Source organism: Myotis daubentonii, chromosome 9 (genome assembly GCF_963259705.1).
Source record: "Myotis daubentonii chromosome 9, mMyoDau2.1, whole genome shotgun sequence".
In the NCBI taxonomy this organism is placed as follows: domain Eukaryota; kingdom Metazoa; phylum Chordata; class Mammalia; order Chiroptera; family Vespertilionidae; genus Myotis; species Myotis daubentonii.
The window spans coordinates 28286905-28430685 of NC_081848.1; the positions used below are offsets into that span (position 1 = coordinate 28286905).

General features: G+C 43.9%; 8 protein-coding genes and 4 pseudogenes across 8 annotated transcripts; 4 read left to right on the forward strand and 8 right to left on the reverse strand.

Annotated features, from left to right (window-relative positions):
* The first annotated feature begins 251 nt into the window (after positions 1 to 251).
* Positions 252 to 3829, forward strand: LOC132241768 (alanine--tRNA ligase, mitochondrial-like; annotated as a pseudogene).
* A 196-nt stretch (positions 3830 to 4025) lies between these two features.
* Positions 4026 to 33257, reverse strand: LOC132241769 (lysine-specific demethylase 4D-like). Its single transcript, XM_059710656.1, has 2 exons — positions 32340 to 33257; positions 4026 to 4325 (listed from the first exon to the last, which is right to left on the reverse strand). Exons 1-2 carry the CDS (start codon positions 33255 to 33257, stop codon positions 4026 to 4028), a joined length of 1218 nt encoding a protein of 405 aa, XP_059566639.1.
* On the reverse strand, positions 22761 to 23918 carry LOC132240685 (cyclin-dependent kinase 9-like). Its single transcript, XM_059708181.1, has one exon. It carries the CDS (start codon positions 23892 to 23894, stop codon positions 22776 to 22778), a length of 1119 nt encoding a protein of 372 aa, XP_059564164.1. The 5' UTR covers positions 23895 to 23918; the 3' UTR covers positions 22761 to 22775.
* Positions 33258 to 37851: 4594 nt separating the features above from the next.
* On the reverse strand, positions 37852 to 38512 carry LOC132241770 (proline-rich protein 23B-like; annotated as a pseudogene).
* Positions 38513 to 38849: 337 nt separating this feature from the next.
* LOC132241771 (lysine-specific demethylase 4D-like) lies at positions 38850 to 41200 on the forward strand (annotated as a pseudogene).
* A 7004-nt stretch (positions 41201 to 48204) lies between these two features.
* LOC132242058 (speckle-type POZ protein-like) lies at positions 48205 to 49346 on the reverse strand. Its single transcript, XM_059710984.1, has one exon. The coding sequence runs from the start codon at positions 49344 to 49346 to the stop codon at positions 48222 to 48224; it is 1125 nt and encodes a 374-aa protein (XP_059566967.1). The 3' UTR covers positions 48205 to 48221.
* A 13887-nt stretch (positions 49347 to 63233) lies between these two features.
* LOC132241772 (lysine-specific demethylase 4D-like) lies at positions 63234 to 63881 on the reverse strand. Its single transcript, XM_059710657.1, has one exon. It carries the CDS (start codon positions 63879 to 63881, stop codon positions 63234 to 63236), a length of 648 nt encoding a protein of 215 aa, XP_059566640.1.
* LOC132241773 (lysine-specific demethylase 4D-like) lies at positions 63880 to 70151 on the forward strand (annotated as a pseudogene).
* Positions 70152 to 75796: 5645 nt separating this feature from the next.
* On the forward strand, positions 75797 to 77316 carry LOC132240686 (ATP-dependent RNA helicase DDX39A-like). Its single transcript, XM_059708183.1, has one exon. It carries the CDS (start codon positions 76018 to 76020, stop codon positions 77302 to 77304), a length of 1287 nt encoding a protein of 428 aa, XP_059564166.1. The 5' UTR covers positions 75797 to 76017; the 3' UTR covers positions 77305 to 77316.
* An 11223-nt stretch (positions 77317 to 88539) lies between these two features.
* LOC132242059 (speckle-type POZ protein-like) lies at positions 88540 to 89710 on the reverse strand. The gene has a single exon (XM_059710985.1). It carries the CDS (start codon positions 89662 to 89664, stop codon positions 88540 to 88542), a length of 1125 nt encoding a protein of 374 aa, XP_059566968.1. The 5' UTR covers positions 89665 to 89710.
* An 11193-nt stretch (positions 89711 to 100903) lies between these two features.
* LOC132241649 (upstream-binding factor 1-like protein 1) lies at positions 100904 to 102468 on the reverse strand. Its single transcript, XM_059710601.1, has 2 exons — positions 102459 to 102468; positions 100904 to 102138 (listed from the first exon to the last, which is right to left on the reverse strand). The coding sequence occupies exons 1-2, from the start codon at positions 102466 to 102468 to the stop codon at positions 100904 to 100906; spliced, it is 1245 nt and encodes a 414-aa protein (XP_059566584.1).
* A 26948-nt stretch (positions 102469 to 129416) lies between these two features.
* LOC132241650 (tripartite motif-containing protein 64-like) lies at positions 129417 to 136136 on the reverse strand. Its single transcript, XM_059710602.1, has 6 exons — positions 135726 to 136136; positions 135050 to 135145; positions 133104 to 133334; positions 132335 to 132357; positions 131320 to 131417; positions 129417 to 129910 (listed from the first exon to the last, which is right to left on the reverse strand). Exons 1-6 carry the CDS (start codon positions 136134 to 136136, stop codon positions 129417 to 129419), a joined length of 1353 nt encoding a protein of 450 aa, XP_059566585.1.
* Between the last annotated feature and the right edge of the window lie 7645 nt (positions 136137 to 143781).

Genomic DNA, 143781 nt, shown 5'->3' on the forward strand with positions numbered 1-143781 from the left:
TCAGTCCACAGGCCAACGCTCCATCCTCTGAGCCAAACCAATCAGGACCCTTCTTTTATTTTTTAAGGTACTCTAATGAAAGTTTTTAAGCATCAAGAACAAAAAGCTACCATAATGAAAGTAAAACTTAAGCATCAAGAACAGAACTCTGGCTTTTAAAACAATAACAAGACAATACCAATGCAAAACCCAAAACATTTTAAAACAAACATAACATTTTTAAAGCTAGTAAGAATAATAAAACAATGGCAATGCAAAAAGCAGTAAGTGAGATTCTGCTAAATGCAAGTTTCTTTTGCTGATTTACTCAGAGTCCTCAGACTTGGCTGAGAGAGGAGCTTCCACTTCTTGCTTTTCTACCATCTGCTGGGCCTCAGTTGTTAACTTCTTTACCTGATACCATGTTGGCACCTCAGTCCCTTGCATAGCCTTCCTTTTCTTCTTTTTTCCGCTTTTCTGTCATCGGGACAAATCTAAGTCTTCGGAACGATGGGACAAGGAGCTTCTCTGGGTCCGTTGTGGTGACTCACGTAATACTCTGGTACCCAAATTGTCCGCACTGCTCCTTCTAAGGGTCCCTGTTTGGAAATAAAACAATGGCAATCCAAAACAGTAATAAGTGAGTTTCTGCTACATCTCGGAAGAAACAGACATGCCACCGGATGGATGTCGCTGCTTCTGGCTGTCCACCCTCAGGTCACTGACCTGCAGGCCTTCTCTATAAGGCAGGACTGACAAGGCCGCACACAGGGACTGCTTGGTGCAGCTCAGCACGATCCTGCTTCTTTAGGCCCTTGTGTCTGGGGGATCTGGCTATGTGCTCGGTTCTTTGAACCAAGGGACATCCCACAGTGTCTTCCAGGAACTGGAGGGAGCAGCGCTGGGAGCCAACTAGCCTTCTCAGGCACAGTGCATTCAGGCCTAGGCCAGCAGGGAGGGCGCGGGTGCTGGGCTGAGCAGGCCCTGACCATGCTGTCAGGAGGGCCTAGTGGCAGCAGCTGTGGAGGCGGCGGGAGATTCTCGCTGACCCGGCCCAGGCTCAGGCTGCCTGTCCAGGGAGATGTTGTTCAGGAAGAAGAGCGCGGCCTGGTGGCGCCGCAAGTCCCCGTGCCTCCGCAGTGCCATATGCTGGGGTCCAACGCCAGCAGGTCCAGTGGTTCCCATAGGTGTGAATGGAGTCGGCAAAGAAGGAATGACAAGGAGACAGTTTTCAATTGATCAGCAGCCCAGCCAGGTTCTCTAGTCAGGTTCTCCAGCCAGGTTCTGTCAATTTATGAATTTCTGAATTTCTTCTTGCCCTGTCCCCATTTGTCCATGACTTGCCATTTCCCTCATCTCTTTGCTCAACTACGTGAAATACAGCATCTTTTGCAACATTTGCGATTGCATTTTGTTGTAATGCTGCGTTTTCCTCCAGGGCATTGGGAAGGAAGGTGCTAACAGCCATGGGCAAACTACGGCCCATGGGCCAGATCCGGCCCTTTTGAAATGAATAAAACTATTGAAAAAAAAGACTGTCCCCTTTATGAAATGATGTTTACTTTGAATTTATATTAGTTCACACAAACACTGCATCCATGCTTTTGTTCTGGCCCTCCAGTCCAGTTTAGGAACCCATTGTGGCCCTCGAGTCAAAAAGTTTGCCCACCCCTGTAGAGCCTAGAGTTCAGAAGGGAGGGAGATTTGAGAGGAGACTGATTTTAGACCTGGTCAGTTTCTTATAAAATGACTTGTACAACCTCAAAACGGTAGGAACACAGGTAATTAATTAATGTTTGGAACACAGGGAACCCTGTGTCTCCACTTTCCCTACACTTCAATTTCACAAAGAACTGAGGAAATAAAACAGCTGATGAGAATTGACAGTCAATGAAAACAAAGGCAAAAGGCTCAGGAGAGATGTAAACAAGGGGCACAAGCTAGATTCAGAGATTGTCTTCAGTCCATGGAGAATTAGCCATGAGACTCTCAGAAGCAAATAACAATAACCAAATCCCTGTCTCTGCAAGGCAATGGCTCCATAGAAGGCAGGAATTCACACAGGCAAATGGAAATTCAACACAGGCCCACACCCAGGTATAATGCTATAATGCGGTGCCCCAAACAGGCTTGTGTTCGCTGTGTTTTCTGTTTGTTTGGTTTTTTTCAGATTATCCCAAAAGGTAAAAGCTCGCTAAGTGCTAATTCCCAAGTTGAGAAAGATTGCTTTAAGAGGTAGCAGAGGATGCCCTAGCTGGTTTGGTTCAGTGGATAGAGCGTGGGCCTGCGGACTGAAGGGTCCCAAGTTCGATTCCTGTCGGGCACCCCGCTGGTTCTTCGTCTGACCCTCCGTGGAGCCCTGCGCTTCTCTACCGAGGTCTTGCGGGCACCACCCGGCTTCCTAGGCAGCCTGGTACCGGTAGTGGTGGAGACACTGCCCTGTCCCCTCCTCCAGGGAGACACTTACCCAGAGCTGCAGAACTCAGCCCAGATAGCCAACCTGGTGTCGGAGGACGAAGCAACCTTCCTGGCCTCCCTGCAGCGGGGTCGGTCGGCGGATCATCGATCGGACCATTAGGCACCTGGGACCTTCTGATGTGCTCCCTGCCGACGTGGCCTGGTCCTTGTCAATGTCTGGTGGCCTGGGGCTCCCACTGGACCTGGTAGAGCTAATGCTGGAGGAGAAAGGGGTGCAGCTGGACTCTGCTGGGCTGGCGCAGCCGGCCCAGGAGGAGGCCCAGCACCGGGCCCAGCAGGCTGAGCCAGCTGAGGAGCAGGGACTGCGGCTCAACATCCATGCGCTGGGGGAGCTGCAGCGCCGTGGGCTGCCCCCAACCGATGACAGCCCCAAATACCACTACTGCCTTCGACCCCGTGGGGGTTATGAGTTTGGCACCTGCGAGGCCCAGGAGCTCCAACTACAGACAGAGGACTGAACAGCCGAGGCCTCTGTGGGGGAAGGCCAGCGCTGCGGCATCCTCTTAGACAGAACCAACCTCTACGCTGAACAGGGGGGTCAGGCTTCAGGCCGAGCTGACCTGGTACGGGTGGGGCAGCAGGATGTGCTGTTCCCGGTTGCCCGGGCCCAGGTGTGTGAAGGCTTCATCCTGTGTGAGGCTGTGGCCTCTGAGGGCCTGAAGGTGGGGGATGCGGTGCAGCTGCATGTGGATAGGTCCTGGCATCTAGGCTGCATGCAGAAGCACACGGCCATCCACCGGCTAAACTGGGCCCTGCAGCAGGTCTTGGGCCCTGGGCCCTGGCACAGAGCAGCGAGGCTCCCATCTCAACCCCGAGCGGCTGCTCTTTGACATGGCCACCCAGGCCCTGCTGACCCCAGAGCAGCTCCAGGCAGTGGAGAGCACGGTGCAGGAGGCTGTGCAGCCGGACGAGGCCATGTCCATGGAGGAGGTAGCCCTGGCACACACTGCCCATGTCCCTGGCCTGTGCTGCCTGGATGCGGTGAACCCAGACCCAGTGCGGGTGGTGTCAGTGTGGGTGCCCGTGGCCCAGGCACTGGACCCAGCTCTTCAGGCTGCACTGCAGACCTCTGTGGAGCTGTGCTGTGGACGCACTTGCTGCCCACAGGGGCTGTAGGAGACCTGGTCATCGTTGGGAAGCGCCAGCTCAAAAAGGGCACCACTGCCTGCTGGCCATCACTGGGGAGCAGGCCCGAGAAGTGGGCCAGAGCCTGGCCCAGGAGGTGGAAGCAGCCACAGAGCCACTGAGTCCGGGCAGCCGGGACGTGGTGGAGGCCCAGCAGCTGTCCAAGGCCATGGGACGCCTCATCAATGCTGTGGACACCACTCTGATGCCCCAGTGTGATCCCGAGTTTGCGCACTGCGCCCACTAGGCGGCGCCTCTTAGCCGGGGCCTGACAATCCACTCGAGTCCCCTGTTCCTGTGGACGATGACCACTTCCCCCACCACGTGTGCCAGTTGGCTGGGCTGGGCAGATGGGCCCGAGGTTGGCTGTGAGGATGGGTCTGGCTTCAAGGAGCAGAGGGCCGCGGCAGCCTCGGGCTGGGCAGCAGGGGCAGAACCCAGGGCTAGTGGGGGGCGCAGGCATGGCTGGCGCACAAGACCCTGAAGCATTGGTGGCCGCAGGACCTATGGCCAGTGCCCACTGACCCAGCGGTGTGCGTGGCCCGACGGGGCTGCAGGTGCCTCAGGACCAGCGCAGATCTCCAGGCTGCCCTGCTCTCCCTCCAGATGCTCAGCATCTGGCTGCGCGATGCCGTGGGCTCCACGTGGTCCACAACAGTCCGGTCCTGCCCGCGTTTCCACAGCTCATAGCGCTCGGGCTGCAGGAGGCGCACGAACACGTCCATGGGAAAGCTGACCCGGGCCTCCCCACAGCTGCACTGAGAGGCCACTTTGCCATAGTCGATCCATCGCTGGGTGGCAAAGTTGATGGCCTCCGCACAGTGGAAGCCATGGTTGAAGCCAGCGTGGTAGCCATAGGGAAAGGTCACCATGAACTCTCCACCTCCTGAGTGATGCGACCGAATGGGACCCCGTTCTCCTTGAGGACAGTGGGCGAGATTAGGGCCACCTTGTGCCGCAGGAACGCCTGGCAGCCCTGAGAGCTGCCCTGGGAAAAGGTCCCTGGCCAGGCGCTCCAGGCGCTGGCCGTGCTCTGGGGGCACCGCCTACCACGTTTTGGGCTCCCCGAAGTGCAGGTAGTTGATGCTGAAAAGGTTCATGTCCTCCTAGTGCCCAGCGACCCTCCACACTCCTGCTCCAGTAGTTACTGAATGGTTCCCAGCGTTTTTATCACATATAGAGTCACTGATTTTTTTTTAATGACATAACTTGGTTATATAAAGGTTTCTTCAAATATTTTCACTCCAAATCCTCAAAATCCTAGGTGCCTGGGTCAGATACTTTCAGCTTTTCCCCAAAATGTGGGGATTTTTCCTGGAACACCAACACCCGCCACCTGCTGGACAGGAGTGGACATTACAATGCTATGGACTCCTGATTTTGAGATTCTTAGCTAGGTCTGCTCTGTCTGTGGATTCCATGTAAACAATATATATATATATTTTCTTTTCAATTTAAGGCAGGGGTCCTCAAACTATGACCCGTGGGCCACATGCAAATACAAATATTGTATTTGTTCCCATTTTGTTTTTTTACTTCAAAATAAGATATGTGCAGTGTGCATAGGAATTTGTTCATAGTTGTTTTTTAAACTATAGTCCGGCCCTCCAATGGTCTGAGGGACAGTGAACTGGCCCCCTTTTTAAAAAGTTTGAGGACCCCTGCTTTAAGGTCTATTTTGTGAGATATAAGTATTGCTACCCCAGCTTTTTTTTTTGCTTTTATTTATTTTTTATTGCTTAAAGTATTTCAAAGGGTATTACATATGTGTCCATTTCCCGCCCCCCCGCCCGCCCTAGACAGTCCCCTAGCCTCCCCCATCCCCCAGTGTGCCATGTCCATTGGTCACGCTTATATGCATGCACACAAGTCCTTCGGTTGATCTCCTACCCGCTACCTCCTGCCCCCCAACCCTCCCCGCCCCCCCCCCCCCCCCTGCAGTCCGACAATCTGTCCGAGGCAGCCCCGCCTCTGTATCTATTATTGTTCAAAAGTTTATAATGGTCTCTATTATCCACGAATGAGTGAGATCATGTGGTATTTTTCCTTCATTGACTGGCTTATTTCACTTAGCATAATGCTTTCCAGTTCCATCCATGCTGTTGCAAATGGTAAGAGTTCCTTCCTTTTTAGAGCAGCATAGTATTCCATCGTGTAGATGTACCACAGTTTTCTAATCCATTCATCTACTGATGGGCACTTAGGCTGTTTCCAGATCTTAGCTATGGTGAATTGTGCTGCTATGAACATAGGGGTGCATATATCCTTTCTGATTGGTGTTTCTGGTTTCTTGGGATATATTCCTAGAAGTGGGATCACAGGGTCAAATGGGAATTCCATTTTCAGTTTTTTGAGGAAATTCCATACTGTCTTCCATAGTGGCTGCACCAGTCTGCATTCCCACCAGCAGTGCACATGTGTTCCTTTTTCTCCACATCCTCTCCAGCACTTGTCGTTTGTTGATTTGTTAATGATAGCCAGTCTGACAGGTGTAAGATAGTACCTCATTGTTGTTTTGATTTGCATCTCTCAGATGATTAGTGACTTTGAGCATGTTTTCATATGTCTCTTGGCTTTCTGAATGTCCTCTTTTGAAAGGTGTCTATTTAGGTCCTTTGCCCATTTTTTGATTGGATTGTTTATCTTCCTTTTGTTAAGTTGTATGAGTTCCCTATAAATTTTGGAGATTAGGCCCTTATCAGATATGACATTGGCAAATATGTTTTCCCACACAGTGGGTTTTTTCGTTGTTTTGTTGATGGTTTCTTTTGCTGTGCAGAAGCTTTTTATTTTGATGTAGTCTCATTTGTTCATTTTCTCTTTAGTTTCAAGTGCCCTAGGAGCCGTATCAATGAAGAAATTGCTTCGGCATATGTCTGAGATTTTGTGGCCTTTGGATTCTTCTAGAATTTTTATGGTTTCCTGTCGTACATTTAAGTCCTTTATCCATTTTGAGTTTATTTTTGTGTATGGTGTAAGTTGGTGGTCTAGTTTCATTTTCTTGCATATATATCTGTCCAATTTTCCCAACACCATTTATTGAAGAGACTAGCTTGGCTCCATTGTATGTTCTTGCCTCCTTTGTCAAATATTAATTGAGCATATTGGTTCGGGCCGATTTCTGGGCTCTCTATTCTATTCCATTGATCTATATGCCTACACTTGTGCCAGTACCAGGCAGTTTTGAGAACAGTGGCTTTGTAATACAACTTGATATCTGGTATTGAGATCCCACCTACTTTGTTCTTTTTCAGGATTGCTGCAGCTATTCGGGGTCTTTTTTTATTCCAGATGAATTATTGGAGAGTTCGTTCTAGATCTCTGAAGTATGCCGTTGGTATATTAATGGGAATTTATGGATTGCTTTGGGTAGTATGGACATTTTGATGATGTTGATTCTACCAATCCATGAACACGGTATGTTCTTCCATCTGTTTATGTCTTCCTCTATATCTTTTTTCAACGTCCTGTACTTTTCTGAGTAGAGGTCTTTTACCTCTTTAGTTAAGTTTATTCCTAGGTAGCTTAATTTTTTTGGTGCGATGGTAAACGGGGTTGTTTTTATAATCTCTCTTTCTGAAAGTTCACTATTGGTGTATAGAAATGCCTCAGATTTCTTGGGGTTAATTTTGTATCCTGCTACATTGCCAAATTCATGTATTAAGTCTAGTAGCTTTTTGATGGAGTCTCTAGGGTTTTGTATGTATAAAATCATGTCATCTGCAAATAAGGACAGTTTTACTTCCTCTTTTCCAATTTGGATGCCTTTTATTTCTTCTTCTTGCCTAATTGCAATGGCTAACATTTCCAGTACTATGTTGAACAGGAGTGGTGAGAGGGGGCATCCCTGTCTTGTTCCTGTTCTTAGGGGAAATGGTGTTAGTTTTTGTCCATTGAGTATGATGCTGGCTGTGGGCCTGTCATATATGGTTTTTATTATGTTGAGGTATGATCCCTCTACTCCCACCTTACTGAGAGTTTTTATCAAAAATGGGTGTTGAATTTTGTCAAATGCTTTCTCTGCATCAATTGATATGACCATGTGGTTTTTTTCTTTCAATTTGTTTATGTGATGTATCACGTTTATTGATTTGTGGATATTGTACCATCCTTGCATCCCTGGGATAAATCCTACTTGGTCATGGTGTATGATCTTTCTGATGTACTGCTGGATCCGATTTGCTAAGATTTTGTTGAGGATTTTGGCATCTATGTTCATGAGGAACATTGGCCTGTAATTCTCTTTCATTGTGTTGTCTTTTCCTGGTTTTGGTATCAGGGTCATGCTGGCTTCATAGAATGAGCTTAGAAGTGTTTCTTCCTCTTGAAATTTTTGTAGTAGTCTGAGGAGAATAGGTTTTAGTTCTTCCTTGAATGTTTGGTAAAACTCCCCTGTGAAGCCGTCTGGTCCTGGGCTTTTGTTTGATGGAAGCTTTTTGATGACTGCTTCAATTTCTTCCATAGTTATTGGCCTGTTGAGATTTTTAGATTCTTCCTGATTGAGTTTTGGAATGTTGTATTTTTCTAGGAATTTGTCCATTTCCTCCAGGTTGTCTAGTTGGTTGGAGTAGAGCTGTCCATAGTATTTTTTAACAATCATTTGTATTTCTGTGGGGTCTGTTGTTATTTCGCCTCTATCATTTCTGATTTTGTTTATTTGGGTCCTCGCTCTTTGCTTATTGGTGAGTCTGGCTAGAGGTTTGTCAACCTTGTTTATCCTTTCAAAGAACCAGCTCTTGGTTTCATTGATTTTCTGTATTGTTTTTTTGGTCTCTATGTCATTTATTTCTTCTCTGATCTTTATTATCTCCTTCCTTCTGCTCACTCTGGGGTTTTCTTGTTGCTGTCTTTCTAATTCTTTGAGTTGTAGAGTTAGATGATTTACTACCATTTTTTCTTGTTTTTTGAGATAGGCCTGTAGAGCTATAAACTTCCCACTCAGGACTGCTTTCATTGTGTCCCATAGGTTTTGGATTGTTGTGTTTTCGTTGTCATTAGTTTCCAGGATGTTTTTAATTTCTTCTTTGATCTCATTGGTAACCCAATCAATGTTTAATAGCATGCTATTCAGCTTCCAGGTGTTTGAGTATTTTGGGTTGTTTTTATTGTAGTTTATTTCTAATATTATGCCATCGTGGTCTGCGAAGATGCTTTTTATGATTTCAATCTTCTTGAATTTGGGGATACTTTGCTTGTGTCCCAATATATGGTCTATTTTTGAATATGTCTTATGAGCATTTGAGTAGAATGTATATTCCCTGGCCTTGGGGTGAAGTGTTCTGAAGATGTCTATTAAGTCCATCTGATCTAGTGAGTCATTTAGGATTGCTGTATCTTTGCTGATTGTTTGTCTAGCGGACTTATCCAGTGATGTCAGTGGTGTATTTAAGTCCCCTACTATGATTGTATTGCTGTCGATCTCTCCTTTGATATCTTCCAGGAGTTTTTTTTTTTATGAATTTGGGTGCTCCTGCATTGGGTGCATATATGTTTACCAGGGTTATATCTTCTTGTTGTATTTATCCCTTTAGTATTATGAAGTGGCCTTCCTTATCTCTTGTTATGGCCTTCACTTTGAGGTCTATTTTGTCCGATATAAGTATTGCTACCCCAGCTTTCTTTTCCTTTCCATTTGCCTGAAAGATATTTTTGCATCCCTTCACTTTCAGTCTGTGTGAGTCCCTTCTAATGAGGTGGGTCTCTTGTAGACAGCAGATGTATGGGTCATGTTTTTTTATCCATTCAGCCATTCGATGTCTTTTGGTTGGATCATTTAGTCCATTTACGTTTAAAGTTATTATTGAAAGGTACTTGTTTGTAGCCATTTCGTTTTTTGTGTGGCTGTTTTCTTTCTGAGCTTTTTATTTCTTCTTTTTACACCAGTCCCTTTAGCATTTCTTGCATTGCTGGTTTGGTGGTGATAAACTCCCTTAGCCTCTTTTTGTCTGTGAAGCTTCTTATTTCCCCTTCAAGTTTGAATGATAGCCTTGCTGGATAGAGTATTCTTGGATTCAGTCCTTTGCTTTGCATCACTTTGTAAATTTCGGTCCATTCTTTTCTTGCCTGATGTGTTTCTGTTGAGAAATCATTTGACAATCTAATGGGAGATCCCTTGTATGTAACTTTCCGTCTCTCTCTTGCAGCTTGTAAGATTCTCTCTTTGTCCTGAACATTTGCCATGGTAATTATGATGTGTCTTGGTGTGGGTCTTTTCGGGTTCACCTTGTTTGGGACTCTCTGGGCTTGTGTGACTTTTTTCTTCCCCACCTCAAGGAAGTTTTCTGATATTATTTCTTCGAATAGGTTTTCTAATCCTTGTTCCTCTTTCTGTTGTTCTGGCACCCCTATTATTTGTATGTTTTTTTGTTTCATGTTGTCCCAAAGCACCCTTAGGCTCTCCTCCTGTCTTTTAATTTTTTTCTCCAATTGCAGTACAGTTTGGGTGTGTTTTGCTTACTTGTCTTCTAATTCACTAATTCGGTCCTCCGCTTCTCCTAGTCTACTGTTGATACTTTCAATGGTGTTTTTTATTGCAGCTACATCACTCTTCATTTCTTCTTGGGTCTTACTTAAGTTGTTGATTTTTTCATCTGTTTCTTCTAGCTTCTTGCATATGTTATTGATTTTGTCCTCCGTCCAGTTTATGAACTCTAGGACCCTTATTCTGAATTCTTTTTCAGTCATGTTGCATGCCTCTGTATCACTTAGCTGCTTTTCTGGCGAGTCCTCTTTTTCTTTCCTTTGGGGGTTTCTTTGTCTACCCATGTTTGATCTCACTGACATATCTAGACGTTGAGTCGTTCAGTGGCTGCTCCCTTGGTGGCAGTGACTCCTTGGGCTGTGGTTGCTCTTCGGGCGGTTGCTGTAGCAGCTGCTTCTCAGTTGGCAGCAGCTCCTCTGGTGGGTGCTGTTCACAGCTGTGGTAGCTCTTCTGGCTAGTAGGGGGAGGTTTCATGTACAGCTGCTGTTCCTCAGACAGAGGGTATGGTGCTCAGGAGGCTGCTGTTGTTTGGATCTGCTGCGTTGATTTAAAGGCACAAAATACAACACAACAAGGCACCGCGTACCAGGCACCACTCTGTGTTGTTGCTGGGATTAACAATATATTTTTAAAATATATTTTTTCACACTGAATGAAATGTCATTATTTTAAATCTTAGAGTCTAGATGCCATGTTCCTCAGATGCTAAGGTTTTAAATAAATAAGCAGCAAACTCCCCAAATCCCAGAGTCTGTTCTGAATACAGCTAAGGTTGCTAGAGAAATGCATGAAGCGACTATTATCGAACACATAAATATTAACCACCACAACAACAGAACATCTCACCTATGTCACACAGCACCAACTATTCGAACTAGAACTCTGTAGCAACTACAACTATAAAAATATCTCCCAGCTTGCCAATTCATTCAGAAACTACATACAAGATTCAGCAGTTTCTTGCACAAAACAAATGGGATATTTTCATTGACAGTTCATTAAAAAATCTTAGTATGATAGATGTGAATGAAAAAACAATTTTATTCAATCAGGTCCAATGTAATTGATCAACCACATGCTCCAAAATGTTCTGTATCACTGCTAGTAAACCTTGTTTTATCATCTCACTAAAGAAAACTATTTTCTGTGAATGTATTTCTTTGAGAGCTGAATATGAAAATACACAAAACCCCATAAATGCCTCAATAAACTGAAAATTTGACCAAATAAAATAAAAAAAAATAATCACCAAAACAAAAGGTAAAGATTTAAACATTTTAGACTCCACTTTAAATGAAAATAGTCTTGTCCTAACCAGTTTGTCTCAGTTAATTGGAGGTTCTCAACCTGTGGGTCGTGGCCATCAGAAAACAAATATAGCATATCAGATATTTACATTATGATTCATAACAGTAGCAAAATTACAGTTATGAAGTAGCAACGAAAATAATTTTATGGTTGGGGGGCACCACAACATGAGGAACTGTATTAAAGGGTCACGGCATTAGGAATGTTGAGAACCACTGGTAGAGCATCAGCCTGTGGACTGAAGGGTCCCAGGCTGGATTCCTGACAAGGGCACATGCCCCAGTTGCGGGCTCAATCCCCAGTAGGGGATGTGCAGGAGGCAGCCAATCAATGATTCTTTCTCATCATTGATGATTTTATTTCTCTCTCCCCCTTCCTTCCTCTCTGAAATCAATAAAGAACTATATTTTAAATGTAAATAGTCTTGCTTTAATCTCTTTTGAACATTTTTTTGCCAATCCTTAATTCTTTTTTTAAAACATAATTCTTTATTGTTGAAAATATTACATATGTCCCCTTTTGTCCCCCATTACCCCATTAACCCCCTCCAGCCCGCCCCCTGCCACAGGCCATTACCACCCAATACATGCATGGCCTCATCTGTGTCCATGGGCCATGCATATATGCATACAAGGTCCTGGTTGATTACTCCCACACACCCTCCCCCTCCTTCCCTCTGAGATTCCACACACTGTTCCATGCTTTCATGTCTCTGGATCCACTCCATTCATCAGTTTATTTTGTTACTTAGATTCCACGTATGAGTGAGATCCTGTCATACTTGTCTTTCTCTGACTGACCTATTTCACTTCACATGATACTCTCCAGGTCCCTCCATGCTGTCTCAAAGGGTAAGAGATTCTTCTTTTTTTACTGCTGCATAACATTCCATGGTATAAATTTAAATATATATACAGTGGGACCTTGACTTACGAGTTTAATTCGTTCCGTGACGGAGCTCATAACTCAAATTACTCGTTATGTCAACTCAAAAAGTGAACGAGTGAGACACGTGATGCTGGGCTGATGTTGTGGCATTCACTGTGAGGTTCACTGCGCCAACTAGTGGGGGGTATCTGAAGCTGGCTCGTAACCCGAATTTTAGCTCGCAACTCAAAGCAAAATATTGGCCCAGAGACGGCTTGTATCTCAAAAAACTCATTACTCGGAACACTCATAAGTCAAGGCCCCACTGTGTGTGTGTGTATATATATATATATATATGTATATATATATATATATATATTCCTAACCAATGGACACAGACAAGAGGGGGGTGAGGGCATGAGTGGCGGGAGAGGGGGGTAATATGGAGATAAGGACACAGATGTAATCAATAAAAATTAATCAATAAAAATTTTAAAAAAGGATGGAGGAATAAAAAGGCAATTGTCCAATAATATGGAATCTCAATTTTACATGAACATTTTCCAAGATCCAAAAATATGCTTTCCCTGTGGACTCAACCTCAAAATGAAGCAGCATGGACTGCAGGTCTGGCTCTATGTGTTTCATCAAAAATTGAATTCTCTCAGCACCATCCCTATACAATCTGTCAACATCCTCCAAAACCATTTATGTCCAAAACTGGTCTACTCCTTCAGTTTCCCATAAGATAAAAAGATTTTTTTTCATCATAAAAATCTTCCTTTAACAGCCTTGGCCAAGTAGCTTAGATGGTTAGAGCATCATCCTGATATGACCAGAGTTTCAGGTTCAATCTCTGGTCAGGGCACATACAAGAGGCAACCTATGAATGCATCAACAAGTGGAACAACAAATCTCTCTCCCTCTCTCTCTCTCTCACTCTCTCTCTCTCTCTCTCTCCCTCTGTTTCTCTAAATATCAACAAACAACAATTTAAAAACATTTGCTTTAAAACTTTCAACATGACAACATAGCAAAACTAGCTGAAGATATAGGTGCATATGTATATGTGTGTATATGTATATGTGTGTGTATATATATATATATATATTTATTTTTAATGAAATAAATACATATATTCAATTTTAATTTAGGAGAAATGGAAACTCCATCTATCACAACTTCTAAGGTAAAAGTGAAAAATGTTCCCACAATTAAAAACTAAATGCTTTAAACTTTTAACAGAGAAAGTTCTCTTTCTATCAATTTCACATTTAACAAGAAAAAGAAGGAATGGAATAATACATAGCCTACCTGCCACTAATCTGAAAGTGCTTTCCTACTTGGAGCCATCCTAAAAGGGAATAGGCTGATAGCAATAACATTTTAATCCAATTAGGCATATCCTAATCCAATCCCATGGCTCCTCACTGTAATTCAAAATAGGATTAAACTTAAAATTAAAAGCTACAAAAGATGAGGATCCAGGGATATTTCCAGTCAGGAAAGAGAAAGATGAGAAACTCCAGCTAGATAATTTCACTTAATCATTTATTCAAATAAATATGAAATATGGCTCAGTGATTGAGCATTGATCTATGAATCAGGAGGTCACAGTTTGATTCCTGGTCAGGGTACATGACCAGATTGCGGGTTCAATCCCCCATGTGGGGCATGCCAGAGGCAGCCAATCAATGATTCTCTCTCATCATTGGTGTTTCTATCGCTTTCTTCCTCTCCTTTCCTCTCTGAAATAAATAAAAATATATTTTTAAAAAATATGAATTGAGTGATTAGAATGCTTAAGATACTGAGATAGCTTCAAGAGAGAATTTTAAGAAATCAAGACTTAGGCTGTTTTGGAAAAATGTTCATTTCCATAGGGAAGATAAGACAGGTACAGAAATAGCACTAATTCATAAGTTGGATTTGAATACTGACTCCAATATTTACTAAGTGGTGACATTTGTTCCTCCTTATCCACCGGGCTTCTAAGACCCCCCCAGTGAATACCCAAAATCATGAATAGGTATACTTTGTATTTTTCTAGACATATCTATAATAAAGTTTATTTAAAAACTAGAGGCCTGGTGCACGACATTTGTACACTCAGGGAGGAGGAGGACGGGAAGGGGTCCCCTCAGCCTGGCCTGCACCCTTTAGCAGTCGGGGAAGGCCTCAGGAGATGTCCGACTGGCTTAACACCACCGCACTCGCCAGCCATCAGCCAGCTTCTGGGAGTGCTCTGACAACCAGGGGGTATCTCCTGCGTTGAGCATCTGCCCCCTGGTGGTCAGTGCATGTCATAGCGACCAGTTATTCTGCTGTCCTCTTGATTTGCATATTACCTTTGTATTATATATTTATAAATTAGGCACAGGAAGAGATTAACAGTAATAGCTAACAATAAATAATGATAACTATTTTAATTACTTGCAGAAATGTCTCAGATATTTCACCCTTTTTAAAAAAATATTTTTTAATTGATTTCAGAGAGGAAGGGAGAGGAAGAGACAGAAACATCCATGATCAGAGAGAATCATTGATCAGCTGACTCCTGCATGCCCCCTACTGAAGATCGAGCCCACAACATGGGCATCTACCCTTGACCAGAATCGAACCTGGGGCTGTTCAGTCCATAGGCTGATGCTCTATGCACTGAGCCAAATCAGCTAGAGCTCAAATATTTCACTCCTAAGAAAAATGCTGGCTTCCACTGGCTTGTTTGGCTCAGTAAACAGAGCACTGGCCTGCGGATTGAAGGGTCCCATGTTTGATTCCAGTCAAGGACACATGCCCAGGTTGTGGACTCAATCCCCAGTGTGGGGTGTGCAAGAGGCAGCCAATCCATGATTCTCTCTTATCATTGATGTTTCTATCTCTCTCTCCCTCACCCTGCCTCTCTGAAATTAATTTTAAAAAATGAAAAATTAAAAAAAAGAAAAATGCTGGCTTTGGGGCTAAAATAGCTAACTATATAAATAGAGAAAATGTTTTCATGTTAAGAAACTCTCCATTGGTTCCTATGTGGGGATGTGTTTAAAACAAGACAGTTGAATATTGTCAAATACCTATCAGCACCTGAAAATGGCCATATAACTTTCTCCTTGGATCTACTAATAGGATAAGTTATGTTACTGATTTCCTTATTTTAAAGCATCATTGCCTTCCTAGGATAAGCCCCTTTAGTCATTATATTATTCTTTTAATGTAGTTAGATTGTATTAGCTAATTATTCATAACTTTACTAATTTTTATCATGCAATTCCTCAATTTTTTTCTATCAATATTGTGTTTACTTTAAAACTTTGAATTTTTTTTCCTATGCCAAATAGATTTGGAAATGTTTCCTCTTCAAAGGTTTCCCACATTTCCTTGTGAAATCATCTAGTACTGGTGGTTTTGGAAAAGGCAGATCTTTTGATGTCTTTTGATATTTCTTACATAGAAGTTTTTGTTTGGTTTTTTTTTGGTTTTCTTATTGTTGTTTTTTTTTGTTTTTACAGAGAGGAAGGGAGAGGGATAGAGAGTTAGAAACATCTATCAGCTGCCTCCTGCACACCCCTTATTGGGGATGTGCCCGCAACCAAGGTACATGTCCTTGACCAGAATCCAATCTGGGACCCTTCAGTCCGCAGGCCGACGCTCTATCCACTGAGCCAAACCGGTTAGGGCAGAAGATTTTTAACTTCTGAAATCAGGTTTAGTTCAGTTTTTCTAGAAAAGTATCTATATTATTTTAGCTTTTTGTTAATTTTCCAGTTATATTATTTTATAATTTATCTAACTCAGTAATTTCTGCATGTTTTTATTAATTTCTTCCTGCTATTTTAGGTAAGTTTGTTTTTTCCTGATTTTTTGAGACAGAAGCTTAATCCAGTTAATTTCATTGATAAGACTGAAAATTTTCCTCAATCCTATTTTAACTGATCACATCTATTGTTATGTGTATTTCATTCGTTTTGAAATCTAAAAGCATTTCCATATGCTTATTATGTTTTAGACATCCATTTTATCGCTTTACAAACATTAGCTCATAGAACTGTCATACTAATCATATGAGGTTGATGCGATTACTATACCCATTTTACAGTTGAGGAAACTGAGACACCTAGAATTTAAGTGATTTGCTAAGGTCACACAAACTGGTATAAGTTAAACTGGAATTCAAAACCAGGTGGTATGGCTCCAGAGTTCATAGAGTTAACAAATATTCTGGTTCCCTGTTTCCTGCAACTTACATCTGTTCCTGTAGCCTACAAGTCAGTCCATTGAAAATGTTTAACTTTCCAAAAACAAAGACTCCCGTAGTTCAGATTTTTAACAATAATGTCTACTTTTATTGCATGGAAATTAAGAAGCCTGATTTTTTTCTCTGCTTTGGAATTTATGAATGTTTTCTCTTCAGCCTAATACTAGTTATACTATTAATTTTGTGATTGATCAGATCATTGGAACATTACAAAAGGGAGCATTCTATTACCAGTTACATAAATTTTACCTGATTGTTCTTGTGGTTTAAGCTTTCTGTATCCTTAAGCTTGTCTATTTTATATGTTGTTTTTTGTCTTGCACAACACAAAGTAAAAGAGGCCTCTGAACATCCAGTTCTGATGTGTGGCCAAGGTTTGTCCTCACATCAACACCAAGAATGCTCAGGGCACCAGCAGGTTGTCCCACAGTTCAGCTCAGTTCTGATGCTACATTCCTGGAGAAGCATCCGATCTCACATCTGCAGGGCTCAGTCCTACAAAACTGCCCTTGCCCCCACCCGGCCACGGCCTTCAGATGCCAGTCACAAGCCCAGGAACTTCTGACCCATTGGCTATAAATCAGGGGTTCCTGGCCACCTGCTTGGGTTTTATTAATTTGTTAGAACACCTCACAGAATTCAGAGAACATTTCACTTACCATGTTACCGGTTTATTATAAAAAGTGATTGTGAGGGTCGCCAAAGGAGGAATGCAAGAAGCCAAAAGGGGTAAAGAATTATGAATTTATGAGGTCATCTGGAAAACCAGATAGGCTGAGCCCCAAATTGGGGCCCACACCCAGGGACAGGGAGTCAGAGGTTTTAAAGGACTCTAGGGGGGCTTTTTCTGGGTGGAGCATTCCCTGGGTGGGTCCTGAGGGAGAGATAATGGTCTTAGCAAGTGGAACGTGGTCTAAGCAAAAGGCAAAATGGTTTGTGAAGTGGGCTAAAGGTCAGGTCCCCGGGAGGGGGTGTTGATTTCCACATTGGATCAGACCTAACAGTTACAGCTCAGGAACAGCCAGATGGAAAGGTGCACAGAGCAAGGCTTGGGCCAGGTGAGAAGCATCCATGCACTCTCTAGTAACAACACACAAACTCCCAACACCTCCATTTCTTCACCAATCAGAAAGCTCCCCAAATGCTGTCCTTTTTGGGTTTTAGGGAGGTTTGGTTCCATAGTCATGAATAATTAAGTCACTGGCCAGTGGAATTGATTGGCTCTCCAGCCCCTCTTCCCTCCCAGGAGATGGGGCTGGGGTATGGGTTGGGGCTTCCAACCCTCTCATCACAAGGTTGGTTTCTGGGTGACTACTTCCCATCTTTTGGTTGCCAAGGGGCATTCTGAAAGTCACCTCATTAATATAACAAAAAAGACCTGTGTAGCTCTCAGCTCTTAGGAATTCTCAAGGGTTTTAGGAGCTCTGTGCCAGAAATAGGGATGAAGACCCAATATAAAATCTATACCTATTATAAATCACAATATCACATAAACATATCCTATTTTTAATCTGTTTCTTTTAACCTGTTTTATTTTCTGAAAGCTATCCTTATCAAAGTTGCATGGGTATTCAATGACGGCCATATTTTCATGGTGATACTTGCCTTTGGGCCTCAATTCTAATTTGTCTGATTTTAGCCCCATAACTCCTGCTTTCTGTTTGTATTTGCACCACAGAGTTTTGCTTGTCCTTTTACTGGTAACTTTTCTGAATCACTTTGTTTGAGATTGTTAAAAGATAAACTCAGGTCATTTTAAAATTCCATGGATTCAGATCAGGCAGCATGCAGGGTAGCAGCTGGGAAGGAGCTCGGAGGAGCTGGGAAAAGGAAAGGCCTTTCCAGGCAGAAAGGAGCAGAAGCAGGAAGTCACAGAGGCAACACCGGGGTGGGTTATTGCAAGGTTACCTTCCCTTAGGGGACAGTGGTTCTCAACCTTCTGGCCCTTTAAATACAGCTCCGCATGTTGTGACCCAACCATAAAATTACTTTCGCTGCTACTTCAGATTTGTCATGTGGCTACTCTTATGAATCGTAATGTAAATATCTGATATGCAGGATGGTCTTAGGCGACCCCTGTGAAAGGGTCGTTTGACCGCCAAAGGGGTCGCGACCCACAGGTTGAGAACCGCTGCCTTAGGGGCCGGAGGGGCCCATCAGGCAGATTATCTAACTGAGGCTCATCAGGCGAGTCCTGATTCACTGGCTTGGCTTCCATTTCTGGGAAACTGAATCTAAGTTAAGTCTTGGTTTGGTGAGTTGATGCCTAGCGTGAGCGACTCCTATATGGCCCTGTTTTCTTGCTTTTAACAGCTATGTGTCTTTTATATCACTCTGAATTTTGAGAAAGCATTGTAAGGATTTTACCTTTCTTTATTCTGAAAATACACACGGGGGATAACAACTTTAATCAAACATAAGTAAGAGATTGTCCCCCCAACGCCGAGGATGCGGGTCATGAAGTCCCCCACCCCACTCCTGGTGCACTCGGGGGTGCTGGTACTGACCCCCAGCTGGGCCGGCCCCACTCCCTGGGGTATTTCTGCACCGTCGTGTCCGGGCCCGGTCTCAGGGAGCCTGGGTATCTCGCCTTCAGCTTCATGGACACACGCAAAGCATGCGGTTCGAGTCCGATGATGGAGCCGTGGGCCCTGGATGCCGCTGCCGTGCGTGGAGCAGGAGGACCCGCAGTTCTGGGACAGAACCGGGGAAGTTCAAGGGATCCGCACAGAGTTAGCGAGTGAGCCTGGACATCCCGCAACCAGAGCGAGGACGGGTCTCACACCTTCCAGGTCATGTATGGCTGCGACGTGGGACCGACGGACGCCTCCAACGCGGTACGGACGGACAATCCGCCTATGATGGCGCCAGCTGCAGCACCCTGAACGAGGACCTGACCTCCCGGACCGCGGCCCACATGGCAGCTCACATCACCTGTGACGCTGAGCATCCCAAGAGCTACCTGAAGGGCTCCTGCATGGAGTGGCTCCGCGTTTTCCTGGAGAAAGGGAAGGAGACCCTGCAGCGCGCAGACCCTCCAAAGGCACACGGGACCCGCAGCCCCATCTCTGACCTTGAGGTCACCCCGAGGTGCTGGGCGCTGGGCTTCTACCCTGCGGACATCGCCCTGACCTGGCAGCGTGACCGAAAGGACCAGACCCAGGACATGGAGCTGGTGGAGACCAAGCCTGCAGGGGACGGGACCTTCCAGAAGTGGGCAGCCCGGCCGTGGGGGTACCCCCTGTTGCGGAGCAGAGATACACGTGCCATGTGCAGCACGAGGGGCTGCCTGAGCCCCTGACCCTGAGAGGGGAGCCGCCTTCTCAGACCTTCTCATCATCATGGGCATCGCTTGGGGCCTGAAGCTGGGATGTGGGGGAGGAGATGCTCAGGTGGGAAAGGAGGAAGCTATGCTCAGGCTGCCAGCAGTGACGGTTCCCAGGGCTGTTAAAGAGGTCCCCGGGTCCATTAAAGTCAGGGCACATTCCCAGTGGGATCAGGTAGCCAATCTATGGTTCTCTCTAATGTTTCTCTCTGTCCTTCTCTCTTTCTCTCTAAAATCAATGAAAACATAGTTTTATTTATTTATTGTTTTAATATGTTTTTATTGATTCAGAGAGGAAGGGAGAGGGAAAGAGAGATTGAAACATCAATAAGAGAGAATCATTGACCGGCTGCCTCCTGCATGCCCCTTCCTGGGGATCAAGCCCTGAACGCTGGCATGTGCCCTGACTGGGGATCAAAACACCACTTGCAAGTTGTGGATGAAAGGAGCCACATGCTAACCTGACAAGCTCAGGAGAGGCCTGTGTGGCTGGCAGTCTTGCAAACTCAGAGACCTAAAATAACCACAAAAGAAGGTCTGAAAATTAAATATTTAACTACAAACAGGTTATAATGGGTAGTCATGTCCTAAGCCGATATTTTCCCTGACAAAGATCAACTTTGGTCCTTACTGAGTCCATTCCCCTTTTGGCCTCTAAGATAACATATCTGTGAGATGTCTGGGTAACTTGTAACTTTCTTTTTACCCCCGGACCCCGCAGGGCACAACAAATGGCACCAGGACATTCCCTCATTGTCACTGTTATCAAGTTAATTGTCAACTGTTAATTATGTTAAGCTATCCTGTACCCATCTGTGTAAGAGAGCACATGTCCATTATTTCACTTTTTATCCTATCCCAGAGGTTTCCCCGCTTTGCTTAATCCCACCTCCTTAATCTATCACCAATGATTTCATGTAACCCACCTACATCCCTTTCCTTTGATTGCAATGTATAAATACAGATGTAACCCTCCATTCTCCAGAACATTATCTCAATTCATTAAGGTTCTGCCTCCTGGCATATTTCGACAGTTTGTCTCAAATAAACTCACAAAAATTCTTTACAGGTTTCAATGTGTTTTTATTTTTACATTAACAAAGTTCATGGGTAGGTGCTCAAACACTGAACTGTGAGGGTGGGGCAAAAAAGCATATTTTTTAATAAAAATTATGAACATCCCTAAGGCAGAACTGGCTGACAGATTCATTGAGTAACGGTCTAGTTTCAGGTATGAGCAGAGGCCTGAGCAGTGGCCTGGGAGTAGGTGAGTCAGAGCTGCAGAGAGAGAAAGCTCCTGGGCTCAGATGTAGCTGTAGCATGTTCAGTGATTCAGAGGCTCAGATATGGCTCAGCTAGGTCCTTAGAATCACCTGATGTTGGCCCCAAATAATTGTGGAGGCTAGAGGCTGATAAAAAAATTTCACTTCCACGGCTGAAAGTCTTTTTTGTAAGTAAGGTTTTATTAATCAAAATGCTCACCAAAAACAAGACCCATCTTGAGGCATGGAGTCTAAACCTCCAGCAGTACGGTAGAAAAGACAACATGCCCATTGTCCCAGAGTATTGCAAGCTTTTTATACATCAAATGGTAGGAGGGTTGACGGCGGGGAGGGAAGAAAAAGAGTTAACCTAAAATAAATTTACATGACCTATAGGCAAAAGGGTGAGAGAAGGAGGAGGCCAGCTCTGGGATAGGAGCAGAATTTGAATGAAGAAAGGCGTGCTCCAGGAGACTGGCTGTGGGCAGTGGTCCAGAAAGCCCACGTGAAAATAAGCAGAGGCTCCTGGAATTAGATGTGTCTATCTCTTATCCCTATCCCGTTCTCTCTGTATAAAATCGATACCAACATAATATATAACAAATTACAAATATCCCCAAGGCAGTACTGGCTGACAGACTCATTGGGTAAAGTTCTAGTTCCAGCCTGAGCAGAGGCCTGAGCCGTGTGTAGGTGTGTCAGAGCTGCCGAGTAAGAGAAGCTGCTGGGCTCAGTTGTGGCTGCAGCATGTCCAGTGGGAACCAGGGTCTTAGGAATCTGCAGAACGAGTCATCTGGAAATTAATACACACTTCCAAAGACAGCCAGAGGAATGTGAGCTCTCCTTTGGTAGTTGGCTCCAAGCCATGAAGAGACTAACAGATCTATCTATCTATCTAACTATCTATCTATCTATCTCCTGCTGTAATTTAGTTTAGAACACCTGAGATTGTTCTTCTTATCAAGGCACACTTTGGCAGGGGAGGGATCCTGAAGGTAATATCGAAATCAGCCGTGTCCATGGCATCTAGGAGTGGGCTGAGAATGCCTGAGAGGTACCACAGCATTCCAGGGCAGCTGTACCAACAGGGAGGTCCATTTGGCTAGCAACTGGGAGCCCTGCTTGTCATAGTAGTAGAATCATCTGGCAGCTTAACAAAAGGGTCATTCCTAGGAGATAAAGCATCTTGACTGTGGACAGGGCCAGCCCAGATTGCTGATTGGCTGGGAGGTGCTGTGATAAAATTCTCCTACTGAAGAAACCAGGTTTTTGCCAGCCCCAGTGCCTCTGAGGCTCAGGCCAAGAGCAGCCCATATTCTAGGCTGGTGTCCCCCATGCAAGTGACTTAGGCCAAGAGAAAAACCGGGAATGGGTGAGGACCTGTCCCTCCTCCCATCATGCTGGGAACCTAGAAAGATACTGGCTTGGATGCACCTCTCCCCCACCTCATCCCTGTCCTAAGGTAAGCGGAGACACTCTGGACATTCTCCAGAGCCAGGGAACAAGGGAGGCCCCCTCAGTGCCTTCCTGGACATTGAGCCAAAGCTTTACTCCACTCCACTCGGATGGCATTCCCAGTGCCCAGGTGGGGATAAGACAACATATGCACTGGAGAAAAAACACAAATGCCCCATTGTCTCCACAGCGTGAGTCACAGAGCAGAAGATAGAGCCGTAAGGAAAGCAGCAGCGCCGCCACTCAGAAGACACGCTCGAACTCCGTCTGGTTGATATGGGTGGGATTGCGGCTCTGGTTAGTGGAAGGCTGGGTGACCTGGCAGACCTTGCGGCGTGGTGGCGCCAGGTACTGGAACATGGATGTCTGGTGGGTGGAGAGCATGCCCTTGAGGTCTGAGGGCATGGGGTCAGACCAGAAGAAGTCATGGTTGAGGGCATCATCGCTGTCGATGCGCTGCGCAGGGTCCAGCACCAGCAACTTGTCCATGAGGTCCAGTGCATAGGGGTGGCGCACATAGGCCTTCAGCCTATCCTTCACCTTCCGCTTCTGGCCCTTCACTAGCTCCAGTTTCTCAAACAGCTCGTACTTGTGCACATTTGGCCACACCTCAGGCGTGATGGAGCCACAGAGCTGGCAGATGAGGGCAAGCTGGCGCTGCTCCGTGTTGCCCTGCATGATAGGGCTGCGGGTCCACATCTCCGCCATGATGCATCCAGCACCCCACAGGTCAATGGGGGGGCCATATTCCCGCGCCCCGAGCAATAGCTCCGGGGGCCGGTACCAGAGTGTCACCACACGGTTGGTATAGCGGTTGGGCTGGCTGTTCCTGGCCAGACTGAAGGCCCTGGCCAGCCCAAAGTCTGCCAGTTTGAGGACCCCGTCTCGGGTGATGAGCACGTTCGCTGGCTTCAGGTCCCTGTGCAGGATCTTGTTCCTGTGGATGTAGTAGAGGCCATTGAGCAGCATCTGCATGACCTTCTTGATCTCAGACAGTGTGAACTTGACTGACACGTTGCTCAGCAGCCCAGCAAGGTCATGCTCGCAGAAGTCGAACACCAGGTATATGCTGCCTTTGCGGCGGTTATAGGGGGAAGCTTTGGCTCGACAGATCTCAATCAAGTTGACCACATTCTCATGTTTTAGAAGCTGGAGGATCTTGATTTCCCGCAAGGCCGTGATGGGGAACCCCTCCTTCTCGTTCTCCATCAGGACTTTCTTCAGAGCCACCTTTTGGCCGGTCAGGCGATGCTTTGCCTTAAACACCTCCCCGAAAGTGCCTTGGCCGATCTTAGTGAGCATCTCATATTTGGTCACCTCATCACAGAAGGGGTACGCCACTGAGTCGTATTGCTTTGCCATGGCCGCCTCCAACGCGCCACCGCTGCCGCCCCAGGTCCAGGCTCTGTTCTCCAGGCCAAAAGTGTTTACTTTTAAACTGTGTTTTTCAGCCTGACAGGTGTGGCTCAGGAGCAGAAGCTTTGGGGGAGAGGGGGAGAGCGGGTCTCAGCCTGAAGCACTGTGAGTCTCCTCAGTTGGAGTGTTAGGGTCTCTGAGGCTTCTCCTGGATCACAGGTTGGAGTGCCTGGATGGCTCCTCACCCCGCTGTAGTGGAAAGTTTCCTCAAGGAAGTTTAAAAGCTAAACCAGAAGACAAGAACATAGAATATTCATAAAGAATTACACACACACACACACACACACCTAACACCTAATAGAAATTATTCTAAAACCTGATTCTTAGAAAAGACCATTAGAAATGAAAAGACATAAGTGTTGAAAAGTACAAATAAATAAGCACAGTATAATAAAATAGGGGACACATCCAAAAAGTGCACCAGGGTGAGTCTTAAAAAAAAATTAGAGTTTAATCTTATGAACACCTTGTTGATAATAATTTTGAAAAGTAAAATAAATCATTTTCTCAAAAGTACATATATGCCCCAGCTAGTGTGCCTCCACGGTTAAGAATCAACCTATGAACCAGTAGATCATGGTCAACTCCTGGTCAGGGCACATGCCTGGGTTGTGGGCTTGATCCCCAATGGGGGATATGCAGGAGGCAGCCGATCAATGATTCTTTCTCAACATTGATGTCTCTCTCCCTCTCCCTCTCCCAAGAAAAATAAAGTTTTTACTTTTAAACTGTGTTTTTCAGCCTGGCAGGTGTGGCTCAGGGTTGAGCATCAATCTATGATCCAAGGGGTCTCCAGATGAACTCCCCATCAGGATACATGCCCAGATTATGAATTTGATTCTGCGTTAGGGGCACGCAGGGGGCTACTGATCGATTTCACTCTCATCGATGTTTCCATCTCTCTCTATTCCTCCTGCTCTCTCTCTAAATAAATCAATTGATTTTTAAAAGGATAAAAACTTGCTTTAGCTCAAGGGATGATATTCAGATGCATATTTCTCCATGGTAAATAATGTAAAACTATAGTCAGTTTTTTAAACTTGTAATAGGAAAATAGCGCTTTTGCTCACAAGCCCAAATAGCAGAAATCAAGTGACCTACCTTCCACCGGCAAACTCCCAATTCCCGGTGTTGGTACTGCAGGATCCAGAGAGACAGTATCTGCTTCAGAGCTGGCCTTCAAATGCAGCCTACATCCTCCTGGGCCTGGCTTTATACCGAGGCCATAGTAATCTTCTCATTGCCCATCCAATGGGATCTTGGGAGGAGGCCTCGTTAATCCTTTCACTTTGAGTAGGCAACCTTTTATACCAAAGTAAAAACTAAACTCCAATCACTAAGCAGATTAGGATGTTAAAAATAAAGTAGTGTGCTAAAAATAAAGGAGTGAGTAAGTCAAACCACACAAATATTAGAAAAGATAACCCACCCTAGACTAGCAGTAATTAATATCATTTTTTCAGAACCTGATAGATAATCAGAGAACTACAAGCATATTAATTTCAGTAAACAATACGAAATTAAAACTGTACCTGTTTTTTAAAATGGCCGAAAGTCCTAACTGTATTAGGACTACAGTTATATAAATTTGAACATTAGGGGTAACTTTTCCTCTTTTTCTTTTTAAAAGAATATTTGTAAACTCAAAGCCGAGCGGAATTGACTGTACTTAAAGTTTGATATTGAGTTGACTGTGTTTCTTCCTTTGCCACTTGTCTCTTAAAGGTTTTATAAACCTTTAGGAGACAAGAACACAGAATATTCGTAATGCACCAGGGAGAGTGTTTTATAGGACCTTTAAGAATAAACCTTTAAGAGAGAATGTTTTCATGTTCCCTCTTGTGTGTATTTCCCTTCGATGGCGTCATGCACATAGCTGGACTTTGTTTTGTTTGTGGGCTTCATTCAATTGTACAGACGTGTCTTCTGCCGCTGAGCCTTTGCGTTGTTTCCTCTTCTGACCTCTTACTCCGCTGCGGTGAACATCTGCCCACACATCTATAGGAGGACCGCACACCAGTGCCTACAAATTAAGCTCTTGGTCATAGATTTGAATGTGAATTCATATTTTACCTTGCTACTGTTTCTCAAGAGTTCTCACCAAACACCAGGGGCCCTCAAACTTTTTAAACAGGGGGCCAGTTCACTGTCCCTCAGACCGTTGGAGGGCCGGACTATAGTTCAAAAAAAAAACTATGAACAAATTCCTATGCACACTGCACATATCTTATTTTGAAGTAAAAAAACAAAACGGGAACAAATACAATATTTGTATTTGCATGTGGCCCACGGGCCATAGTTTGAGGACCTCTGAATTACACACTCACTAGCTTCACAGGAGGGTGCTCACTGCTGTTCACTTGTTTATTCTGTGCTTCATATGCCCGAGGGTTACTGACGTTCTGTAAGGGAGGCCTGGGGCCAGGGGAAAGGTGGTTTGCTTCTTTGAAATGTTTCCTTCTGTATCCAAACTATCATTTTCAATTTCCAACATTTATTGTAAGTTTGTCCACTCTGTGTATCTTCAATAGTAAAAACTAAGTCAAAATAACCATCAACTCTCCCTTTTTTTTTAAAAAAAAATATATTTTAGTGGTTTTTTACAGAGAGGAAGGGAGAGAGATAGTTAGAAACATCAATGAGAGAGAAACATCGATCAGCTGCCTCCTGCACATCTCCCACTGGGGATGTACCCGAAACCCAGGTACATGCCCCTGACCGGTATCGAACTTGGGGCCTTTCAGTCCGGAGGCCGAAGCTCTATCCACTGAGCAAAACCAGTTTCAGCAACTCTCCCTTGTATCACTTAGATATTCTAAGTACTTCTCCCCCATTGTCCACGGAGCTATGCTGATTGAATATGGATGTCACATCATCTGAAGTGCTGTTTTAAATTGCCAATGCCTTATTTCAAGTTGAAAAATATTCAAATACAGCCCTAGCTGGTTTGGCTCAGTGGACAGAGCATCGGCATGTGGACCAAAGTGCCCTGGGTTTGATTCTGATCAAGGGTACATACCCGGGCTGAGGGATCAATCCCCAGCAGGGGGCATGTAGGAGGCAGCAGATCATTGATTCTCTCTTATCATTGATGTTTCTCTCTCTCTCCCCCCCCCTTTCTTCTCTGAAATCAATAGAAATACTTAATAAATTGTGATTAAAAAAAGAAAAAATTCAAATACCTAAAAAGAGTCACATGGTTCTATGGTTCTCCTTCTATTCTATGATTCATGCAAATAAGCTTCCTTTCCATTCCACAGTAGAGCTATTACATTTGCTGTTTTCTCTAAGTGGAAACCAACTCCTTTTGTCAGTTGTGTCTCAGAGAGGTTTCCTGCTCTAAGATTTCCATGATCACCAGAACCCAGCCCAGCCCCTGCCAATTCTTCCCTACTGTCCCATCCCCACTGTCCCACATAAGCTTCTATTTCTTATATATTTAAGGCCTGTCACCTATGTCGAGGTGCGGGGGGTTCCCATACAGGTGCTGCTCCTAAGTGGGACATGCACAGGTGGTCTGGACTATCGGCTTGAGGCTTGCGCCAATACCTTCTGGTCAGACACTTTCACAGAGACAGCACCGAGATCTGAGGCGTGCCGGAAAAATTACACACAGACAAACAGGTTAGATGGAAGCACACGGGGGGTTTATTTACCAGTTCCTGATGGGTCTCAGATGCTGGGAAGGATCCACCTGGCGATGCTTGCTGACACACACACAGGGGTAGACAGTGCCCTTGGCTGCTGGCTCCTTTGTTGATCGACAGTTAATTGGGCAGAGTTTCGTGCTGGGAACTGAGACGTGAGCACACACAGGTCCTCACGCTCTGGCGACAGGAGAGCTATGAGCTGCTGGGTCCATCAAACTGTCTGATCTTATACCCCTCTGTAGATGTGGTCTTCGTTGGTGTGTGTGTTATTAGTGGCTGCCATATGTGGATCCACCCGGGGTCTATTAATCTATGGGTGTGTACAGGCTTTGAGTGTTCCCATCAGATAGGTTGTTTATCAGTACCAAGCAGAGCTACAAGGGTGCATTCCTGGGTCCCACACAGCATTCTTAATCTAACATTACTATAACAGTCCACACAGGGTTACATGCTTTAAGTCTTACATTCTAAGGGCCTAACATTAAGTATCATAATGATTACTATAATACCCACATATTACCAATTGAAATAATCATGTTAATTTATTTAATGGATCTGCTTATTGAAATGAATCAGGGAATTAACCACATTAAATATACATATAGCCTGACTGGAATGGCTCTGTGGTTGAGCATCTACCTATGAACCAGGAGGTCACGGTTGGATTTCCGGTCAGGGTTATGCCTGGGTTGTGGGCTAGATACCCTCAGGAGTGTGCAGGAGACAGCTGATCAATGATTCTCTCTCATCATTGATGGTTCTATCTCTCTCTCCCTCTCCTTTTCTCCCTGAAATCAATAAAATATATTAAAATATAAAAATATATACATACACATAGCTTTAAAACAGCAAGAAGACTTGAAGAGAAAAAAATTGATGGTACTTTTGTCCTCTGCTCGCTCATGTCTCCCAGTAAGTCGGGTACTACTGCTTAGCCCAGTGCCAAATGATTTCCACCCAGTCACCCTGAAGATAAATGTCTATACATATCCAATTCGCCAGTCAGGCAGTCAAGCAGAACTCAACAACCATCCCCAATTTCATTCACCAACTCCACACAATTTTACTAGGCCATAAAAACATGTTTTGCTTAAAATGTTTTGATATAATTACTAAGACAAGTGCAGAAAACAGTAACCTCAAACCCTCAATTGGTTGAATGAACAATATTAGAAAAAAAGTCAGATATCGGTTACCTTTAATATATTTGTGAAGAAATACTGGTGATAGCATTTTAAACATATCAATGACTCAGAAAGATCATAACTATTTTTTGAGTATCTGCTGACCTAACTGGTCAAAGGGGCCTGGTTTATCAGGAGAGGGCATTGGGTGGGGGAAGGGTAGAAAGAAAAGAAAAGGGAGGGAGACTGGAGGGGAACCAAAGCCCAGAATTCTTCAGAAGATGGACAACCTCCACAGCTGTTCCAGAGGATGGGAGTCTGGGGTAGATCCAGCTTTGGAAAACTCAGCAGAACCTTCAGGATGCATGTAGACACGGTGTGTCCAGGGGGTGAAGCTCAGTTGGCCACACAGGAGTTAGCAGAGTCCAAGAACATTCCAGGGTTTGGGAGGAAGAATACTCTATGGCAAACTTATTAAATCCCAGGGACTCAGCCTGTCCAGAGACAACAACAGGGGAACTCTCCTGCAAGACCAGTGACTTACAAACTTTCTCACAGCTTTGAGATGTAAATGTGGCCAGGTTCAATGAATTGCCACGCAAAAGAACATGGAGGGAGAAACCAAGATGGCGGCATAGGTAAACACCAGAAATTGCTGCCTCCCACAATAAATTCAAAAATACAACTAAAAGACAAAATGGACATCATCCAGAACCTCAGGAAGGCTGGCTGAGTGGAAATTCTACAACTAGAAGGAAAGAGAAAAGCACACTGAGACTCAGAGGAGGTGCGGAAGTGCAGAGGTACGGAGAAGCATGCGGCAAGGGCTATCAACAGAGGACGCGGCTGTCTTTTTGAATCAGGAGGGTGTCACAAGCCCCCGACTGCTCTGATCTCCAGTTCCGGGTGACTCCCTGGGGATCCAGACTCATACAGGGAGAAAGTGGACTATCTGGCAGTGGGAAGAACTCAGAACTCGAGGGTGGCTTTCTCTCAAAGGTGCTTGCAGAGAATACCAGGACAGTGAGATGTGGGGCCCCTTAGGGCAGGGATGAGGATCACCCATAGCTGCTTGCTCTGCCCTGTTGATTCCCTGAGACCCTGCCCTACCAAAGCTGTGGCAGAGGATTTTGCATATGAATGTCCTGGCCCTTTGCAATGTGAAAATTACCTAACAAACTGCAGCTGGGCCAGACAGACCCAGAAATTCCAAGAGAAGGCCCAAGGCCCCACAGCCGCTTGCATTGCTTCACAGCTGGGCCTCATTTGGGCACCTCCAAACCCCAAACAAGGAAGGGGAATCTGCAGATCTCCTCGTAGCTCCTGCTGTGTAGCCTCAGGCAGAGGCTAAATTAGCACCTCCTTAGAGATCCAAGAGCCAGTGTACCCAATGCTCTGAGCGGGACCATCTAATTACAACTCCTCAAATCCATAAGGGACACACTCAGGGGACAGACTCAGTGAGCACCAAAGCCCCACTGAAGCAAGTCTTGCCTCATAAGGGCGTCTTCAGCACAGAAGCTCTCCCACCGTAGACACAGCTGATTCTCACAGCCAATTGGCCTGGAGGTCAATTCCTCCCAGTGATACCTACAACAATCAAGCCTTAACTACAACAAGACTGTGCACAAAGCCCACAAAGGGGTGCACCAAGAGTGTCCAACTCAGGTAATTGGGGAGGCTGAGCCACTGGGCCTTATAGGACAACTGGCAAACAAAGCCACTCTACCAACACAGGCAAGCATAAAAAATGCGGAGACAACGAAACAGTTCAGAAATGACAGAAATGGAGGAAAGCAAACTACTGGATATAGAGTTCAAAACCACACTTTTAAGGTTTTTCAAGAACTTTCTAGAAACCACTGATAAATTTAGTAAGACCCTCAGAAAGTCTGGTGAGAATGCCGATAAATGTAATGAGACCCTCAAGAAATCTGGTGAGACCCTCGAGGTTATGAAAAAGGACCAACTAGAAATTAAGGATACACTTACTGAAATAAAGGATATTATGCAGAGTTCCAACAGCAGACTAGAGGATCGCAAGAATCAAGTCAAAGATTTGAAATGCAAAGAAGCAAAGAATACCCAACAAAAAGAGCAAAATGAAAAAAGAATCCAAAAATACAAAGGAGCCCCTGGGACAGCTTCAACTGTACCAACATCCGAATTATAGGGGTGCCAGAAGAAGAGAGAGAGCCAGATATTGAAAACCTGTTTGAAGAAATAATGACAGAAAACTTCCCTTATCTGATGAAAGAAATAGACTTCCAAGTCCAGGAAGTGCAGAGAACCCCAAACAAAAGGAATCCAAAGAGGACCATACCAAGACACATCATAATTAAAATGCCAAGAGCAAAAACAAAGAGAGAATCTTAAAAGCAGCAAGAGAAAGACAGTCAGTTACCTACAAGGGAATACCCATACGACTGTCAGCTGATTTCTCCACAGAAACTATGCAGGACAGAAGGGAGTGGCAAGAAATATTCAAAGTGATGAATACCAAGAACCTATAACCAAGATTATTTTATCCAGCAAACCTATTATTCAGATTTGAAGGTCAGATAAAGAGCTTCACAGATAAGAAAAAGCTAAAGGAGTTGATCATCACTAAACCAGTATTATATGAAATGCTGAAAGATATCCTTTAAGAAAAGGAAGAAGAAGAAAAAGGTAAAGATACAAATTATGAGCAACAAATACACATCTATCAACAAGTGAATCTAAAAATCAAGTGAATAAATAATCTGATGAACAGAATAAACTGGTGATTATCATAGAATCAGGGGCATAGAAAGGGAGTGGACTGACTATTCCCTGGGGGGGAAAGGGGTGTAGGGGATGCGGGAAGAGACTGGACAGAATTTGTGCACCTATGGATGACGACAGTGGGGGGAAGGGGTGAAGGCGTAGAGGGCGTGGGAAACAGGTAGGGGAGCTATGTGGGGCGGGGGGGAGAGGCACAACTGTAATAATCTGAACAATAAAGATTTAATTTTTTTTTTAAAAAAGACCACGGAGAACAAAAGTATACATCCCCTGGGCTTAAGAGACTGGAGCACAGCGCACCCAAAAGCCACCTTAGGATGCTGGGACCAGCAGTGCTGGGCTGTCCATGCAGGGTTTGTCCTCAGGCACAGGCTGGGCTTTGGGATCCGGAGCTGTGCGCACTGCACCCACTAGGCGGCGCCTCTTAGCTGGGACCTGTACAATGGACTCTTGAGTCCTTGGTTCTGGAGGACGACGACCACTCTCATGACCACATGTGCCAGTTGACTGGTGACCTGGGCAGATGGGCCCGGGGTTAGCTGTGAGGATGGTTCCGGATTTGAGGAGCAGAAGGCAAAGGCAGCTGTGGGATGGGCAGCAGAGACAGAACCCTGGCTTGGTGGGGGGCGCAAGCATGGCTAGCGCACAAGGGCTCGGCTGCCATGGTGGCCTCGGGACCCACGGCCCCTGCCCACTGATCCAAGGGTGTGCATGGCCCGAAGGGGCTGGAGGTGCCTGAGGCCCAGCTCCACGTGGTCCACAACAGTGTGGTCCTGCCCTCATTTCCACAGCTCATAGCGCTTGGGCTGCAGGAGGCGCACGAACACGTCCATGGGAAAGCTCACCCGGGCCTCCCCGCAGCTGCACTGAGAGGCCACTTTGCCATAGTCGACCCATCGCGGAGTGGCAAAGTTGATGGCCTCCGCACAGTTGAAGCCATGGTTGAAGCCAGCGTGGTAGCCATAGGGAAAGGTCACCATGAACTCTCCAGCCTCCTGAGTGATGCAACTGAACGGGACCCCGTTCTCCTTGAGGACAGTGGGCGAGATGAGGGCCACCTTGTGCCGCAGGAAGGCCTCACAGCCCTGAGAGCTGCCCAGGAAAAGGTCCCTGGCCAGGCGCTCCAGGCGCTGGCCGTGCTCTGGGGGCACCGCGTACCACGTTTTGGGCTCCCCGAAGTGCAGGTAGTTGATGCTGTAAAGGTCCATGTCCTCCGTGTGCCAAACGAAGGCGGTCTTCCACATGCCAAAGTACAGGTAGGGGGTGTTGACGCCTTCGATGACAACCCCACACTCCTGCTCCAGCAGGTCCTGGATGGTTCCCAGGTGGCCAAGGTTCCATTGCTTAGTGTTGGCATCAAACAAGGAGCCACTGATGTCAGCGCCATATATGGGCGAGTCGTACAGGCGCGTTTTCCAGTATTTCCGCTCCAGATCCTCAAAGTCCAAGTGTGGTGGAGTCTGATACTGTGCACTGTTTGCCAACAGGCGATACTCACCCACTGTCATGGCCCTCTTCTTTCTGTGGTATTGAATGAACACACCTGCTCGCCCAGACGCCACCTGCTGGAGGGGAGTGGCTATCACCATGTCATTGACATCATCATAGGTCTGTCTGGCTTTCCATTCCTTGGGTGGAATGACCTTCGCCAGGCCAGCTCGGTGGGCACCTTGGGATTCCATGTAACCAATATATTTGCTGAAATCTTTAAATTCTTCCATGGTTGGGTGGAAGGTCATGATTGTCCCACTTGGCTCATTAGACACCATGTCTGCAATGTAAGCAGAGGATTTCCAGGTTCTCAGGGATGTTTTAGATACCTGAGAATGAGGGAGTAATGTCTTCTCTCTTGTTTGACCAGCTTTCAGTTGGTCATCATAGCCCCGTTCTCTAGCCAGAATCTCCAGCCAAGGTCTGTGTGTATTGTCCTATTACATCTGTATTCATACCATTTGATTTTAATCCTATCCATTCTATTCCAAAGGTTAGGGTGTTTCTTATCTCCATTCCAAGGTTACTCTATTGTTCTTTTAAACTACAAGGGATTAACTGAAGGAGATTATCCTAAGTAAATATTATGTAGCTTAAGTGTGATTGTTCCTAGTTAAAGTGATTAGTTACCCTCCTGGCACTTAGTTAAGGGGTTTTATTCCCTCCCTAACTCCAGGGAAAAATCCCCACCTGGGGAAACAACCTTTCTCGGGGTGGTGGTCATGTTCAAAACACATAGTGTTAAGAGGGGGAGCAAACATGTGCCATATATGCCAGGTCCCTGGAAACATAAGCTGTGCAGATGTTTCTTCCCTGCAGCGACTGTGTCAAGCAGCAAGGGTTGATTGGCTTCCGGCAGGAACATACAATGGACATTGTGTAAAAACTGAGGAAATCTGATTAACAGATTTATTAAATAACGTATAAGCGTTGATTCATTAGCTGTAACAAATGTACCACAGTATTGTAAGGTATTAATAATAGTGGAAACCGTGAATGAGGTAGCATGGGGGTAGTTATATGGGGGGAACTCTCCCAATTCTCTGATCAAATTTTCAATCTAAAACTGTTCTAAAAAATAAAGTATCACTAAGTGTATTAAAATAATAGATAAGAGTAGGTGTCAATGAAGAATAGAAGAATGAAAAAAATTAGAAACATAACCTACTTTTAAAAACAGTCTACAAAACGGCGCAATATAAAACAAACAATTCTATAAACCAGTACATGATAATTTTTTTAAAGCAGGAAGGTTTAACATTTGTTTAATTATTAACTATGTTAATACAGAAATTCACAAAGCATATTTGTACAGCTTAACTTACACATATTAAGAACTATTCACATCTGTGAATAACCAGAGAGTGAACAAAGTAGAAGCACGTCCCAGGTCAAGAAACATTCTATTGCCAGTCACCCGGTACCTGACCCAGGCTCCTCCTTCGGGAGCACTGCCTCATCTGCCTCTCCTACTAACCCTGTCCGAACTACAAGCATATTAATTTCAGTACACAATATGAAATTAAAACTGTACCTGTTTTTTTAAAACTTTATAGGACCTTTAAATATAACCCTTTAAGAAGAGAATGTTTTCATGTTCCCTTTTGGTGTGTATTTTTCCTTCGTTTGTGTCACGCACATAGCTGGATTTTGTTTTGTTCCTGGGCTGCATTCAATTGTAGACCTTGCTGCTGCCACTGAGCCTTTGCGTTGTTTCCTCTTCTGACCTCTTACTCCGCTGCTGTGAACATCCGCCCACACATCTATTGGAGGACCCCGCACCAGTGCCTACAAATTAATCTCTTGGTCATAGGTTATGTGAATTCAAATTTTATCTTGCTACTGTTTCTCAACAGTTTTCACCAATTATACACTCACTGGCTTCACAGGAGGGTACTCACTGCTCTTCACTTGTTTATTCGGTGCTTCATGTGCCTGAGGGTCACTGAAGTTCTGTAAGGGAGGTCTGGGGCCAGGGGAAAGGTGGTTTGCTTCTTTGAAATGTTTCCTTCTGTACCCAAACTATCATTTTCAATTTCCAACATTTATTCTGAGTTTGTCCACTCCACGCATCTTCAATAGTAAAGACTAAGTCAAAATAACCATCAACTCTCCCTGTATCACTTGGATACTCTAAGTACTTCTCCCTCCTTGTTCAAAGAGCTATGCTGATTGAATATGGATGTCACATCATCTGAAGTGCTGTTGTAAATTGCCAATGCCTTATTTCAAGTTGAAAAATATTCAAATACAGCCTTAACTGGTTTGGCTCAGTGGACAGAGCATCGGCCTGTGGACCAAAGTTTCCTGGGTTGGATTCTGATCAAGGGTACATACCCGGGTTGTGGGCTCAATCCCCATTAGTGGGTATGCAGCAGGCAGCATATCAATGTTTCTTTCTTATCATTGATGGTTCTATCTCTTTCTCGCTCCCCCTTCCTCTCTGAAATCAATAAAAATACGTAACTAATTAGTGATTAAAAAAAGAAAAAGAAAAATAATCAAATACCTAATATGAGTCAAAAGTTTCTATGGTTCTCCTTCTTCTATTCTATGACTCAAAGAACAAGCTTCCTTTCCATTCCACAGTAGAGCTATTACATTTGCTGTTTTCTCTAAGTGGAAACCAACTCCTTTTGTCAGTTGGGTCTCAGAAAGTTCTCCTGCTCTAAACTTTCCCTGATCACCAGAACCCAGGCCAGCCCCTACAAATTCTGCCCTACTGTCCCATCCCCACATGTTACCAATTGGAATAATATTGTTAATTTATTTAATGGATTTGTTTATTGAAATGAATCAGGGAATTAACCACATTAAATATACATATAGCCCGACTGGAAGGGCTCTGTGGTTGAGCATCTACGTATGAACCAGGAGGTCACGGTTGGATTCCCCGTCAGGGCATATGCCTGGGTTGTGGGCTCAATCCCCTGTTGGGAATGTGCAGGAGACAGCTGATCAATGATTCTCTCTCATCATTAATGTTTCTATCTCTCTCTCCCTCTCCTTTTCTCTCTGAAATCAATAAAATATATCAAAATATAAAAATATATACATACATATACCTTGGAAACAGCAAGAAGACTTGAAGAGAAAAAATTTGGATGATGGTACTTTTGTCCTCTGCTTGCATATGTGTCCCAGCAACTCTGGTACTACCTACCGCTCAGCCCAGTGCCAAATGATTTCCACCGAGTTATCCTTAAGATAATGTCTGTACGGATCCAATTCCCCAGCCAGGCAGTCAAGCAGAACCCCACAACCATCCCCAACTTCATTCACCAACTCCACACACTTTTACTAGGCCATAAAAACATGTTTTGCTTAAAATGTTTTGATATAATTACTAAGACAAGTGCAGAAAACAGTAACCTCAAACCCTCAATTGGTAGAATCAACAATATTAGAAAAACAGTAAGATATCGGTTACCTTTAATATATTTGTGAAGAAATACTGGTGATAGCATTTTAAACATATCAATGACTCAGAAAGATCATAACTGTTTTTGAGTATCTGCTGACCTAATTGGTGAAAGGAGCCTGGTTTACCAGGAGAGGGTGTTGGGTGGGGGAAGGGAAGGAAGAAAAGAAAAGGGAGGGAGACTGGAGGGGAACCAAAGTCCAGGATTTGTTGCTCCCAAATAATTGTGGAGGCTAGAGGCTGATAAAAAAAATTTCACTTCCAGGGCTGAAAGTCTTTTTTGTAAGTACAGTTTTATTAACCAAAATGCTCACCGAAAGCAAGTCCTGACTTGAGGCATGGAGTCTAAACCTCCAGCAGCATAGTAGAAAAGACAACATGCCCATTGTCCCAGAGTATTGCAAGCTCTTTATAAATCAAATCGGGGGGGGAGGGGTTGGCAGGAGGGGTGGAGGGTACAAAAAGTTAATCTGAGATAAATTTACATGGCCTATAGGCAAAGGGGTGAGAGAAGGAGGAGGCCAGCTCTGGGATAGGAGCAGAATTTGAATGCAGAAAACCCTGCTCCTGGAGACTGGCTGTGAGCAGTGGTCCAGAAAGCCCACGTGTAAATAAGCAGAGGTGCCTGGAGGTAGATGTATCTTTCTGCTTTCTGATATAACAGGTTATTGTTTTCTACTGGTTTATGCTTTAAAGGAAAATCAACAATAAAAAAAGTGCTTGCCTTCTATGATTGCAAAATCTTGATTCCTAATTATTATATAAAACAATTAAAAAGTGCTTGCCTTGTACTATTATAAAATCTTGATTCCAAACTATTATATACTGGAGGCCCAATGCTCGAAATTTGTGCAAGAGTAGGCCTTCCTTTCCCTGGCTGCTGGCACCGGCTTCCCTTTGACCCCCGGAACCTGGGCTTCCAGGAAGGTCACCCAGAAGGACGACAGAAGGATGTCGGAAGGACAGCCAGTCCAATTATCGCATTATGCTTTATTATTATAGATTAGGACCCACAAAATGGGAAGTATTTTTAGAGAAAAGTACTGGCGCGAGGTTTGAAGCAAAACTAGGGGGAATGGAACTGCTTAAAGGTGACCTACATAAAGAAAACAACCTAAGTAGCAAGCTGGATGTACACTGTATTTTTAAAATATTTCTTAAATAACATGTTTATTAGGGTCACTGGTTAATAAATTGCATACGTTTCAAGTGCCCAATTTTACATAATACATCATCTGTATATAGCATTGTGTGCTCACCACCCCAAGTCAAGTTTCCTGTGTTTGAAGCAGCATTTCTCTGCTGCTTTGCGATCTTTCTTCCAAATGTTTTAGTCTCCCATTGGTCGAAAATTCTGCAAAGCGTCCTGCATCAAGAGTATCTGCCTTTATCCATTCTTGTAGGATGTGCAATATACACACAAGGGCTATCAGAATCCCTTCTCCTGGTCCTCAGCCCCGGGGGTGGGATTGCAGCAGTTCATCCCTGGAACAGGCATTTCGGGGCCTTGGGAGAGCAGGCCCAGGAGGTAGAGCTTGGAGCAGTGAGCTGGGGAAGCGCTCCCACAGGTTGAAGTTCAGCTTGATGCAGGGCCCAGGCAGGCGTCCCTCTGGACTAGGCGTGGGGGTCTGAGGCCATCGCTGTCTGATGGGGTCCTGTGGGTGGGTGCCTAACCCCTTTCCAGCTACCCAGCTGGCTGCAGGAACCATCCAGGGATTCAGGAACGCGGAGGTCTCATCCTACTCCTGGTGGTGGGGCTCTTCTGGGACTGTGATCTGTGGGGCAAATGCGCAGAAGAATCCCTGCTGGATGGCGACACCATCCCCCCCCCCCCACCTCCACCCGCCTTGCGCCCAGGAGAGAGCTGGGTTCAAGGCTGACAAAGGGCCTGTGCGCCCCAGCTCCTGAGCCCAAGAGCGCCTCGGGGACCAGCACCAGGGTGTGCCCTCCCAGAGACAGTTGCTGCAGGACCCATGTGGACTCGGGCTCTAGCACCAGGTGGACTCCGCCATCCAGAGGCAGCTGCAGAGCACAGCCTGCAGCCAGGACCAGCATGGAGGTGAGCGCAACAGTGGTGTGGGGTCCCGCTGGGCCTTGCAGGTTGGGCGCCATCCAGTCTTCATTTCATTTTTTATTTCTCCTTTAGGGCCTTGTATATCTTTTTTTAAAAAATTGGTTTCAAAGAGGAAGGGAGAGAAAGAGAGAGAGAGAGAGAGAGAAACTTTAATGATAAGCCAGAATCATTCATTGGCTGCCTCCTGCACACCCCACACGGGATCAAGCCCCCAATTCGGCATGTGCCATGACTGGAATTGAACCCAGGACCCTTCCACTGAGCCAAACTTGCTAGGGCAAGTTTTTGTTTTGAAAATGGGACCTGGACAAAGTCAGATGACTAACCAGGCCCCTCCTCCCTAGATCCCATTGGATGAGCAATGAGAAGATTACTATGGCCCTGGTATAAAGCCAGGCCCAAGAGGATGTGGGCTGCATTTGAAAGCCAGCTCTCAAGCAGATACTGGCTCTCTGGATCCTGCAGGACCTTCACTTGGAATTGGGATTTTGATTTCTGCTATTTGTGCTTGTGAGCAAAAGAGCTATTTTCCTATTACAAGTTTAACGAACTGACTATAGTTTTATATTATTTATGATTGAGATGTATTATTGGGTTAGGGTTACTGAATCTGAGTTACTGCCTCACAGATACACCAAAGCTTAAAAAAACAAAAGAAAGAAACAAACAAACAAACAAAAAAAAAAAACAAGAGAGAAGACATTACTCCCTCATGTTCAGGAATCTAAAACATCCCTGAGAACTCGGGAATCCTCTGCTTACATTGCAGACATGGTGTCTAATTAGCCAAGTGGGACAATCATGACCTTCCACCCAACCATGGAAGAATTTAAAGATTTCAGCAAATATATTGGTTACATGGAATCCCAAGGTGCCCACCGAGCTGGCCTGGCGAAGGTCATTCCACCCAAGGAATGGAAAGCCAGACAGACCTATGATGATGTCAGTGACATGGTGATAGCCACTCCCCTCCAGCAGGTGGCGTCTGGGCGAGCAGGTGTGTTCATTCAATACCACAGAAAGAAGAGGGCCATGACAGTGGGCGAGTATCGCCTGTTGGCAAACAGTGCACAGTATCAGACTCCACCACACTTGGACTTTGAGGATCTGGAGCGGAAATACTGGAAAACGCGCCTGTACGACTCGCCCATATATAGCGCTGACATCAGTGGCTCCTTGTTTGATGCCAACACTAAACAATGGAACCTTGGCCACCTGGGAACCATCCAGGACCTGCTGGAGCAGGAGTGTGGGGTTGTCATCGAAGGCGTCAACACCCCCTACCTGTACTTTGGCATGTGGAAGACCACCTTCGCTTGGCACACGGAAGACATGGACCTTTACAGCATCAACTACCTGCACTTCGGGGAGCCCAAAACGTGGTACGCGGTGCCCCCAGAGCAAGGCCAGCGCCTGGAGCGCCTGGCCAGGGACCTTTTCCCGGGCAGCTCTCGGGGCTGCGAGGCCTTCCTACGGCACAAGGTGGCCCTCATCTCGCCCACTGTCCTCAAGGAGAACGGGGTCCCGTTCAGTCGCATCACTCAGGAGGCTGGAGAGTTCATGGTGACCTTTCCCTATGGCTACCACGCTGGCTTCAACCATGGCTTCAACTGTGCGGAGGCCATCAACTTTGCCACCCCGCGATGGGTCGACTATGGCAAAGTGGCCTCTCAGTGCAGCTGTGGGGAGGCCCGGGTGAGCTTTTCCATGGACTTGTTCGTGTGCCTCCTGCAGCCCCAGCGCTATGAGCTGTGGAAACGCGGGCAGGACCAGACTGTTGTGGACCACATGGAGCCCAAGGCCCTGGGCAGCGAGGTGCTGAGTGTCTGGAGGGAGGGCGGGGCGGCCTGGAGATCTGCGCTGGGCCTGAGGCACCTGCAGCCCCGTAGGGCCACGCACACCCCTCAATCAGTGGGCACTGGCTGTGGGTATGGTCGCCGCCATACCCTTGTGCTCCAGCCATGCCTGCACCCCTCACTAGGCCAGGGTTCTGCCTCTGCTGCCCAGCCCGCTGCTGCCGCGGCCCTCTGCTCCTCAAAGCCCGACCCACCCTCACAGCCAACCTCCGGCCCATCTGCCCAGGATCTCCAGCCAACTGGCACTCGTGGTCCTGAGAGTGGTCATTGCCCTCGGGAACAGGGACTCAAGGGTGGATTGTTCAGGCCCCTGCTAAGAGGCGCCGCCTAGTGGGCGCAGTGCGCACAGCTCCGGATCCCAAAGCCCAGCCTGTGCCTGAGGACAAACCCTCCATGGACAGCCCAGCACCACTGAGCCCTGGTGGCCAGCATCCTATGTGGGCTTCTGGGTGCTGTTGTGCCCCTGACCTTCAGCCCTTGGGGCCCCCATTGGATCCTGATGCACCGATGCACCCTGGCCCGTGCCTGCTCTCTCTGGACAATATTCCAGTCAATTTCCCTGACAATGTCCCACTAACTCCTCGCTGTGTCACTGGGACTCTGAGGTCCTTCCCCACAGACACTGCTGGAAACCCCAGGGCCCCTGCGAGCCTCTCTGAGCTTGTAAGGATGGACCACTCTCATGCCTCCATGGTCCAGGTCCCCGCCACAGTTGCCAAAATTTCCTGGGCCCCTGACTGTCAATCCCTGGAGCTAAAGCTAGAGGCAGCTACCTCTCTGGAGTCCTGGGACACATTCCCTGCCAATGGGCAGTCTTCCATCTTTGAGCCTATCACTGATGAAGATTTAGCCAAATATGGCTGTATCTGACCCTCAAACCTGGGAACACAGCACCTCCCAGCCAAGCAGCAATCTGGGCTGGCCCTGTCCACAGTCAAGATGCTTTTTCTCCTAGAAAAGACGCATTTATTAAGTTGCCAGATGTTTCTACTACTATGACAAGCAGGGCTCCTATTTGTTAGACAAACACACCTCCTATTGGGCAGCTGCCCTGGAATGCTGTGGTACCTCTCAGGCATTCTCAGCCCACTCCTAGATGCCATGGACACGGCTGGTTTTGATATCACCTTCAGGATCCCTCCCTGCCATAGTGTGCCTTGATAAGAACATTCTCAGGTGTTCTAAACTAAATTACAGCAGGAGATGATAGATAGATAGATGATAGATAGATAGATAGATAGATAGATAGATAGATAGATAGATAGATAGAACTGTTAGTCTCTTCATGATGGCTTGGAGCCAACTACCAAAGGAGAGCTCACATTCCTGTGGCTGTCTTTGGAAGTGTGTATTAGTTTCCAGATGACTCATTCTGCAGATTCCTAAGACCCTGGTTCCCACTGGACATGCTGCAGCCACAACTGAGCCCAGCAGCTTCTCTTACTCGGCAGCTGTGACACACCTACACACAGCTCAGGCCTCTGCTCAGGCTGGAACTAGAACTTTACCCAATGAGTCTGTCAGCCAGTACTGCCTTGAGAATGTTTGTAATTTGTTAAATAATATGTTTGTATGGATTTTATACAGAGAGAACAGGAGAGGGATAGAGAGATAGACACATCTAACTCCAGGAGCCTCCGCTTATTTTCATGTGGGCTTTCTGGACCACTGCCCACAGCCATTCTCCAGGAGCACGCCTTTCTTCAAATAATAAATAGCGGAACTAGCCTGGCAGGTGTAGTTTTATGGTTGAGTCTCTAGCCATGAACCAGATGGACTTGGTTTGAATCTTGGTTAGGGCATATGCCAGAGTTTCAGGCTAGCCAGTGGTCAGCTAACTCATTAGTCAACAGAGCCAAATATCAACAGTACAACAATTGAAATTTCTTGTGAGAGCCGAATTGTTTTGAAGTTAAACTATATACATAAGTACATTGTTATTAACTTAATTATGGTACGTCTAAGGTTAGGAGAGCCACACTCATGGGTCCTAGGTGCCACATGTAGCTCGGGAGCCGCATTTTGCCGACCACGACGGGGCTTGTAGGAGGCAGCCAATCAGTTATTATCTGTCAACATTGATGTTACTCTCTCTCTCCTTCTGCCCTTGCTCTCTCTGAAAACAATAGCAAAATATATTTATCAAAATAAATAAATATAGTAACTAAGTTATTATAACTAAGTTTTGCTGGGTACCATGGTAACTTCTCAATTTCCCTGCCCCAAACCCAGTCTTCAAAGGTAAGGCAAATCCCCTAGAATCTGAAGATTATATGTAAGTGGAAAAGATAAATGCAAGCACAGAGAAATAAAAAACTCATAAAAGCTCAAATAAGGAAGAGGGATCTGCTGTGTACACCTAAAGAAGAATATGAGAAGCAGATGACTGAACCTGAGAACCCTTCCCCCTCATCATTCCCCAGAAAAAGGCCCCAGGAGAACATTGACTAAAGAGGATGAAAAAGGCTTGACTCCCTGATATGGTTAACAATGAGCCCCGCAATAAGGAGCAAATAGCTACTCCTCTGCCATGTGCAAGCTCAAAAACTTTGGACTGACACTTCGTGTGTGGCTCAGCCATTTAGCATGGGCCCTGGGAATAAGAGGTCATAGGTTCAGTCCCTGTCAGCACACATGCCTGTGTTGTGGGCTCCATCCCCAAGTGGCACAAAATCAATGATTCCCTCTCATCATCAATGTTTCCATCTCCCTCTCCCTTCTTCTCTGAAATAAATAAAAATATATTAAGGAACAACAGAATTTCTGCTGTTATCACATATATTCAACACTATGATGGATTGCTATTCAATGCAATTAGACACGTGAAAGAAATAAATCTAACAGGAAAGAGGAAAGAAAGCTATAATAATGTATATTATTAGCTCAGCAGGATCACATGATCAGAAACTTTCCTGAAATCTATAATTAATGAAGTTAGGAAGAAATGAGATCAGTGGATTTCCTCTAAACAATGAAAAATAGTAAAAGAAATTCACAAGGCATCTTGTATGATCAAAAACTGCAAAACCTAAAAATAAATCTCATAAAAGTAATATAATTCTGTGTGTATAAACTATTAAATGCTACTGAAAGAAACGAAAGAAAGAACCTTAAGTCCTGTAAGTGTGAATGTCCCATATTCACGGATTGAAAGACATAATATGGTAACTATGTCCAATGTCACCAAACAGACCAATACCATAAATATGATTCAATAACTTAAAAAAAGTGTGTGCATATACATGTGTATGTAATTGAGAAGTTGGTTTTTAAATGAGTGTGTGACTAGGACCCTTAGAAGATGTTTTAGTCAATAAAGGAGAGACAGACCTCACTAAAATGAATTAGTATTGTAGGCAATATCACCTCAATTACTTTCATATCTACATAGCACAATTATAACTGCTTCCATATTGTGGGGGAGAATATTTGTGTAAAAGAAGAGATAAACTGTTGTAGGAACAGGGTATAAAGGTCTGTCTAAGAAGATCTATCTCAGCTTTTCTTTCCTTCAAGCAGTGACCTTGAGTTTATGTAAGATATGGTAACCCAGGCAGCTGCAGTGGATTTAGAATCTCATTAATCACAATTTCATTCTTTACTCATCACCTAGAACCTAAAAGTATTGATAGATTTAAAAGGCTTTTGGGAGGTGATTTGCTTATGAGGCTGGAACCCTCAGAAACAGGATTAGTGCCCTTAAGAAGGAGACTTCAGAAAGTTCCCTAACCTCTACTAATTGGTAAAACTGAAGGAGAAGCCAGCTGTGTATAAAACAGGAAATAGGCCTTCCCCAGAAACTGAGTCAGCCACAATATTGACCGTGGACTTTTCGTGTGTCAGAAGTATGAGCCACCCAGTCTACAGTCCTTTTGCTATAGAAGTAAAAATAGGCTAAGACAATGTCCTTGGTAGCCATCCATATATCTTCTTTAGTGAAGTGCCTACTCAAGTCCTCTAAATTGTACAATGATCATTGGATTTTTGGACTTATTTTGAACTGTAAGATTTCTTTGGATACAAATCCTTTAAGATACATATGCATTTAAAATATTTTTCTTTCTATTTATGGGTTATATTTCTGTTTTATTAAAACATTTAGAAAGTGAACCAAAGCCCTAGGAAGTGTGGGGAGTTTGTGGAGGGAATAGATTTCAGCTTGTCTATCCAGGCATGCCACCTCCACACACACAAACATATGCATGTACACACAGCAGCTCTACTGGGGCTGAAATGCCATAGTCCTGTCCTGGTTGCTGCAGAATGGAGGAGCCAGGGAGAAAGCAACCTGTCAGGGTGTTGGCTTACTATGACCTGATTTGTGGTCCAGAATTTCAGCATTGACAACTGCCACTCATCTCATCTATACTGAGCTTTCTGCCACCCCCACTTGAGCATGGCCAGCCCACCTGGAGGTTACTGAAGAGATGTTAGGGGGGCTGGGACTCTCTGTGCCTGGAGAGATATGATGTTAGGGGGGCTGGGACTATCTGTGCCTGGAGAGTTATGATGATTGTTGGTGGTATTTGCATATAGGATGTCAATAATCTTTCAGTTTAAAAAGGCTAATCTGTCTTTCTATTATTATTTCGTTATTGCGGATTAGAGTTATCTAAATACAGAAAGCCCAGAATAAGGTACAAACCCCAAAACTCTAAGATACCTCAGGTCTGTTCTTTCCATTTTCTCCACCTGTGTCTTCATTCTTTTATTCTCCTCCACATCTTTATTTCCCTTTCCTTTACAAATTTTACTCCCATAGCATGCTTCTGTGTAGCAGTTTGGATGCATAATGTAAATGTAACTTCACTAACCATCTTTAATTGTATGATGTGATAAGCTTTGAATAGTGTAGAGTTGTATTGAAAGCAAATTCCAAACTGTAGCTTATATGTTAGGCGACACAAGAAAAGAAATGAGTATCATTGAAAATGAGCATATTTTTGAAATTATACCAAAGCTTCATATTTGACCAGGAAAACAATGTTTTTTACAGAGTTAGATCAAATTAAAAGGTCTTTTGAGCTGACTTCCCACATCTTAGATATTGCTGTTAACTGATAGCAATTTTGTGTCTATATGTATCAATCTGGGGAAATAATGCTCTTAGAGGTCCCTAGAATCCATAAGGTAGGAAACCATAAATGAAATAATATTTGGGAACACAGTGAAAGGATACAGTTCCATGATACTCACCCAAAAATATAGCTTCCCTGTCCAGAGATTTCTTCATGTTATGGAAAATGGTGAAGAACTGGTCAAAAGAATGTTCTCTTTCATACCACAAATGTAACATACTCAGACCTCTAGATCCCAGGATTGCCTACCCTGTCCAAAATCTAATCCCCTCTCCCAAAAAGGTAATCATATGCTGGTGATTAATATGCCCTGTTTCTAATGATCATTTATTCAAATTCATATGAATAAAATCACAATGTATACACTTTGGTGTGTACTTTCATTTGTTTAAAAGTATGTTGGTGAGCCCAGCCAGAGTGACTTAGTGGTTGAGTGTCGACATATAAACCAGCAGGTCACAGTTCAATTCTCAGGCATGGCACATACCCAGGGTGCAGGTTTGATCCTCAGTCAGAGGAATTACTAGTAGGAGGCAGCCAATCAAAACTTTCCTCTCATCATTGATGCTTCTATCTCTCTCTCCCTCTCCTTTCCTCTCTGAAATTATATATATATATACACATATTTAAAATTAAAGAATTAAAGAAAAGTATTTTGGCGAGATTTATGCACTCCTCTGTGTGGAGCAATTGTTTTTATTATTTTCTCTCGGGGCATTCCACTATATGATTGTACCACAACTTGGTCATTCTACTGGAGAGATGTCTAATCGGTCCTTCAGCCCATTCTTGTTGGATAGTTTCTTTACCTTTTGTCGTCTTGTATGAGGACTTTATATAATTTGGATATTAACCCCGTATCAGAGGTAACATTGGCGAATATTTTCTCCCATACAGAGGGGTCCTTTTTCATTTTGATCATGATTCTTTTGCTGTGCAGAAGCTTTTTATTTTGATCTAGTTCCATTTGTCTATTTTCTCCTTCATTTCTGTTGCCCAATAACTAAGATTTGGAAACAGCCCAAGGGGCCATCCATAGGCAAATGGATAAAAAAAGCTGTGGGACATTTACACAATGGAATACTACACCACTGAAAAGAGGGGTTTCTGAAACTTTGGGGCAGCATGAATGCACCTGAAGAATATCATGCTACATGAAATCAGGCAACTTCTTGCATTTAATTGTACTTTTTCAGACACCCCTGTCATCTATTATTATACTTCCCGATGACAGTTTAGAAATAGAGCAAAATCCAGAGAACATATCCTATGCCGTGCATCATGCGTGCAGATTTTAACAAACTGAGTAAAGGACAAACCAAAACCTATGTTTTGAATGTTTTCATCATATTTAAAAATATAGTGAATGGGTTTTCATGGCATAAAAGAAAACCAAAAACAAAAAAAGGGTAATATGTTTGTCTTAATTGATAGTGTATTAGGAAAAAGCCTTTCTTAGATACTGGTGTTCCCCAGCATGTAGAATGATTCCTAATCTATTTCTAGTCAAAAGTGACTAAAGGAAGAGTTAGGCCTGAGATGGAGAGAGAAGGAGCAGGAAGAAATTTTACATATAAGGAACTTTGAGCTACTTTTATAAAGGTCACACTTTCACCTTCATAATCCAGGAATGGCCCTACTCAGCCAATAGGTTAGGGCACATATTGCAGTAAAAGTGAGGAGGTGGCACAGACATTGTAGTGGATGTGGTTTTAGCACAGCCAAGAAGAGGCCCTTCTGGACACTCCTATTCCTCTCTTTCCAATCATCACTACAGACTCCAGCAGCCCGATTCCAATGTCTCCCACTTGTATCTCCCAGTCTTGTCTCCCAGAGGTAGAAGTCTCAGCACCCCAGTCATAAAAACACTCAGATCCAGGAGAGACATTTGCACCTTCGGGACCACATCCCACACAAAGGCTGATCAAACCTCCAGGAAGGAAGACAAGTCTATTAGTTCTTCCCGGCTGCAAAGTGAGAGTCACTGCAAAAAGAAAAAGAAATCATGTGGACACCTTGCAAATGAAGTCCTGAGGCAAAAGTTGGTCTTTTAAGATGTTACTTTATTGTGAGCTACAACAACACGTGCAGTTTGGGTTGTCACATCTAGTAAAGTGCAGAGATGAGAACAACATCTGCAGAACAAGCAAATCCCTAAAGACAGACATTTGAGCATTTGTCTAAATTTAAATGTTTATGGCCCAATGTAGGAGTTATCTCACCCTGGTCAGTGTCTCAGTGTTTACAGCTTTGGCTCAGACCTGAAGGGTCAGGGGTTTGACTCCACTCCAGGCTGCATATCTGGGTTGCAGTTTCCATCCCTTGCAATGCATCTGTCTGAGCTTTGCATCTCTTTCTCTTTCTCAGAGTCTCAGTCTTTCCTTCCCTACTTTGCGCTCGCTCTAAAATCTATGGAAGAAAATATGCTCAGCCTGGGCAGTGCTGCTCAGTCGGTGTGTGTCAGTCTATGACCCAGGAGGTCAAGGATCCATTGGTGGTCAGGGTAGATGCCTTGGTTGTGGGTTTGATCGCCAGTAGGCTGCATGCAGGAATCAGCTTATGGAAGATTCACTCTCATCGCTGATGTTTCTCCCTCTCTCCCCACCACTTCCTCTGTGAAATCAGTAAAGATACATTTGAAAATAAGATTTCTTTAAGGAAAATAATAAAACTAAAAATCTTGGGCCGAGATGCAGACTTCCCCTGACAGCAGATGACAACTCCACAGATTGTGCTGTCTACCAGGTGCTCAATGGCAGCAACAGTGGCTGCTGCTTCTGGAAAATCAAAGGAGGCTTACAACAGGCAGGATCTCAGGACTGCTTCGGGCGCTTGCGTGGTGGTCCCAGACAGGCGCCCTGTGCTGAAGCCAGAGAGCGGTACATCTCAGCCACCAAGTGGGGATGGGACGCCACCATTGCCTGCCACCCTTCGGTCTCCAAGACACCCTCAGCATGAGAGTGGATGAAATGCACTGCCTGAGTTTTCAGTTGATGTGCGCTGTGGAGGTCAGCCAAGGTGAGCATTTCTGCAGCATTCTCCTCAGAGAGCTGTCTGCTGAGGGCTTCCTCACACATGACCTTCAAACGCTCCAGGGCATACTTGTCAGCAGCTGCCAGCAAACCATCAGCCATTTTGTCCAGGTTCGGAGCCTTCCCCGTGTAAATGAAGCACATCATTTCCTTAAAAACTCCAGGCTCCATGTCAATGATTTCAACCCGATTCTTTTTGCTCTCCTCCATTGCATGTGCAAACATGGCCCTAAACACTGGAGAACGAGCTGCTACGATAGCTTTGTGAGCCTGGAATTCCTGGCCAGCAACACAAAAACAACAGTCTGAGAACCAGGAATTTTCCCAAAGTCCTCCTAGCTCATCGGCCAGCTGGCACTCAGGCACCTTCACCATCTTCGTGGTATTCTGGCCAGAAATGGTGACGGAATCTGGCACCACACTCACCTCACAGAGGAGGGTCAGCTTGTCATCAGGGAGAAGACTATTGTCTTCATCCAAGAGAACATCTCTCCGGATGAATTTCTTGAATCCCCAGTCTTTGCCTTGCACAAAGCTATATGCCTGGTGACTCTCCAAACATTTGATTTCTTCTCCCTTGTCATTCAGGATGGAGAGTTTGAATTTTGCCAAAAATATACGCTTTGGAGAAGTGACCAGAAAGAGGTAAAGTGACAGGTAATCCTTGCTGTGTGCATCTACCCCTTTTGGGTATACTCTCAAACACCATTTCAGTTGAGCAATGGCTTCTGATGAAAAGGTTGAACTTTGAATGACTTCACCCACTTCCTGCGGGCAAAAGCTAAAGTTACTGATGGTCCACCTGTGGGAGAATTTCACCACCTTGATCTCAGTGTGGCACCAGCTCTCAGCTGCAGGGCCACTCGACATTTCTGCTGCAGGTAGAGGACTTGGAACCGTTGACATTGCAAGTTTGAAAGTTAAACAAGATTTCCAAAGTCAGAGGACAAAGATTTCTGTTCTCTTTTCACCCACGTTAATTGAGTAGTGGGAAGATGAAGTTGTCTTGTCTAACAGGAACTCTCTCAGAGCAGGGCCTACAGCTGCTGGTACCTGTCCTTCTGCATTCGCTTCATACTCTCTACAACATCCAGGCTTTGCTTCTGAAAATAAGTGTCTGAAAGTTGCACCAGAAGATAAATGCTGTTTTGCAGGCGTGGTTCAGTGCTTGAGCGACCAGGTCAGGGTAGGTGGCCACGTTGCAGGCTCGATCCCCAGTGTGTGGGGCTTGCAGGAGGCAGCAATTCAGCGATTCTCTTTCTTCATTGATGTTTCTATGTCTCTGTTCCTCTGCCTTTGCCTCTGAAATAAAAATAAAATAAATAAAACCTAAATGCTATCATAGTAGACAGATGCTCAACAATATCTAAGATTCATTGAAGAATATTTATTGAGTTTTTGGTAGGGTGCCAGCCTTTCTTAAAGTGATCCTCTAATCCCCAGGTGGGGAACGTCCTGCCTGAGGTCCATATAAGGCCCCCAAAATCATTTGGTCTGGCCCTCCCAAGGCATAGGGGTAATTTAAAGGTTTGACCAAATTGCAGCAGGCTAATTATCAATAATTTCATTTCATTTGTTATGGCCCTCAAATGATGTTATAAATATCCAAATGGCCCTTGGCAGAAAAAAGGTTCCTCACCCCTGTCATCTAATGTATTTACACTTGAATAGAGTCCCAGGATTAAATAAATAAATAAATACAAAACTAAAGCCCTGGCCAATGTGGACCAGTTGGGTGGAGCAACATCACCTGTACCAAATGCCCATGGGTTAGATTCCTGGTCAGGGCACAAGCCACGGCTCAGGTTTCATACACATTCAAGGTGCATGCTGGAGGCAATGGATTCCCCTTTGTCTTTCTCATCAATACCTCAATCTCTCTCCCTCTGTCTCCTTAATTCTCCCTGTAAATAATTTAAAACAAATAAAAACACAGGAATCTCTACACTAGGAAATGCTAAGATGCAGTTCATGGAAGCATGACTGGTTCATCGCTATGTCTGATAGTCTCTCATTATGACTAGTGCCACTTCTTGGGAAGCCTTACAGTGGTTGGGATCTATTTTAAAGTTTTCAAATATAGCCTGGAACTGAAGGTATTAAAGGAATAGCAAAGTGGACCTTTATGAGTTTTTTCTCATTGACACATTTTTTTAGGTTAATGTGTATGTAGATTCTTACATGCATACATTATGTGAAACATTTTGGTTGGTTTATGATTTCCATAATTAGGGAAATCTCTTTTACGACCTAAAAAACATCTAGTGGCAATATGGTACTAAAATAAAAAATAATGAAATAACTTATTATACTAAATATCACTCTATTAAAGTGCTCCAATTCCAGATATTTGAAATATTGATGTCATTTCAATTAACTAGGAAACCTACTTCTCTACTTAGAGAAGATCCCAGTAATTGGAGAGGTAAATTGAAAATATTTGTAATAAGATAAAGTAGGCATTTTTTGAGCTATTTACTCAAAAAAAATAAAAACATTTATTCTAAATTCCATACTCACCAGAGTCTACTATGAGTGCTCCCACCTTGGTGAGTTCTGTGGATATCAGGGTCAGTAGGAATTCTCTTCACTCAACCAGAAGCTCCAACTTCAGTCAGTCTACTCTGGAGAAGTGATGTGTCCTCTGCCACAGATGGGCCTTTTATATGACTCCCCTTAGGCCACACCCACTTGCTGAGATTGGCTAAAATCTAAAAAAGGAAGTGAACACCTTAAATGGATTATACAGATTATAGTTTGATAGCTAATTAGGGTTACAACACATAGAAAACACCTGGGGGCTGACACCTTAACAGAATGTAAATGTGTTTTCTGGTGAGAAACATGAAACTTTTTAATATGCAATTCAGTATTAACTGTAGTCACTACTTCATAGACGCTGTAGAAAATTATTTTTAAAAGAGGCGCCATTCTACCTGTGTTTTGTTGAAACCCATCACAAGTTAAGAAGTTATTGATGCCATATGAATTATTTTCCACATTATCAAATGTTTGGGAATTTAAGTCCTGTTTTTAAAACTCTATGAAAATAATGTTGTGAGGAGTTTCCGAAGTGAAAATCTAAGTAACTCCACTTTTTAAATTTATGGAAAAACAAATGTAAAAGACATCAAAGACCACATATTCTAAAAAGAGGCGCAGCTGCTGCCCTCTAATTCAATGTACAGTATTGTAAACCAATGGAAGGGTCATTGACCTGCAAGATCCCAAAATTAATTAATTTTCAGAAAATTATCTCAAACAGTTATCAACTTGTTGCAAGTCACCCACGTAAGCTTATAGCAGAAGAAGTTTCCTTTTTTCAGCAAAAATCAATTAATTCTGTGGGCAGTGTGCCCTCCTGTAGTGTTGTTACCTACTGCTGTCCCGCACAGAAACTTCTCCAACACTCACTTGCACTGATATTTCCTAGATTTCTCATTCTGTCACAGAGCATTTTAACATTCTATAACCCAGGCCCTGTAATCTGGTTCTTACTTCAAATAATAAATAGACATCCCTAACCAGTTTGGCTCAGTGGATAGAGCGTTGGCCTGCGGACTCATGGGTCCCAGGTTTGATTCCGGTCAAGGGCATATCCCTTCCTCTCTGTAAAAAATCAATAAAATATATTTTACAAAAATCGTGCACCTATGGATGAAGACAGTGGGTGGGGAGTGAGGGTGGAGGGTAGGGCGGGAACTGGGAGGAGGGGAGTTATAGGGGGAAAAAAGAGGAACAAATGTAATAATCTGAACAATAAAGATTTAATTAAAAAAAAATAAATAAATAGAGCAACTAGTCTGGCTGGTGTGGTTGAATGGTTGAGTCTCTACCAATGAACCAGATGGACTTGGTTTGAATTTTGGTCAGTGCTTATGCCAGAGTTTCAGGATAGATTCCCTTAGGGGGCTTGTAGGAGGCAGCCAATCACTCATTACCTGTCAACATTGTTGTTAGTCTCTCTCCGTCTGCCCTTCCTCTCTCTGAAATCAATCTAAAAAAATATTTATCAAAATACATAAATATAGTAACTAAGTTTTGCTCTGTACCATAATACCTTCTCCATTCCCTTAGCCCAAACCCAATCTTCAAAGGTAAGGCAAAAGCCCTAGAATCTGCAGATTATAGTTTAGTGGAAATGATAAATGAATGCACAGAGAAATAAAAAATTCCCAAGGGCTCAAATAAGGAAGAGGGATCTGCTGTGTACAACTAAAGAAGAAAATGAAAAGCAGATGACTGAACTGAGGATCCTTCCCCCTCATTTTTCCCCAGAAAAAGGCCCCAGGAAAACTATGACAAAATAGGTATAAAGAGGCTTGAATCCCTGCTATGGCTAAGCATGAGAGGGGCAATAAGCAGGAAATAGCTACTCCGCTGCCATGTGCAAGCTCGAAAACATTGGACTAAGCCTTCTGATGGTGCTCAGCCATTTAGCATGGGCCCTGGGAATAAGAGGTCATAGGTTCATTCCCTGTCAGCACACATGCCTGGGTTGTGGGCTCCATCCCCAGTGGGCAGTGTGCAAGTGCAATAAAACCAAAGATTGCCTCTCATCATTGATGTTTCTATCTCCTCTTCCCTTCTCTGAAATCAATAAAAATTTATTAATAAACAACAGAATATCTGCTGTTACCACATATATTCAACACAATGATGGTTCCTATTCAATACAATTAGACACGTGAAAGAAATAACTCTAAGAGGAAAGAAAGCTATAGTAATTTATATTATTAGCTCAGCATGATTGCATAATTAGAAATTTTCCTGAAATCTATAATTTATGAAGTTAGGAAGAAATGAGATCAGTGAATTTCTTCTAAACAAACAAAAAAAAATGGAAAGGAAATTTACAATGCATGTTATATGCTCAGAAACTGAAATTCCTAAAATGAAATCTAATAAAAGTTATATAATTCTGTGTATATAAACTATAAAACACTATTGGAGAAAAACAACAACAGAGGAAAGAATTATGAGTCCTGTAAATGGAAATATCCCATATTCATGTGTTGAAAAACATAATGTTGTCACTATGTCCAATGTCACCAGACAGACCAATACCATTAATGGTTCAATAACTTAAAAAATGTATGTGCATATACATGTGTATGTAATGGGAAGTTGCTTTTTAAATGAGTCTGTGACTAGGACTCTTAAAAGGTGTTTTAGTCAATAAAGGAGGTACACACCTCACTAAAAAAGAATTAGTATTGTAGGCATTATCACCTCAATTACTTTCATATCTACATAGCACACATATAACAGCTTCCATATTATGGGGGGGAATATTTGTGTAAAAGAAGAGGTAAACTGTCATAGTCACAGGGTATAAAAGTCTGTCTAAGACAGCGGTTCTCAACCTGTGGGCCGTGAAAGCTTTGGGGGTCGACAGACCCTTTCACAGGGCCGCCTAAGACCATCAGAAAACACATATATAATTTCATATTGTTTTGTCATTAATCACTATGCTTTAATTATGTTCAATTTGTAGCAATGAAAATACATCCTGCATATCAGATATTTACATTATGCTTCATAACAGTAGCAAAATTACAGTTATGAAGTAGCAATTAAAATTTTTATGGTTGGAGGTCTCCACAACAAGACTAGCTGTACTGAAGGGTCATGGCATTAGGAAGGTTGAGAACCACTGGTCTAAGAAGATATATCTCAGCTTCCCCCCTCCCCCCGCAAGCAGTGACCTTGAGTTTATGTAAGATAGGGTAACCCAGACAGCTGCAGTGGATTTAGAATCTCAATAAATCACAATTTCATTCTTTACTCGTCTGCCGGGGTCCAGCCCCAGCAGGTCCAGGGGTCCCCAAAGGTGTGGACGGAGTCGGCGAAGAAGGAATGACACGGAGACAGCGTTCAGTTGATCAGCAGCCTAGCCAGGATCTCCAGCCAAGTTCTGGTCTTGATCTCCAGAGAGGCCCTGCTTCAGATCTCCAGCCAGGTTCTGTCCAGGCTCTCCAGTCAGGTTCAGTGTCCAGGTTCCAGTCAGGTTCTCCTGCCAATCTCTGTAGTCAGGTTCAGTCCAGGATCCCTTGCCATGTTCTCCCGCTAGGCTCTGTCTCTAGGCTCCGAGGCCAGTCCCTGTCCAGGATCCTCCGGCATGCTCTCTCCAGCGAAGTTCTTCTGTCTCTAGAGAACGTTCTGTGTAGGTTCTGTGCCTAGGCTCTGTCTCTCTTGGTCCTGTCTTCCAAGCCCTGTGTCCTTAGTTCTGTGTTCTGAGTTCTGAGTGTTTCTGTCTTGTTACAACTGTATTTATACCAGTTGATTCAATCCTATCAATCTCTATTACAAAGGTTAGGGCGTTTCTTATCTCCATTCCAGGGAGAAAAGATTATGTAGTTTAAGCATGATTGTTTGTAGTTAAAGGGATTAATTACCCGCCTGGCACTTAGTTGAGGGGTTTTATTCCCTCCCTAACTTCAGGGGAAAATCCCTACCTGGGGATTCAACCTTTCTCGGAGAGGTGACTTTGGTTAAAACACAGCGCCAAGAAGGTGAGCAAACATATTAAGAACCGTATGCCATATATGCCAGGTCCCTTGAAACAGCAAGGATGGACCGGCTCCCGGCAAATTCCCCCTTTTTTATTTTTTAAAAGCAAGCATTAAAAAGAAAAACCTGAAACGCTCTCTTGTATCCATTTTAAGAGTAGGATTGGCGCTTTCTGCTATTACCTGAGTCCTGATCTATCACCCCAGGGAGAGCTTGCCAATCCTGCACTTTCCCGGGGTGGAAAGGCTGCAGTGGGGTTAAGGATAAGGCTCCTTGGGCCTACCTTCTCCCATGCCTCTACATTTACCTTTCCGGCACCTTTCCTTCCTCAGAAAAGCATGGACGTATTTCTTGTATAAAATGTTCTGTCTGACTGGGAGTAACCTTAATTCCTCTGCTAACAAGCATATATGTTAAAAGATCAATACGGAGTCTTTTTTCTTTAGACTCAGTATGGCACATCTTCTTAATCTAAAGATCAATACAGAGTCTTCTTTCTTTGGACTCAGTATGGCACATCTTCTCAATCTAAGAATCAATACAGAGTCTTCTTTCTTTGGACTCAGTATGGCACATCTTCTCAATCTAAGTTCTGTACTATCCACCTTCTTACCCTACTTATCCTCTATAGGGGGGTCTGTAGCACCCTGGTGGAGTCCTATCCATCCCGAGTGTGGGGTTCTCAATGGGGGGGGCTTACCTAAGGGAATCCTTTTCCAGGGGTTCCCAAAGGTGTAGACGGAGTCGGCGAAGACTATCCACCCTCTTCCTATGGTGGAGTCTGATCCGTCCCGAGTGTGGGGGTTCTCAATGGGGGAGGGGGGCTTACCTAGGGGAATCCTGTTCCAGGGGTTCCCAAAGGTGTGGACGGAGTCGGCGAAGACTATCCACCTTCTTCCTACGGTGGAGTCCGATCCGTCCCGAGTGCGGGGCGCTTACCTAGGGGTCCCTGTTCGGGCGCCATATGCTGGGGTCCAGCCCCAGCAGGTCCAGGGGTCCCCAAAGGTGTGGACGGAGTCGGCGAAGAAGGAATGACACGGAGGCAGCGTTCAGTTGATCAGCAGCCTAGCCAGGATCTCCAGCCAAGTTCTGGTCTTGATCTCCAGAGAGGCTCTGCTTCAGATCTCCAGCCAGGTTCTGTCCAGGCTCTCCAGTCAGGTTCAGTGTCCAGGTTCCAGTCAGGTTCTCCTGCCAATCTCTGTAGTCAGGTTCAGTCCAGGATCCCTTGCCATGTTCTCCCGCTAGGCTCTGTCTCTAGGCTCCGAGGCCAGTCCCTGTCCAGGATCCTCCGGCATGCTCTCTCCAGCGAAGTTCTTCTGTCTCTAGAGAACGTTCTGTGTAGGTTCTGTGTCTCTCTTGGTCCTGTCTTCCAAGCCCTGTGTCCTTAGTTCTGTGTTCTGAGTTCTGAGTGTTTCTGTCTTGTTACAACTGTATTTATACCAGTTGATTCAATCCTATCAATCTCTATTACAAAGGTTAGGGCGTTTCTTATCTCCATTCCAGGGAGAAAAGATTATGTAGTTTAAGCATGATTGTTTGTAGTTAAAGGGATTAATTACCCGCCTGGCACTTAGTTGAGGGGTTTTATTCCCTCCCTAACTTCAGGGGAAAATCCCTACCTGGGGATTCAACCTTTCTCGGAGAGGTGACTTTGGTTAAAACACAGCGCCAAGAAGGTGAGCAAACATATTAAGAACCGTATGCCATATATGCCAGGTCCCTTGAAACAGCAAGTATGGACCGGCTCCCGGCACTCGTCAGCTACCTAAAACATTTGATAGGTTTAAAAGGCCTTTGGGAGGTGATTAGCTTATGAGGCTGGAGCCCTCATGAATAGGATTAGTGCCCTTATGAAGGAGACTTCAGAAAGCTCCCTCACCTCTCCTAATTGTTAAAACTGGAAGAGAAAACAGCTGTGTATAAAACAGGAAATAGGACTTTCCCAGGAACTGATTCAGCCAGCATATTTACCTTGACCTTTTCAGCCCCCACAACTGTGAGGAACACAATGATGTTGTTTATAAACCACCCAGTCTACTGTCTTTTTGCTATAGAAGTAAAAATATGCTAAGACAATGTCCTTCGTAGCCATCCATCCATATTCTTTAGTGGAGTGCCTACTCAAGTCTCTAAATTGTACAATGATCATTGGATTTTTGGTCTTATTTTGAACTATAAGAGTTCTTTGGATACAAATCCTTTAAGATACATATGTATTTAAAATATTTTTCTTTCTATTTATCGGTTATCTTTTTGCTTTCTTAAAACGTTTAGAAAGTGAACCAAAGCCCTAGTAAGTGTGGGGATTTGGGGGAGGGAATAGATTTCAGCTTGTCTATCCAGGCATGCCACCTCCACACACACAAACGTATGCATGTACACACAGCAGCTCTCCTTTGGCTGAGATTCCATAGTCCTGTCCTAGTTGCTGCAGAGAGGGTCTGTCAGGGTCTTGGCTTACTATGACCTGATTTGTGGTCCAGAATTTGAGCATTGTCTACTGCCACTCATCTCATCTATACTTAACGTTCTGCCACCACCACTTGAGGATGGCCAGCCCACCTGGAGGTTACTGAAGGGATGTTAAGGGGGCTGGGACTGTCTGTGCCTGGAGAGTTATGATGGTTGTTGGTAGTATTTGCTTATGGTATGTAAATAATCTTTCAGTTTAAAAAGGCTAATCTGTCACTCTATTATTAGTAAATTCTGTGGATTACACTTATCCTTTTTTCTTGTTAGATAATGAGACTGATAATAATTCAAGTTGCTGTTTTTGTTTTGTTCTTTTTAATCCTCATCTGAGGATATTTTTGAATTTTTTTATTTTTTTATTTTTTTTTAGGGAGTCACAAGGATATTTTTTCATTGATTTTTAGAGAGAATGGAAAAGAAAGAAAAAGATGGAGAGAAATATCTATGTGAGAGTACACATCAATTAGTTGCCTGCTGCATGGGCCCAACCAGGGTCCTGGCCTGGGAGGAGCTAGCATCCCAGGTAAGTGCCCTTGACCTGAATCACATCCCAGACTAACCCAGTCCGAAATCCAATGCTCTATCCACTGAACCAAACCACCTAAGGTGCTTGGTTTCTTTTTTTGAAAAATATTTTATTATATGTTCCAATCCGTCTACTGGAAAATATTGAGTATATCAAGGTGAAGTTAGTCCCTGGATCCCAGAGGAGCCATGGAAGGGAACGCGCATCTCTGAAATCTACCTCAGGGGCAGTGCACCTGTGGTCCAGGGCAGGTCACTGCCAAGATTAAGAAGATAGGTACTGTCCCTGGTCCTGCATCTAGCTACTAGTGGGGTCCAAGTAATCCAGCTCAAGGCCTAGATGGGGAGCAGGGCCCTCTGGTGTCCTTGGACCAAGCCAGAGAAATACCCATTTGCCTGAGCTCTCCTGCAGGGATTTACCTGTGGGTGGGGCCAGGAACAGAGAACCCAGCTCTTCCAGGGGCAACTCATCAGACACTAGTTCCTGGGACTTGTGAGAGGAAACAGCTCCCATTGCCCAAGCGCTGGCTCTCAAGAGGGGCTGAGGAAAGCCCTTAGGCTCCACTAGCCCTGGAAAGTGTCAGGAGCAGCCATGGCTCAGGGACCAGGAGGGACTTTAGGGAGTAAAATGAGAGGCTTTCCAGGAGTTTACAAAAGGCCAGGTGTAGAAGGGACTGTTGGTAGCAAGGGACTGGAGCCTCCTCAGGAGACTGCACTCATTATAATGAAAAAGGGGAAAGGCTAAGAGAGAATCTTTTTATTGCCAACTCTACAGTGTTTCATGTCCTATAGCTCTACAGTAATATATCCAGGCCTTTCGCTATGTAATTTTCATGATGAATCTTCCATATTCTTTCATTCCAGATCAACTTAAAGAATGAGTTTGTGCCTTTCTCTAAATGTTTACTATTACATTTAGATGGCGTCTGTTTAGACATGACTCCGGGAAATCCTACTCATATGATGGTAAAGCAGAGGAAAACCCTGTAAACACGCTGGGTGGTGTGACTGGAGAGGGGGCGGTAGGAGATGGGAGATTTTGAGAATCAATAGGAGACTGTTTCAAAGGCGAAGTAGATGAGGGAGCATTAACTAGCTGGCCTAGCAAAGGGAGATATGGTGGCACAGCCTTGTTGCTTGAAGGACAATGTAGGATGCAAACACTTCCCTGGAGGAGAGTGGGGTCGGGCAGAAAGCTCAGAAGTACCAGGGAGCACAGTGAGTGGAGGTGTGGGCTGCAAAGGGGCTCAGGGTTCCTTCTCTGTTCCAACCCTGGAGATACCTCAGCCAATGGGAAAGCACTGATAGGAAGAACCCAGTAAAGATGGTGAGGAAGCCTTGGGAGGCTGATGGTGATGATGGCCTGATGTGGACAGGAAAGCGCAGCTCAGAGCTGGAGAGGGGCAGGCACCAGTGCCTGCAAGGCCTCTGAGCGGAGCCCTGTGACCCCCACACGGCCCTGAGTGCAGGTTAGCCCCCTGAGCTCCCCCAGCACAGAAAACCTGCAGCTGCCAGGAAACCAGGCAGGAGTGAGAGAAATGCCCAGGAGGCCGCTGAGCCTGACTGAGGTGAAGAGCAGGAAACAGCAGGTGCCCGGAGGGTTCTCTCCTCCCCAGGCACTCTCCATGGAGCCTGCCAGTTACAAATCAGGAAACCAGTCCTCAGAAAGTGGAGAGCTCAGGAAAAGCCCTACTCCCAGCAAGCAGAGCCCTGGCGAGAGGTCACAAAGGGGAAAGGCAAGCCCAGGTTATGTGTGCCTGTCACTGCCACCATGGTCTTCTTTTGTAAACTTAATATTGAAAGTGTTAAATATGTCCCTTTTTCCCCCCCCATTGAATCCCTCCAGCTCACGCCAGCCCGCTACCCAGGGCTTCATCACCCTGTTGTCTGTGTCCATGGGTTATGTGCATACATGCCTTCTAGTTCTTTGGTTCATCATTACCCACCCACAACCTTACCCCGCTTTCCCTCCAAGATTCCAAACACTTTTTCATGCTTCTATGTCTCTGGGTCCACTCTATTCATCACTCTATTTTGATAAATTAGATTCCACATATGACTGACATCATGTGATACTTATCTCTCTTGAATGGCTTATTTTTCTTAGTGTAATATTCTCCATTACCCTCCATGCTGTCTCAAAGGGTAAGAGATCCTCCTGTTTTCACTGCTGCCTAGTATTCCATGCTATAAAGGTGCCACAGCTTTTTTATCCACTTATCTACTGATGTGCACTTGGGCTGTTTCCAGATCTTAGCTATTGTAAATTGTGCTGCTATGAACATAGGGGTGCATACATTCTTTCTGGTTTCTGGTTTTTTGGGATATATTCCTTGAATTAGGATCACTGGGTCCAATGGCAGTTCCATATTTAATTGCAGAGTCCATGAAGACAGGTAAACCAGTGCATTTCCTCACAGCTTCATTATTGAGTCTGACGTGGGTATCAATGCCATTAGAAAGGGGGAGATGGAACCCTCATCTCTTTTCTGTGCTCTCCTCCAGCATTCTAAGTGCTCTGAGGGCACCACTCACCCTGTGTTCCTCACCAGCCTCTTCCCTGGAGCCGTGTCTGAGAGCCTGGTGCTCCTGAGAGCTAGAGCAGTGCACACAGCAGGCTCCTGTCATTTTCACAGAAGATCTGCTTTTTCTCCTTGTGCATCCCACACCCATTGTCCTCAGAGCTCAGGAATTGCCGCACACTGGCTTTTCTGGCAAATGGAAACCACATTTTTCAGGATAAGATTGGTTTTGAAGATTTTCTGCTCTGATGGTTCCCTGCACACAGGACAGCAAGTAGAGCTTTCTCCCAGGATACCTAGAGACAGAAACAACAGCAGCTGTGCCCACAGCCCATGGTGACTGGGTCTATACAGTAATTCAGGCAGATGGCACAGGTGAGCTCTTTAGCGAAGTTTTTGGGAGGTCTGATCCCATTTTTCTGAGGGGAGAAAATCAGGAGTTTCTTCCTCTGCCCTGGAGACACAACGGTCTAAGCAAAATGTGACTCAATGACTGTGTCTAGAGCAGGACAGGCTTTGTAGGCATGTGACACACATGGAAAGCAGACCCAGGAAAGCTCCCACAACCTGGAGAAGTTACTTAACTATTTAATCAACTCCATCCCCTGCCCGCCCCCTTTTCTTCTGCATAAAGATCAATCCCTCTCCTGCTGATCCTTCCTTTTCCAAATAGCTTGAGTTTCAGGCACTTCACCCAAATCTATAGCTCCAGGCGCTGGGTCCTGAAGGCACTAATATCCCAGCTAACACTCAATGCCAGTCACTCACTTGGCTCAAGATATTTGACTTTGATTTTCATTATGTCATGTAATTTCAGGCAATTTAACTTTAATTATATCCCAGAACTATTTTAAGCTTCTAATTTTGATGAACTCAAACTAATCTCTCTTTTCTTGCTGTTACATGTGTTTTGTTTTGTCTTTTTAAATTGATTTCAGAGAGGAGAAGGGAGAGATACAAAAAGAGAGACATTGATGAGAGAGAAACATTTATTGGCTGCCTCCTGCACATATCCCAGTGCAGATGGAGCCCACACCCTGGGCCAGTGCCCTCCCCAGGAATCCAACCAGTGAGCTCTGGGGCAGGGGTTGATGCCCAACCACTGATCCACACTGGCGGGGATGGACTAGTTTATATTTCCTTAGTAAACAAAATTCTTGTACTTAACTGAGGAAAATTTGCTGCTAGAAAAAGTGGTTAATAAATAGAAGGAAAAATGGCCTTTGGCTTTATTTTGAACAATTATGTCCCCCCAGGAGAGAGTAATTGTGCTTTTGGAGTTCCAGACTATTTTTAAAATCATAACTGTACTAACTTAGTAACTTCATCTACTTTGAGTATATATTGGCATTTGTTGCAAAAGGTTTAGAGTCAAAGTTGCAATTCCCATTTCTTACAAAATCTCTGCATTCCCACAGTTGGTTTATTTAGTGAGAAATATATCGAAGATGGGATGCATCCAGGTTTAAGTAGCAAGTTTTGGCAGAGTCCAGATAGGAATTATTCATTTACAAATATTCTTCCTTTGTCATTTTCCCCCATTGATGTGGGTTTCCATCTTGTTACAGTGAGTCATAAACTAAGTAGTTAAAGGAGACCAAAGTGATTTTCAGAGTAGGCAGCAGGCTGGATAGAGGTGGGTGTCAAGAAAAGTTTCACTTAAGGACTTGTGCAGGGAGCACCCAGATGGTTAATTTGACTGTTAATTTTTACAACATGTTAACAATATCTGTGATGTCAAGGCCACAGCCACAGCCACAGCCACAGCCATGGCATGACAAAGCAGCTATTTTTTCTTTTCTATGATTTCAGAGAGGCATAGAAGGGGAGAGAGAGATAGAAACATTAATGATGAGAGAGAATCATTAATTGGCTGCTTCCTGCATGCCTCCCACTGGGGATCAAGCCTGCAACCCAGGCATGTGCCTCCACCCAGAATGGAACCATTACCTCCTGGCTCATAAGTTGAGGCTCAACCACTGAGCTATGCTCCAAGCACCGGAGCTGCGATTTTAGAGCAAGGGGGTACTATTTGTGATCTCAGGGCAAGAGTTTGAGTCCTGGTCAGGGCACATACCCAGGTTGCGGGTTCTATCCCATGTTAGAGTGAATACGGGAGGCAACCTATCAATCTTTCTCTTTTCTCTCTCTTTTCTCTCTCTCCAGAATAAATAAAGATACTATTGGGTGAGGTTTTGAAAATAAAGAGTAGTGGTCAAGGTATTCTTACATTAATATATGACAACAGCCCTGGCTGTTTGAGCGCACTGGTTGGAGTATGAGCCCAGGATTTGATTCCCAGTAAAGGTCAACCTAGCCGAAGCCTTCAGGCACCTGAGAAAGAAATGTGCAGTGTTGTGTGCCACACAGAAATTCTGTTACACTAGCTAACTGCCACAGTTCAGTGAAAATTTTTGAAGAAAAGAGAGAATTTGGCTTCTTGGAAAATGTTAATTCTCCTAGACATTAGGAGAGTTATTTATTGAACCAAATAATGGAAAGGTGCCTTACCCCCAATATATAAGCTACGTATCCATTGGGGCTCATTATTTAACATTATAAAAGTGATATTGGTGAAATAGAATACTCCTAAAATGAATGAAAATCTTTTTTTTACTACAGTGCTGCATATCTGTTTGAAATTATATATTTGTGCAACAAGAGGCAGGCAGAGAATAATTACCATCTGACAGTGCTTCATCTGTGGGTTCTACTCTGTATCAAAACTAGTCTTGCTTTATTCATTTATTTAACTTGTAGCTCAAAGGTGCAGGCCGTGCTCTGGGGGCACCGCGTACCACGTTTTGGGCTCCCCGAAGTGCAGGTTGTTGATGCTGTAAAGGTCCATGTCCTCCGTGTGCCAAGCGAAGGTGGTCTTCCACATGCCAAAGTACAGGTAGGGGGTGTTGACGCCTTCGATGACAACCCCACACTCCTGCTCCAGCAGGTCCTGGATGGTTCCCAGGTGGCCAAGGTTCCATTGTTTAGTGTTGGCATCAAACAAGGAGCCACTGATGTCAGCGCTATATATGGGCGAGTCGTACAGGCGCGTTTTCCAGTATTTCCGCTCCAGATCCTCAAAGTCCAAGTGTGGTGGAGTCTGATACTGTGCACTGTTTGCCAACAGGCGATACTCGCCCACTGTCATGGCCCTCTTCTTTCTGTGGTATTGAATGAACACACCTGCTCGCCCAGACGCCACCTGCTGGAGGGGAGTGGCTATCACCATGTCACTGACATCATCATAGGTCTGTCTGGCTTTCCATTCCTTGGGTGGAATGACCTTCGCCAGGCCAGCTCGGTGGGCACCTTGGGATTCCATGTAACCAATATATTTGTTGAAATCTTTAAATTCTTCCATGGTTGGGTGGAAGGTCATGATTGTCCCACTTGGCTCATTAGACACCATGTCTGCAATGTAAGCAGAGGATTCCCGGGTTCTCAGGGATGTTTTAGATTCCTGAGAATGAGGGAGTAATGTCTTCTTTCTTGTTTGACCAGCTTTCAGTTGGTCATCATAGCCCTGTTCTCTAGCAAGGATCTCCAGCCAAGGTCTGTGTCGATTGTCCTATTAATACATCTGTATTCATACCAGTTGATTTTAATCCTATCCTGTCTATTCCAAGGGTTCCGGTGTTTCTTATCTCCATTCCAAGGTTACTCTATTGTTCTTTTAAGCTACAAGGGAGTAATTTAAGGAGATAATCCTAAGTAAATATTATGTAGCTTAAGTGTGATTGTTCCTAGTTAAAGTGATTAATTACCCCCCTGGCACTTAGTTAAGGGGTTTTATTTCCTCCCTAACTCCAGGGAAAAATCCCCACCTGGGGAAACAACCTTTCTCCGGGAGGTGGTCCTGTTTAAAACACATAGTGTTAAGAGGGGGAGCAAACATATGCCATATATGCCAGGTCCCTGGAAACATAAGCTGTGCAGATGTTTCTTCCCTGCAGCGACTGTGTCAAGCAGCAAGGGTTGATTGGCTTCCACAGGAACATACAATGGACATTGAGTAAAAACTGAGGAAATCTGATTAACAGATTTATTAAATAACGTATAGGCCTTGATTCATTAACTGTAACAAATGTACCACAGTATTGTAAGGTATTATTAATAGGGAAAACCGTGAATGAGGTAGCATGGGGGGAATTATGGGGGGAACTCTCCCAATTCTCTGATCAAATTTTTAATCTAAAACTGTTCTAAAAAATAAAGTATCACTAAGTGTATTAAAATAATCGAGAAGAGTAGGTGTCAACGAAGAATAGAAGAATGAAAAAAATTAGAAACATAATCTACTTTTAAAAACAGTCTACAAAACGGCGCAATATAAAACAAACAATTCTATAAACCAGTACATGATAATTTTTTTAAAGCAGGAAGGTTTAACATTTGTTTAATTATAAAATATGTTAATACAGAAATTCACAAAGCATATTTGTACAGCTTAACTTACACATATTAAGAACTATTCACATCTATGAATAACCGTAGAGTTAACAAAGTAGAATCACGTCTCAGGTCAAGAAACACTCCATTGCTATTCACTAGGTACCTGACCCAGGCTCCTCCTTCGGGAGCACTGCCTCATCTGCCTCTCCTACTAACCTTGTCTGAACTATAAGCATATTAATTTCAGTAAACAATATGAAATTAAAACTGTACCTGTTTTTTTAAAACTTTATAGGACCTTTAAATATAACCCTTTAAGAAGAGAATGTTTTCATGTTCCTTTTGGTGTGTATTTTTCCTTCGTTTGTGTCACGCACATAGCTGGATTTTGTTTTGTTCCTGGGCTGCATTCAATTGTAGACCTTGCTGCTGCCACTGAGCCTTTGCGTTGTTTCCTCTTCTGACCTCTTACCTCCGCCCACACACCTATTGGAGGACCCCGCACCAGTGCCTACAAATTAAGCTCTTGGTCATAGATTATGTGAATTCAAATTTTATCTTGCTACTGTTTCTCATCAGTTTTCACCAATTATACACTCACTGGCTTCACAGGAGGGTACTCACTGCTCTTCACTTTTTTATTCAGTGCTTCATGTGCCTGAGGGTCACTGAAGTTCTGTAAGGGAGGTCTGGGGCCAGGGGAAAGGTGGTCTGCTTCTTTGAAATGTTTCCTTCTGTACCCAAACTATCATTTTCAATTTCCAACATTTATTCTGAGTTTGTCCACTCCACGCATCTTCAATAGTAAAGACTAAGTCAAAATAACCATCAACTCTCCCTGTATCACTTAGATACTCTAAGTACTTCTCCCTCCTTGTTCAAAGAGCTATGCTGATTGAATACGGATTTCACATAATCTGAAGTGCTGTTTTAAATTGCCAATGCCTTATTTCAAGTTGAAAAATATTCAAATACAGCCTTTTCTGGTTTGGCTCAGTGGACAGAGCATCGGCCTGTGGACCAAAGTTTCCTGGGTTCGATTCTGATCAAGGGTACATACTCGGGTTGTGGGCTCAATCCCCATTAGTGGGTATGCAGGAGGCAGCCGATCAATGTTTCTCTTTTATCATTGATGGTTCTATCTCTTTCTCCCTCCCCCTTCCTCTCTGAAATCAATAAAAATGCGTAACTAATTAGTGATTAAAAAAAGAAAAAGAAAAATAATCAAATACCTAATATGAGTCAAAAGGTTCTATGGTTCACCTTCTTCTATTCTATGACTCATAGAACAAGCTTCCTTTCTATTCCACAGTAGAGCGATTACATTTGCTGTTTTCTCTAAGTGGAAACCAACTTCTTTTGTCAGTTGGGTCTCAGAAAGTTCTCCTGTTCTAAACTTTCCCTGTTCACCAGAACCCAGGCCAGCCCCTGCAAATTCTGCCCTACTGTCCCATCCCCACATATTACCAATTGGAATAATATTGTTAATTTATTTAATGGATTTGTTTATTGAAATGAATCAGGGAATTAACCACATTAAATATACAGATAGCCCGACTGGAAGGGCTCTGTGGTTGAGCATCTACCTATGAACCAGGAGGTCACGGTTAGATTCCCCGTCAGGGCATATGCCTGGGTTGTGGGCTCAATCCCCTGTTGGGAGTGTGCAGGAGACAGCTGATCAATGATTCTCTCTCATCATTGATGTTTCTATCTCTCTCTCTCCCTCTCCTTTTCTCTCTGAAATCAATAAAATATATCAAAATATAAAAATATATACAGACATATAGCTTGGAAACAGCAAGAAGACTTGAAGAGAAAAAATTTGGATGATGGTACTTTTGTCCTCTGCTTGCATATGTCTCCCAGCAACTCTGGTACTACTGGTCAGCCCAGTGCCAAATGATTTCCACCGAGTTATCCTTAAGATAATGTCTGTACGTATCCAATTCCCCAGCCAGGCAGTCAAGCAGAACCCCACAACCATCCCCAATTTCATTCACCAACTCCACACACTTTTACTAGGCCATAAAAACATGTTTTGCTTAAAATTTTTTGATATAATTACTAAGACAAGTGCAGAAAACAGTAACCTCAAACCCTCAATTGGTAGAATGAACAATATTAGAAAAACAGTAAGATATCGGTTACCTTTAATATATTTGTGAAGAAATACTGGTGATAGCATTTTAAACATATCAATGACTCAGAAAGATCATAACTGTTTTTTGAGTATCTGCTGACCTAATTGGTGAAAGGAGCCTGGTTTACCAGGAGAGGGCATTGGGTGGGGGAAGGGAAGGAAGAAAAGAAAAGGGAGGGAGACTGGAGGGGAACCAAAGCCCAGGATTTGTTGCTCCCAAATAATTATGGAGGCTAGAGGTTGATAAAAAAAATTTCACTTCCACGGCTGAAAGTCTTTTTTGTAAGTACGGTTTTATTAACCAAAATGCTCACCGAAAGCAAGTCCTGACTTGAGGCATGGAGTCTAACCCACCAGCAGCATGGTAGAAAAGACAACATGCCCATTGTCCCAGAGTATTGCAAGCTCTTTATACATCAAATCGAGGGGGGGGCCGGCAGGAGGGGTGGAGGGTATAAAAAGTTAATCTAAGATAAATTTACATGGCCTATAGGCAAAGGGTTGAGAGAAGGAGGAGGCCAGCTCTGGGATAGGAGCAGAATTTGAATGCAGAAAGCCCTGCTCCTGGAGACTGGCTGTGAGCAGTGGTCCAGAAAGCCCACGTGTAAATAAGCAGAGGTGCCTGGAGTTAGATGTATCTTTCTGCTTTCTGATATAACATGTTATTGTTTTCTACTGGTTTATGCTTTAAAGGAAAATCAACAATAAAAAAAGTGCTTGCCTTCTACGATTGCAAAATCTTGATTCCTAATTATTATATAAAACAACAATTAAAAAGTGCTTGCCTTCTACTATTGTAAAATCTTGATTCCAAATTATTATATACTGGAGGCCCAATGCTCGAAATTTGTGCAAGAGTAGGCCTTCCTTTCCCTGGCTGCTGGCACCGGCTTCCCTTTGACCCCCGGAACCTGGGCTTCCAGGAAGGTCACCCAGAAGGACGACAGAAGGATGTCGGAAGGACAGCCAGTCCAATTATCGCATTATGCTTTATTATTATAGATTAGGACCCACAAAATGGGAAGTATTTTTAGAGAAAAGTACTGGCGCGAGGTTTGAAGCAAAATGAGGGGGAATGGAACTGCTTAAAGGTGACCTACATAAAGAAAACAACCTAAGTAGCAAGCTGGAAGTACACTGTATTTTTAAAATATTTCTTAAATAACATGTTTATTAGGGTCACTGGTTAATAAATTACATACGTTTCAAGTGCCCAATTTTATATAATACATCATCTGTATATAGCATTGTGTGCTCACCACCCCAAGTCAAGTATCCTGTGTTTGAAGCAGCATTTCTCTGCTGCTTTGTGATCTTTCTTCCAAATGTTTTAGTCTCCCATTGGCCGAAATTCTGCAAAGCGTCCTGCATCAAGAGTATCTGCCTTTATCCATTCTTGTAGATTTTGGGATTTTGATTTCTGCTATTTGTGCTTATGAGCAAAAGAGCTATTTTCCTATTACAAGTTTAACGAACTGAACTGACTATAGTTTTATACTATTTATGATTCAGATGTATTATTGGGTTAGGGTTACTGAATCTGAGTGACTGCCTCACAGATACACCAAAGCTTTAAAAAACAAAACAAACAAACAAACAAACAAACAAGAGAGAAGACATTACTCCCTCATTCTCAGGAATCTAAAACATCCCTGAGAACCCGGGAATCCTCTGCTTACATTGCAGACATGGTGTCTAATGAGCCAAGTGGGACAATCATGACCTTCCACCCAACCATGGAAGAATTTAAAGATTTCAACAAATATATCGGTTACATGGAATCCCAAGGTGCCCACCGAGCTGGCCTGGCGAAGGTCATTCCACCCAAGGAATGGAAAGCCAGACAGACCTATGATGATGTCAATGACATGGTGATAGCCACTCCCCTCCAGCAGGTGGCGTCTGGGCGAGCAGGTGTGTTCATTCAATACCACAGAAAGAAGAGGGCCATGACAGTGGGCGAGTATCGCCTGTTGGCAAACAGTGCACAGTATCAGACTCCACCACACTTGGACTTTGAGGATCTGGAGCGGAAATACTGGAAAACGCGCCTGTATGACTCGCCCATATATGGCGCTGACATCAGTGGCTCCTTGTTTGATGCCAACACTAAACAATGGAACCTTGGCCACCTGGGAACCATCCAGGACCTGCTGGAGCAGGAGTGTGGGGTTGTCATCGAAGGCGTCAACACCCCCTACCTGTACTTTGGCATGTGGAAGACCACCTTCGCTTGGCACACGGAGGACATGGACCTTTACAGCATCAACTACCTGCACTTCGGGGAGCCCAAAACGTGGTACGCGGTGCCCCCAGAGCAAGGCCAGCGCCTGGAGCGCCTGGCCAGGGACCTTTTCCCGGGCAGCTCTCGGGGCTGCGAGGCCTTCCTGCGGCACAAGGTGGCCCTCATCTCGCCCACTGTCCTCAAGGAGAACGGGGTCCCGTTCAGTCGCATCACTCAGGAGGCTGGAGAGTTCATGGTGACCTTTCCCTATGGCTACCACGCGGGCTTCAACCATGGCTTCCACTGTGCGGAGGCCATCAACTTTGCCACTCCGCGATGGGTCGACTATGGCAAAGTGGCCTCTCAGTGCAGCTGTGGGGAGGCCCGGGTGAGCTTTTCCATGGACGTGTTCATGCGCCTCCTGCAGCCCCAGCGCTATGAGCTGTGGAAAGGAGGGCAGGACCAGACTGTTGTGGACCACGTGGAGCTGGGCCTGAGGGGCCTCCAGCCCCGTCGGGCCACGCACACCCCTGGATCAGTGGCCACGGGCTGTGGGTCCCGCGGCCACCGTGGCAGCCGAGCCCTTGTGTGCCAGCAATGCCAGCACCCCTCGCTAGCCCTGGGTTCTGCCTCTGCTGCCCAGCCCGCAGCTGCTGTGGCCTTCTGCTTCTCAAAGCCGGAACCATCCTCACAGCTAACCCCGGGCCCATCTGCCCAGGTCACCAGTCAACTGGCACATTGGTCGTGAGAGTGGTCATCGTCCTCGGCAACAGGGGACTCAACAGTCCATTGTTCAGGTCCCAGCTAAGAAGCGCCTCCTAGTGGGCGCAGTGCGCACAGCTCCGGATCCCAAAGCCCAGCCTGTGCCTGAGGACAAACCCTCCATGGACAGCCCAGCACTGCTGGTCCCAGCATCCTAAGGTGGCTTTTGGGTGCTACTGTGCTCCAGTCCCCTAAGCCCAGGGGCTGTCTACTTTTGTTCTCCATGTTCTTTTTTTATAAAAATTAAATCTTTATTGTTCAGATTATTACAGTTCTTCCTCTTTTTTCCCCCCATAGCTCCCCTCCACCTGGTTCCCAGGCCTTCTCCGCCTTCACCCCCTACCCCCACTGTGCTCATCCATAGGGGCACGATTTTTGTACATTCTCTTCCTGCATCACCTATACCCCTTTCCCCCCCAATAGTCAGTCCACTCCCTTTCTATGCCCCTGATTCAATGATAATCACCAGTTTATTCTGTTCATCAGATTATTTATTCACTTGATTCTTAGATTCACTTGTTGATAGATGTGTATTTGTTGTTCATAATTTGTATCTTTACCTTTTTCTTCTTCCTTTTCTTAAAGGATACCTTTCAGCATTTCATATAATACTGGTTTAGTGATGATGAACTCCTTTAGCTTTTTCTTATCTGTGAAGCTCTTTATCTGACCTTCAATTCTGAATGATAGCTTTGCTGGATAAAATAATCTTGGTTATAGGTTCTTGGTATTCATCACTTTGAATATTTCTTGCCACTCCCTTCTGGCCTGCATAGTTTCTGTGGAGAAATCCGCTGACAGTCGTATGGGTATTCCGTTGTAGGTAACTGAGTTTCTTTCTCTTGCTGCTTTTAAGATTCTCTCTTTGTCTTTTGCTCTTGGCATTTTAATTGTGATGTGTCTTGGTGTGGTCCTCTTTGGATTCCTTTTGTTTGGGGTTCTCTCCGCTTCCTGGATTTGTAAGTCTATTTCTTTCACCGCGTAGGGGAAGTTTTCTGTCATTATTTCTTCAAATAGGTTTTCAATATCTTGGTCACTCTCATCTTCTGGCACCCCTATAATTCTGATGTTGGTACGCTTGAAGCTGTCCCAGAGGCTCCTTACACTATCTTCGTATTTTCGGATTCTTTTTTTCATTTTGCTTTTCTGGTTGGGTGTCTTTTGCTTCTTTGCATTTCAAATCTTTGCCTTGATTCTTGTGCTCCTCTGGTCTGCTGTTGGGAGTCTGTATAATATTCGTTATTTCAGTCCGTGTATGCTTAATTTCTAGTTGGTTCTTTATCACAACATCGAGGGTCTCATTAGATTTCTGGAGGATCTCAATAACTTTATCGGCGGCTTCTAGACAGTTCTTGAGAGACCTTAAAAGTGTGGTTCTGAACTCAATATCCTCCATTGACAGTTTGTCCTGTTTCCTTGTCTCCGCTTTTTTTATGCTTTCTTGGTGCACGCCCTAGTCAGTTTTATGCATTTCAAATGGCCGGATTCGGCCTGCAGGCCGTAGTTTGCCCACGGCTGTTAGCACTTTCCTTCCCAAAGTCCTGGAGGAAAACGCAGAATTACAACAATATGCAATTGCTGTATTTCACGTAGTTGAGCAAAGTGATGAGGGAAATGGCAAGTCATGGACAAATGGGGACAGGGCAGGAAGAAATTCAGAAATTCATAAATTGACAGAACCTGGCTGGAGAACCTGACTAGAGAACCTGGCTAGGCTGCTGATCAACTGAACGCTGTCTCCTTGTCATTCCTTCTTTGCTGACTCCATCCACACCTATGGGAACCCCTGGACCTGCTGGAGTTGGACCGCAACATATGGTACTGCGGAGGCACGGGGACTTGCGGCGCCACCAGGCCGCACTCTTCTTCCTGAACAACATCTCCCTGGACAGGCAGCCTGAGCCTGGGCCGGGTCAGCGAGAATCTCCCGCCGCCTCCACAGCTGCTGCCACTAGGCCCTCCTGACAGCATGGTCAGGGCCTGCTCAGCCCAGCACCCCGCCCTGGCCTGCTGGCCTCGGCCTGGATGCCCTGCGCCCGAGAAGGCTAGTTGCCTCCCAGCGCTGCTCCCTCCAGTTCCTGGAAGACACCATGGGATGTCCCTTGGTTCAAAGAACCGAGCACATACCCGGATCCCCAGACACAAGGGCCTTAAGAAGCAGGATCGTGCTGATTTGCACCAAGCGGTTCCTGTGTGCGGCCTTGTCGGTCCTGCCTTATGGAGAAGGCCTGCAGGTCAGTGACCTGAGGGTGGACAGCCAGAAGCAGAGACATCCATCCGGTGGCGTGTCTGTTTCTTCCGAGATGTAGCAGAAACTCACTTATTACTGTTTTGGGTTGCCATTGTTTTATTTCCAAACAGGGACCCTTAGAAGGAGCAGTGCGGACAATTTGGGTACCAGAGTATTACGTGAGTCACCACAACGGACCCAGAGAAGCTCCTTGTCCCATCGTTCCGAAGACTTAGATTTGTCCCGATGACAGAAAAGCGGAAAAAAGAAGAAAAGGAAGGCTATGCAAGGGACTGAGGTGCCAACATGGTGTCAGCTAAAGTAGTTAACAACTGAGGCCCAGCAGATGGTAGAAAAGCAAGAAGTGGAAGCTACTCTCTCAGCCAAGTCTGAGGACTCTGAGTAAATCAGCAAAAGAAACTTGCATTTAGCAGAAACTCACTTACTGCTTTTTGCATTGCCATTGTTTTATTATTCTTACTAGCTTTAAAAATGTTATGTTTAAGTTTTAAAATGTTTTGGGTTTTGCATTGGTATTGTCTTGTTATTGTTTTAATAGCCAGAGTTCTGTTCTTGATGCTTAAGTTTTACTTTCATTATGGTAGCTTTTTGTTCTTGATGCTTAAAAGCTTTCATTATAGTACCTTAAAAAATAGTGAAGGTCCCTGACTGGTTTGGCTCAGTGGATAGAGCATCGGCCTGTGGACTGAAAGGTCCCAGGTTCAATTCCGGTCAAGGGCATGTACCTTGGTTGTGGGCACATCCCCAGTAGGGGGTGTGAAGGAGGTAGCTGATCAATGTTTCTCTCTCATCGATCTTTCTCACTCTCTTTCTCTCTCCCTTCCTCTCTGTAAGAAATCAATAAAATGTATTTTAAAAAAATAATAAAAAAATAAATAAAAGAAGGGTGTGATGTGAGGAGCCGATATAGAGTTAAGCCTTGGACTGACCAGTTGGCTAAGTCACAAACAAGTCTTCTTCTGAGTCTTAAACAACCCAATCCAAGAGGTGGCCGCTGATTTACACACGCTGTCATTTAAAAAATAAAAAAGAGGGAATTTGCCGGAAGCCGGTCTACCTGTGCTGCTTGACTCAGTCGCTGCAGGGAAGAAATATCTGCACAGCTTATGTTTCAAGGGACCTGGCGTATATGGCACATGTTTGCTCCCCCTCTTAGTGCTATGTGTTTTAAACAGGACCACCTCCCCGAGAAAGGTTGTTTCCCTAGGTGGGGATTTTTTTCCCTGCAGTTAGGGATGAACAGGACTAAGGAAGGGAATCTACACTAATAAAAGAGAAACATGGTAATTTGCATATGACCGCTACCCTTTTCATTGGCTAATCAGCGAGATATGCAAATTAACTGTCAGCCAAGATGGCGGCGGGCAGCCAGGCAGCTTGAAATAACATGAGGCTTGCTTGCCTCAGTGATAGAGGATCGTTGGAGGAAACCAACGTTCCCTGCCTGTGGCTGCAGGCCTCTGAGCGGGCAGTTTAAGAAACATTGTAACAAATACCCCCGGACTTCAGCCAGCATTTTCACAACATTGTAAGCAAAGGCCAGAAACCTACTTTCAGCCGTGGAGGCCTAAGAGCTGGAGCCAAGCCTCAAGGTAAAGCTGGCCCAGAATAATAATTAAAAAAAAAGAATAAAAGGAGCGGTTGGGAACTTTAGTCACTCCCAGCCTGAAAACAGCCCTCAGCCCCTCTCCCAGACTGGCCCAGGCACCCCTTCAGGGCAAACCAGCCGGCCCCTCCCATGCACCAGGCCTCTACCCTGTATAGTAAAAGGTTAATATGCCTCCCGGCACCAGGATCAGTGTGACAGGGGCCAGCGCCCAAACCCCCTGATCGCCCTGAGGCTCTGTGTGTGACAGGGGGCGGTGCCCCAACCCCCTGAGCAGCCCTGCTCTGTGCCTGATAGGGGGGAGCTCCCCAACGCCACCCCCATGGGCCCTGCTCTGTGTGTGACAGGGTAGAGCCATTACCTCCCCATCGGCCCTGCCCTAAGTGTGAGAGTGGCAGCGCCCCAACCCCCTGATGGGCCCTGCTCTGTGTGTGACGGGGGCAGCGCCCAAACCCCCTGATTGGCCCTGCTCTGTGCGTGACAGGGAGTGGTGCTGAAACCTCCCCATCGAACCTGCCTTGAGTGTGACAGGGGATGGTGACCCAACCTCCCAATTGGCCCTACCCTGAGCGTGACTGAGGGTGGCATCACAACCTCCCAATCTGCCCTGCTCTGTGCATGATGGGGCAGCGCCCCAACTCCCCAATCGGCCCTGCTCTGAGCCTGACCAGTGGCTGCACCTAGGGATTGGGCCTGCCCTCTGCCACCCAGGTGCAGGCCTAAGCCAGCAGGTTGTTATCTCCCTAGGGGTCCCAGACTGCGAGAGGGCACAGGCCGGTCTGAGGGACCGTCCCCCTTCCCCCCGACTGCACAAATTTTTGTGCACCGGCCTCTAGTAAATCCATAAAACCCCTTAACTAAGTGCCAGGCGGGTAGTTAATCACTTTAACTACTAACAATCATGCTTAAGCTACATAATCTTTACTTAGGATAATCTCCTTCAGTTACCTCCTTGTAGCTTAACAGAACAATAGAGTAACCTTGGAATGGAGATAAGAAACACCCTAACCTTTGAAATAGAATGGATAGGATTAAAATCAACTGGTATAAATACAAATGTAACAGGACAATAAAGAGAGAACCAACTATGCTGATTATCTGAAAAAAAAATTCATAAATCAAAATCCTATTGCCCCAGCCAATGGGATTAGGAGCTGGAGCTTTGGGATTGGGTTAGGTCATGAGGGTGGAGCCCTCATGATGAGATTTGTGCCCGTATAAAGGAGGCCTGAGAGAGCTGCCTGCCACATTCCCCAAGTGAGAATACCAGAGGTCAGAAGTCTACAATTGGAAGAGGGCCTGCACCAACTGACGAACCAACCATACAGGTACCATTGTAAGATATGATTTTTGCCTTCATAATTCATAGTGAGTCCCATGTGGTGTGAACTGTTCTAGTCATGTGCAGTAGGACCACCTTGCACCTTGTAATATTTGAAAATTAGTTTGATTGTGACACTAGCAATGGATAGAATCTTGAATTCGTTGCTTTCATCAAATTTGATTTAATTTTAAAGGTAACATTAAAGAATAATTGTTGGAATTGGCAACTGATGAAAGATTGAAAATGAATAGTGAAAATATATTACTTGTTTCATTTTAGATAAAAGTTAAAAACGAATATTCGTAGCTTGCTGAAATGACTTTAGATATTCATCTTCCAAATATTGTATTTCAACTGTAATTGAAAAAAAATCCCAAAACTCTTCTTTCATTTGCATCAATTTATCTTTGTGAGACTGTTTTCTCTATTATGGATATAAAAACAAAACAGAGTAACAGTTCAGATACATTACCCTCTTTATTTCGGCTATGTTAGAATAATGAACCAGGAGGAAATTCATTTGCAACTTTAAAAACTTTAGTTATTGAAATATGGGGTGTTTGTTCAAAGCTTTCTGTATACTTATGATTGTGAAATGAAGAGTTAGCATAGTCAAAAGAATGCTTAGCAGCTTATACTACTTACATTTTCAAGGAACAATATGTGTAGTTTTTATAATTACTTTTTTCCTTTCATTTATTCTGATTGTGTTTACTGGAATGAAATTTTATGTTTTCTGCAGCTAATAGTTAAAAATAGGGGCTTGTGATCCAACGCAGGAGGCAGGAAGCGCTCTAGCTCGTGTCGACTCTCGGGGCGCGCGGAGGCGAAAGGGGAAGCAGTATGATGGCGGAACAGGATGTGGAAAACGTGCTTCTGGATTATGAGGAAGATGAAGAGCCCCAGGCTCCTCCAGAGAGCACCCCAGTACCCCCCAAGAAAGATGTCAAGGGGTCCTACGTTTCCATCCACAGCTCTGGCTTCCGGGACTTTCTGCTGAAGCCTGAGCTCCTGAGGGCCATAGGGGACTGTGGCTTTGAGCATCCATCTGAGGTTCAGCACCAGTGTATTCCCCAAGCCATCCTGGGCATGGATGTCCTGTGCCAGGCCAAGTCTGGAATGGGCAAGACTGCAGTCTTCGTGCTGGCCACCCTACAGCAGATCGAGCCCGTCAACGGACAGGTGGCCGTCCTGGTCATGTGCCACACTCGGGAGCTGGCCTTTCAGATCAGGAAGGAGTATGAGCGCTTCTCCAAGTACATGCCCAGTGTCAAGGTGTCCGTGTTCTTCGGGGGTCTTTCCATCAAGAAGGACGAAGAGGTGCTGAAGAAGAGCTGTCCCCATGTCGTGGTGGGGACCCCAGGCCGCCTCTTGGCACTCGTGCGCAACAGGAGCCTCAACCTGAGAAACGTGAAGCACTTCGTGCTGGACGAGTGTGACAAGATGCTGGAGCAGCTGGACATGCGGCGGGATGTACAGGAGATCTTTCGCCTGACGCCACACGAGAAGCAGTGCATGATGTTCAGTGCCACGCTGAGCAAGGAGGTCCGGCCCGTCTGCAGGAAGTTCATGCAAGATCCCATGGAGGTGTTGGTGGACGACGACACCAAGCTCACGCTGCATGGGCTGCAGCAGTACTATGTCAAGCTCAAAGACAGCGACAAGAACCGTAAACTCGTCGACCTCCTGGACGTGCTAGAGTTTAACCAGGTGGTGATCTTCGTGAGGTCGGTGCAGCGCTGCATGGCCCTGGCCCAGCTACTTGTGGAACAGAGCTTCCCGGCCATCGCCATCCACAGGGCCATGGCCCAGGAGGAGCGCCTAGCACGCTATCAGCAGTTCAAGGACTTTCAGCAGCGGATCCTGGTGGCCACCAATCTGTTTGGCCGAGGGATGGACATTGAGCGAGTCAACATCGTCTTCAATTATGACATGCCTGACGACTCGGACACCTACCTCCACCGGGTGGCCCGGGCCGGGCGCTTTGGCACCAAAGGCCTGGCTATCACTTTTGTGTCTCATGACAATGATGCCAAAATCCTCACTGATGTTCAGGGTAGGTTTGAAGTCAATGTGGCGGAGTTTCCTGAAGAAATGGACATCTCCACATACATGGAGCAGAGCCCGTAACCACACACCTGACATCCCCGAGCCACCCTGCTTCCCACCTGCTGCTTCAAGTCCTCTTTCTAGGCGACCGTGGGGCTTTCTTTTTCTCTTCAAACACTGTGCATTTCTGCAACAATAAATTTGTATTGTGGAAAAATAAATAACGATATGGGCTTGTATTTTGCTTCTTTCCCCCATTTTTCAAGTCATTCAATATGTATAGAATGCTAGATTTATAGAAACATTCCAACTATTACACAGAGAATTCTTGTCTACCCCTCACCAGTTTTCCCTAATGTTCCATTCACATGGAACATTTGTTAAAACTAAGACGTCTGCATATTATTATTAACTAAGCTGCAAATTTTATTCAGATTTCACCAATTTTTTGTTATAACGCACTTTGGTGTTCCTGGATCCAATTTAGGATACCACGCTGCATTTAACATCTCTTAATTTTGTCAGAAAATATAGTTAAACAAAAATACCAAAGAAAATTGGATTCTGTTCGGATTCATTCTAAGAATTAGCATGCTGCAGTTATAATCAGAATTAGGTTAAAATATGAAAAAATAAAATTTTAATCCTACTATTTTCTTTCAATTTTCAAACTGGAGAACCAATGAGACCATTTCTTACACAATTTACTACCAAATTTACTTCCCATTTGTAGAAATTTAATTTTAACCAGTTTTTTTTTTTTATGCTTCCAACTATGCTTAGATAACTACAATAGATGGTTAGCGAGTCTTCCTTAAAATACGTAAAAGAGCATGTGACTAGGATCTGTGGATTAAAAAAGTAAGTTTGATGTCTGTATAATCAGTGGAACTGTATATAATATGCATATTATTCCTTTGAGCTACAAGTTAAATAAATGAATAAAGCAAGACTAGTTTTGATACAGTGTAGAACCCACAGATGAAGCACTGTCAGATGGTAATTATTCTCTGCCTGCCCCTTGTTGCACAAATATATACTTTCACACAGATATGCAGCACTGTAGTAAAAAAAAAGATTTTCATTCATTTTAGGAGTATTCTATTTCACCAATGTCACTTTTATAATGTTAAAAAATGAGCTCCAATGGATATGTAGCTTATATATTGGGGGTAAGGCACCTTTCCATTATTTGGTTCAATAAATAACTCTCTTAATATCTAGGAGAATTAACATTTTCCAAGAAGCCAAATTCACTCTTTTCTTCAAATTTTTCACTGAACTGTGGCAGTTAGCTAGTGTCACAGAGTTGCTGTGTGTCACACAACACTGCACATTTATTTCTCAGGTGCCTGAAGGCGTCGGCTAGGTTGGCCAACATGTGATCTTGACTGGGCTTACTCATATGTCTGGGGATTGGGCTTTGAGGCAGCTGGTTTAGGCTGGGCTGGCCGGGTGACTGGGCTCTGCTCTGGGTGACCCTCCTCCTCCTCCTCCTTGGACAGTGGGCTAGCTGGACCCATCCTCCTTGTGAGGGCAGAAGCACAACAGAGCAAGCCCAGATTTTCAAGCCTCCTCATGCATCACATCCATGATTATCCCATCGGCTAAAACAAATCCGATGGCCACACTCAGAATCAAGGGGTTGGAAGGTATACTCTGCTTCCTGATGGGAGGAACAGCAAAGTGACACGGCAAAAGGCACAGGCACAGAGCAGGCTGGCGACTCATGAATCTGTTTGTTGAAACTCTTTAGCCTGGCGGGCTGGTGTGGCTCAACGGTTGAGCATCAACCCAGCAACCAAGAGGTTGCCGGTTCCATTCCCAACCCAGTCAGGGCACGTATCTAGGTTCTGAAGATCCCCAGTAGGGGACATTCAAGAGGCAGTCAGCCGAGAGAGGATGTCCCTCTCTTTCCCATGTTTCTATCTCTCTAGCCCTCTCCCATCCTCTCTCTCTAAACATCAGTAAAAGCATATTAAAAGAAAACAACCCTAAAACGATTTGGCCTTCTCATAACAGCAGCCTGTCTTACAATGCTGAAAATTCAGTATGGCCTGGCCTTTTAAGGATTACATATAGGAACAATCTCAAAGCCTTAAAATGCAAATTGTAACACCCAATTTCTATCATTAGATTTAGAAAAATAATTAATAGTTTGGGAATCATAATTTTACAGATTCTACAGGTTAGGTTCAGTGCACTTACCTGACTCATATATGTCCATTCCTTTGATGAAGACTCATCTCTGAGTCTCCAACCAATGTCTCTTCCCTTTACACCTTGAGCATTAGCCCAGAAAACTCAGGTCATTCTTGGGAATGGCGGGAAGCAGTTTTAAAGTCACAGCACAGAGCTACATGCAGTTCATAGGAAGGATTCATTCTGAGTAATAAATAAATGTATTTATTTTAATTATGCCTATAAACATTGATTTTTCGGGGGCGGATATTATTATGTGGCAAGGTTTTATGGGATTTGAAAGGAATATGACTGGATTTAATTTCTTAAATAAGCATTGCTTTATCACAATTATTTTTTCCAAATGGCTAATTCTAGGAAAGTTTTCAAATTCTATCTTTATTCCATTTTTTTTCTTGTTAATTCTCACCGAGGATATTTTTTCCATTGACTTTTAGAAAGAGTGGAAGAGAGAGGAAAATACAGAGAGAAACATCGATGTGAGAGAAACACATCGATTGGTTGCCTTCTGCAGGAGCAGTGACCAGGTCTGGGCCTGCAACCAAGGTACATGCCCTTGACCGGAATCAAACTCGGGACACTTTGGTCTGAAGGCTGATGCTCTATCCACTGGGCCAAACTGGCTAGGGCCCATTTTTCTAAAAAATGTAAATCATTTAGGACAATAAAGCACAGTGAAGTGAAGATGAGTGCCATGGTCTGAATGCTTGTGACTCCCACCATCCCCCAAATAGTGCATATTTACACGACTATTTCTTTCTATGTATCTATCTATGTATCTTATTTTTATTTTGTTAATCCTCATCCGAGTATATTTTTTTCCCATTGATTTTTAGAGAGAGAGAAACCTATGTGAGAGACAATTCAGTTGGTTGACTCCCAAACACACCTCAACTTGGGGAAGGGATCAAACCTGCTACCCGGGTAGGTGCTCTTGATCAGGAATTGAACTCAAGACCCTTTGGAGTGAAGGCCAATGCTCTAACCACCGAGGACAGCAGCCAGGGCTATCCAGGTATCTTTGTATTTCTTTCTTTCTTTCTTTCTATCTATCTATCTATCTATCTATCTATCTATCTATCTATCTATCTATCTCTTCACTCATATATTCACTCATACATCCATCAACCCTGAAAGTGAAATAGAAGATTCACTTGAACCTGGAACAATAGGAAGGAATTTAGATTTTGCCAAGAACAGATGCAGACACTACTTGGATCAGCAGTGCTCCAAATTATAAAACATTTATTCAGAGGAGGCCCTCTTCAAATGAAATAGCTAACCTTAGGAAATATAATTTTACTTGAAATTAGTAAGAAAGTCTTATAGAGATGTCAGAGTTCAATATACATGTATAAATATTGCCTGCTACATGATTCTGCCCACTCTCACATTAAGAATGTTGAACTTGCCGAAACTGGTTTGGCTCAGTGGATAGAGCGTCGGCCTGCGGACTGAAGGGTCCCAGGTTCGATTCCGGTCAAGGGCAGGTACCTGGGTTGCGGGCACATCCCCAGTGGGAGATGTGCAGGAGGCGGCTGATTGATGTTTCTCTCCCATCGATGTTTCTAACTCTCTATCTCTCTCTCCCTTCCTCTCTGTAAAAAATCAATAAAATATATTAAAAAAAAAAAGAATATTGAACTCATTTCTCACAGCAGATGGAGTGCAAGAGTCCAGAGGTAGAGTTCTTGCAGAGAATGTAGGACTCACAGGCTCATGGTGGCCCCAGACCTCCCCTGGCAGATAGAAAATGAGGAAAGCAAAATTTCTTTATTCAGAAATACACAGTCCAGTGCAGTGTGCTCCTCACAGCTGCCCAACCTTCTCACTGTGAGGAGATAAAAACAACAGGAATAAGAACATAAAGCCAAGCCACAAAGAAGTATAAAATGAAAATGCATACTGTTAACATACCCTTGAAATTTAGTCACAACCATTCTGGTAAGATAGAATTAAATATATTATCAAGAGGAGCAAAAACTGCCCATCAGTAGATGAATGGATTAGAAAACTGTGGTACATCTACACGATGGAATACTATGCTGCTCTAAAAAGGAAGGAACTCTTACCATTTGCAACGGCATGGATGGAACTGGAGAGCATTATGCTGAGTGAAATAAGCCAGTCAATGAAGGAAAAATACCACATGATCTCACTCATTCATGGACAATAGAGACCATTATAAACTTTTGAACAATAATAGATACAGAGGCAGAGCTGCCTCAAACAGATTGTCAAACTGCAGCGGGAAGGCCGGGGAGGGTGGGGGTGCAGGAGGTAGGGGGGTAAGAGATCAACCAAAGGACTTGTATGCATGCATAGAAGCATAACCAATGGACATAAGACACCGGGGGATAGGGGAGGCTAGGGGATTGTCTAGGGCGGGGGGGAAAATGGACACATATGTAATACCCTTTGTAATACTTTAAGCAATAAAAAAAAGAAGCAAAAACTGTCATAATAATAAGATTAAGACAATAAGATTGCAAGCTTAGATGCAGAGTCAAGAGGATTATTGAACAAGAATAAATTAGGAGCTTGTGAGGATCAAGTCACAGAAAGGGTTAATCTCCGTAATATATTGACCCAGAGTTGAAAGGACCCTATACCAAATACATACTGCTCAGTCTGATCCATGTCTTCAAAAATGTTTTGATTGCTTCTTGTTTTTCATAGTTATAGGAAGTTTAAATAATCTTTAGGGAAGCGCATCAGCCCACTGCAAACTTTTGATCTATGAAATCATTGTGCTCTGTGATTTCAGACTTTTTCTAAGTCATTACAACTAATTTATGCTTCAGGACACTGGTCCCATGACCCACAATGGTTACAGTTTCAGACCAATAACTCAGCACCCATAGACTGTACTGCTATTGAGTAGTAAATATGTCGTCAAAGTCATTCAAATTCTTCTCGTTTTGTGAAATGTTTCTAACTTAAAAAAATGTTCACAAAAAACACCAGTTCTTTAAAATAAAATATATACATACCAAGTGCTTATAAACCACTTCAACTTAATTTTCTGACAGAACTCAGAGTTTGTCATTTATATAAGAACATATTTATTTTTAATTGCCTTATAGGAAAATATTCTCCACTATAAAAAGATTTATAATCAAATAATGAATTCAAGGGCAGCAGAGAAGTTTTTAGGATAATGAATTTATTCTGTACTAGAAGCCCAGTCCTCAAATTCGTGCATCTGTGGGGTCTGGCAGACCCGGCCCCTATCAGAACAGATCAGGGCTGGGCCTTTCTGGAGTAGGAGATGGTGGGAGGTTGGTTGGTAGCCCCAAATGGAGCCTGATCAGAGCCATAGGGCTGGCTGGGGGGAGGGGCTGGGGGCGATTGGCTGGTGGGCCCCGCAACTATTGAGGTGGGGGAGAATCAGGGGCAGGGCTGCAGGCTATCGAGGTGGTGGGGGCCCATTGGAAGGGGCTGCAAGAGGTTAGCCCACCAGCCCCACCCTTGATCAGGCAGGTTCACTGGCCACAATGGGCGTCATAGCGACCAGTATTTCTAGTAGCTATGGTCACTGGCTTCATATATATATGATACTATTATAGTGATTACATTTCAGTATAAACTGTATAAACCAATACAGTAGAATGTACATCACCAAGTGTGAACCCTAAGGTAAACTATGGGTTTATCTGTGGGACATTGGGTGATAAAGATATGTCATTGTAGGTTCATCAATTGTAATAAGTATACCACTCTGATGGGGGATATTCAGAACAGGGTGGGCAGTGGGTATATAGGAAACCTCTATTTTCCCCCCAAATTTGCTGTGAACATAAAATTGTTCTTAAAAGTCTATTTGAAGAAGAATCCATGCAAAAGACCTATTGTAGTTCAGATATTTTAGGTTTAGAGTGAAGGGTCATTGAATGTCATACATACCTTATGTGGGTATAAAGTATGTAAGATCAAGCAATGGCCTCAAACCAACTAGTCTCAGTCATTATCTATCACCCCCAGGTACCTGTTGTTTCCATTTTAAACAGAGTAAACAATTATGTAAAACTCATCATAATGAGAAACTCCTGTTTGCTCCTACCTTAACCTCATTCTGGTTGAGAGTGTAGTTGAAAAGGTTAAGAAAATTATCTAGTCTTTGGAAATTCTACAGAAGAACCAAGGAATAAAATTCAGTCCCTCACATTTTCCAGAAAATAAAGTCCCTCACTGGGGGTTATTAGAATGCCAAGTTACATCCTCCAGTGAATCATGCTCTGTAAAGCAACCAGGCTGGCTAACTTTGACCAAGTTTCCTCCAAAACTATTACCCTAAGACCATATATATTGGCCTTCTGTGGAATTTAGAGAATGTGGGTTTCTTACTCAGAACACTTGAAATTTTTCTGTCAGCTAAGGATTTCAAAACAAGGTGTCCCCCATGTGGATGGGTGGTTTGTCTAACTTGGTTTTGTCTAGTTGGGTGGTCACATGCAGATCTTGAGCACTTGAAATGTGAGTAGTCTGAATTGAGCTGTGTTGTAGGGGTACAATGGATGCAGAATTTCAAAAACAGTAGGAAAAGAAATAAAATAATATATGCTGAAATGATTATGTTTTGGATGTATTGGATTAACATATGATTAAAAATTAATTTAAGTGTTTTTATTATGTGGCAACTAGAAAACTAAAAAAATGCATATGAAAAACCGAATGCCTATCTTTCCTACTAAGAGGTAAATGGGTGATACATAAAACTGATCAGTTGAAAGCAGTTTAGTCTGCTTAACAGAATCAAAGGTGGGTCAAGTGGGACAGGGGACCCACATTTTTCTTTAATTTTTGCATCGCACGCATTTCAAATTTTATTGTACTTTTTACATGACCACTGAATACTGCTGGGCTCTGTGTCCAGAGCTTTGGGTTGTGGAACCTGGAAGGGTGAAACTGTGCAGAAAGCAATTCACACAGAGGGGCTGCCCAAAGAAACCAGCCAATGATAACCCAGCTGCAAAAATGCCTCCAGGACTGAACCCTGTCCTTGGTGGCTGTCAGCCATTGGTCCTTGACCATCAATGCGTCACAGGCTGGAGGCCTGGCGGGTGGGTGCAGCTCACATCCACAATGCAGGATGAAACAGTGGATCGTACAAGCATAGTGGCACAATTTCAGGTCTTTAAAACATTTCTCCACACCACCTCCTGCATGCTTCCCTCAAACAGGGGGCCCACGGTTTTCCGTTATCAGTTGTTTTAGGAATATGTGACATTATATGAAGTATATACCTGTGTTACTTTCACAAAAGTAAAAGCTATAAAATTGTCATTATCATGACCATAAAAATAAAAAACTAAGACTTAGATTATACCATTTTTTATTATAACTTTCATGTTTACTAATTGCAGAGATAATCAAATAAAAATACATATATTTGCAGATCTTGATATGAGATTGGTTTTGAATGACAATGGGTTGAGAGGAATCAAAGACAATTCCTACATTTCCAGCTTAAATAACTGGGTGAAAGAAACACCACAAGATGAAATGGGAAATATATTTAAGGGAGTACATGGAAGTTCAAGTGACAAGGCTCAGGACACCAGATGCAGGAACTGTCCCCAGTAGCAGAACCATCTCAACTATGCCTTCTCCTTTAAATTCCTCTCCTTCTCTAGTGCTTCAGTCACTTCTCTTGATTCAGAATGATTTGTTTCGCTAAAATATATTCTAAATGATGCTGAAGTACTTATGGACAGACTTACCCACTTTTTAGTACACTGCACTTTGCCTAAAGCAACTCTGAGTCTTTGGAAGAACACCTCAAAATCACTACCAGATCGCAACTTGCTGATCCTGGTAGGGATAGAATTCAGGAGGGGAAACCAGAACAACCCACACCATCCTTTCCCAGTTTGTGCTGCAGAAGCAGGACCGAGAACAATAGGGCTCTAGATAGGGGTTTCCACTTGAACCTTGCCTGGTTTTCGCCCCAGGGCCCATAAATACCTTCATGACCAGGGAACCTGGCCTGGGTAGTGTCTGGGAGCTCTCTGGTTGCTGCCTCCCAGACAGCAGCCAGGGGAGCTCTGGGCCTCTGTCTCCTGGACAGCATTGTTCTCTCAGATTTGCACCCTGAGTTGGCTGTGTTAGTAAGCCAAGTTCAGGGTCACCTTGGACACATCCTTTTAGTAAGAAGGCCGCCCAAATATCAAGATCTCAGCTTCACCTTTAGGGTCCCCCTGACTGGCACGAAGCAGGTTCTGCAACACACACTCAACATGTGGAACATGCTCTCTGCCTCCATGGCGAAACTTCACTTCCACTAGACACAATTTTGTGTCTCTATATGTATCAAACTGGGGAAATAATGCTCTTAGAGGTCCCTGGAATCCATAAGGCAGGAAACCATAAATGAAATAATATTTGAGAACACAGTGAAAGGATACAGTTCCATGATACTGACCCAAAAATATAGCTTTCCTGTCCAGAGGTTTCTTAATATTATGGAAAATGATGAAGAAATTGTCAAAAGAATGTTTTATTTCATAACATAAATGTAACAAACTCATACCTCTAGATCCCAGGATTGCCTACCCTGTCCCAAGTCTAACTCCCTCTCCCAAAAAGGTAATCATATGCTGGTGATTAATATGCCCTGTTTCTAATGATCATTTCTTTAAATTAATATGAATAAAATCACATTGTATACACCTTTGATGTGCACTTTTATTGTTTAAAAGTATGTTGGTGAGCCCAGCCAGAGTGACTTAGTGGTTGAGTGTCGACCTATAAACCAGCAGGACACAGTTCAATTCCCAGGCATGGCACATACCCAGGGTGCAGGTTCGATCCTCAGTCAGAGGCATTACTAGTAGGAGGCAGCCAATCAATACTACCCTCTCATCATTGATGTTTCTATCTCTCTCTCCCTCTCCTTTCCTCTCTGAAATCAATAAAATATATATTTAAAATTAAAGAATAAAAGAAAAGTATTTTGGCTAGATTTATGCACTCCTCTGTGTGTAGCACTTGTTTTTATTATTTTTCCACTCTATGATTGTACGACAACTTGGTCATTCCACTGAAGAGATGTCTAATCGGTCCTTGAGCCCATTCCTGTTGGATTGTTTCTCTTCCTTTTGTCGTCTTATATGAGGACTTTATACAATTTGGATATTAACCCTCTATCAGAGGTAACATTGGCAAATATTTTCTCCCATACGGAGGGGTCCTTTTTCATTTTGATCGTGATTCTTTTGCTGTGCAGAAGCTTTTTATTTTGACCTAGTTCCATTTGTCTATTTTCTCCTTCATTTCTGTTGCCCAATAACTAAGATTTGGAAACAGCACAAGTGGCCATCAGTAGGCAAATGGATTAAAAAAAAAAAAAAGCTGTGGGACATTTACAAAATGAAATAATACACAGCTGAAAAGAGGGGTTTCTGAAACTCTGGGGAAGCATGAATGGACCTGAAGAATATTATGCTACATGAAATCAGCCAACTTCTTGTGCTTAATTGTACTTTTTCAGACACCCCTGTCATCTATTATTATACTTCCTGATGACAGTTGAGAAATAGAGCAAAATCCAGAGAACATATCCTATGCCATGCATCATGTGTGCAGATTTTCCCAAACTGAGTAAAGCACAAACCAATACTTATGTTTTGAATGTTATCATCATATTTAATAATATAGTAAATGGATTTTCATGACATAAAATGAAACTAAAAACAAAAAACGGTAACATATTTGTCATAATTGATAGTGTATTAGGAAAATGTCTTTCTTAGATACTGGTGTTCCCCAGCATGTAGAATGATTCCTAATCTATTTCTAGTCAAAAGTGAATAAAGCAAGAGTTAGGCCTGAGATGGAGAGGGAAGGAGCAGGAAGAAATTTTACATGTAAGGAACTTTGAGCTACTTTTATAAAGGTCACGCTTTCACCTTCATAATCCAGGAATGGCCCTACTCAGCCAATAGGTTAGGGCACATATTGCAGTAAAAGTGAGGAGGTGGCACAGACATTGTAGTGGATGTGGTTTTAGCATAGCCAAGAAGAGGCCCTTCTGGACACTCCTATTCCTCTCTTTCCAATCATCACTACAGACTCCAGCAGCCCGATTCCAATGTCTCCCACTTGTATCTCCCAGTCTTGTCTCCCAGAGGTAGAAGTCTCAGCACCCCAGTCATGAAAACACTCAGATCTGGGAGAGACATTTGCACCTTTGGGACCACATCCCACACAAAGGCTGATCAAAGCTCCAGGTAGGAAGACAAGTCTATTAGTTCTTCCCGGCTGCAAAGTGAGAGTCACTGCAGAAAGAAAAAGAAATCATGTGGACACCTTGCAAATGAAGTCCTGAGGCAAAAGTTGGTCTTTTAAGATGTTACTTTATTGTGAGCTACAACAACACGAGCAGTTTGGGTTGTCACATCTAGTAAAGTGCAGAGATGACCACACCATCTGCAGAACAAGCAAATCCTTAAAGACAGACATTTGAGCATTTGTCTAAATTTAAATGTTTATGGCCCAATGTAGGACTTATCTCACATTGGTCAGTGTCTCAGTGTTTAGAGCTTTGGCTCACACCTGAAGGGTCAGGGGTTTGACTCCACTCCAGGCTGCATATCTGGGCTGCAGTTTCCATCCCGTGCAATGCATCTGTCTGGGCCTTGCATCTCTTTCTCTTTCTCTTTCTCAGAGTCTCAGTCTTTCCTTCCCTCCTTTGCACTCGCTCTAAAATCTATGGAAGAAAATATGCTCAGCCTGGCCAGTGCTGCTCAGTCGGTGTGTGTCAGTCTATGACCCAGGAGGTCAAGGATCCATTGGTGGTCAGAGTAGATGCCTTGGTTGTGGGTTTGATCGCCAGTAGGGTGCATGCAGGAATCAGCTTATGGAAGATTCACTCTCATCGCTGATGTTTCTCCCTCTCTCCCTACCCCTTCCTCTCTGAAATCAATAAAGATACATTTGGAAAAATGATTTCTTTAAGGAAAATAATAAAACTAAAAATCTTGGGCGGAGATGCAGACTTCCCCTGACAGCAGACGAAAACTCCACAGATTGTGCTGTCTACCAGGTGCTCAATGGCAGCAACAGTGGCTGCGGCTTCTGGAAAATCAAAGGAGGCTTACAACAGGCAGGATCTCAGGACTGCTTCGGGCGCTTGCGTGGGGGTCCCAGACAGGCGCCCTGTGCTGAAGCCAGAGAGCGGTACATCTCAGCCACCAAGTGCGGATGGGACGCCACCATTGCCTGCCACCCTTCGGTCTCCAATACATCCTCAGTATGAGAGTGGATGAAATGCACTGCCTGAGCTTTCAGTTGATCTGCGCTGTGGAGGTCAGCCAAGGTGAGCATTTCTGCAGCATTCTCCTCAGAGAGCTGTCTGCTGAGAGCTTCCTCACACATGACCTTCAAACGCTCCAGGGCATACTTGTCAGCAGCTGCCAGCAAACCATCAGCCATTTTGTCGAGGTTCGGAGCCTTCCCCGTGTAAATGAAGCACATCATTTCCTTAAAAACTCCAGGCTCCATGTCAATGATTTCAACCCGATTCCTTTTGCTCTCCTCCACTGCATGTGCAAACATGGCCCTAAACACTGGAGAACGAGCTGCTACGATAGCTTTGTGAGCCTGGAATTCCTGGCCAGCAACACAAAAACAACAGTCTGAGAACCAGGAATTCTCCCAAAGTCCTCCTAGCTCATAGGCCAGCTGGCACTCAGGCACCTTCACCATCTTCGTGGTATTCTGGCCAGAAATGGTGACGGAATCTTGCACCACACTCACCTCACAGAGGAGGGTCAGCTTGTCATCAGGGAGAAGACTATTGTCTTCATCCAAGAGAACATCTCTCCGGATGAATTTCTTGAATCCCCAGTCTTTGCCTTGCACAAAGCTATATGCCTGGTGACTCTCCAAACATTTGATTTCTTCTCCCTTGTCATTCAGGATGGAGAGTCTGAATTTTGCCAAAAATATACGCTTTGGAGAACTGACCAGAAAGAGATAAAGTGACAGATAATCTTTGCTGTGTGCATCTACCCCTTTGGGGTATACTCTCAAACACCATTTCAGTTGATCAATGGCTTCTGATGTAAAGGTTGAACTTTGAATAACTTCACCCACTTCCTGCGGGCAAAAGCTAAAGTTACTGATGGTCCACATGTGGGAGAATTTCACCACCTTGATCTCAGTGTGGCACCAGCTCTCAGCTGCAGGGCCACTCGACATTTCTGCTGGAGGTGGCGGACTTGGAACCCTTGACATTGCAAGTTTGAATGTTAAACAAGATTTCCAAAGTCAGAGGACTAAGATTTCTGTTCTCTTTTCACCCACGTTAAGACAGTAGTGGAAAGATGAATGTTGGGGTCCAGCCCCAGCAGGTCCAGGGATTCCCAAAGTTGTGGATGGCGTTGGCGAAGAAGGAATGACATGGAGACAGCGTTCAGATGATCAGCATAGCCAGCTCCTCAAGCCAGGTTCTCTAGCTAGGTTCTCTCTTTATTCTCCTGTTATATCTGTATTTATACCATTTGATTTTAATCCTATCCATTCGATTCCAAAGGTTAGGGTGTTTGTTATCTCCATTCCAAGGTCAATACTCTACTGTTCTGTTCAGCTACAAGGAAGTAACTGAAGGAGATTATCCTAAGTAAAGATTATGTAGCTTAAGTGTGACTGTTCATAGTTGAGGTGATTAACTACCCGCCTGGCACTTAAGGGGTTTTACTGATTTATTCCCTTCCTTAGTCTTGTTAATCCCTAACTCCAGGGAAAAATTCCTACCTGGGGAAACAACCTTTCTCGGTGAGGTGACCCTGGTTAAATCCCATAGGGCTAAGAAGGGGAGCAAACATATTAAGAACACTGTGCCATATACGCCAGTTCCCTTGAAACATATGCTGTGCAGATATTTCTTCTCTGCAGCAACTGCGTCAAGCAGCAAGGATGGACCGGCTTCCGGCAGATGAAGTTGTCTTATCTAACAAGAAATCTCTCAGAGTAGGGCCTACAGCTGCTGGTACCTGTCCTTCTGCATTTGCTTCATACTCTCTACAACATCCAGGCTTTGCTTCTGAAAACAACTGTCTGAAAGACGCATCTAAAACATAAATGCTGTTTTGCTGGCGTGGCTCAGTGCTTGATGACCAGGTCAGGGTATATGGCCATGTTGCAGGTTCGATCCCCAGTGCGGGGCTTGCAGGAGGCAGCAATTCAGTGATTCTCTTTCTTCATTGATGTTTCTATGTCTCTCTTCCTCTCCCTTTCTCTCTAAAATAAAAATAAAATAAATAAAACATATATGCTATCACAGTAGACAGATGCTCAACAATATCTAAGATTCATTTAATAATATTTATTGAGTTTTTGGTGAGTGCCAGCCCTTTCTTAAAGTGATCCTCTAATCCACAGGTGGGGAACATCCTGCCTGAGGTCCATATAAGGCCCCCAAAATCATTTGGTCTGGCCCTCCCAAGGCATATGGGTAATTTAAAGGTTTGACCAAATTGCAGCAGCCTAATTGTCAATAATTTCATTTCATTTTTTATGGCCCTCAAATGATGTTATAAATATCCAAATGGCCCTTGGCAGAAAAAAGGTTCCTTACCCCTGTAATCTAATGTATTTACACTTCAATATAGTCCCAGGAGTAGACCTACAGGGAACGATCCCTAAAAATCCAATTACTTTCCCTTTCCACCACTTAAAAGAAATCACAAATTATCCAATACTTGGGTACATTTATCAAATTTACAAAAATGTCATCAATCTCATGTGTAAAAAATGATTCTTGTGAACACAATTGCTTTCTTCCTATTGGTAATTAGAGTAGCATCTTTTCCTGTTTCTTTGCTCTTTAATTTTCTTTGCCAGAAATAAGCTCTTCATAAAATTTTTCATCTTTCTATTGCATAATCCATTAATTTTATTATCTGCAAGTATAGATTTTTCATTGCATTCTAAAAACAAATTACTTTCTGACTAAAATGACAGATATGACATGCTTATAGTAAATTCCCTTCTTGTTCTATAATATAGCAGAAACACTCTACATACTAGCAAGTACTGACACATTATTGTTGGCCAAAAGGCAGAGCTCGTCTCCTTCCAGCCTCTGGTCATAGCTTTCCCATCCATCAGTTAGTACATCATCTTGTTTTATGTGTGTTTCTATTTAAAGACATCTTAGTTGTGACTGGCTTTTTTCACTTAGCATAACATTTTAAAGTTTTATTTATGCTATATTCTAGTGTATGTGTACACCACATTTTGTTTACCCATTCATCAGTTGATGAGTATTTGGGTTGTTTCCGGTTTGAGGCTCTTATGAATAATGCCGTTGTGAACATTGTGTACAAGTTTTTTTTGTGTGAACATGTTTCCATGTCTTTGGGGTATGTACCTAGAAGTGGAACTTCTGGGCCATCTGGTGACTCTCGTTTTCCAACGTGGCTATTTTACATTTCCACCAGCAATGTATGAGGGGTCTAACTTTTAAACATTCTCATGAATGTTTTTTATTTTATTTTATTTTATTTCTCTTTAATTTCTTTATTGGTTAAGGTATTACAAATGTGTCCTCATCCCCCCATTAACCCCCAACCTCCGCCCCTTCCCCAACTCATGTTCTCATCCCCCTGTTGTCCATGTCCATTGGTTTGGCTTATATGCATGCATAAAACTCCTTTGATCTCTTCCCCTTACCCCCACCCTCCCCTACTTTCCCTCTGGGGATTGATAGTCTGATTGCTGTTTCTCTGTCTTTGGATCTGTCCCTGTTCATCAGTCTCTGTTGTTCTCTATATTCCACAAATGAGTGAGATCATGTGGTATTTATCTTTCTCTACTGGCTAATTTCACTTAGTAGAATGCTCTCCAGTTCCATCCATGCTGTTGCAAATGGCAAGAGTTCCTTCTTTTTTACCGCAGAATAGTATTCCATTGTGTAGATGTACCACAGTTTTTTTTTACTGCATTTCTGTGAAATGTCCCCCCCCCCCCCATAGGCATATCCCTGGAGGCATATCCCTACAGAAAGCAGATTAGTGACTGGCTGTGGCTAGGGCAGGAGGACAGGGAGGGGGCACTGGGAAAGGGAGGCTACTGTTAATGGGTATGGGTCTAAAGTCCTACAACTGGCTACTCTCTGAGGGGGGGTGGCTAGGCCCTGGGGGGCGTGGCTGGACTCTAGGGCGGACAGAGCCAGCTTAAAACCCTGCTGCGGTGCGGTGGCCCACGCTGTGGTGGCTGTTAAGCATGGAGGCATGGAGGACTGCGCTTGCCTCTGCTGTGTGGGCTCTTCGGGGGGATGTCGGTGTCCTCAGAAGCGCCAGTGCCCAGCTGAGATTGCAGCAGCGGAAGGCAGTGTCTTCAGAAGTGCCAGGGCCCAGCTGAGAAGGCAGCAGACCATGGCAAGCCGGCCCAGCAGAAAAGCACTTCGAGGCGGACGTGGCAGCGAGGTGCTGGGTGGGGAATGGAGGAATTGCGAGCCCCATGCCGCCCCCACACTCCCTGCAGGACTTGCCTGTGGAGATGCTGGTGGAGATCTTCGCCTTTCTCCCCGGCACTGACCTGCCCAGCCTGGCCCTGGCCTGCACCAAATTCCACCACATCCTGCACACAGACAGCATCTGGAGACGGCACTGCCGGGAGGAGTATGGCGTTCGTGAAAATTTGCAGAACCTGGAAATGATCGGTATGTCTTATCGAGAAGTCTATGCAAAGATGTTCCCATACAGAAACATTTGGGGTTTGTGGCAGCTAGATTGTAGCTATATAACACTGCTGTATGTAGTGGTGGACGGCTTATGCACTACTGGTTGGACGTACAGGCCTTCCCTTAACACCCATGAGGATGGCCCAATGCAATCCGAGCCCTCGTTTAGAATTCGCCGGATGGAGAGGAAATCACCCACGGTGGAGTGCATGGACGACTTCTACAGCTTTTCCCACAGCCGCCACCTGCAGATTCAGAAGGACAGGTTCAGCGTCCAGTGGATCAAGAGAGACCACCGAAAGGATTCACCAACGCGGCTTAGGGGAGAACGGGTTCTGGTGCTATTGCAGGAGGACAGACAGCCAGATTGCTGCCTGACCTACTGCCCCCTCTACCTCCCGCCGAGCCACCCGGACGACCTCATCAGGCCAGGCCTCTTCCACGGCAAATACGATGCCTTCGGCCTAATGATTGCCATGCTCAGCTTCCATGGGAAGCATGCCAGGGTCACGAAGATCACGAGAGACTCCTTCGGGACGTTAGAGATCCACCTCATGCGCCGCATCCAGCTGCGAGATGGCTGGATCTTCCGCAACTTCAACGAGCTCTCCCGCGTTGCAGTCCGGGGCTGCAGCTTCAGAGGAGCAGCCTGTTCCATTTGTTCTGCCTGTGGGCGTGCGCCCAAGACTCCACAACTACCCCTGGACCTGCAGGATGTGTTTCTATGTCGTTTGCATTGGTACCTTAGATGGCTTCGCCTACCCCAGGCGCTTCCCTGGAGTTTCATCCTGTTCGATGAGAACCACTTGGGGTTCATCTGTCTGGAGATGAAATACTTCATCCTGTTTGTCAGAGTCCAGAACACCTTCCAGAATGTGGAGGCACCATCCCCGCAGGCCTTCCTGGAGATGCTCTGGAACATTCAGTCCGGACCCCCTGGGAGGAGCAGCTTGCATCCACTTTGAAGATTGGACCTTCTGACCAGATTACCCACCTTTGTTTGTTTTCTTAATCCTCACCCGAGGATATTTTCCCATTGATGTTTAGAGAGAGTGGGGGAGAGAGGGAAAGACAGAAATAATCGATGTGAGAGAAACACATTAGTTGTTTGCCTCCTGCCCAAGCCCCGACCAGGGCCAGGCTGGGTAGGGGCCAGCAATTGAGTTAGAAATAAACCTTAGACCAGTGGTCTCAACCTTCCTAATGCTGAGACCCTTTAATACAGTTCCTCATGTTGTGGTGACCCCCAATTTCATTCTTACAAATTGGACATAATTAAAGCATAGTGATTAATCACAAAAAAAGACATCTTAGTTAATATATATTGTTTATTTATTAACATTGAACTCATGCCCAATAGCAATAGAGCTCATTCCTTAAGGAAGCTTATCTAACAGATACATTATCACCATAAAGCATAGCTAGTGCTTTGGTACTAAGGCTGCGGGCTATTTTACACAGCAGGGGCACAGGCTCCTGAGAAGGCGTCTTCAGAGACAAATGGGGACTGTTCTCATTGCTCACGGGGATCTGAAGCAAAGAAGGAACATGGGGGAAAGGCAGAAAGCAGCAGCTCCTCAGACACCAGCAGTATCGATGAAGATGCCAGCAGCTCCAGCTCATCTTCCTCCGGAACACCTCTGACTCAGACTCCAACTGAGCTTTGTGCATTCCTGGATGGTGGAACAGAGAACTTCCCAACAGAAGTCTTTGGCATCTGCGTACATTGAAGGACTCTTCTCCCTGTCCCTTTTTATTGCTTTACTTCTTCCTTCCTTCCCCTCCTCCTCCTCAATACAGAGTAGCATGGGTTGGGAAGCAGGGAATTGGGACGGAACTCTCAATATCAGGTCCACACACCTGGGAAGAGAGGTTCCTGCTGGGAGAGACAATATATCTGAGCCTTTATTGGGTCCCCCTACACCAGTGATGGTGAACCTTTTGAGCTCGGCGTGCCAGCATTTTGAAAAACCCTAACTTAACTCTGGTGCTGTGTCACATATAGAAATTTTTTGATATTTGCAACCATAGTAAAACAAAGACATATTTTTGATATTTATTTTATATATTTAAATGCCATTTAACAAAGAAAATCAACCAAAAAAAATGAGTTCGTGTGTCACCTCTGACATGTGTGTCATAGGTTCGCCATCACTGCCCTACAACATCAGTACCATTCCCTCTAGGAGCCCCAAGCAATGAAGGATCTTGAAACAAACAGAGATGATTGGGCAGCGGTGAGGAGCACACTGCACTGGACTGAGTATTTGTGAAGAAATAAGTTTTGCTTTCCTTATTTTCTGTCTGCCAGAGGTGGTCGGGGGCCACCATGAGCCTGCGACTTCTCCATTCTCTGCAAGAACTCTACCTCTGGACTCTTATACTACATCTGCTGTGAGAAAGGAGTTGCCATTCTTTATGTGAGAGTGGGCAGCGTCATGTAGCAGGCAATATTTATACATGTATATTTAATTCTGACATCTCTATGAGAATTTCTTTTTTTTTAAATCTTTATTGTTCAGATTATTACATTTGTTCCTCTTTTTTCCCCCCATAGCGCCCCTCCACCCAGTTCCCACCCCACCCTCTGCCCTTACCCCCCCCCCCACTGTCCTCATCCATAGGTGCACAATTTTTGTCCAGTCTCTTCCCGCATCTCCCACACCCCTTTCCCCCCCAAGAATAGTCAGTCCATTCCCTTTCTATGTCCCTGATTCTATTATAATCAACAGTTCATTCTGTTCATCAGATTATTTATTCACTTGATTCTTAGATTCACTTGTTGATAGATGCATATTTGTTGTTCATAATTAGTATCTTTACCTTTTTCTTCTTCTTCCTCTTCTTAAAGGATACCTTTCAGCATTTCACATAATACTGGTTTGGTGGTGATGAACTCCTTTAGCTTTTTCTTATCTGTGAAGCTCTTTATCTGACCTTCAGTTCTGAATGATAGCTTTGCTGGATAAAGTAATCTTGGTTGTAGGTTCTTGGCATTCATCACTTTGAATATTTTTTGCCACTCCCTTCTGGCCTGCAAAGTTTCTGTGGAGAAATCAGCTGACAGTCGTATGGGTATTCCCTTGTAGGTAACTGAGTTTCTTTCTCTTACTTCTTTTAAGATTCTCTCTTTGTCTTTTGCTCTTGGCATTTTAATTATGATGTGTCTTGGTGTGGTCCTCTTTGGATTCCTTTTGTTTGGGATTCTCTGTGCTTCCTGGACCTGTAAGTCTTTCTTTTCACCAGGTAAGGGAAGTATTCTGTCATTATTTCTTCAAATAGGTTTTCAATATCTTGGTCTCTCTCATCTTCTGGCACCCCTATAATTCTGATGTTGGTACACTTGAAGCTGTCCCAGAGGCTCCTTACACTATCTTCATATTTTCGGATTCTTTTTTCAATTTGCTTTTCTGGTTGGGTGTTTTTTGCTTCTTTGCATTTCAAATCTTTGACTTGATTCTTGCACTCCTCTGGTCTGCTGTTGGGAGTCTGTATAATATTCGTTATTTCAGTCCGTGTATGCTTAATTTCTAGTTGGTTCTTTATCATAACATCGAGGGTCTCATTAGATTTCTTGTAGATCTCAATAACTTTATCGGCGGCTTCTAGACAGTTCTTGAGAGACCTTAAAAGTGTGGTTCTGAACTCAGTATCCTCCATTGACAGTTTTGTCCTGTTTCTTTGTCTCCGCATTTTTTATGCTTTCTTGGTGCATAAAGTGGTCTTTGTGCGCAGTCTTGTTGTAGTTAAGCCTTGATTGTTGTAGTTAATACTGGGGGGATTTGACCACCAGGCCAACTGGCTGTGAGAATCAGCTGTGTCTGCAGTGGGAAAACATCTGTCCTCTAGGGAGGTGTTAATCTAGCCTTTGCCTGAGGCTATCTGGCAAATGGCTCTGCACAGGGCTTGGGTGGCGCGGGTCGCATGGGATCAACAGAGGGGGTGGAGGGAGCAGTTATGCCTGCTCTCAGTCCCGTCCCCAGAGGCTCTGCCTCTCAGAGTCCCAGCAACCCCTGCAAACCTCAGAGAGAAAGCTGCCCTCGCATTCCGACCGATGCCAGACAGTCCCGCTTCTCCCGTTTGAGTCTGGGTCCCTAGAGACTCGCCCAGAACTGGAGCTCAGAATCTGAGACTCCCTCCCGATTGAAAATGACAACCGCTCCCTCAGCTACCAGCCTGCTCCTCACGTACCTTTGCACCTTTGTATTTTCCGCACTGCGCCTCCTCTGAGTCTCGTATGCTGTTCTCTTTCCTTCTAGTTGAAGAATTTCCCCTCAGCCAGTCTTCCTATGATTCTGGGCAATGTCCGTTCTGTCTTTTAGTTGTATTTTTGAAGTGGTTGTTCGAAGCAGCTAACTCTGGTGTTTACCTATGCCGCCATCTTGGTTTTCCCTACCCTCTATGAGAATTTCTTACTAATTTCAAATAAAATTATATTTTCTAAGTTTAGGTGTTTCATTTGAACGAGGGCCTCCATGGAATAAATGTTTTATAATTTGGAGCACTGCTGCTCCAAGTAGTGTCTGCATTTTTTCTTGGAAAAACCTAAATTCCTTCCTTTTGCTCCAGGTTCAAGTGAATCTCCTATTTAGCTTTCAGGGTTGATGAATGTATGAGTGGATGTATGATTGAAGGGATAGATAGATAGATAGATAGATAGATAGGTAGATAGATAGATAGATAGATAGAAATATAAAGATACCTGGATAGCCTTGGCTGCTGTCCTCTCAGTGATTAGAGCATTGGCCTACACTCTGAAGGGTCTTGAGTTCAATTCCTGATCATGAACACCTACCCTTCTCCCCTTTTGTAATTAATTTCTGGCATTGATTTTAAACAACATCCACATGGCAAATATTTCTACATTCTACTCACATTCCTGCTCCTACATCTGACTTTATTTCAAATGGTACTGTGTTTGAATATAGGTCCTTCCCTTCAGTGCTAATTTAGTCTTTCCCTCTGGTCTAGAACCTGAAATATTCTCATCCCTGGGATAACAGTTTAAATTGTGTCAGTCCAGCTCAGGAAGCCAAAATGAAAAAGGTTCAGGGACTGAAAGCACCTAAGAGATTTGGTTTGTTTTTTTCTTACTGGTTGTTTTGGTTTGTTGGTTGGTTTCCCCACTGGGATTATTTCCCTCTTTCCTTTTGAAACAGTAATCAGCCCGGTCAGCAAGCTCAGTGGTTGAGCATTGACCTATAAACCAGGAGGTTAGGGCACATGCCTGGGTTGTGTGCCTGATCTCTAGTTGGGGGCATGCTGAAGGCAGCCAACCAATGTTTCTCTCTCATCATTGATCTTTCCATCTGGCTCTCCCTCTGTCCTCTTCTCTGAAATCAATAAAAATTTACTTTAAAAAAATCTGTTAAGGAAAAAAAAAAATCAGAAACCAGCCACATAAGCCTTAAAAAACAAAAAATAGCAAATAGGACCTTTGCAAGGTTTCCTAACTAATTGTGCACATTTACTTTTTAGGTTAAGGAGTATGAAGACACTAACATGTTGAATATTTTAACTGTTTATGATGTTCATAATTGTGGAAAAACTAGAGAAATCTCTTTTAAGAACTAAAAATCAAGTATCAATATGGCACTAAAGCGTGTCTCAAAATTGACGCAAGAAGTAATTTTGATAGGAAACACAGGTGTATAATTAAAAATTGTAAATTTTTTATTGATTCATAAAGTATACAGGATAGGGTTATGTATGGAATAGCATATCGGGTAAATGGCCTCCACGGCTTTGCTGGCACAAAGGCACTCTTTTGTTGAAATTTTCCATGACCGTTTTTCATAAATGTGGCTGAATTTCGTTGATACAGCGCTCAATTTCCTCCTTCAAGGCGTGGGTGTTCGTGGGCTTGTTCGAGTTCCAGCTTGGGTTCCAGCTTCTGGTCTTCTGAGCTGCGGCATAGCGCTCCTTTTTTAATAGCCCCGAATTGTCAGCTGTCACGCTATCTTTGTTTTTGTTGACAATACTTTAAGGCACAAATGGCGTAAAGTTCAAATCTTGTGTGAATTTTGAGACAACCTTTAAAATAAAAAATGATCAGATAATTTATTACAACAAATGTCCATATACTACAATTGCTCTAATTACAGATATTGATGTCATTTCAATTAACTAGGAAATCTACCTGTCTACTTAGAGAAAATGCAAGCACTCTAACAGGTAAACTGGAAATATTTGTAATAAGAAAAAAAAGGCATGAAGATATTTACTCAAAACAAAAAAAGAAAAAGATATTTACTCTAAATTCCACCAGTGTGGACTAAGAATGGTCCAGCCCTGGAGAAGTGAAGTGGCCTCTGCACAAATGTGCCTTTTATATGATTCCACCCAGGAAAGGCCATACCCACTTGCTGAGATCGTATTGTGCCTTCAAAAGGAAGTAATCACCCTGAACCTGAATAGATTACAGATAGTAGGATGGCTGATTAGGTTTACAACACAGAAAACAACACTTGGGTGCTTGCATCCTAACAGAATGTAAATGTGTTTTGCAGTAAGTGTCAGTCTGCAGGCTGACATTTTACCCAGTGAGCCGAAGCAACTAAGACTCAAAAAGAAATTTTGATTGACTTTGAATATTACATTTTCTACTCAACAGCAGCACCATTTGGAGGAACTGAGTTGTATTTAGTATGAAAATGTAAAAACATTGTGGATCATTGGATTACTGTCCTGAAGCTCCAATTAGTTGTATAGAAGAGAGTGACTAGAGGATAAATGGTGACAGAAGGAGACTTGACTTTGGGTGGTAAACACAGGATACAACATACATATGACATTGTAGAATTTACACTTGAAATCTATATAATTTTATTAACCAACTAGAGGCCTGATGCATGAAATTTATGCAAGGGGCTCCGCCCTTGCAGCCCCAGCTTCATCCGGAAGGAGGTCCGGAAGTTTATTCAGCTGTCCTGTCTAATTAGCATATTGCACTTTTATTATTATAGATGTCACCTCAATAAGTACAGTAATTTTATAAATCAAATTTTGGAAGGGGCTAATTCACCTCCCTGAAGCATTGTCTTAAACTGCTCTAAGCACGAAAAACAAGAATCAAAACATTTTTCATGAAATGAATCAGACTGAGCGTTGTTTACTTGGTTTAGGGGTCCTTTCAACTCTGAGTCAATACATTATGGACATTAACCCATGGAGGCCCTCAAATTTTATTTGAAATTAGTAAGGAAGTCTCAGAGATGTCAGAGTTAAATATACATGTAAAATATTGCCTGCTACATAATGCTGCCCACTCTCACATTAAGAATGGCCAACTCCTTTCTCACAGCAGATGTAGTATAAGAGTCCTGAGGTAGAGTTATTGCAGAGAATGTAAGAGTCACAGGCTTATAGGACCCTAGACCACTTCTGGCAGACAGAAAATGAGGAAAGCAGAACTTCTTTCTTCAGACTCAGTCTAGTGAAGTGTGCTCCTCACAGCTGCCCAATCATCTCACCATTTGTTTCAAGATCCTTCATTGCATGTATATCCTAGGGGGAGATATACTGATGGTGTAGGGGGACCCAATACAGGTTCACATTTCTTTTCCCAGCAGGAACCTCTCTTCCCAGGTGTGTGGACCTGATATTGAGAGTTCTGTCCCAATTCCCTGCTTCCCAACCTGTCATACTCTGTAGTGAGGAGGAGGAGGGGAAAGGAAGGAAGAAGTAAAGCAATAAAAAGGGACAGGGAGAAGAGCCCTTCAAGGTACATAAATGCCAAAGACATCTGTTGGGAAGTTCTCTGTTCCACCATCTAGGAATAAACAAAGCTCAGTTGGAGTCTGAGTCAGAGGTGTCCCCCAAGGAAGATGAGCTGGAGCTGCTGGCATCTTCATCGCTACTGCTGGAGTCTGAGGAGCTGCAGCTTTCTGCATTTTCCTCATGTTCCTTCTTTTCTTCAGATCCCCGTGAGGAATGAAAACAGTCCCCATTTGTCTCTGATGACTCTGTCCCTGGCGCCTGTGGCCCCTGGTTCTGTTCAAGCCCTCTTTGCAGAGTCCTTGCTGGTGGAGACTGCACATCTGTCCTGATGATCTTGGGGGCCGGGCCTCCATGCATGTTCATGTTCTTACGCTTCCCAGAGGTCCTCTCTCTGTAGGCAGCGTACTCTTCAGGAGACAGGCTCTTGAGCCAGTGCTCCAGGTCCACCTTGTACTGTTTCTGCAGCTCCTCAGCCTGCTTCCTATAATGCTCCTTCTGGCTCCTTGGGATGTGCTGCCAGCGTCTGCTAATCTCCACCATGCTCTCCCTCAGGGACAGGCCTTGCAGCTCCCTACTCGACCACATATCCTGGTGGAACTTCTGGTATTCGTTCATGGGGGGCTTCTTGGGCTCTCCATGGAATTTTATCTCCTCTGAAAATTTGTTTTCTGGGGAACACTTCACTTCTTTCCCTTTTATCTGAAATTTCTTGGGGGCTCGGTTTGGGCTTCTTTTGTGGACAACAGATGTCTTGGAGTTCTGCACTAGTTCAGGGTGTTTTTTCCTGAACTGAGCCAGTTTCTCCTGAAACTCCTGTTTCTCCTTCTGGAAATCTTGAATATATTTCAGCTTCATCTCCTCTGGGAGCTCCTTGTATTTCTCAGACATGACCTTGGTCAGCTCCTTGTTGTTGAGTTTGGGGTGCATTTGGGAATACAAGGGCCGCTTCTCCTTGAAGAAGCGGAGGTAAGGAGTCAGGGGCTGCTTGGGCATGTCTGGATGTTTCTTAAGTTTTTTGCTTTTGTAAGAATTTTTAACATGTTCCTTAGCTTCCAGGATTAATTCTGTCAAAGTGCGATACTTTCTTATCTTACTAGAAACCTCTAACCACTTGAGTTTGCACATTTCTCCAGAATAACCTTTAAAAGCTACTTTTCCCCAGTCCACATGTGACTGGGTTGTTTTGAAGGTGTGGTTGTCATTGGATGGGAGATTATTCTTCAGGAGGTCCAGTAACATCACAATGTCTTCTTTGGGCCATTGGTCTTGGCCGTTACTCAATGCCATTTCTAGGGCTTTGGCCACTTATGAGGCCGCAGTTATGCAAACACCACAGCAGAAAATTAAAAGTCTGCAAGCTTAAGACGTAGCAGCTGAGCTATTTTGGAGGTTTTCAGCAATTCAGTGATTCTCTTTCTTCATTGATGTTTCTATGTCTCTCTTCCTCTCTCTACAATAAAAATAAAATAAATAAAACGTAAATTCTATCATAGTAGACAGATGCTCCACAATATCTAAGATTCATTTAATAATATTTATTGAGTTTTTGGTGAGTGCCAGACCTTTCTTAAAGTGATCCTCTAATCCAGAGGGGAATGTCCTGCCTGAGGTCCATATAAGGCACCCAAAATCATTTGGTCTGGCCCTCCCAAGGCTTTAGGGGTAATTAAAATGTTAAACCAAATGTAGGAGGCTAATTTTTAATATTATCAGTTCATTTTGTTTGGTGCTCAAAATATTTTCTAAATATCCAAATGGCCCTTGGCAGAAAAAGGTTTCCTACTCCTGCAGTCTAGTCTACAGGATATTCTTTGGTGTAGACCACCAGGGAAACTCCCTAAAAATCTAATCACTTTCCCTTTCCAACATTTAAAAGAAATCACTAATTATCCAATACTTGGGGACTATTATCAAATTTACAAAAATTTTATCAATCTCATGTATAAAAAATAATTCTTTTGAATAGAATTTCTTTCTCCCCTTCAGTAATTAGAGTTAGCATCTTTTCCTGTTTCTTTGTTCTTTAATTTTCTTTGCCATAAATAAGCTGTACATAAAATTGATCATATTTCTATTGGGTTATCTATTACTTTTATTATCTGTAAGTATATATTCTTCATTGCATTCTAAAAACAAATTACTTTCTTTTTAAAGTGACAGATATTACTCACTTATATTAATTTCCCTTCATGTTTAAAGTGGCACAAACATTCGACTAGCAAGTACTGAAGCACTATAGTGCTTAACAAAAGAACTATAGTTAGGCGCTATAGTCCTGCCTAACAATAATACAGAGTTAGTCTCCTTCCAGCCTCTGGTCATAGCATGCCCATCCATCAGTTAGTACATCATCTTGTTTTATGTGTGTTTCTATTTAAAGACATCTTAGTTAATATATATTACTTATTTATTAACATTGAATTCATGGCCTACAGTGCTAGAGCTCATTCCTTAAGGAAGCTTATCTAACAGATACATTATTTCCATAAGGCATAGCCGAGATGAGTGTTGGGGTCCAGCCCCAGCAGGTCCAGGGGTTCCCAAAGGTGTGGAGGGAGTCGGCAAAGAAGGAATGACACAGAGGCAGCGTTCAGTTGACCAACATGGTTAGGTTCTCTCGCCTGGTTCTATCCAAGATCTCCAGCCAGGTACTGTGTTTTATTGTCTTGTTACATCTGTATTTATACCAGTTGATTTTAATCCTATCAATTTCTATTCCAAAGGTTAGGGCATTTCTTATCTCCATTCCAGGGAGTAAAGATTATGTAGCTTAAGCTTGTGGTCTACAGGAAAGAATATCCTGTAGTGTAAACAGATTAGACTGCAAGAGTCTTTTTCTGCCAAGGGTCATTTGGATATTTAGAAAATATTTTGACGCCAAACAAAATGAACTGATATTATTAAAAACTAGAGGCCCGGTGCACAAAAATTTGTGCACTCAGGGGGGGAGGGGTGGTCCCTCAGCCCGTCCTGTGCCCTCTCGCAGTCTGGGACCCCTAGGGAGATAACGACCTGCTGGCTTAGGCCTGCTTCCGGGTGGTAGAGGGCAGGCCCAATCCCTAGGTACAGCCCCTAGTCGGGCTCAGAGCACGGCTGATTGGGGAATTGGGGCGCTGCCCCCTGTCATGCACAGAGCAGGAAGATTGGGAGGTTGTGATGCCACCCTCAGTCACGATCAGGGTAGGGCCGATTGGGGGGCTGGGGCACCGTCCCCTGTCACACTCAAGGCAGGTTCGATGGGGAGGTTGCGGCGCCACCCTCGGTCATGCACAGAGCAGGGCCAATCAGGGGGTTGGGGCACTGCCCCTGTCACTCACAAAGCAGGGTCCATCGGGGGGGTGGGGCTCTGTACCCTGTCACGCACAGAGCAGGGCTGATCAGGGGGTTGGGGTGCCCCACTCTCACACTCAGGGCAGGGCCGATGGGGAGGTTATGGCTCTACCCCGTCACACACAGAGCAGGGCCCGTGGGGGGGAGGGGGTTGGGGAACTCCCCCCATCAGGCACAGAGCAGGGCTGATCAGGGGGTTGGGGCACTGCCCCTGTCACGAACAGAGCAGGGCAGATAGGGAGGTTGTGGCCCCACCCCCTGTCACACACAGAGCCGCAGGGCAATCAGGGGGTTTGGGCGCTTCCCCCTGTCACGCTGATCCTGGTGCCAGGAGGCCTCATGGCTCCGCTGATCCTGGTGCTGGGAGGGCTATTACCCTTTTACTATATAGAATAGAGGCCTGGTGCACGGGTGGGGGCCGGCTTGTTTGCCCTGAAGGGTGTCCTGGATCAGGGTGGGGGTCCCCACTGTGGTGCCTGGCCAGCCTGGATGAGGCGATGATGTCTGTTTGCAGCTGGTCACACACCCTTCAGGGTGGGGGTCCCCACTGGGGTGCCTGGCCAGTCTGGGAGAGGGGCTGAGGGCTGTTTTCAGGCTGGGAGTGACTGAAGTTCCCAACCGCTCCTTTTTTTCTTTTTTCTTTTTTTATTCTGGGCCAGCTTTACCTTGAGGCTTGGCTCCAGCTCTTAGGCCTCTGCGGCTGATAGTAGGTTTCTGGCCTTTGCTTACAATGTTGTGAATCTGCTGGCTGAAGTCTGGCGGTATTTGTTACAATGTTTCATAAACTGCCCTCTCAGAGGCCTGCAGCCGCAGGCGGGGAACGTTGGTTTCCTCCATCACTGAGGCAAGCAAGCCTCATGTTAGTTTCAAGCTGCCTGGCTGCCGGCCGCCATCTTGGCTGACAGTTAATTTGCATATCTTGCTGATTAGCCAATGAAAAGGGTAGCGGTCGTACGCCAATTACCATGTTTCTCTTTTATTAGTGTAGATTAGCTTCCTACATTTGATTTAACATTTTAATTACTCCTAATGTGATTGTTCATAGTTAAAGTGATTAACTATCTGTCTGGCACTTAGTTAAGGGGTTTTATTCCCTCCCTAACTTCAGGGAAAAATCCCCACCTGGGGAAACAACCTTTCTCAGAGAGGTGACCTTGGTTAAAACACATAGTGCCAAGAAGGGAAGCAAACATATTAAGAACAGTATGCCATATATGCCAGGTCCCTTGAAACATATGCTGTGCAGATGTTTCTTTCCCTGCAGCAACTGTGTCAAGCAGCAAGGATGGACCAGCTTCCGGCAGATGAGGGCAGTTTTAAACAGCAAAGTCACCAACAAGTGGCACCAAAATGCCAAAAAACAGGTATATTATACCATGGTAAAGACACTTACTTACTGTTTGAGCTTCTTCTTATTCAGACTCTGCTTGGAACATTCAACTGACAGGAATCAAATTTCTCCTTCTCAGTGCAAGTCTATGAATGGCAAGGAAAACACCATGAAAATTACTTTTAGAATTACAAATAAATTTAGTGAATATGCAAATTTGCAAAAACAGAATCTGAAAATAAAGAGGAAGGACTGACTATTTTTCCTGGTATGATATATCTGTGTGTTTTTATATGAAACTGAAACAAAGGAAGGAAATTTGGGGAGGGACTATCTAATATTTTCTTTTTAAAAAATATGTGTGTGGGTTTTTTTAATTGATTTTCAGAAAGAGAGGAAGGCAGAGAGGTAGAGAGAGAAACATCTCTTGGATGGCTCCTGCAACCCCCTACCTGGTATTGAGCCAGAAACCCGGTCACATCTGTGAATGGAGCCAGCAACCTTTTGGTGCATGGAATGAGGCCAAACTAACCGAACCACACTGGGCAGGGCCTAATGCTAGTATTTTCTGAGAGAAGAATTCTTTTCGGATAGACCACAAGATTTATGGTCAAGACTGCCAAGCAATGAAGAAAGATCTATCAGTGCTGTCAGTCAAGGCTCAACCACAGAGGCAGAACCAGTAATATAGATGCACATATGAAGAGATCCAAGTACAGATTTATTACAAGAACTGACTTACACGATCATAGGGGCTAGTTAAGCAAGTGTGAGATCTGTGGTAGAGTAAGTCAGGAAGAGAAATCCCCAGCAGGCTGGAACCCAATGGTCATGAGACAAAGCAGTTGTCACTGTCAGTGAGAGGTTTTTGGAGCAATACAGAAGCATTTGATGATTGGAGTGTTGTTCAAGGATTGACTAAGCCTTTCCTTAAAGGACTTCCACTGATAAAGTCAGGACCACTTTCCAACTTCTTTAACTCACAGTCAAAGTAAGGGACTTTATATACAACTGCAAATCTCACAGCACCAAGTAGATTAGCCTTTGATTGAATAACTAGGCAAGGGGTATGTATGTTAAAACAAAACAAAACAAAACAAAAACAGGTTGCTGCTCTCCTTTCTGTCCTTTTAGTTCTGCCTAATCAAGTTGATATGACGTTAAATTTAAGAAATATAAGAACAGGTCTCCTTGTTCCACTCTGGGTTTACTATGTTGGACCATCCACAGAGTGAATGCCCTGGATGTATCTTCTCTAACTCAATAAATTGATAATGTTAATAAATATTTCTGATTATATTAGCAATAAATTGAAATTTACTCCCTGTTTTCTTGACTTATATCAATGTGTTTTTATGTTTAATTTGGATCATTCAGTTAGATGCTCTAACAACTGTGCAAAACAGCCAGGGTTGTTTTCTATATTTTAATGTAAGAATAGCTTGACCACTACTCTTTTTTAAAAAAATCCTCATCGAAGAGTATGTTTATTGATTTTAGAGAGAAGGAGAGAGAGAGAGAGAGAGAGAGAGAGAGAGAGAGAGAGAGAGATCTATGTGTGAGAGAGTCATTGATGGATTGCCACCTGCAATCACTCTAATCAGGGATAGAACCTGAACCCTGGGTATGTGCCCAGACCAGGAATCAATCTCTTGCCCTGAGATTATAAATATTACACACTTGCTCTAAAATCGCTGCTCTAGCGCATGGATCATAAATCAGTGGTTTAGCATCGACTTATGAACCAGGAGGTCATTGTTTGAGTCCCAATGAGGGCACATGTCTGGGTTGCAGGCTCGATCCCTGTCGGGGGGCGTCCAGGAGGCAGCCAATCAATGATTCTCTCTCATCATTGATATTTCTATCTTTCTCTCCCTCTCCCTTCCTCTCTGAACTAAAACATAAATGCTATCATAGTAGACAGATGCTCAACTATTACCTAAGATTCATTTAATAATATGTATTGAGTTTTTTTGTGTGAGTGGCAGGCCTTTTCTTAAAGCAATCCTGCAATCCAGAGGTGGGGAAGTCCTGCCTGAGGTCCATATAAGGCTCCCCAAAACCATTTGGTCTGGATAGCCAGTTGGCCTGGAGGTCAATTCACCCCCAGTATTGCCGAAAACAATCAAGGCTTAACTACAACAAGACTGCGCACAAAGACCACTAGGGGGTGCACCAAGAAAGCATAAAAAATGCGGAGACAAAGAAACATGACAGAAATGGAGGATATAGAGCTAAAAACCTCAATTTTAAGGTCTTTCAATAATTTTCTAGAAACTGCGGATAAATGTAGTGAGATCCTCAAGAAATCTAACGAGACCCTCGATGTTGTGATAAAGAACCAACTAGAAATTAAGCATACACTGACTGAAATAAAGAATATTATACAGACACCCAACAGCAGACCAGAGGAGTGCAAGAATCAAGTCAAAGATTCGAAATGCAAAGAAGCAAAAAACACCCAACTGGAAAAGAAAAATGAAAAAAGAATCCGAAAATACGAAGATAGTGTAAGGAGCCTCTGGGACAGCTTCAAGCGTACCAACATCAGAATTATAGGGGTGCCAGAAGATGAGAGAGACCAAGATATTGAAAACCTATTTGAAGAAATAATGACAGAAAACTTCCCCCACCTGGTGAAAGAAATGGACTTACAGGTCCAAGAAGCTCGGAGAACCCCAAACAAAAGGAATCCAAAGAGGACCACACCAAGACACATCATAATTAAAATGCCAAGAGCAAAAGACAAAGAGAGAATCTTAAAAGCAGCAAGAGAAAGAAACTCAGTTACGTACAAGGGAATACCCATACGACTGTCAGCTGATTTCTCAACAGAAACTTTGCAGGCCAGAAGGGAGTGGCAAGAAATATTCAAAGTGATGAATACCAAGAACCTACAACCAAGATTACTTTATCCAGCAAAGCTATCATTCAGAACTGAAGGTCAGATAAAGAGCTTCACAGATAAGGAAAAGCTAAAGGAGTTCATCACCACCAAACCAGTATTATATGAAATGCTAAAAGGTATCCTTTAAGAAGAGGAAGAAGAAGAAAAAGGTAAAGATACAAATTATGAACAACAAACATGCATCTATCAACAAGTGAATCTAAGAATCAAGTGAACAAATAATCTGGTGATCATAATAGAATCAGGGACATAGAAAGGGAATGGACTGACTATTCTTGGGGGTGGAAGGGGTGTGGGAGATGCGGGAAGAGACTGGACAAAAATCGTGCACCTATGGATGAGGACAGTGGGTGGGGAGTGAGGGTGGAGGGTGAGGCAGGAACTGGGAGGAGGGGAGTTATTGGGGGGAAAAAGAGGAACAAATGTAATAATCTGAACAATAAAGATTTAATAAAAAAAATAAAATAAATCATTTGGTCTGGCCCTCCCAAGTCTTTAGGGATAAGTTAAATGTTTGACCAAATGTAGCAGGCTAATTGTTAATAATTTCAGTTCATTTTTTATGACCCTGAAATGATATTATAAATATCCAAATGGCCCTTGGCAGAAAAAAGATCCCCTCTCTCCTGCAGTCTAACCTATCTACATCACAGAATATTCTCTGGAGTAGACCCACAGGGTACACTCCCTAAAAATCCCAATACTTTCCCTTTCCAACACTTAAAAGAAATCATGAATTAACTAATACTTGGAGACTCATCAAATTTACAAAAATTTAGTCAATCTCATGTGTAAAAAATAATTCTTTGAATATAATTACTTTCTCCCCATTGGTAATTAGAGCTAGCATCTTTTCCTGTTTATTTTCTCTTTAAGTTTGTTTGCCATAAATAAGCTCTTCAAAAAATTGTTCATATTTCTATTCAGTAATCTATTACTTTTATTATCTGTAAGTATAGAATCATCATAGCATTCTAAAAACAAATTACAGTAGGTCCGAGGGTTATGTGGGAGATCTGTTCCTACGGCTCCACCTAAGGCGATTTTCGGCTTAAATCAGAACCCACCAACATAAGCACCTACGTCGCTCACATGGAGCACATACACAGCAATAATGAAGTGAAACAGTAAAAACAATTTAAAAGAAAGATGACAATTTCTGACCTTTACTTGTGGTAAATAAATAATAAAAACATAAAGCACGTACGTCGAAATGACAGGACTTTTTTTTCATATAAATAAATGGGAGATGGCGGTGTAACCACAAAAAAACGCACGTTAAGTCTGACATAACCCGAGGACTGTCTGTACTTTCTTTTTAAAGTGACAGATATTACACACATAGTAAGTTCCATTTATGTGCTATAAAGAGACACAAACACTCTACTAGCAAGTACTGAAGCACTGTTCCTGCCAAAAATGCAGTTACAATCTTCCAGACTCGGGTCATAGCTTCTCCTTCCATGAGTTAGTACATCATTTTGTTTTATGTGTGTTTCTATTTAAAGACATCTTAGTTAATATATATTGTTTATTTATTAGCCTTGAATTCATGACCACCAAGGCTAAGCCTTTCTTTAAAGGACTTCCACTAATGAAGTCATGACCACTTTCTAATTTCTTTAGCTTTCAGTCAAAACAAGGGATTTTACTTACAACTGCAAATCTCCTCATAGCACCAAGTAGATTAGCCTTTGATTGAATAACTAGGCAAGGCATATGTATATTAACTTTAAAAAAAAAGGTTGCTGCTCTCCTTTCTGTCCTTTTAGTTCTGCCTAATCAAGTTGGCACACCAAAAAGCTACCATAAGTTGATATGACATTAAATTTAAGAAATATAAGAATAGGCCTCCTCGTTCCATTCTAGATTTACCTTGTAGGACCATCCACAGAGTGAAGGCCCTGGATGTATCTTCTCTAACTCAATGTGTTGATAATGTTAATAAATATTTCTGATTACATTAGCAATAAATTGTAAGTTTAGCCTCTAAGGTCACTCACTGTGATCTTGACTGATATCAATGAGTTTTTATGTTTACTTTGGTATCATTCAGTACTGTGGTTCTACTTTTCATGTGGAACCAAGTATTTGTTTTAGAATATTAAGAAAACCCATTATTTAAAAACATACAAGATAACATAGACTAAATGAGTAAGTATACAATATAGTCAGTTGAATAACAGACTAATAATATGTAGTACATATCTTAAATGACACCCCATATTTCAGAATATTTATTTCTCATTCATTTATTTATTCAGCTACTGAAAATGCTACAAAATACACCTTTTGTGTATATTTTTGCTTGTAGGAAATTCTATTAGAAACATTGCTAAAGATGATATAGCTGGATTAAAGGGTATGTGGACAGAGCACTGAACTGTTCTGAATTTTAAATTTAAGTCAGGAAATGCATGTTTCTAAAGAAACATTTACTTCACTTCAAAGTGAAATATTGAAACATGTAACAATATTTTCTCAAATCACTGAACGCTTATCTGGCTAGGTATTATAGAATAGCATCTCTCTTGTGTATACAGGTATTCACCATGTTTAGAGTAGGCTGTAATGTTTACTATATATAGATTCAAATACTCTTGAAAATTTTCTTAGAATACACAACCATGTAGAAAACTACAAGATAATCTGGACTACTTTTGAGTCCTAGGAACAACTAAGGATTATCCTATCTAATAATAGACAAACATGGTAATTAACTGTAACTTTGCTACCCTTCCCATTGGCTAATCAGGGCAATATGCAAATTAACTGCCAACCAAGATGGTGGCCGGCAGCCAGGCAGCTGAAGCGAACAGGAGGCTTGCTTGCTCCAGTGATGGAGGAAGCCAAGGTTCCCCGCCTGCCACTGCCGGCCTCTGAGCTGCTTTCTAAGAAACAATGTTGCAATTATAGAAGCTAAACAAACCCAAGAAACCTGCTTTCAGCAGCTGAGGCCTCAGAGCTGGAGCTGAACCTCAGAGCTAAAGCCGGCTCTCAGTTCCAGTGACAGCCATAGAAGGTAAATAAATCCCAGAATAAAGAAAAAAAGGAGAGGTTGGGAGCTTCAGTCATCCGCCAGCCTGCAAATGACCCTCAGCCCCTCACCCAGACTGGCCAGGCACCCCAGTGGGGACCCCCACCCTAAAGGGGGTGTGACCAGCTGCAAACAGCCATCATCCCCTCATCCAGGCTGGCCAGGCACCCAAGCGGGACCCCCACCCTGATCTGGGACACCCTTCAGGGCAAACCAGCCGGCCCCCACCTGTGCACCAGGACTCTATCCTATATAGTAAAAGGGTAATATGCAAACTGACCCTAACAGCAGAAAGACTGGGAATGACTGATCACTATGACACACACTGACCACCAGGGCGCAGACGCTCAATGCAGGAGCTGCCCTCTGGTGGTCAGTGTGCTCCCACATGGGGGAGCTCTACTCAGCCACAAGCCAGGCTGATGGCTGCCAGTACAGCGGTGGTGGTGGGAGCCTCTCCTGCCTCCTCAGCAGCGCTAAGGATGTCTGACTGCAGCTTAGGTCTGCTCCCCGCTGGCAAGTGGACATCTCCCGAGGGCTGCCGGGCTGCCAGAGGGATGTCTGATTGCCATCTTAGGCCCAATCCCCCGGGGAGCGGGCCTAAGCCAGCAAGTGGTCATCCCCCGAGGGGTCCCAGACTGCGAGAGGGCACAGGCCGGGCTGAGGGACGCCCCCCCTCTCCCGCCGAGTGCACAAATTTTTGTGCACCGGGCCTCTAGTTCTATATAATAAAAGCCTAATATGCAAATTGACTCAAGGGGGGAATCATCAGTGGAATGACTGGTCACTATGATGTGCACTGACCACCAGGGGGCAGATGATCAATGCATGACTTGACCCCAGCCAGCAGGCCCCAGGCCAGCCAAGGCGAGTGCCAGCGGGGTTCCCCGGATGGCCCCAATATTCACCCCACAGAGGGAGGTGACTGGAAGTAGCAGGGGGGAGCGGGGCCAGTGAGCAGGCAGCGCCAGGCCAGCCAAGGCAGGTGCCAGTGGGGGCCTCCCAATCACCCCACTGGTCACCCCACAGATTGGCCCTGATCACTGGCCAGGCCTAGGGACCTTACTCCTGTACGCATTTCATGCATGGGCCTCTAGTATAAAATAAGATAACTAAAATGAGTCATCATATTAATTACCAAGCACATACTGAAAAAACAGTAATGGAATCAATGTGATCTTATAGAAACAACCTCAGTTTGTTGATTAATGAAAACTCACCAATGCTTGCTCAAGAAGTATTAATACAAAGAGGTTGTCAGCTCAGGGATCAAGCCTCTCAAGCATGGTGGCAGTAGCTGTCAGAAGTCTCCCCAACCAGGTAAGCTATAAGCACACTCCTTGTGTTCTGGAAACAGTGACTTTGGCTCCTTATATTGACTCCTTGAAGACCACGCCCATTTTTTCCAGGTGATAGGATTTGAGAGGTCTTTGGAGAGCTGTTCTCCTCTAAGAGGAAAAAGGATTAATTTAATATCTTTACTAATTTCCCTAAATATACCTCTACCAACATAATATCATCAAGTCACCCATTTCCCAACAAAGTAACCCTTTATATCACAGGCTGCCTTTATATCTACACTAGAGGCCTGATGCACGAAATTCTGCAAGAGTAGGCCTTCATTCCCCCGGCTGCCAGCACGGGCTTCCCTTTGGCACCCAAGACCCAGGCTTCCCTGGCAGCCCCGGCTTTATCTGGAAGGTTGTCTGGAAGGACATCTGATCTAATTAGCATTTTATTTTTTTATTATTATAGATTTCGGCCATCAAGAACTTTTATTTTTATCTCTAGCTGGTCAGGCTCTGTGGCTTGAGTGTAGGACTGCGGACTGAAGTGTCTCTGGTTCAATTCAAGTCAAGGGCCTGTGCCTTGGTTGTAGGCTGGATCCCGGCCCTTGTTCAGGGCCCCAGAAGGAAACATCACTCTCTCGCATTGATGTTTCTCTCCGTCTCTCCCCTGCCATCAACTCTCTAAATATCAATGGAAAAATGTCCTTGGGTGAGGATCTAAAAAAAGAAAAAGAAAAAAGGATTTCTATTTTTTATCCTACAGATAGAATGGATTATTTCATTAGCTAGTGGCTATAGCAAATATCCAAAACCTTGGAAATATTTTATTGTGTTTACTTGGAAACATTTTAACTATGTTCTGTTATGTAGGAAGTGCTTTATTTGTTGCTATAATTTTATTATTATCATTTTAATTCTCACCTTAGGATATTTTTTCCATAGATTTTTTTAAAGAGTGGAGGGTATGACATAGGCAGAGAGAGACTGAGAAAAAAGTGATAGACAACAAGAGAAAAACATAGACCTGAGACAGACACATAAATTGGTTGCCTCCCTTACATTCCCAGACCAGGGAAGGGGATCAAACCTTCAATCAACTTGCTTGACCTTTACTGGGAATCAAACCCTTGGCTGATGCTGTAACCACTGCTCCAAAACAGCCAGGGTTGTTCTTGCTGTTCTGGCACTTGGAGCATACGTAGTTCAGTGTTTGAGCCGGTACTTATGAACCAGGAAGTCATGGTTCAATTTGGGGTGAGGGAAAATGCCTGGGTTGCAGACTCATTCCCCAGTGGGGGGAATGCAGGAGACAGCCAATCAATGATTCTCTCTCATCATTGATATTTCTATCTCTCTTTCCCTCTCCCTTCCTCTCTGAAATCAATAAAAATACATTAAAAATAAAAAAATCACTGCTCTGTCCTGCCATGGCTGTGGCCGTGGCCTTGTCATCACAAATATTGTTAACATGTTGTTAAAATTAACAGTCAAATTAACCATCTGGGTGCTCCCTGCACAAGTCCATAAGTGAAGCTTTCCCTGACACCCACCTCTATCCAGCCTGCTGCCTGCTCCCTGACACCCACCTCTATCCAGCCTGCTGCCTGCTCCCAAGGCAGCTACTTTGAAAATCACTTTGTGGTCTCCTTTAACTACTTAGTTTATAACTCACTGTAACAAGATGGAAACCTACCTTAATGGGGGAAAATAACAAAGAGTATTTTAAAACCAATAATTCCTATCTGGACACTGCCAAAACTTGCTATTTAAAGCTGGATGCATCCCATCTCTCATATATTTCTCACTAAATAGCCCAGCTGTGGGAATGCAGAGATTTTGTAAGAGATGGGAATTGTTACCTTGACTCTAAACCTGTGGTTTCCAATGTGGGGTGTTTTTTATTTTTACAAGGTGGCAATTTGATTTTTAAGGGGGGTAATTCGGGAATGAGTTATTAATAGTGATTTTTTTTCCATTTCTTATGCTCCTAGGGGCCTCATATATAGTATCCTATCTATGAAAGAGGGAATATGCTAATTGACTGATGGTGGCACCCAGTCTCCTCAGTCCCCTTAGGGCAGCAGGCGCATGGAAAGGCCGGGCTTTCCCCCAGGCCCCTCAGCCACCCAGTTGCCCAGGGCCAGCCTGAGGTGCAGGCAAACCTCGGCTGTCAGCTGCCCAACCACCCAGGGCCAGCCCCAGGCGCAGGCAAACCTCAGATGGTGGCTGCCCAGCCGCCTAGGGCCGGCCAAGGCTTGGGCTGCCGGCAGTGGCAGTAGCAGAGGTGTGATGGGGGCATCGCCTTCCCCTGATCGCTGGGTCACCTCCCACCCCTGAGGGCTCCCAGATTGTGAGAGGGGGCAGGCCGGGCTCAGGGACCCCCGCACTCCAGTGCATGAGTTTTCATGCACCGGTCCCTTAGTATAAATATATATTGTAACATATGTATGCATTTCAGTTCTCTATTATATGTTTTGAAACTTTATTTGCTATTTTTTATATCACTTCCAATGATGTTTTTTTTTAACAATTTCTTAGTAATTTCTTCCTCCTTATTTCATCTGTCCTTTTGTGTTTTTACTTTTCTTTCCTGGATGCCAAGTCCTTTGGAAGCTTGTTTAGAGCAAATTAATGGCATTTTAGGTTTCCCCCGCGTGAATAGGAGTTCACTTTTTGCATAAGATGTCACAGCAGTGTCATCAGGGTTTCAGAGATACTTAGGTGGGGCATGGCCACAAAAAGGTTGGGAACCACTGCTCTAAACCTTTTGCAACATATGTATGTCTACTTAAAGTAGATGACATTAGTAAGTTTGTACACTTATGATTATTGAAGATAGTCTTTCATCTCCAAAAGCACAATTACTCTCTTCTGGAGGCCCATAATTGTTCAAAACAAAGACAAATGCCTTTTTGTTTCTTCTATTTCTTATCCAATTTTTCTAGCACCAACTTTTCCTTAGTGAAATACAAAAATATTATTTATTAAGAAAATACAAGTTACTCCATCCCAGCCAGTGTGGATCACTGGTTAGGCATCAACCCATACCCCAGAACTTTCTAGCTGAACTCCTAGTGAGGGCACTTGCCCAGGGTTTGGGCTCCATCTCAGTGGGGGACATGAAGGAAGCAGCCAATCAATATTTGTCTTTCGTCAGGGTTTCTCTCTCTCTCTCTCTCTTCTTCTCTCTGAAATCAATTAAAAACACACACACACACACAAACGCATGTGACAGCAATAAAAAGATAAGTTGGACTCCATCAAAATTAAAATATGTTTTAAAAGTTCTGGGATATGGATTCTGATTGAGATGAAAAAGGATAATTAAAGTTAAATTGCCTAAAATTACATGACATAATAAAAACCAAAGTCAAATATCTTGAGTGTTAGCTGTAATATTAGAGCCTTCAGGACCCAGCACCTGGAGCTATGGATTTGGGTGAAGTGCCTGAAACTCAAGCTATTTGGAAAAGGAAGGATGTCAGCAGAAGAGGGATTGATCTTTATGCAGAAGAAAAGGGGGCTGGAGGGGGATGGAGTTGGTTAAATAGTTAAGAATGGCTTCTCCAGGTTGTGGGAGCTTGCCTGGGTCTGCTTTCCATGTGTGTCACATGCCTATCAAGTCTGTTCTGCTCTAGACACAGTCATTGAGTCACAACCTGAGTCACATTTTGCTTAGACCTTTGTGTCTCCAGGGCAGAGGAATAAACTTCTAACTTTTCTTCCTTCAGAAAAATGAACTCAGACCTCCCACAAACTTCTGGAAAGAAGTTTCTGTGCCATCTGCCTGAATTACTGTATAGACCCAGTCACCATGGGCTGTGGGCACAGCTTCTGTTGTTCGTGTCTCTATGTATCCTGAGAGAAAGCAGAAAGCCCTACTTGTTGCCCTGTGTGCAGAGAACTATTAGAGCAGAAAAACTTCAAAACCAATATTATCCTGAAAAATCTGGTTTCCATAGCCAGAAAAGCCAGTCTGTGGCAATTCCTGAGCCCTGAGGACAATGGGTGTGGGATGCACAAGGAGGCAAAGCAGATCTTCTGTGTAGACAACAGGAGTCTGCTGTTTGCACTGCTCTAGCGTTCAGGAGCACCATGGCTCCGTGGAAGAGGCTGTTGAGGAACACAGGGTGAGTGGTGCCCTCAGAGCACTTAGAATGCTGGAGGAGAGCACAGCAAAGAGATGAGGGTTCAATCTCCTCCTTTCTGACTGCATTGATACCCACTTCAGACTCAATAATGAAGCTTTGAGGAAATGCACTGGTTTACCTGTCTTCATGGACATTGCATTTAATGGGAGAGTAATTAAGTTAATGATAATCATTACTTTGATGACGCAGCATTGTACTCAAGGCACTGGAAAGCCCTCATTTGAGAAAGAGTCAGTGGTGTGGAAACTGCAAATGCAAAAAGATTTACTATGGGCACATATTAGCTAACATGCCACAAAAGGAATAGGATAATGTACATTGGAATTAGCAGGGGACAAGTACTAGTATCACTAGCTCTAAATGCTGGTGCAAGATGCCTCACTACCTGGGAAATAGCCATGCTAAATAAACTTCTGATAAGTTTCTCAGGACAAATGACTACATTGCATTGTGTGGTTCTATAGGCTGAAACCTTAAATTTATCATTAGTGAGGGAAAGTAGGGACACATCATGATCCTTCTCTACCTAAAGTACTTTAATCTAACCTGCCCTGATTATTTCCATTGCTTAGGATCTGAAACTTAAATGTATTTGCTTCTATGGTGCTAAAATTCAATTTTCTTTATTTTTTTACAGAGGAACCTCTCAAATCAAATGAGATCTTTATGAGAAAAGATTCAAGAAATTAAAAACAAAATCTCAGTAAAGATGGCAGAATACCTGACTATTGGATGGTAAGTATAAAACTGTACTTCCCTGTGAATCAGGCTGACATAGACATGACAGGAAAAGGATCTGAGAACAGCAATTTAAGGTGTGTGCCTACAATGGTGAGAAGGGGGAGTGCAAGAGCTAGAGAATTGCTTTAAGTAGAAGAAAATGTAACATGCTAAACTAAAAGAAAACTGAGGAAAAGAAGTAAAGAAAAGAGAAGACTCTCCATAACTTTGGAGAGGAAATAGAAGGAACATATCTCAACATAAAAAAGGCCATATATGACAAATCAACAGTGAACATCATACTCAATGTGTGAAAGCTAAAACCATTTGCCCTAAGAATAGGAACAGGACAGGGATGTCCATTTTCACGACACTTATTCAATACTAGAGGCCTGGTGCACAGATTCATGCACATTGAAAGGAAATTAATTAGAAGGTGGCCCGTGGAGCAGGACTGGGTGAGATGGCCAGGACTGTGGTCCCTCCCCAGCCGAACACACCTGCAGTGGTGCCAGGGCTCAAAGGGCAACTGTGGAATGAGCAGGATCCCTGGGGCAGATGAGGTCCCTCAGCCTGGCCTGTGGGGATTGGGCCAAAACCAGCCGTCCCACATCCCCTGAGGGGTCCCAGAGTGGTAGAGGGCACTCTGCAAAGTTGCTGTTGCTCAGCAGCTCCTGTGGTGAGCATAAGCTCCCTGGTGGTCAGTGGATGTCATACCTATTGGCCAGTTGGCCGGTTGCTTAGCCTTTTACAGATTAGAGGCCCGGTGAATGAAATTTGTGCACTGGAGCGGGGGGTCCCCCAGCCTGGCCTGTGCCCTGTCACAGTGCGGGAGCCCCATGATAGATTGCCCAATCATCCAGGGCTCCTTGATGGATTGCCCTAAAGAGGTAGGCCAGAGCTGGGAGTCCTGCCTTTGCATTGTGTGGAGCCGGGAGGCGGGGCCCCCAGGGCCCCCAGGCAGGTCTCAGCAGACCCCCAGGCAGGCTGTGCCTCATGGAGCTGGGAGGCGGCAGGACTCCCAGGCAGGCCTTGCTGGACCCCCAGGCAGGCCTCGCCACATGGAGCCAGGGGATCTGCCTCCTTCCGGCTCCACGCACAAAGTCAGGAGGAGGTGAAACTCCCAGGCAGGCTCCATGTTGCATACGCAGCATCAAGCCCATCCCCCCACCTGAACACGCCTGCTGTGCACACAGCCATCTTGTTGACGGCATGAAGGCATCATGGTGTGATGACCACTTAGGCTTTTATTAGTAAGGACTAGAGGCCCGGTGCACAAAAATTTGTGCACTGGGGGAGGGGGGCCCTCAGCCCAGCCTGCCCCCTATCACATATTGCAAGCCCTCAAGGGATGTCCTACTGATGGCTTATACCCGCTCCCTGCTCCCCTTGGGGAGCAGACCTAAGCCACAGTCTGGCCTCCCTTTGTGGGAGGTGACCGGGCTGATCAGGGGAAGGCACCAGCCCCATCACCCCGCTGTTGCAGCCACTGCCAGTCACCGCAGCCACCAAGGTGTTTTCATCAACACGGACTCCAGTCCCTTCACCATGAATAAATGACAACTTTCTTTAGGCATTTTCAAGATGTGTCTTTCACAGGATATGACATTTCTTTCTTTCTTTCTTTTTTTACCCTCACCTGAGGATATGTTTCCATTGATTTTTAGAGAATGTGGAAGAGAAAGGGAAAGACAGAGAGAAACATCAAAGTGAGAGGAACACTTTGATTGGTTGCCTCCTGCATGAGCCCTGACCTGGGCCTGGGCCAGGGAGGAGCCTGCAACCTAGGTACATGCCCTTAGTTATAATTGAACCCAGACCCTGTGGTGGGCAGGCCGAGGAATTACCCACTGAGCCAAACTAGCTAGGGCAGGATATGACATTTCTTAGCCCTCCAGCAGTGGACCTTCCTTTTTTAGTCCAGGAGTGTGGTAAAAACCCTAGATCACCTATTTGGATTCTTATTACCCAAGTTACTAAGAATATGACCAGTGGCATACAGGGAGCTAAGCCAATGAGCGGTTAGAAAAGGTGTTTCCTCTGTAGTTCACACCAATTGCCAGCTCGGCCCCTGCACAGGCCTAACGCCTCTGGCCAAGTCATTAGGCCTGGGCAGGGTACCACCAGCTCCCAGAGATTTCCAGCTCTGCCCCTATCCAGGCCTAATGTGTGTGGCTGCGTCCTTAGGCCTGGGCAGGGGACCACCAGCTCCCAGAGATTTCCAGCTCTGCCCCTATCCAGGCCTAATGTGTGTGGCTGAGTCCTTAGGCCTGGGCAGGGGACCTCCAGCTCCCTATCATTACCGGCTTCACCTCTGCTCCACATGATTGCTGGCTCTGCCCCTGCTCCCTGCCATTACTGGCTCTCTCCCTGCTCCCCGCCATCACCGGCTCCCTAGCTGCTCCCCGCCATTACCAGCTCCACCCCTGCCCAGGCCTAATATCTCTGACCAAGGTGTAGGCCTGGGAAGGGGACTCTCAGTTCCCCGCTATCACTGGCTCCACCCTGCTCTCCCGCCATCACTGGTTCCGCCGCTGCCCAGGCCTAACACTTCTGACTGAGGCATTAGGCCTGGGCAGAGGACCCCTCAGCTCTGATTACAGGCTCCGATCTCCGCTGGGCACCTACCTATGCAAATTAACCACTATCTTTTGGGGGGGTTAATTTGCATATCGTGCTGATTAGCCAATGGGAGGCATAACAAAGGTATGGTCAATTACCATGTTTGTCTATTATTAGATAGGACTAGAGGCCTAGTGCATGAAATTCGTGCACTGGGGGGTGGGGTTTCTTCAGCCCAGCCTGCCCCTCAGTCCAGGAGCCCTCAGTGGATGTCCTACTGATGGCCACAGTCTGGCAGCAGAGGCTCGGAGCAGGCATCCTGTGTGTGTGTGTCCCCGCTGGGGGTCTGCCCCCAGCCACACCGTGGAGGCTTAGAGCAGGCACCCCTCTCTGTTGATCTCTCAGGCTCCTGGCTTCCACTGCCTGTTGTACTCTCCCTTGAGCTGTGGCCAGGGTGGGGCCACCCTTGCCTGCTGTGGGATCGCCGCAGCGACCCAGGGGCAGGCACACACAGGGGCTGGCTGCAGGCTGCCCTTTCCTGCTCTGGGATCGTCGTGGCTTCTTGATCACCGGCTGGGGGGCGGGCAAAGGCGGCCTGGTTGTCTTTTATTAGATAGGATAATACTGGAAGGCCTAGACACAGGGATCAGTCAAGAAGAAATAAAGGGCATCCAAATTGGAAAGGAAGAAGTAAAACTCTCATAATTTGCAGATGACATGCTGTTGTAAATTGAAAACCCTAAAGACTCCATCAAAAAACTACTATATTTAATAAATGAATTTGCCATATAGCAGGATACAAAATCAACACCCAAAAATCAACAGCTTTTTTGTACAGCAATAATAAATTCTCAGAAAGAGAAACAAAACAAATAATGCCATTTACCATTGCAACAAAAAAAATTAAGATAGTTAGGAATAAACTTAACCAAGGAGGTAAAAGAGTTGTACTCAGAAAACTGAAGGACATTGAAAAAAGACATAGAAGAAGATAAATACAAGTAGAAGATTATGCCGTGTTCATGCATTGGTAGAATTAACATCCTTAAAATGTCCATACTACCAAGGCAATCTATAGATTCAATGCAATCCCTATTAAAATACCCACAGCATATTTCACAGATCTAGAACAAATACTCCAAACATTTACAGAAACCAAAAAAGATACCAAATAGCTGCAGCAATCTTATGAACAACGACAAAATTCGAAGAATCACAATACCAGGTATCAAGTTATACTACAAAGCCACTGTGCTCAAAATAGCCTGGTACTGGCACAAGAACAGGAATATAGATAAATGGACCAGAACAGAGACCCCCAAAATCAACCCAAGCCACTATGCTTAATTAATATTTCACAAATGAGGCAAGAGCATACATTGGAGCAGAGGCAGTCTCTTCAATAAATGGTGTTGGCAAAATTAGACAGATACAAGCCAAAAAAATGAAACTAAACCACCAAGTTATACCATACACAAGAATAAACTCAAAATGGATAATAGCTTTAATGTAAGTAATTAAACCATAAAAATTCTAGAAGAATCTATAGGCAGCAAAATCTCAAAAATCTCTCTAGCAATATGTATAGGGATATATCTCCTAGGGCAGTGGTCGGCAAACTGCGGCTCGCGAGCCACATGCGGCTCTTTGGCCCCTTGAGTGTGGCTCTTCCTAAGCCTTAGGAGTACCCTAATTAAGTTAATAACAATGTACCTACCTATATAGTTTAAGTTTAAAAAATTTGGCTCTCAAAAGAAATTTCAATCTTTGTACTGTTGCTATTTGGCTCTGTTGACTAATGAGTTTGCCGACCACTGACTTAGGGCAAAGGAAACTAAGGAGAAAATAAACAAATGAAACTACATCAAAATAAAGTTTCTACACAGCACAAGAAGCCATCAACAAAACTAAAAGGGAGCCTACCATATGGGAGAATGTATTTGGCAATGATACATCTGATAAAGTGTTAATATCCAAAATATGTAAGGAATTCATGCAACTTAACAAGAAGAAAACAAACAATGGACAAAGGACCTAAATAGATACTTCTCCAAAGTGGACATACAGGTGGCCAAGAGATGTATAAAAAGTGCTCAAAGTCACTGATCAACAGACAGATACAAATTAAAATGACAATGAGGCATCACCTCACACCTGTCAGAACAACTACCATCAACAAATGAACAAATGACAAGTGCAGGCAAGGATATAGAGAAAAGGAAACCCTAAAACAATGCTAGTGGGAATGCAGACTGGTATAGCCATTATGGAAAACAGTATGGAGTTTCTAAAAATTAAATATGGCCCTAGCCGATTTGGATCACTGGATAAAGCATTGGCCTGGGGACTGAAGAGTCCCAGGTTCAATTCCGGTCAAGGGCATGTACCTTGGTTGCAGGCACATCCCCAGTAGGAGGCAGCTGATCAATGCTTCTCTCTCATCGATGTTTCTAACTCTCTATCCTTCTCCCTTCCTCTCTGTAAAAAATCAATAAAATACATTTTAAAAAATAAAAATAAATAAAAATTAAATATGGAACTGCCACCTGACTCAGTGATCCAACTTCTAGGACTATATCCTAAGAAACCCAAAACCAGAAATTATGTATATTCACATATGTTCATAGCAGCACAACTTACAATAGCTAAGATCTGGAAAATGCCCAAGTGCCCATCAGTAGATGAGTGGATAAAAAAGCTTAGCACATTTATAGCATGGAATGCTATGCAGCAGTAAAAAAGAAGGATCTCTTACACTTTGAGACAGTATGGAGGGTCCTGGAGAGTATTATACTAAGAAAAATTAGCCAGTCAGAGAAAGACAAGTATCACATTATCTCACTCAAATGTGGAATCTTAATTAACAAAATAAAGTGATGAACAGAGTGGATCCAGAGACATAGAAGCATGAAAAAGAGTGTGGAATCTCAGAGGGAAGGCAGGGGAGGGTGGAGTGTGGGTGATGATCAATCAAAGAACTAGAAGGCATATATATAACCCATGGACACAGACAACAGGGTGATGAAGGCCTGGGGCAGGAGGTGGGGGCAGGCAGGAGGGGTGCAATGGGGAATAAAAAGGGACATACTTAATACTTTCAACAAAAAGATTACAAAAGAGAAAACCATGGTGGCAATGACAGGCACACATATCCTGGGCTTGCCTTTCCCCTTTGTGACCTCTCACCAGGGCCCTGCTTGCTGGGAGTAGGGCTTTCCTGAGCTCCCCTGTTTCTGAGGACTGATTTGTAACTGGCAGGCTCCATGGAGAGTGCCTGGGGAGGAGAGAACCCTCCAGGCACCTGCTATTTCCTGCTCTTCACCTCAGTCAGGCTCAGCGACCTCCTGGGCATTTCTCCCACTCCTGCCCTGGTGTCCTGGCAGCTGCAGGTTTTCTGTGCTGTGGGGGCAGAAAGGGGTCTCCCTGCACCTAAGGCTGTGTGGGGACAGCACAGACTCCACTCAGAGGCCTCTGCAGGCACTCTTTTCCTCTCTGAAAATCAATAAAAATATATTTTAAAAAATAACAGGGTGTTAACTTTCACATATAACATATGTGAAACTTTGTTAAATTTTAAGTTTTGTTACTCAAGGATTTACTGTAAAGTTATATCATTTTATACATTCAACTTCCTGTAATTTACGAAAAGATGGCTGTCACAGGAAAACACAAAACAAAAAAACAGGGCCTTGGGTACATGTGCTCAGTTTTGTAAGGTATCTACTGGGGCTTTGGATGGCCTACCACTCCCCAACTCCAGGGTCTCTGGGATGACAGGGCCCTTAGGTATTAGTTTAACTAGCAGCCTGCCCCTCAGGCAGCAGCTGTGAAGATAAACTGGTTTCTGCTGTGTGCTGCAACCAGCTCGGCCAAGGGTGAACCTAAGGAGGGGCAGTGAAGAATTGAAGAAAAGACAAACAAGAGAATACAGCTGGGGATCGGTGGATCTCCGGTGCCTGGATGAGGACACAAAAGACCCAGCCTGTAAGCCAATGCTTTATTTCATAGTCTGATTAAAACAAGGGTAGATTAACATGTATACAAATGCTCTTGTTTTGGCAACACTTGCTGCATCTCCCACAGCCTATTAGCTACGTAGGAAGGAATTAGGGAGGGCTACAAGGTCAGGCTTAATTATGCTAGGAGAGCTCTGCCCTCCAGGCTGGGACTTGTTTGTAGCCCTGCCACAGGTCAGCCCGAGGCTCGACCCTAGCAGTGGTTCTCAAGCTTCCTAATGCCACAACCCTTTAATACAGTTCCTCATGTTGTGGTGACCCCCAACTATAAAATTATTTTCATTGCTACTTCATAACTGTAATTTTGTTACTGTTATGAATCGTAATGTAAATATCTGATATGCAGGATGTATTTTCATTGTTCACGACCCATAGATTGAGAACCACTGCTAGAGCCTCTCCCTACAGGGCCGTTTACTTTCAAATCAACATAAGAGCTCAGTGGTCACAGTTTGATTCCTGATCAGGGCACATGATCTGGTTTCAGGTTTGATCCCTAGTGTAGGGCATGTGGGAGGCTGCCAATCAATGATTATTTCTCATCATTGATGTTTCTCTCTCTCTCTCTCTCTCTCTCTCTCTCTCCCTCTCCCTTCCTCTCTGAAATCAATAAAATATTTTTTAAAATAAGCATAAGGGATTTTGCTCATATCTGTAAAATCCCTTCACCAGGGCTCTTCAATTACATTAAATATCCAAGAGAAGGTGTGTATAAGCTTCAAGATGGATGCCCCTCATTCCCATCCTGCTCCTTCTGCCTGGCCACCTTGGCGGTCAGAAACCATCCTTAGGTTAAATGCCATGATATATATATTACATTTATAATAGTGGCCCGGTGCACAGATTTGTGCACATTGAAAGGAAATTAATTAGAAGAAACATTTTAATATTGCTATTAGCCCTCGCTCTATAATAGAAGTGTCAACCAAATTCACAATCGATAATGACAAATCGAAACACACACATGTGATTGGTGCCAGTGAGAACTTTGTATTGTGCATGCCTGAGTCAACTTAGCCTTTTATATATATAGAATAAACGTGCTAAATTAGACCTGCTTTCTGATGTAGCTAAACTTTTTCCAGCCCAGTGAAGCACCACAATTACTCTTTCAGGTAATTGTCAGCAACACAGCAGTAAATATCAACATGAAGCAGATTATTATTGTAGATCATGTAGGGAGAGCAAAGGGTAAAATATTTAACTGCAGCAGTGTTTGACTATATTCTGTGCAGTGAAAAAACTTGAAGTCCTTTTCAACCTCCACCATTTCTTCCTTCTTTTTTCAGTCAAGTCAAGTTTCTAAGCTTTCTAAATTTCCATTTTGTGGCAAATGAAAAGAAAACAGGATTCCATCTAGTCTCCTATCTAACTACTCCAGGACTTCTGTGAGGATTAAATGAGATGAGGCATGGAAAAATGCTTCACAGACATTTGGTTAAAGCGTGAAATATTTGCACCTGGCTATAAAGTAAGTCATGTTCCTGGGCTGAAGAAATTGCAAGGAGGCTAGTCATCGCTAGGGAGAGGAAGCCCAGGCGTTGCTACAGGATGTCATTACTCGGAGTCCACAGAGACTGTTTCCAGGCTGGGCTGGGCTGTGGGCTGCATTTTGTGCCAAGGGGTCTTGGCAGCATCAGCTGCGATTTGGTGGGCTGTCGCTCTGGGGTGGTGGTAGGGCCTGTGTCCCACTTTGGGGAAGCTGAGTGTTGCTTTGTGGGCACCAGGTCCTCAGGTGCCTTTTCTCTGTAAATGACCAGTGTGCATCACAGCAGCTCCTGAATTGAACATCTGCCCCCTGGTGGTCAGCGCACATCATACCAACTGGTTGGGCAGACACTTAGCATATTAGCCTTTTATATACTAGTACTAGATGCCTGTTGCACAAAGAGATTCGTGCAATAGGCCTTTCCTTCCCTTGGCTGCTGGCACCAGTTTTCCTCTGGCACCTGGGACCCAGGCCTTCGCTCTGGCTGGGCTCTGGCCAGAGCTCCCCCACAGCTGTCAGGCTTCACAGCTCCACTGATCCCGGGGGTGTGAGGCCTTGTGGCTCTGCTGATCCTAGGGTGTGAGGCCTCCCAGCTCCACTGATCCTGGGGTGTGAGGCCTCTCGGCTCCGCTGATCCCAGGGGCGTGAGGCCTCACTGCTGGACTGGCTTCGGGTATGTTTGGCTTCAATCTACTGCTTGGAGCCTAGGTATGCAAATTAACCGCCATCTTTGTTGGCGGTTAATTTGCATATCACCCTGATTAGCCAATGGGAAGCGTAGCGAAGGTATGGTCAATTACCCTTTTTGTCTTCTACTAGATAGGATATAGATGTGATCTACATAGTGAATTTCCTAGTTAGACCTTCTCTAACTCAGTGAATTGATTATTATAGTAATAAACTCCTTATATTGTATTGACAACAATTTGAGATATTTGACCTCTTAAGGTCAACTCACACACCGTGAATTTGACTAACATCTGTGAGTTTTTACTTTTAATTTAATAGCATTCATTTCTGTGAGTTGTGTGGCACTGGTTTTGCTTGTCATGGGTAAGTATTTGTTTTAGAATATTAGTAAAATGCATTAGTTAAAAACATACAAAATATCATGGACTATATCAGTAATTATACAATATTGTCATATATTGGGTCAATAATATGGGGTATATTTCATGAAATAATACCCCCATATTTTAGAAACTTTTAAGTTATTTTCTATTAATTTATTCAGCTTATATGTGTATATAAGGTTTTGAAGTTACCACTGGGCTGTCCTGATACAGTCTGAGATGGTCCTGCTCTGGCTGGCTGCCTGGGCCTCTGAGCAGGTTCCCTAAATCCCCCACTGACTGAGAGGCATGATGAGGTGGACGCGGCTCAGACCCAGGGATGGGGAGAGAGAGAATACAGGGCTCCTGCAGCAGCTGGGGAAGCTCCATCTAAAGGCATTTGTCATTCTTAGGGAACAGTGTCCTTATAAAATAAGGACTCTGGAAGGTATAGTCATAGTACCAGAAAAGCTCAGGAGGGAGGATAGTGTGGCCACAGCCAGCAATGGTGTGGAGGCAATGGATACCCTGACAGCATGGGAATGTAGGCAGCAGGATTAGAAAAAAGACCAAAACTCTTGTTAGTAGTGGTGGTTGAGGTCAGAGGAGGGGGTGCAATTTCAATCAGATTGTCTTCTGTGTTATCCCTGCACCCTACACATTACAGTTCTCCCAGCAGCTTTACAGGGGACTGAAGTTCAGGTTCCTTTGCTGGGTTGTGCAGTGGGAGGAGGCAGGATCAAACAACTTGGCATCTCTAACTCCTGACTCTGGGTGGGATGGGGCTATGGCTCCTGGCTGCAAAAACCACCACAGTAAATTCTCTAGGGGGCAACCCGGGCTTGTGTCCCTTTCTTCTCAGCACTATCACCTGTTACTGCATTGCCCTAGCCAGAGGTTGACCAGATTACTGAAAAAGGCATCAAGTTACTGAGAAGCTGTCTGTGGATGAGGAGATCTATGATGGCTGTGTTTGGTGTTTACAGATGGTATAAAAATTAACTTTCAGTTAAAAACTGATACTGACGGGCACAGTTTCAATTATTTTCATTATTTTCTTTTTGCAAAATACAATTACTCTTTTTAGAAATCTAATGAGACTAAAAGTACCACAGTACTTTTTATAGATTAATTACTTTGGCATAAACACTTGACCAACACATGAATTAAAGACCACCAGTGACGAGAAAGTTGAGAGCTTTTAGTGTATACTGTTTATTTATGTGTGTTTTTAAAGAAGCACAGTGTGTACATTATAAATTGAGCAAAATCAAATCTTAAAGAAAAACTAAAGATTTCCAGTAATAATAGAACCCTATAAAAACCACCATTAGTTACTAAAATTAAAATATGGTAAAAGCATTTTATTTATAAACACCCATGTATTCCTCCACCTGCTAGTATTTCAAACATAAGGGAAGAGCCACAGCATATATTCAATAAAATGGGTATTGAATAATGATGTTTAGTTAAGAATGTAAAAGGTCTTAGTTACATTAGCACATAATCAACAATACATTACATATAACTAATGATTTAAAGGACACTCTCTAACAATATAATATGACAGAGGTTTCAATGTTCAAATTATATAAATGCAATCTTATTTTGAGTTTGAGTCTTCATACAACTAACAAATTCAACAGATGGTTCCCATCATATTGAAGAAAAAGTAGAATTTATGTAAATTTTAAAAATACAATAATTAAGACTAAATATTTGTTAAAGAGTTTAATCAATAGGTTAATCACAGCTGTAAAGAGGGTGAATTGTAAGATAGGTGTGGGGAAATGACACGGGGCTTCACAGCTAGATTAATAGAGGGAAAGCCAGGGACTGATACTGAGATATGAAGATAATGACATAGCATTATGTACTTAACATATAGACAGTATAATGTATGAATAAATGTAGCTCTAGACAGAGATATGAAGGAAGATGAGGAGAGTACTGCTCTGATCATCCTGTGAATTTCTGTCTAGTAGAGAATACGAATAACATTGAAGTATATATCACTGTGGACTGGAGTCCGTGTTGATGAAAACACCTTGGTGGCTGCGGTAGCTGGCAGTGGCAGCAGCAGCGGGGTGATGGGGCTGGTGCCTTCCCCTGATCAGCCCGGGCACCTACATCAGTAGGACATCCCCTGAGGGCTCCCAGTCTGTGAGAGGGAGCAGGATGGGCTGAGGAACAAACCCCCCAGTGCACAAATTTCATGCACTGGGCCTCAATTATTTATTATATATATGTTAGAAAACAGAAAAGATAGTTTATAAACACATTTAAACATTTAATGTGGTGATGCCATTTTATAAACATACAATAATTGCATTCCCTTAAATTGCAATGTGCTAGGCATCGCCCTGGTACTTCACAGGATATTTCATAAAAATAGTTTCCAGAGACATGGAAATTCGTCAAAAAAATGGCCAAGTCTTAACTTTTCTCTTATTTTTAAATCTAATTCACTTTTTTTAAAATAGATTTTTTTGATTTCAGAGAGGAAGGGAGAGGGAAAGATAGAAACATCAGTGATGAGAGAGAATCATTGATTGGCTGCCTCCTGTACACCCCCTACTGGGGATTGAGCCTGCAACCCAGGCATGTGCCCTTGACTGGAATTGAACCTGGAACCCTTCAGTCCACAGGTCAATGCTCTATCCATTGAGCCAAACCAGCTAGGGCAAGACTTAACTTCTCATGAAATATTAACGCAACGGAAAGGCTTCAGAGGGAAAGAGAAGGTGGAAGAAGTCAAACTGCATAAGAGGGAACCATCGGCAGCATCATGGAAGCTCACAGTACCTTTGTCATAATCCAGAAACACTCCAATCTTACCCACAGGCATTTTCACATGATGAACTAAGAGTGGGCGGTTAGTGGAGAGATAATAATGATCATTCAGCTTCAAGGCAAATAGAAGAGATGCTTCTTCAAAATCAATAATGAAATCATTCTCTCTTATGAGGACATCTTTACACACTCCCAGAACCCAACTCGAGGAGCGTGGCACATCCACCTCCCAGTAATGTCTACCCGAGATGAATGTATGATTTCCCCATGCAGCAAGACTCCGCACTCTCTGAGGCTCCCTGGACATGCTGTGATGGTTATTTCCAAACAGCACACCCTTCACATCCTCAGAAAGGCTCATGAGGTGACCGATGGTTCCAGGATGCAGGACATTATCCACTGCAGAAAGAGGCAAAATCAGGTCAATAAATGGAATTTCCATGGCCTGAGGAGCAGAGCCTCTTCATTTGTCCCTCCTCCAAGGAAGTACAAAATAAAGAAAGCAAAGACAGTGCAGACTGGCTCATCTGCAAAGAGCAAGTGTTATCACTACCTCTACAGCACACAGAAGTCCTTCACAGTACACAGAAGAAGAAAACAAAACCTCTGCACATATCACCAAGGGTGTGACTGTGTGAAGCAGAGATTTAGTGTCAACTTCTGGGTTGTTTCAGGTCACACATAAAACCTTTTCTTTCCTTTAGAAAACTCTTCTTGTGTAAATTGTCCTTGACACTATTTAAGAAATAGATGGCACTTTGCTATTATGTGAGTTGTTATCTATAATAATAAAAGAGTAATATGCTAATTAGACCAGATGTCCCTTTGATGTCCTTCTGGACAACCTTTCAGACAAAGCCAGGGCTGCAAGGGAAACTCAGGTCCCAGGTGCCAGAGGGAAAGGCAGCCGGAGGAAGGAAGGCCTACTCTTGCACTAATTTCTCGCATCTGGTTACTAGTCCTATATAATAGAGTTAATAAGCTAATTAGACCGAACAGCAGAACAACTGTCCAGATGACCTTCTATCTAGACCAAGCTGGGGCTGGGAAGGCTGAGCCCCTTGCAGGAATTTCATGCATCGGGCCTCTAGTTGGAATATAAGTGTCATCAGCTACATATTCAAGAATCTAAATATTTGATGGAAATACATATTATGCATAAATTAGTAATTGTTGAAGATAATGCTTGGGATTTTCATTATCTGTGCAGACCCTGCATTCAGTCTAATCTCAATTTCATTTCTGTGTGTTTAGACCTGCTCTCTACTATGAGCCTAATATGATTGGACCCCCGTCACAGATCCTTCTCTGTCAGTGGTTTTGACATTGATCTAACAGTTCTAAAATTATTCTGCTTATAACATTTTCAGTCCCTTTTTGGACTTTCTGATTTCATAAATAATAAATATTCTCAGTGAAATGCATGATATATGCACTTACAATATACAACAGATTTAAATTCATCAGTGTCATATGTAAACATTTAATAGCGGGGTAACTGAGTAAACATACAATATTGATGGCTAATCTAAGAACTAAATATTCTATCGCCTCGTGACCACATGGTCAACCTCATTGCTCTTCTCTTCCTCTATGTATTCCAAACATCAATAAATATAGGTATCTTGCTTTGTATTTTCAATAAGTTGCAAAGTTCATTGTGATGTGACAAGGGAAGAAGATACTAATTTTTGAAAGTGATGGACTGCCTTTATGACAGAAAAGATAAAGTTAAAAATAGAAAAAGAACCTATAAGCCTAAGAACCACAAATAAATTGAGGCCTGATGCCATAGGGCTTGTGCTTACCTTTGAATCTGCTCAGCATGTCCAGGAGTCCAGTGCTGCACCAGGAAGTGAGGTCGGGATTCACTGGTTGAGTTGTTTGATTCTGCACCAATTCAGTCCTGTATATAATGACATCAGTGGCATTTGGAGGCAACAGTTAGTCATACAACCACTCTAAATATCATAGCTTTTCTTCCAAGATATTTCATCAGGATCATCCCACACTGAGCTAATGGGGTATACATTGTAGTCTACCCTCTTGGGCATATAACAAATGTTACCTTACTTCTTTTCTGAATTTATCAATTATATCACATGTCAACTTCCCCATTCTCCTCAGATACTATTGCATTTCTAAAATGATTGACAATCATTTCCTCCATCTACTCCGCCCCAGAGAATGCAAACCCCTGGGTGTCTGACAGGGAGCAGAACATCCAGGCAGAGCCTTTGGGACTTGAGTCTCAGAGTTGTCACCAATGAGACATTCAGTGTCTGAAAGGGGAGAGTCCACTAAGCCAGACAGCTCTGCTCTTTTATTTTTTTCCCTCAAGTAAGAAAACCTAACTTCCACTTGGCAGCTCTGCTCTTAAAGATCTAACTTCTTAGGGGGCACCAGGACGTCCATTCCCCTGAGGTCTGACCTGCAGTGATGGAACAGGCTGAGTCATTGCTAGTGCTGGGAACAAAGTCAACCCCCATACATTCATAGCAAAGCTCCTGTTCCTGCTCTTTTCACCTTCCACCTGTGCAGTGAAGGTACCTTTTCTGTGATTCCTTAAAAAAATCACTCCTGTAACGTTTATTGTACTAAATAGGAAGAGGATGGGGAGAGGAGCTGGAAGAAAACTCAGAAGCTCAGATGTTTTAGGTACATATGAAATAAACCGCATGGAAAGGAAACTTCTGAGACCAGAAGACCTCAGGGCCATTTTTGAAAGAAAACAGGAAATACCTACAGAGCATAGTCAAAACATGTACAGCTCCCTCACCCAGAAGAGAATGACTTTCTCAGAAAGAATTAGTGTAAGCTCACCTTTCCATCACAGTTCCCAAATCCTGCAAAGCAAATAGAAAAAGAAGGTAAACATACAAATTATGTCCTTTTACATATTTTCTCTAGTGTGTTTTAATAATGTACCTTTTCCTATTCCCCTTTAAGGAACAACCAGAGGCCATCTTAATAACAGCACTTCAACTAAAACACCCAGAGCTTCCTCAAGGTGTTCTGAGGATGGCAGAAGGTCAGGCAGAGAAGTGAAGTGATGCAACCAGATCTAGGTTTCCAATATCACTCATTGGCCCCTGTTATTCCCAAGGAGAGATCTGACCATTTGTAACAATAAAATCAAAACAGGGCATCCAATGAAAAACAGACAACGCTTTAAAATGGATAGCCAAATTCTAGAAACCATGCCTAGGCAAGGGTCAAAACCTCAATGTCTTTGGCCAGTTGCTTTTATGGCAGTAACAGAGAGTGACAGTAGATTAGGTGAATGCAAATAGAAAATTATCACAGCAAAGGTAATGTTGCCATGCTGAGAGATTGACTGCATTTGGACAATCTGTCTGTGAAGGTGGTGCTTCAGATTACACTGAAATCACATTATCATATGTCAGCTATTTAGGCAAAGAGCTCCCAAAGATTACCAGGATACAAGGAAATATGTGACTGACTGGATGGACACCATGATGGGAGTCCAGGAGCATAATCACTTAGCTGAGGGTAATGGTGTATGCAGGCATCATAGCCACATTGTCCAGAAAAGGATTCCAGTCTCAACTGATGGACCTTCCCCTCTCACCTGGAGCAGCTCCACATCTGACTTTTGGCACATGTCCTTCAGCTCTGTGAACATTTCTCTCTGGGTTTCTATCTGTTGGGTCATTCTGACTCTGCTTTCCTCCAGTTTATCGTAGATCTCCTTTGCTTCTTTCTCCATAACGTGCAGATGGAGGTGCTCCTCCTCAAAGAGAAATTGATGAATCTTCTGATATTCAGCTTTGATCATCGCCTTCCTAAGGGCCACATACTCCTGCACAGATAGAGGATCAAAAGGATTACACATTCTCACTCTAAAAAGATTGTCAAACTTCCATTTTTCCCTTAGTCTCATCAAGAAACTTTTTGCCTCATACCTCAAAGTGTCTTGAGTATTTGCAAGCCCTTCTGTTCACCCTGATCCTATGTTCCTAGTCTCTTTTCTTATTAAATCAAGCCCTCTTAAGGCTCCAATTCTAGCCAAGCCTGTGTGGCTCAGTGGTTGAGTTTCCACTATGAACCAGGAGGCCACGGTTCAATTCCAGATCAGGGCACATGCCAGGGTTTAAGGCTCAATCTGCAGTAGGGGTGGTTAGGGAGGTCGCCCAACAATGATTCTCTCTCATCAATGATGTTTCTGTGTCTCTCACCCTTTCTCTCTGAAACCAATAAAAATTTTAAAATCCTATATAACAAAAACCTAATATGCTAAGTGTTTGGTCGACTGGTTGGCTGTTTAACCAATCAAAGCGTAATATGCTAATGATATGATAAGGCCGCTCAACCACTTGCTATGACATGCACTGACCACCAGAGGGCAGACACCCCAACCCATAGATTAGCTTGCTGCTGGGGTCTGGCTGATCAGGACTGAGAGAGACAGGCCGAACATGCCCAGGAGCCCTCCCACAGTCCCTCCCTGGCTGGCCAACCTCCCGCATCTCTCTCCAGCCCCAATCGTGCACTGGTGGGGTCCCTGGGCCTGGCCTGAGCCCTCTCAAAATCTGGGACCCCTCGGGGGATGTCTAAGAGTCAATTTTGGCCTGATCCCACCAAATGCATTGAATTTGCACAAATTCATGCATTGGGCCTCTAGTAAATAAATAAATAAATAAATAAATAAATAAATAAATAAATAAATAAATAAAGGGTCCCTGGAATGCTTCTTCACAGTTCTTACTCCATCTATTATTTCTTCTCCTTTACCTTCTTTTTCTATTGCTCCTTTGGTTGATTTTTTTTTATTAAGTATTTAAAAATATTTACGTATACACCATAATATACAGAATTTTTTAAATTCTCTATTTTTTTTTTCTCTTGGTCCTACTTTATTTTTCTCCTCTCCTTCACAGTCAAACTTAGTGTGGTTTTTACTTATACTCTGTTTCTGAAAAGATTTATCAAACCTTCAAAGTTATACTGGGAATACCTCTCAAGCCTTGCATACACACAGCTGATTGACCCTTGAACAACATCTATGTGTGCAGGTTTCCTTGAAGATTCTTGCCGAGGCAGACCAAAGATGATCTATTTTACCTGATGTTGCAAATCCATTAATGCAGAAGGTCAACTGTATGCATTGTTTTACACAATTTTATATAAAGAACTTGAATATCCCTGGAATTTGGTATCTCTTGGGTCCTGCAAACAATGCCTCATAGATAAGAAGAAATAAGGAAATTGTGGGAAAGTCAACAGTTTTATGTGGATATTTGGCTGCAAGCAGTTGGGACCCTAGCCTCTGCCCTGTTCCACAGTCAACTGTATTAGCATTCTTTCCTCTAGCTTCCATGAGTGCAAAGGGTGAACTGCATGCATTGTTTTACCATATATATATATATATTAAAATGACTGCTTTTTCCTGGGCAGAAACTATTATCATTTAAGCATTATTCATTAACTTCAACTTACCTAAAACTATAAACCAGAATTTCTCAATCTGCATAAATATATCAAAGTAAAAAATAAACAGAACATATTCATTCTTACCTCCAGTGACTCGGCTTTGCTAGTTTCCAGCTTCACATTGCTTTGCAGTTGTTTAGTCATATTCCACAAGGAGCCCATCCTCTTGAGAAGTTTCTCCTGCGAAATAACGAAGTTTAGTGACACCTAAGATGGTTACTGTAAATTATATCCTCTTTTTTATGGTTACTAGTAAAGGCAGACGTTGAAAACACTGTCACTCTGAGTTAAAATGGAGAGGTCTGAAATTTTCATATTAATCTCATTTTATTCTTATATTTTGAATATCAGCGGTGACAGAAACATAACAATGAGTTTGGAGAGACCCTACTGAAAATAACCATTTCTTGAGAAATTGGCACCCAGATTTTCATCGATCCTGACTATGAAGAAAACAAACTTGCATCAGAAGCCAGTGTTCCCGGAGCTAGCCACCTGCCCCACAATAGCACCAATTCTACATATTTAGACAATATATTTAAGGAAATCTCCCTTAGTACAGGCTTAGCACAGCTCTGGTTGTAGTGTCCATGTTGGCCAACAGCTCTGCCCGGATACATTTATATTTTGGAATTTACATTGAAACATCAACAGTTCCACCGGCTCTATTCTCATCACTACATTTTTTAATCATCATCCTCATCTTTCTCTCTCACTTAGAAGCCTACATCTACCAAATTGCACGAGAGGCACCACTTACCCTAAATTCCTCAGCAGCCCGTTGGGTTGAGCGGTGGCTGTGAAGCATGTGCTCCAGGGAATCAGAGCAGAGCCCACAGAGCAGGTTCCTGTCAGTGTCACAGAAGACCCACTTTGCAGCATCATGTGCCTCACAGATCTGCTCCTGAGAGCTGTTGACAGGATCAATTCTGGCCTGTCTGGCCAGGGAAGCCATGTTCCTGAGTTGGGTGTTGGTTTTCAGATCTGACTTCTTCGACACTTGTCTGCAATGAGGGCAGCACATGGGAGTCTGGGATGCATCCCAGCTGAGGAACAGGCAGGGACGGCAAAAGCTGTGCCCACAATCTAAGGTGACCGGGTCTAGGAAGTAGTTCATGCAGATGGAGCAGGTGAGTTCCTTCTGCAAGACTTGAAAGGTGTCGGAATCCATGTTTCTAAAATTAAAATAAAAGGAAGACAAAAGGAGAGAGGGAGATACAGAAAGTCATTCTTCTTCACAGATGAGGAAAGAAAGATCGTTTTTCTCTCTCTCTCTCAAATCTCTCTGGAATAAATTTTTTTTTTTTCAAAATGAAAACAAAAACACCGGGATTTGTCTCTACACTAGAATATCCAGAGATGCAGTTAATGGAAGCGTGACTGGTTCATCTATATTTCTGATATTCTTCCATGTGTCCATTTCCACTTCCTGGAAAGCCTTACAATTGTTCAGATCTATTTCAAAGTTTTCAAATGGAGCCTGGAGACTGCAAATATGATCTTAACAAGGTTTTTCTAAGTATTTGAACACAAATTTTTTAGGTTAATATGTATGAAGACTTTTACATGCATACATTATATTTAACATTTTAGATAGTTTATGATTTCCATAATTGCACAAAAACTGACGAAATCTCTTTTAAGGCCTAAAATAATCCACTAGTAATATGGTAATAAAATAAAAATAATCAAGTAATCTATTATAGAAAATATCAATATATTGTAATGCTCTAATCACAGGTATTTTAAATATTGATGTCAACTCAATTAACTAGAAAATCTACTTGTTAGCTTGGAGAAGATCCATGCATTCCAACAAATAAATTTGTATAAGAGAACATAGGCATGAAGATATTTACTTTAAATCCCATACTCACCAGATTTTAAAATTAGTGGACTCACCTCTGGAAGTTCTTTCGAAATCAGAGTCGTAGGAACTCTTTGCGCTCAACTGGCAGCTCCGACTTTCGTCAGCCTACCCAGGAGACAAAGTGAAGTGGGCTCTGGAAAGACTGGCCTTTTATACCTAAGGCCACACCCACTTGCTGGGATTGGCTTATATCTTAAAAAGGTAATAGAATAGTAGGATTCCTGAGGCAGTAGGATGGCTGGTTAATTTTAGAACTTACAGAAAACAACACTGGGGGCTGACACCCTAACACAGTGGTCAGCAAACTGTGGCTCGCGAGTTAACTTTAATAGTTTTGCTATTAAAGTTAGGGTCTGGTTGTTTCCCTGTCTCTTTGGCCCTTTGAGTGTGGCTCTTCCTAAGCCTTAGGAGTACCCTAATTAAGTTAATAACTATGTACCTACCTATATAGCTTAAGTTTAAAAAATTTGGCTCTCAAAAGAAATTTCAATCGTTGTACTGTTGATATTTGGCTCTGTTGACTAATGAGTTTGCCGACCACTGCCCTAACAGAATGTAAATGTGTTTTGTGATAAGATGCATGAAACTTTTAATTATGCAATACAGTATTATTAACTATAGTCCCCATCTTATAGATGCTGTAGAAAATCATTTAACAGAAGTGCCATGCTCCATGGTACCAGGTCAGTAAAAAGGGACCTTCAGTACACCTCACATGGCAGGGTGGGGACAGGTGGGAGGTGCTCTGAGAACCCAGGGCAGAAGCAGCAACACAGCCATCTGAACTTTAACATGCCCAGCGCAAGACTCCCTTCATATTCTGGCACCTGCACATCCTGAGCAGAGCTGCCTGAATTTGTTATTAACAACCATTGATGAATTCTATTTGACATCAGTGTGATTGAAGGGATGAGTGACCAAGTTACAAAATTGCTTTCAGGACTCCTTGGGAAGCTAGAGAGATGTGCACAGCTACTTAAGAAAAACAGCCCCAAAGAGGCTCACCTGGTCATCTGATGTTCAGCTGATAGGAGCCATGCTGACTGGAACATCCAGAACAGACCCAGCCCTAAGCCAGTTATCAACTTGGCGTTCTCATTATGCTGGTAGCAACCGCCTGAAGGCAGCAGCTTTAATCTCTATCAGAACTAGGTTTCAGGTGAACATTGGAAAATATGTTACAGCCTCTTCAGATGCTATATCTCTTCAGAGGACAGTAACCCCTACCATATTTCCCAATAGTGCTGCCATGCACGTACTCACTAGCATACTTGGGATTCCACTTACAATATTTCAGAGGTTTTCCTGGGTCAAATGGGAGTTCAATTTTTAATTTGTTTGAAGAAACTCCAGTAATTCCACTCTTAGGAATATATACCAAGAAACATGAAACACCAATCAGAAAGAACATTTGCACCATTATGTTCATAGCAGCGCAATTTACAATAGCTAAGATTTGGGAACACCTTAAGTGCCCATCAGCAGATGCGTGGGTTAGAAAACCATGGTACATCTACACAATGGAATACTATGCTGCTTACAATAGAAAGAACCCATACCATCTGCAACAGCGTGGATGGACATGGAGAGCATTATGCTAAACGAAATAAGCCAGTCAGAGAAAGATCAGTATCACATGATCTCACTCATTTGTGGAATATAATGAACAACATATACTGGTGAACAAAAATAGATCCAGAGACACAGAAGCATCAAACAGATCATCAAACCTCAGAGGGAAGGCAGGGGAGATTGGGCGGGGTGTGAGGGGGAAGTTAGGGGGGTGGGGGGTGCGGGAAGAGATCAATCAAAGAACTTGTATGCATATATGGTAAGCATAACCAATGGACACAGACAATATGTGGGGGTGAAGGCCAGGGCTGGGGGGCAGGTGCAGGTGGGAGAGGACAATAGGGGAAAAAAGGGACATATGTAATACTTTCAACAATAATGAATTTATATATATACTAGAGGCCCAGTGCACAAAAATTTGTGCACTCGGGGGGAAGGAGGGGTCCCTCAGCCCGGCCTGTGCCCTCTCGCAGTCTGGGACCCCTCGGGAGATAACGACCTGCTGGCTTAGGCCTGCTCCCAGGTGGCAGAGGGCAGGCCCAATCCCTAGGTGCAGCCCCTGGTCGGGCTCAGAGCAGGGCTGATTGGGGAGTTGGGGCGCTGTCCCTGTCATGCACAGAGCATGGCAGATCGGGAGGTTGCAATGCCACCCTCAGTCACGCTCAGGGTAGGGCCGATTGGGGGGTTGGGGCACTGCCCCCTGTCACACTCAAGGCAGGGTCGATGGGCAGGTTGCGGCGCCACCCTCTATCACGCACAGAGCAGGGCCCATCAGGGGGTTGGGGCTCGGTACCCTTTCACGCACAGAGCAGGGCCGATCAGGGGGTGGAGGAGCTCCCCCCTGTCACTCACAGAGTAGGTCTGATAGGGGGGTTGGGGTACCGCCCCCTGTCACACACAGAGCAGGGCGGATCAGGGGGTTGGGGCGCCGCCCTCTATCACCCACAGAGCAGGGCCGATCAGGGGGTTGGGGCGCCGCCACTGTCACACTCAGGGCAGGGCCGATGGGGAGGTTATGGCTCTACTCCGTCACACAAAGAGCAGGGCCTGTGGGGTGGGGTTGGGGTGCCGCAACCTGTCACACACAGAGCAGGGTCAATCAGGGGGTTGGGGAGCTCCCCCCTGTCACGCAAAGAGCAGAGCCCATCAGGGGGTTGGGGCACCACCCTTTATCACCCACAGAGCAGGGCCGATCAGGGGGTTGGGGTGCCGCCACTCTCACACTCAGGGCAGGGCCGATGGGGAGGTTATGGCTCTACCCTGTCACACACAGAGCAGGGCCCGTGGGGGTGGGGTGTTGGGGCGCCGCACCCTGTCACACACAGAGGCGCAGGGCAATCAGGGGGTTGGGAAGCTCCCCCCTATCAGACACAGAGCAGGGCTGATCAGGGGGTTGGGGAACCTTCCCCTGTCACGAACAGAGCAGGGTGGATAGGGAAGTTGTGGCCCTGCCCCCTGTCACACACAGAGCCGCAGGGCGATCAGGGGGTTTGGGCGCTGCCCCCTGTCACACTGATCCCAGTGCTGGGAGGCATATTACCCTTTTACTATATAGGATAGAGGTCTGGTGCATAAGTAGTGGCTGGCTGGTTTGCCCGGAAGGGTTTCCTGGATCAGGGTAGGGGTCCCCACTGGGGTGCCTGGCCAGTCTGGGTGAGGGGCTGAGGGCTGTTTTCAGGCTGGGACTGAAGCTCCCAACTGCTCCTTTTTTTCTTTTTTTTTTCTCTTTTTTCTGGGCCAGCTTTAGCTCTGAGGCTCCAGTTCTTAGGCCTCCGCTCCTGAAAGCAGGTATCTGGTTTGTTTCGGTTCTCGAAACTCTGTATCAACTCCAGCTCTGAGATCCCAGCTCGCTGAAAGCTGGTTTCTGGGGTGTTTTTTTTTAGCATCTATATTTGTTACAATGTTTGAAACTGCAGGCTCAGAGGCCGGCAAGGCAGGCAGGGAACGTTGGTTTCCTCCGTCACTGAAGCAAGCAAGCCTCATGTCAGTTTCAAGCTGCCTGGCTGCTGGCCGCCATCTTGGCTGACAGTTAATTTGCATATCTCCCTGATTAGCCTATGGGAAGGGTAGCGGTCATATGCCAATTACCATGTTTCTCTTTTATTAGTGTAGATATATATATTTCATTAAGAAGTACTCATGAAACCCAATGTAGCTATAGCTTTTGTAAGATGTGTTTTTCAAGGAATATGTTCATAATCATCTAAATTTTCAATTGCATAGGCACAATATTGTTCATAAAATTCTCATATTACCTCATTAATGTTTGCCTTCTTATTATTGGTCTTATGTTCTTGATTTGAACACCTTCTTTTTCTCTGATGTTTATCAATTTAATTGATTTATACAAAGAGCCAATTTTTCATCTTATCTATTGCATTTTTTTCAATTTCAGTGTTTCCTGTGGTTATGATTATAATTTTATTCCTAATTTATTTGGCATGGATTTTCTTTTCTTTTTCTTTTTTAAAATTGATTTCAGAGAGGAAGGGAGAGGAAGAGAGAGATAGAAACATCAATGATGAGAATCATTGATTTTCTGCTTCCTGTATGCCCCACAGGGGAGATTAAGCCTGCAACCCGGGCATGTGCCTTGACCTGGAATTGAACCATGACATTCTGGTTCATATTCCGTTGCTCAACCACTGAGCCATGCTGGCCAGGCAAATTTGCTTTTCTTTACCTCCTTCAGATAGGCTTTTCTTCTTTTATAATATATTCATTTAGTACCTCACATTTTTCTCTAAGCATTGCTTTAATTGCAACTCAAAATTTTGTTTGGATGCATCCTTAATTGTACTCAAAAATACTTCCAAAAATATACTTCCATCATTGTTTTTCCTTTAATCCATGCAGTTGCAAGGGAACCACAAAGGAGAATAAATGCTGTGCCAACAAGGATGGACTGTGCCAGGCTGGGACTTGTATGTGCTCAGCCTCTTTCCTCACCTCCTTGCTCCATATCACAGGTAGCCCGACAGCACAGGCTGAGACTCCCAAGCTTTCACAAAGTGGCTTCTAGCGGACACTGGAAGGACATTAGAGGGTGAGAGGAAAGGAGAAGCACTGTATTTCTCCACCCTCTCTCTACCTGGAGCACCATCTCCTTCAAGTTCCAGGTTCCCTCCTGAATTTTGGCCTTGAGGGCTGGTAATACGTTTACATTTTTATTTCATGCTTTAGGATGGTAGTATCTCCTGCTGATGCTAGTGTCTGGCTGTTTCCCTGTCTCTTGTTTGGTTTCTCAACTCTTCCTTCACCAGTATAACCAACTCCTTGCATTATATCCCCTCTTTTAAATGCCCTGATTAATTTTCTTCCTTTTTTTTTTGTTTAGATTCTTAGAGAATCTAGCTCCCTTTCATATTTTTAAGCCTCAAGACAAATTATAATGGGATACAGCACCGTGTAACAAATTATCTTAAAAAATAAAATAAATGCCAAGCTGTAATCTGTTCAAAAGTAAACTCTATGTACCCTATTTGTATTTCCAAGATGAAAACATAATTGTTCCTCCTCTTTTTTATTGTCATTTTTTTTTTGTAATCCATACCTGAGGATATTTTTCCAATTGATTTTTATAGAAAGTGGAAGGAAGGGGCAGAAACAGAGAGAAAAACATGGATGTGAGAGAGATGTGTCAATTAGTTGTCTTCCACACACACCCGGACAGGAGCTGGGTATGAAGCCTGGATGGAGGTACTTGCCCTTGACCAGAATTGAACCTGGGACCTTTTAGTCTGCAGGCTGAGGCTCTAACTGCTGAGCCAAACCAGATAGGGCTTGTCAGAGATTTTGATTTACACATAACTATGAGCTGTGAATCAGTAAGTTTGAATAGTATTTTTTAAACTACATCTACAAACTAAAGGTTTTGAAGATAATATGAAGAATTTTATTCCACTACCTGTATTCCCAGTTGATTTAACACAATCAACCCATTTATATGAAACACTTGTTTTCACCTTAGGGTGGTTTTATGTGTCTGGGATGAACCAAAATAGGATAACTGAGGCTTCTCCCCACGGAGAATTATTGTATAATAAGGAGGATGAGACAAACACCAAACAATTTGGGAGACATGCCAGATTTAATGAAAAGATTTAATAAAATAGAACTTAATGCTTAATTCATTTAAATATTTAAATAGTAAAACTTAGTACAGAAATATATTCTGAGCCCCATATGTATATTTAAATTTTCTAGTTGCCACAGAACAAAACCATTTAAAATAAATTTTAATAATATATTTAACCCAATACATCTAAAACATAATATTTTCAGCATATAGTTACTATTGAAAATATTAATGAGATATTTTACTTTTTTTCCTACAGTTTTTAATATTCTGCATTCATTTTACCCCTACAATACAGCTCAATTCAGACTTCTCACATTTCAAGTGCTCAAGATCAGTATGTGACCATCCAACTAGACAAAACCAAGTTAGACAAACCACCCATCCACATGGGGGACATCTTGTATGAAACCCTTAACTGACAGAATAATTTCAAGTATTCTAAGAGAGGGTGAGTAGAAACCCACATTCTCTAAATTCCACAGAAGGCCAATATAAACAGCCTTATGGTAATAGTTTTGGAGGAAACTTTGTCAAAGTTAGCCAGTCTGGTTGCTTCATAGAGCATGATTCACAGGAGGATGTAACTTGGCAGTGTCTACTTGGTATAGGGTCCTTTCAACTCTGAGTTAATATACTATGGAGATTAACCCTTATTGTGATCTGATCCACACATGCTTCTAATTTATTCTTGTTCAATAATCCTCTTGACTCTGCATCTAAACTTGCAATCTTCTTGTCCTATTATTATGATATTTTTTGCTTCTCCTGGTAATAGATTTCATTCAATCTGATGGTTGTGACTGAATTTCAAGGGTAGAAATCTTAACAGTATGCACTTTCATTCTATACTTCTTTGTGGCTTGGCTTTATGTTCTTAATCCTGTTGTTTTTAATCTCCTAACTTGAAAACACACACACACACACACACACACACACACACACACACACACACTCACCCTTAGAGGTGGGAGTTGGAATTGAATTATGAATATTCAACTGATTATATGCCAGGCTATGGAGAACGAGTTGAGGTTATGCACCCTCTGGCAGATGACCCACTACCTGGAGTACTGCCCCAGGAGGCCTGCCACTGCCCTGGGGCTGCTGTGCATGCCTGTGGCTGCAGTGATGTGCTCCCTTGCCTCACAGGTTCAACAGTATTACCAGCTCTCCTGGACCCGCTATCGCCCAAATCAGAGAACCCATGTGGAGCTGGTGGCGCAGGCCATGCAGGAACTATTTCAACACTGACCAGGCCCCAACTGGGAACCAGTGCTGGCGCTCCTGACATCC

Coding starts and splice junctions, on each gene's coding strand:
- LOC132240685 (XM_059708181.1), bottom strand. CDS start 23,894: ATGGCAAAGCAATACGACTCAGTGGCGTACCCCTTCTGTGATGAGGTG.
- LOC132241769 (XM_059710656.1), bottom strand. CDS start 33,257: ATGGTGTCTAATGAGCCAAGTGGGACAATCATGACCTTCCACCCAACC. Junction 4,326..32,339: donor CTCAGTGCAGCTGCGGGGAG/GCCCGGGTGAGC, acceptor AGCTGTGGGGAG/GCCCGGGTCAGCTTTCCCAT.
- LOC132242058 (XM_059710984.1), bottom strand. CDS start 49,346: ATGTCAACGGTTCCAAGTCCTCTACCTGCAGCAGAAATGTCGAGTGGC.
- LOC132241772 (XM_059710657.1), bottom strand. CDS start 63,881: ATGGTGTCTAATGAGCCAAGTGGGACAATCATGACCTTCCACCCAACC.
- LOC132240686 (XM_059708183.1), top strand. CDS start 76,018: ATGATGGCGGAACAGGATGTGGAAAACGTGCTTCTGGATTATGAGGAA.
- LOC132242059 (XM_059710985.1), bottom strand. CDS start 89,664: ATGTCAAGGGTTCCAAGTCCGCCACCTCCAGCAGAAATGTCGAGTGGC.
- LOC132241650 (XM_059710602.1), bottom strand. CDS start 136,136: ATGGATTCCGACACCTTTCAAGTCTTGCAGAAGGAACTCACCTGCTCC. Junction 133,335..135,049: donor GCAAAGCCGAGTCACTGGAG/GTAAGAATGAAT, acceptor CTATCTGTGCAG/GAGTATGTGGCCCTTAGGAA. Junction 131,418..132,334: donor TTGGGAACTGTGATGGAAAG/GTGAGCTTACAC, acceptor CATTATATACAG/GACTGAATTGGTGCAGAATC.